The 128,366-nt window shown below is 38.2% G+C and overlaps 7 protein-coding genes and 1 long non-coding RNA gene across 11 annotated transcripts; 3 read left to right on the top strand and 5 right to left on the bottom strand.

The window, feature by feature from the left end:
• Positions 1-6,396: 6,396 nt before the first annotated feature.
• Positions 6,397-16,526, top strand: LOC143850041 (uncharacterized). The gene is made up of 6 exons (XM_077359367.1): positions 6,397-6,553; positions 7,768-7,942; positions 8,679-10,231; positions 13,514-13,589; positions 13,683-13,823; positions 13,900-16,526. Exons 2-6 carry the CDS (start codon positions 7,840-7,842, stop codon positions 15,753-15,755), a joined length of 3,729 nt encoding a protein of 1,242 aa, XP_077215482.1. The 5' UTR covers positions 6,397-6,553; positions 7,768-7,839; the 3' UTR covers positions 15,756-16,526.
• Positions 16,527-18,125: 1,599 nt separating this feature from the next.
• LOC143850843 (Nucleic acid-binding, OB-fold-like protein) lies at positions 18,126-25,700 on the bottom strand. The gene is made up of 5 exons (XM_077360112.1): positions 25,501-25,700; positions 24,580-24,707; positions 22,287-22,362; positions 21,926-22,052; positions 18,126-18,749 (listed from the first exon to the last, which is right to left on the bottom strand). Exons 2-5 carry the CDS (start codon positions 24,700-24,702, stop codon positions 18,566-18,568), a joined length of 510 nt encoding a protein of 169 aa, XP_077216227.1. The 5' UTR covers positions 24,703-24,707; positions 25,501-25,700; the 3' UTR covers positions 18,126-18,565.
• A 3,667-nt stretch (positions 25,701-29,367) lies between these two features.
• Positions 29,368-63,965, top strand: LOC143850739 (RING-finger, DEAD-like helicase, PHD and SNF2 domain-containing protein). The gene is made up of 21 exons (XM_077359977.1): positions 29,368-29,524; positions 30,641-31,475; positions 32,106-32,306; positions 32,829-32,890; positions 33,136-33,640; positions 35,012-35,212; positions 37,839-38,094; positions 39,159-39,375; positions 39,502-39,662; positions 40,208-40,795; positions 46,008-46,174; positions 47,253-47,469; positions 47,565-47,771; positions 50,588-50,704; positions 54,846-55,091; positions 58,220-58,427; positions 59,365-59,576; positions 60,495-60,646; positions 61,688-61,940; positions 62,437-62,745; positions 63,709-63,965. Exons 2-20 carry the CDS (start codon positions 30,643-30,645, stop codon positions 62,686-62,688), a joined length of 5,055 nt encoding a protein of 1,684 aa, XP_077216092.1. The 5' UTR covers positions 29,368-29,524; positions 30,641-30,642; the 3' UTR covers positions 62,689-62,745; positions 63,709-63,965.
• Positions 63,966-67,014: 3,049 nt separating this feature from the next.
• On the top strand, positions 67,015-69,482 carry LOC143851609 (myelin transcription factor). Its single transcript, XM_077361091.1, has 3 exons — positions 67,015-67,551; positions 68,425-68,499; positions 69,303-69,482. The coding sequence occupies exons 1-3, from the start codon at positions 67,138-67,140 to the stop codon at positions 69,381-69,383; spliced, it is 570 nt and encodes a 189-aa protein (XP_077217206.1). The 5' UTR covers positions 67,015-67,137; the 3' UTR covers positions 69,384-69,482.
• A 1,559-nt stretch (positions 69,483-71,041) lies between these two features.
• On the bottom strand, positions 71,042-72,091 carry LOC143849621 (uncharacterized). The gene is made up of 2 exons (XR_013235733.1): positions 71,643-72,091; positions 71,042-71,335 (listed from the first exon to the last, which is right to left on the bottom strand). It is a non-coding gene; the product is annotated as an uncharacterized LOC143849621 (long non-coding RNA).
• Positions 72,092-72,880: 789 nt separating this feature from the next.
• Positions 72,881-76,878, bottom strand: TFIIS (transcript elongation factor IIS). The gene is made up of 2 exons (XM_077360564.1): positions 76,584-76,878; positions 72,881-74,020 (listed from the first exon to the last, which is right to left on the bottom strand). Exons 1-2 carry the CDS (start codon positions 76,746-76,748, stop codon positions 73,034-73,036), a joined length of 1,152 nt encoding a protein of 383 aa, XP_077216679.1. The 5' UTR covers positions 76,749-76,878; the 3' UTR covers positions 72,881-73,033.
• A 1,341-nt stretch (positions 76,879-78,219) lies between these two features.
• On the bottom strand, positions 78,220-100,072 carry CTEXP (kinase family with ARM repeat domain-containing protein). Of its 4 annotated transcripts, none has more exons than XM_077358724.1 (22): positions 99,806-100,072; positions 96,852-96,950; positions 95,950-96,101; positions 95,241-95,313; positions 94,347-94,469; positions 92,985-93,093; positions 92,007-92,086; positions 91,601-91,679; positions 87,061-87,200; positions 86,803-86,913; positions 86,365-86,481; positions 86,130-86,219; positions 84,968-85,021; positions 84,690-84,764; positions 84,293-84,368; positions 83,962-84,061; positions 83,088-83,157; positions 82,657-82,730; positions 81,668-81,777; positions 80,558-80,791; positions 79,170-79,223; positions 78,220-78,817 (listed from the first exon to the last, which is right to left on the bottom strand). In XM_077358724.1, the coding sequence occupies exons 1-22, from the start codon at positions 99,929-99,931 to the stop codon at positions 78,456-78,458; spliced, it is 2,508 nt and encodes an 835-aa protein (XP_077214839.1). In that variant the 5' UTR covers positions 99,932-100,072; the 3' UTR covers positions 78,220-78,455. The 4 variants fall into 4 exon arrangements, with proteins under 4 accessions (XP_077214839.1, XP_077214838.1, XP_077214841.1 ...); XM_077358723.1 differs by having other exon boundaries at positions 80,558-80,806; positions 99,806-100,065; XM_077358726.1 differs by having other exon boundaries at positions 80,558-80,806; positions 96,852-96,913; positions 99,806-99,928.
• Positions 100,073-106,748: 6,676 nt separating this feature from the next.
• Positions 106,749-111,774, bottom strand: LOC143849413 (trans-cinnamate 4-monooxygenase). Its single transcript, XM_077358417.1, has 4 exons — positions 111,407-111,774; positions 110,710-111,154; positions 109,971-110,104; positions 106,749-107,467 (listed from the first exon to the last, which is right to left on the bottom strand). Exons 1-4 carry the CDS (start codon positions 111,744-111,746, stop codon positions 106,869-106,871), a joined length of 1,518 nt encoding a protein of 505 aa, XP_077214532.1. The 5' UTR covers positions 111,747-111,774; the 3' UTR covers positions 106,749-106,868.
• Positions 111,775-128,366: the final 16,592 nt, after the last annotated feature.

The raw sequence follows: 128,366 nt of genomic DNA, 5'->3' as shown, positions 1-128,366 counted from the left end.
ATTGCATTTCTCGAGCTTTATTGTGGGCCCGTCAAGTTCCTTCATTTTTTTTTGAATGGTGGCCCAGTCCATAGGATGATCCAAACAAAGGACAGGTAAAAAGAGAAACGAGTCGTAGATAAACCAGAAGGGGTTGTCTCAGGTAAAAAGTATCACTTCCCCTTTAAAAAATAATTGCTAAATGCTGCTATCTAAACAAAGGACAGAAATGTCATTTTGTTGTGGTTTATGATTTTGTTTTCTCTGTTACCATTTTCGTCCTTCTTTGGACTGGCCTTGATTTACAGCTCTAACCATGTGAAGACAGTTATGCAATCACTGGCAGAAGCGCGTTCGAGAGTGACACGTGGCACTGATGGAAGATATTCTAGCTACCGCTGTAAGACACTATTTTAATTTAATTAAGGGCAGTCATAAATTCACCCCGTTGAAAGGATAATACACCCACGCCCGTTGAAAGAAGAACAACCCCCTGTAACAAAAATAGGGTGGGGCTGGTCTTCTTCTTTCAAGGGGGTGGATTTATCACTACGCTTAATTGAGTAGAACTCTGCTAATGATACCAGCACGCCCATTTTACAATCCTTGCTCGCAACTTATATGCTGATCTGGTGGGCTACGAGCAAGCAGTAGAGTCCTCAGGACCGTCGATTTGATGGGCCATCACAAGAGTAGTGTCTTCAGGACCGTTGATTTGATAAGGCATCACACGGCAACCCATTATGTCTAGGTTTGATGCATTAGCACAATTGAGACACGAAAAACTAATGTTTTTTTAATCATGTTTGATCAACGGCCTAGAAACATTCAATCAAGGTGGGATTAAGGGCCAATATCTTTATATGATGCATGCATTTTTATAAAAATATAGAGGCAACATTCTGACGGCACATACAGAAACATCAACTGATCAAAGGGTTAGGATCATCCTATGGAGATGATTTTTGAGGCACAGCCTATTTAAGTTAGGGACCAACAAATGAATGGTTGGATATCTTTGAAAAAGGCAGGTCCGGTGTGTACTTTTTTTAAAAAAATCAAGAGGAAACCATATAAAATCTCATGCCATACTCATTCCTATAAGACAGGTATTAGTCCCACTTGTCTTGTGTAAGTGATCTAATCCGTTAATCCAAAGGATAAAGATAAGTATACGAATGATTCTAGGCCCTTTGATCTAGAACTCTCGTTTAAGATTCACCCAGGACAAGTTAAACCGTTGATTTTGATATTATATCTCACACATGTTATGTTCCTTTGGGATGGGACTTGGCTTAGACGTACCATATGTAACTGAATGAACTGTTGTTATTGACCGTTGGGAGAAAGCGGTGGGAGTGGGAAGAGTCATGGTGAATAGCCATGGTGAAAGGCTCTGATGGCTGAAGAGCCACATATGGTGCTCTATAAGAATAGGCATTGTTCCTGATGGGGTGTAAAAACAGCAGCCTGTAGCAAGCTGACACCTGTCCTGAAGTAGGTGAACTCAAGCCTATCACAGGCGGATACCTATCCTGGAGTAGGTGAACTCAAGCCTATCACAGGCCGACACCTGTCCTGGAGTAGGTGAACTCAAGCCTATCACAGGCCGATACCTGTCCTGGAGTAGGTGAACTCAAACCTATCACAGGTCTGCACCTGTCCTGGCATAGGTCATCTCACGTCATCGAATTTCCCTCTATAAAAGGGGGTTCAAAGCTCAAACCAAGGGGTAATGAAAAACTTCCTCTCCTCCAAAAAAACTCTTAAACTAGCTCTGCACTCCTGCTCATATACTGACTTGAGTGTCGAAGGGCCTGTCCGGAGTAACACCCGGGTTGGTCTTCTGACCTCGTTTGCTTCTGTGCAGAACACAGCCACTTCATTTCAATCCCGCCGAACTCGACTCCTTCACTTCGGTTCCTCTGGTCATCCAGCTCAGCCCTTACGTCACTGCCGTACCTGTTACCAATTTTCGGCCTAACAGTTCCCTTCATGGATTCATTCGATTGATTGAATATACCTCCATATCTGCCACTGTCGCACATAAGATTTCTTAATTGGAAGAGATTCATTGCTCTCCCTCTCCATTTCTTGTTATATATTTTTCATCTCTGTAAACCAACACCATATGCGTTGCTCTCAAAGATGTTCTACATGATCAACGGTCTTGATTTCATCTACATGGCTCCCTATGCTATGCTTATTTCTCTAAATCTTCATTGCGGCACCTTTTTTAAAATAAAGCGGAGTTGCTTTGCATGATTCTGATTCCCCTGTAAAGAAGAAAAAGGAGTGTGAAGCATTGAAGAACATTTCATATGTTGGGGTTCCACGCAAAAGAAAAAAGAATAAAAGATCCCGCATGGAGAAGTAATTAGATGTGGATGGGGTTATCAGCCTATGCTATTCTTGTTTCTCTAAATCTTCATTGGGGGACCTTTTTAAAAATAAAGCGGAGTTGCTTCGCATGATTATGTTTCCCTGCAAGGAAGAAAAAGGAGCGTGAAGCATTGAAGAACATTCCATATGTTGGTGTTCCACGCAAAAGAAAAAAGAATAAAAGACCCGCATGGAGAAGTAATTACATGTGGATGGGGTTATCATGACTCGGGTAGGGGTGGCAACGGGGCGGGTCGGGGCCGGATGTTGGGGTCCCCTTACCCTTCCCCTTTGCGGGGAATTTCCCCCCTCCCCTTCCCCTTCCCCTCTGCGGGGATGGTGGGGAATCCCCTTCCCCTCCCCGCGGGGAATATCTAATCCCCTTCCCCTTCCCCTCCCCGCATCCTTCGGGGACAAAATCCCCGCCCCGCCCCCTCTTTGGAACCCAACCAAACCAGCAAACAGAGCTTCTTTCTTCTACGTCCATTACAGATAATATTGTGATGAATGCTATGATTCTATTCATGTGATCAACAAACAGATGGACAAAATCAGAAATGCATGGATGAGACAACAAACATAAATAACAACAGGACCTCATCTTTCAGCAATTTTCTGCATAAATTATGGAATGATAAATAGGAAATGAGCACCAGGATTACCTTCATTAACAGGCAGCCAATGTGCAAAAAGTAACTATTTCAGTAGTCACAATGAACTTTAAAAGTCCATAAGTGGGCGCTCACACACGCAAAATAATGTTCATTAGTTCATTCTGTATAGCATGTTAACCCCCAGATGAGCATGAGAAATGAGAATGGAGAAGATAACAAAATCAACAAATGACTTATTTCTTTAATTGCAATTCAGTCTAGTGCTGACATTAAACAAATTTCTAGTAGCTAAATTTTTCTTGTTGAAAATTAAAACCTGCAATCCAACCCTAAAATTCTGTTGGCACTACGATTTTTTGATAATTGCATACACTCAGCGTCTCAGGCTCTCAGCTTGTCTTTATTATTTCAACATCTGTGAAAAGGTTATTATAGTTCCCAAAATGCTCTCAGAAGCTAATTAAAAGGAAAAGACAAGCTAAGTTTATGTTTGGGGAAATCTTGTAGCCGATCCACAGAGTTTCTAGTCGTTTTCCTTAAAAAAAACACTTAAAAATTTACAAAAAAATGGCATTGATTAGCGGGGCGGGGCGGGGACAACTCCATCCCCTTCCCCTTCCCCTTCCCCTTTCAAATCGAGGAATCCCCTCCCCAAACGGGGCGGGGCGGATCCCCTCTTTTCCGGGTGAAATTGCCAGCCCTAGACTCGGGCACCCTCCCCTTAAATGGCTATCTTTTAAGGGCGAGTTCTACCTGGGTCCCAACAAGCGGTATTAGAGCCGTGGCGTGGTAACCTCGGTGTGCCTCCGAGGATGAAAAAGTCTCTTGCGGAAGATCTCGGTAACCTCGGTGTGCTCTCCTGGATGGAAAATTCCCTCGGAGAAGAGAAAAAAAAAGGAGTTTCTTCTTGAGGTTTTCTCTTGATCAGTTTTTTCTGGATTTTATCTTGCGTACGATCTTGTACCCTTGGTTGTGAGCATAATGGAAAAAGGGTTGCAGGTTTGCAAATTTGCAGGTTATTTTCGTTATAATCCTTGTAAATTGTTTTCTCATACTGGAAGATTGTGTTATCGACTGTGGATGTAGGCATCTTGGCCGAACCACGTAAAATCTTAGTGTTCATCTTGTGGTTTCTATTAATTTCTATTTTTTTCATTTATTTGTGCATTATAGGATCAGATTTTGCTCTGGAGATTTTCTCATTGAGTGATATTAAAGCTGGGTTGGAACGATAGTTAAGGCCAGGTTGAGTGATCATGGGTGTTGTGATTGGATTGTGATTACAATGTGATCGTCAGAGGGTAGAAACTTTCCCTGAGAGATTCTCATCTGAAGTGGAGCCCTACAATGAGAAGTGCAGTGCTATATGAAATGGTGGTAAATTTGAGTTCAACCTAATTCAACATTGATTGTTTGACGGAAGTGGTGGTTTCACCTTATGGAAGATGAGGGTGAATGATGCCCATGTTCAACAAGGGTTTGCTAAGGTGTTGAAGGGAAATGAAGTGAAGCCAAAAAAAAAGATGACAGTGAGGCGGATTATATCGTCTGGTTGGGGAAACAATGACTAGTATTCCTGAGATCTCAATGGATGATTGAAAATAGCGTGCAGATGGCAAGTACTTGCATAAGGTCTTTTTTCTACTGTTGATCAAGAGACGGGTTTCTAGGTTGCAAATAATATTGAGGAGGCGACTTATAAACACTACAACGATCTTTTTTTAAGAAAACCTACTGCTACCATAATTTATAAAACAAAAACCAAATCTTTGCATCCTAGTGGGATTGGAAACCCACAACTAGTGTCCTACATGTTGGGCTACGGTTGACGGAATGCTACATTGGGTTGTGCTAAAGTTAGGCCCAACCCAGCCGAGTTGCAAGCATAATAGATTCTAACAATCAAAATTTTGAAATCCTAGCAAGAGGATTCGTATGCCTTATGAAGACCATTGATCTTGTGGAGTGGTTAGGATCAAGGTTTTAAATTTGGATTTCGGAATGCGTTTCGGTCTTCAGCGAAACTGAAATTTCAGCCGGAATTTCGGACGAAATCTAGCGAAATCTTTCAACGGCTATATTATCTCGTAAATAATTATCAAGATTCCATATTTTTGGGTGAAATCCCGTAAATTTCGACCGAAATTTTGAATTTGGATTTCGGTCTCGACCAAAACCCGAAATTTCGGTCGAAATTTAAGGCCTTGGTTAGGATAATCCAATCATACTATATGAGTAAGACGAGCCGACACAAACACACATGGTGAAAATTTTATGGTGCTGCCGTGTTACGTACATGCTAATGTGCTAACGTGGTCATTTCTCTAGTCTTTGTATCTATGCGAAGTTGCGCACAACTAGAGTTAGGTTAATCACATGCCCACCAAACCTATGATAAAAATAAGGAAAGTGATATGTTCGCCCAGTTTGTTTACTTAGGACAGCCCCTTCTAGTGTATTTATGACTCCTGAGGGGGCTGTCCAATGTAAAAAAAGGAGTAAATATCATTTCCCAAAAATAAATAGAGTTGGGCGCACAAGTAGAAGCCGAGTACTGGCCTTCTTTACTTCATTTTTTCACGTTCTTAGAAAGGGAAATGATATATTCTCTCTTTTTTCTTCCCTGAGCCACCCTCTTCTATGATTAAAAAGGAGTCATAATTCATAAAGATGCTGAAGCGTGATGGTCCTGGTAAGAAATGGGGGTGAATATTTCACTTACACTTAAAAAAATGAGGGTTTTCCCGCCTGCAGATTCAGATGTTGCCCAGCCAGAGTCGCGACGAGAAAAGGGCGGGCCCACCTGGTTTTTCTCCTGGGCGGGAAAATAACACTTAATTAACGGCCTTTATCAGGTGCAAAAACTACGAAAACGCCATTCGTTTAAGAAAACTAGAAAATGTTAGTGAATGTCGAAACTAACCTCCTATGCTTAGCAAATTACTAGAATATCCTTTTTTCATCTCGGCCGAGGCCCCAACTCAATTCCACTAATGGTGGGTCCCAACTTTTTACTAGTCTAGATACAATGCACGTGTGCCAAATAAATGAATAGCGTAGATCCCTTGAACAATGGCCCCACCTAAGTAAATTCCTATATCCGTTTCGGGATCAATGGTGAAGATCAATTCAAAGGTCCTATGTGGGAACATTATGTGAATTGGAGATCGTTGATCTTTGTTGAACATCATGTGGTATATATGGTATTTGTTCTGTCCGTTGATCTTGTCGATCAAAATGTGGTCGCTTGTTGAACCAAAAGATCCAATCACACAGACGTGGCTCAAGTGAGCTCAGGCTAAAATTAAGGGATGTTTTGGTAAACTCACAATCCTCTCAACCCTCTCAAAGCGGAAAGAAGCCCCCTTATTCAAGCCAATGAAAGGGCATTTTCGTCAAAGTAACAAAATCCTGACAAACTTTTAACGCTTTAAGATTTCATAAAGAACGAGGGATTTCTCTGTTTTTGAGCCAATTTCCTCCTTATTAAATGCTATTGACTCCTTTGGGGATCGGATTAGGTTTTCTCATTTCATCTGATTCGATGTTCTTTGGGGATCGGAGCTTCTTCGAAAAAGGTTAGATTTCTTATCTTCTGAAAAGCTTGTCTTTTTTTTCTTTTTTTTTTTGTTTGTGGAGTACTGGAGTTTCATTTCTTGTGTTTTCCAAGTGTTTCATGGATCAGAAGGTTTGTGTAGGTCACTTTCATGAATTCTTGATTTTTGAAGTGTTTTGTGATGACTTTTGGATTTAGTTTTGAAGTGTCGAGATCTTTTTCTTGTTTTTACGGCATGAGATTCGATCTAGAAGGTGGAGAATGTCGAAGTCGAACTACCGATTTTAGCATTTTTTTTTCTTATTTTTTCATGGATTTTTTTGGTGTCTTTCTGAATCAGTAATTTTCTTTACTTTCCATTTACTATTATATTTTACTGCAAAAGTAGATGAAATTCTAAAAAGCAAGCTGGAAAATCTTGAAATCCTCCTGCTTAGGGTATTTAGGAATTGAGTTCATTTTTGGTGGAAGAGATAAGGGATTCCATAAGGCCTGTGTCTTCTGGGCTTAGGCTTGCTGGGGTAGCTACATTTGATCCTTAGTATAAACGTTAATTGTCTGGGCAGAGATAGATTAATTAGTCTTATACCTTGACCCCTTTAAGCCTATCTAACTGAAGTTTAATTTCCTGCAATATAATGTATCTCATTGGAATGATTTTGTTAAAAGATGTATGTGGATGCTTATTATGTAGTCTCACTTCTTAACTGCTTGTTAGTAACATTGCTACTCAGCTCCTGCACTAGACTTGTTTTCACATCCCTTATTAGGCGATGGAGTAATGTAGTTTTCAATAGCTTTACCCCTCTGCCTCGGGACACTTCTTATTGTTCACTAATGCGAACAAGCCCTGGGTTTGACAGGTTTGATTGGGGCTGCCCTGGACAGGACTATTTTGCCCATTTCTGTTTCTAGGATAATAAGCTATCAATTGATCCCTACTGACATGAGCTAGAAAATGATCTTTACATATATGGGCTTGAATTGACTGAGTCAGTGTAATGTTTCCTAATTCTTTATAAATTGGTGTTGGGACTTGGAGTCTGGTCATATCGGACTGTCTCCGTTAAGTATTGAGTTGATAATTGTGGTTTTCCATTGTGCTTTATCACTGTTAATGCCTTAACCGATGAATTTAAGTTCTAGTTCTATTCATATTTTTCTTTTACTAAATTTCCTTATATTTCATAAGCAAGCTTTAATTGTGAATGCTGACTTTCCTCATACAATTGTCAGAACCCTGAACTTCTGGTTTGAGGAGTACTTCCACTTCAAATTTTAGTTTTCTGGTAATTTCCGGCCAAACCAATGCATAAGATGAAAAGAAGGCAATCAAAGAAATCTCATTTCTGGTGGTGGGAAACTCATATCAGTCCCCAAAACTCTAAATGGCTCTCAGAAAATCTTGCAGGTGAGAAAGACAATATACAAGCTTTTCTTTTTCCCATGTCTCTCCTTATTTCTCGTTATCTTCCAAAATTGCTGGCCAACTTAGTATTTGGGCAAGTTGACTCTTCTTGTTCATGGTTTAAGTACCATCTAAATTCGTGTTTTCTAAAAGAGCAGAATGACCTAGTGAGGTGCGACCTGATTGTAATACAATGGCGTGCCCATTTTGCGTGTAGGTTAGACCACCTTTACTTGATTTAGAGTTCTGGACAATCGCCTTGGATCTCAAAGGCCCAAAAATCATTGTGATCAGACAGTAGAAGCTATCTGGTCAAGAAAAGTACATAGGTAAGACTGTACATATAATGGTTAAAAATGCATTTGATCAGATAGTCTTGCTTGATCAACATCATTTTTGCACTAAATGGTTCCAAATTGAGTGCTGATTTCACAAGGTTGGTAGTCCAGATGGATCAAAGGTGGGCCTCACTGTTACATTAAAACTCGTGTCCTTAAATCTCAAAAAGACAGTGACTAATTTGATCATTCATCTTGTAAAGCATAGGCTAAGTTCATTGATCTAAAAGGGGTTGAACTCGAATCAAGCTTGTTTAAAGTATAGTCTGACTAATTTAACATTAGTTTTAGAGTAATTATATTTTCACCATCTAATCTTTACAAGGCAGTGATAAAAACCGGGTGATGCTTGATCGAAATTATCAAAACTGTGAAAATTACTACAATGCCTTGTACTGCAGAGATGGACAAGAGTGTCAAACAGATGCGGAAGCTGGTAGAAGAGGCCGGAGACTCATTTGAAAAGAAATCTGAGATGTATTATCAGAAGCGACCAGAACTCATTTCTCTTGTCGAGGATTTCTACCGAGTATACCAGTCGCTTGCTGAACGTTATGACCATGTAACTGGAGAGTTGCGCAAGAGCATCCGTTCAGAACTCCAATCTCAGGACTCTAATGGTGGTGCCTCTGACCTTGGATCGGAGCCACCATCGCCCTCTCCCGAACACAAGCCACCTCAACACGAGCCAAGACTCCGCACAGAAGCCTTTGAGTTCCTCCTTGGCTCCGGTGGCAGCTCTGACCTTTCATGGAAGGGTAGCGATTGGTCATCCTCATCATTGTTGGAATCTGGGTCGGAATCTGATGAAGTTTCATCTAAGTATTGCCTGTCGATCCCAATGGGAAATAGGAATGTGGACGCACTACGTGGAAGGATAATTGAGCTGGAGAATGAGCTGCTGGATGTGAAAGTGAAGCTCCGAGAATCATCCAAGGAAGGGCAGAAATTCGTGGAAAATGGGAGCCATGAAGAGCTTCATGCGAAAATCTCAGCGCTGGAGGAAAAACTGATTGTCGCAAATGAAAACCTAAACATTTCAGCCGAGGAAATTGCAAGGTTGAAGTGCGAACTTGATCAGAAAGAATGTTTGGAGATGATGCAGGACAAAGAGAAAGACTCACAGGAGGCTGAGCTTGAGTTGGAGAAAAAACAAGTGGCAGAGCTGTGCGAACAGATTGCAGTGTTGGAGATTGATGTTTCTGACCGCGAAAATTCCATCAGGGAGCTAAAGGAAGAGATATCAGACATGGTTGAGAGATTTTCACAGGAAAAATCAGGCCTTGAGGTGGAATTTTTGGGTTCTTTGAAGTCACTTCAAGATGAACTTGTACTAGAGAAAAAACGGGCTTTACAGCTGGAAGAACTAAATGTGGGTTTAGAAACTGATGTTTTGGATCGAACTCGCACAATCAAGGAATTGAAAGTAGTGATTTCTGAAGCAGCGGACAGATTTTCGAGAGAGAAATTAGATCTCGAGATGGAACTTTCAGTCCTCTTGGAATCAAATGCAGTGATAGAATCAAAGTTTAATGAGAGAGTGACAATTTTAGAGGACGAGATCAAACAACTTCAGGCCGGAGAATCAGAGATTGAGAGAATAAAGATTGACAGAGCTGAAAGGGAGACCCATTTTGAGCAATTAAATCAGAGTCTTGACAAGCTTACACTGAAGTATGAATTGCTAATGGCAGAGAGAGATGAACTCTTTGCAGATGTGAGTTCAAAGGACGACCGGATTCGGAAGATGGACGAGCACTTACAAAGGCTACAGAGTGAGCATTTGGAGCTGATTGAAGGGTCTGAAACTGTGTGGAAACTGAAGGGGGAGATTCAAGAAAGAGTAAAAGAACTGGAGGAGGAGAAGAGGGAGGTGATAAGGCAGCTGTGTTTCTCCATTGAGCATTACCGTGATGTGTACTACCAGCTCAGGCAGGCTGTTCGAGGCCGACGGTAATGGCATCGTGAAGTCTAAAATTTCTTACTGTTAATTTTGTTAGCCAAATATGTTTTTTTTTTCTTGTGTTTAAAATGTATGTAAAATCAGCTTATCTAGTTCTTTGATTTACATTTCAACTGTTCGGCTGGCTTTTTTGGTTAGGAAAATGAGATCCTAGAATTTATAAAATGAATAGGCAAGAAGTCACCTATTCACAAGAAGTTCGATCCCAGTAGGGGTGCAACCAGGGGCGGAGCCAGGAATTTACACTTGGGGGGCTGGTCTAATTTACACTGGGCTGCATTGGTCATTGGGGGGCCATGGCCCCTTGGTGCAACTTTACTGGGGTGCAACTCGGCCTGGGTTGGATCAGGTTGAGACCAACCCTAACTGAACCCAAGATAGCATTCCCTCAACCCAACCCAAGCCTTGTGGGTTGAGGGTGGTCAACCCTAACCCAACCAGCCATCTAACCTTAAATCTGTCAACCTTAACCCAATCCATCTAACCTGAAATCGGTTTGTGTTGAGTAGGGTTGGGTTCAGGTTCACCTAAGGCTAAACAGAAAAATACAATAACCAAAAGAAAATCAAGATAAAATTAGAGGATGGAGTTAGGGTTTGGGATGGGTTGCCAAGGCCTCAACTTTAACCCAAAATTAAATCGAGTTGGCTTTTCCCAACCCAACCCTAGCTAAAATCGGGTTGAACCTGTCTGGTTGAGCCCCACCCAAGTTGCACTCCAAGATCCCAGCTTACCTACCACCAAAAGAAAAAAACAAAGTGTCTTTTGAAAGTAGAGGGAAATGATATCAGCATAATTCTGTTTTGATAATTGCATAGACCTATCTTGCCCTTTAGGCCCTGTTCGTTTGAGATTGTGGCAACCGATTGTGGGCCCCAAACCAATTATAGGACTGGAAATTGTTTAATTTTGAGTCCTATAATTGGTTCGGGCCTACAATCGGTTGCCACAATCTCAAACGAGTATTTAAAGAGCTCTCAACGTTTGTTACATTACCCAAAAAGCTCTTCCAAACTAATTAAAAAGGAAAAACCAGGTTTGTTTGTACCATTATTAAAGCATGGTTGTGCTGATATCATTTCCCTAAATAAAATAGGGCGATGATTATGTTAAAAAGTGTTAAAGTCTGCCCATAATTCACGGTAAAAGGGGGCCGCATTATCGTCCAATGGGGAAAATCATCTCCCATAAAACACCCTTCGACGCCTGAAAAAGTGTCTTTTGATTCTAGGGGTGCAACTCGGGTCGGGTTGAGGTCAACTCAAACCCAAACCCGACCCGAGCAACCATTTGCTCAACCTGAACCCAACCTGAGTTCCAACCCGACGAGGTTCAACCCGACCCCAGAGATTTTAAGCTTAAAAAATAAAAAAATATATTAAAAATGACGGGTTCACTCGGGTCAGGCTGCCCAAGCCTTCAACCCGAACTCGAACCCAATCCGACTTTTTCCCAGATTGATCTCGTCGGGTTCGTGTTGAGCCCGCCCGAGTTGCACCCCAGTTTTGAATGGTATATCACTCTCTTTTTTCAAATCATAAAATGGTGACCCGACTTTTCATGTCAACGCCCTTCATATTGAGTCACTCTTATTCATTTATTAATTATAAACCAATTTCGAGAGAGAACCACTCTCCTTATAGATATTTTCCATTGTAATTATTGATCCAAACCGTTCATCTGTTGCTATGTACCTGTAAATCATCTCCATATGAAGATCCTAAGCCTCTTATCCGTAGAGGTTTCTATAATGTGGTCCATAGGAGGATTATCTATAGGGATTTGTTAAGGACATTCGCAGAAAGGCATTTTGCGGCTGGCTGTTGCATTTAATGGTGACCACGTCACTCTAACGTAAATCTTCCGTCATCAACCAGTTTAATTCAACGGTGACGTGTGGACATACGTTCGGCATTTCTTCATCGGATTTTGCGGCAGACTCGCGTAATTGCGCTGAAAATGTTTCCGTCTCCAAGTCGTACTTTGTGGGTCCACCATAAAACTACTAATTGCCTGGACGAAAGGATGCCACGTGTCTATTCATCCATTCGTCTTGGACCAGCTGGAACTTGGATTGTCTTCTACGAGCCCGAGTTTCTGAGGGCGATTAGATCCAATTCCTCCGCAATTTATCTAATGTTTCTAGAAGGAAGTGAGAGAATTACATGGATGATCTAAGCAATCAACGGTCTAGAATGCAAGACACGCCTCTGTGATGTTCGAGATCGGCTACTCAGCGATCTCTTTATTTTATATTTTTTTCCACGTTGACTTAGAAAAGGACGGTCCTAGGATTGAGTCAACACGAAACGTCAACGTTTTCTTTTTCTTTCTCTGTTTCAACAACGTTTTCTTTTCCTCTCTCTGTTTAAATATCTGCTGGTCTTTTTTTAGAGCTATTGAATCCGTGTTTGAACGAAGGAAAAGAGAATTCTGTTTGTTAGTTTGATCTTAAAGGTAGCTTTCTCGGTTCAGATTTTTTTTTTCTCTGTTGATTTTAAGCAATTTCTTGAGAATTGTGTTTGTTATTTGATCTGGAACGTAGTAGATGAATTTAGCTTCTTTCAAGGAGGAGAAATTTTATTTTTTTTATTTTGAACTACTTCTTGAGAATTTAGGGAGTCTGATTGTAATTTAATCTGATATGAAGGCTTTTTTTTATTTTAGATTTCATTTGTGAAGGAGAAATTGTGTGTATTTTTTCTTTACACCTGTTGATCATGAGCTAGTTCATGATAATTTAGGGTTTATAAATTACTTTAATTTAATCCTTTTTAATTTTTTATTCTAGGATTTTTCTGCACATATTTTGTTTTCTTTTTCTTTTTTAAATTCTTGAGATTCTTTTATCTTCGTGTAAGTGATGCATTGTTCTTGAAATTTCCTTTTTCTTCCATGTTTTTCTCGGGATTTTGTCTTAGAAATTCAACTGTTTTTGGTTTTCTCCCTTTTGCTAGTAGAAAGGTCCATAAGTCCATTGATGCTTTTATTGTTCAATAGAACTATGCTTTTAATTGGGGAGTGATATTTCCTCCCCCCTCACAGAAATCGTTTACTTTTATGCTTTTGGAGTTAACGGTTGCTTCTCCACCCCTTCATAAAAGTTAACGAAAGCTGTTAAAGGGAGGGAAATATCCATCAGAGAAAAGGGGGGGGGGGGGGTATCACTGCCCTTTTAATTTTATGTTGCTTGGATTTTTCCTGTATGTTTTTGTCCAGGGCATGAAAAGTTACCAGGTCTTTCTTTTTCAACTAAATCGTTTTCCTTTATAGTTGAACTCTTACAAAGTTGTTAATGTGGTAAGCCATGTTCTTCTGGGGGTTTTCTGCATTTTGCATCCCATTTCAGGTTTTCTTGATTTTTTTCTGAACTTTTTTTTTTATATATATATTTCTTGGTATATCCTTTCAGTTTAAGTTGAAAGTTGTAACAAAATCTTAGGGAGGATTACTTCTTGGAGGAACATGGACAGCAAACCCAATAAAGTCCGCTTAGTCCGATGTCCGAAATGCCGACAGCTTCTTACTGAATTTGCCGATATTCCTGTGTACAAGTGTGGTGGATGCAGCGCAGTTCTCCGAGGTAATTTTCTAACCAACAATAGATTTTCTTTTTGTCATTTTGAGTTAGTTTTTTACTGTCTTGTTTTGCACTTCAGCAAAAAAATGTGATGCTGGTGGGGAAAGAAATGCTTCAGAAACACTTGAGAAGAATCCTGTTCAGATAAATGAAACATGGCATAACTCCAAAGATAATGAATCTATCACCTCAAAGAAGGAACCAATTTGTGGCTCTACAAATGAAATTGTTTTGGAAGAGCGAGATAAATCCAGGGATTGTGATAAGAATTCTTTAGACAGTAAAACAAATTCAAATGCAGTTTCTTCTTCGAGCGAGCTTAATCGTATCGGGGAGAAAGTATCGTTAGAAATTGGAGAAAGTAGAGAAGAATCAGATGAGAATGAAGGGAAAGGCTCTAACTTCAGAGAACCAGGACCCTTTGGTCTACCATTTACGGCTCAGAGGCAATCAGACCAGAGCTTTCAATCTAAAACAGATGACTCATCTTTGGATGAACAGGTGGAGAAATCCAAGGATCATGGTCAGCGTGGCTCCAACCAAGTAAGTTTGAGTGATAGAAGGGAAGAAACTACAAAATCGGTCGACGACAGTGTCATTTCAGAGGAGGATATGGCCAACACGATGCTTGGCAGAAAACTTGGAGTTCTGTCAAAATCTCCTACAAATGCTTATTATGGAAATGTAACTTATGATGATGGTCGTGATGATCATGTCCCTAATCGACATCTGCTTCGATCAAAAAGGACTCGGATTAAATCTCAAAGGGTTACAGATTCTACCAATACTAAAGGAAGGCCGCAAAGGAAAACAGTTTTTCCGAATAATGAGATGGGTACCAACTCAGAAGCTCAATGTCAAGGAAGGAAGTTTCCATCCATGCCATTGATTGAGAATTATGGTTTGATCAAAGGTGAACCCTCAGAACCTACCAGATATGGTTTTAAAGCACATGAACAAGGAAGTTTGCCGGACACCGAGGAATTCTATTCAGCACGAACCTTGTTGGATTCAGAAATGGGTAGATCTTCAAGCTTTGTATCAAGGGATTCAAACTACAGGCAAGAAGAGCTTTTACACAACCTGAATTCATATGCATCAGGTAAGCTTGAATACCTCGAACACGAACGGATGGAACTCTTGAGGGAGGTGGAGGAATTGAGAGATAAACTTACTGGAGGAAAAGAAAAGGAAAGGGTTCTTACCTGTAATACTCAACAGGAAAGTCAGAGACCTTATTGCTATAATCGCAATCCTGGACCTGAACCATCATATGTCCAAACAAGAAAAACAAAGGAAAGATTTCCTATCAGAGGTACCCAAATTGAAACCCAATGGCCTTTATGCTATAATCATGACTTTGGGCAGGAAGAATTGCAATGTTGTAACACAAACTATCCTTTGAACACAAACAGGAAGGTTTCCTGTTTCCATTGCTATCCTGAAAACTGGAACTACTCTGCATTGTTACAACCTAACATTTGCTACAACAAAGGGCCATGCAGGGCTTGTCCTGGTATGTGCCACCATTCGTGTACTTCTATTCCACAGCGGCATATGGACTCCACTTTTCCTCCAAATTTTCATAGTTCCCAAATACATGACCGGAGACATATCGAGCGTGAGATGGAGAAGTTTTATTACAAAGAGAAAAGTCAGCCTATAAAGCGCCATTGTTGGCCTTTAGCAGGTGGTGCCCCATTCGTACTATGCTACCGTTGCTGGAAAGTGTTGCAGCTACCTGCAGATTTTCTTCTGTTAAGAAGGTTGCACCATAAGCTGCGGTGTGGTTCCTGTTCTGAGGTACTTGGATTTTCACGTAATGACAGAAATTCACATGGCTTGTTATACTCCTACAGTCCTACCCAAATACCACATCCACCAAGTGTGGCTGATGATAGTACTGACTCTGGGAATTTAGTATTTGCAAAATAAGCTATTCAACAGAGGGTGAGAGGCTACACTCTTAGCCCTTCCATTTCGTGTCCATCAACATGATGCAACTGGTAAAAAAATGCTCCAAGTATTCCTCCAGGAAGAGCGCCCGAATCTCTCTTCACACCCTCAACACCTCTCATAGACTTGTGGGGTATTCTACACTCAATGAAATGATAAACATGTCCAATGGTAGATCAAAAGCTCCGAAAGTAGAGATCTCCGAATTTTGGAAAATTCTTATAGCATTTCCCAAGAGAATCGATAGATGAAGGAATTGACAGGAAATGGAACGACTCCCACACTGTAAAGATTTGAAAACCAGCACTTCTCTAGATTGTAAACAAATACATGAAGAAGATGAGTTACCAAATGGATCCAGGAATATGAGTGTCATCTATGGCACTAAAGAGAATTGAATCATGAGTTAGAGAGTGAAACCACAAGTTTAAGTGAATGGGTGAGTTATACCAGATCAGTTGGCTAAGAAAGCAGAGGAACAAGCAGGTCCCATCCAAGGTGGTAACTATTGTTAAAGTTCACTGTGCATTCTCTCCATCTCCATGTATTGGTATGAGTTATATTTGCTATTCCATGCAACTTATTTTCCATTGGATTTCATATAAAGAGTTAGCTGCTTGTTCTGAAATTGAGAAACTGGGCTTCCTTGGCTTGTGTGTAGATGTTAGGGCACCGTCTGTGCCTTCCTTTTAGTTTGTGTAAATGATATCTAATTGTCTGGGATGATGATTTGATCTTCATCCATCAATATATATTTTCCAAAGCAATAGTCTAAGATGGATTTTTGGCATCTACAATAATGTCTGGGAATTGTGCAAAGGGCCTTCTATGTATGCTTTTCTTACATGATATGCCACAAGTATTTGATTAGTTTTTTGTGTCAATGCCTTCTCACTCTTGCCCTTCCACCCCTTTGATGTTTTTTTTGGCTACTATTGAATGGGCTGAACCTTTACTGGACTATTATAAGTTTATTTGCTTCTCCCGAGCTCCCATGTAGAGAGGTACAAAGGTTTTGCTTAGATTGTCTCTGATCACTATTTCACGAGTCAGAAAAAACACAACTACATTCCTATTTCATTCAAGAAAAGTTCATTTAGGGACCACCAGTTTCTAACCATCATGTGCTTATTTGCTCATACGATCGATGAGATCTAGGATAGAGTGGAGGGCTTAACATGTCAGGAGATCGGCCAACAGTGAAGTGGATAGGTTAGCTCTTTTCCTTGATGTTGTAACCTTATAGTAGAGGTTTTTCTCTTTCTTTTCCTGTGAGTATCTGTTTGTCTATGTTGCTATCATGTATAAGGGGTGTTACCTTTCCCTTATCTGTGATGGTTGTTGCTTGTTAGTATTTCCTTGTAATTTTAAATTCTTTTGTTATTCCTTGTTCTTGTAGCTAATCCAATAAAGTGAAGATAGAATTTCACCATACAACCTTAACAGGACGGGGTTGAACCAAGTTGTAAAATTGGACTATAAATCATAATTTTATTCAGGTTGTTTGAAAATTAATATAATTTAAATTCTACTTAAAAAATATTAAGGGTTATAAGAAATCTACCATATCCTGATACTGCAAATCAATGTTCACTCAACCTATACTATAAAGGGATTTGCTAGGGACCATCACAGAAGGCATTTCGCCAACCGACTGTTGCATGAGAGAGCAGCCACCTCATAAATAAGACAACAACTGTTGAAAAGTGAGCCTATGTGGCTGCTCTCTCATGCAACAGTCGGCCCGCGACATGCCTTCGGTCCATAGCAAATTCCATACTATAAAGCAACACGATTGAAGTCATTAAATTACTTATAATCACATCTTTTTCTTTTGAGCCAAACATTTAATGAGGACCCAACAAATTTCAACATTCTCCACAATAAAGGGCTGAGCAAAGTGTTTACAGGATTGTGGATTTATTAAGAATCACAGGCGATTAGTCCTTTAATCAAAGGCAGACTAAAGGCTCTCAATTATCTTCTAGATTAACCAAGTTGTTTGATTTCTTTATTCTTTATGACCATATACTTGATAGGCATTAGGGATATATAACTTCCTAAATATTACACAGATGGATTCTGATATTATTTTAAATGATTTTTGTAATTTTCACTCCCCACTTCTTGGGTTTTTGCTGATCATCATTTAATTGTCATCGGGATTTTAAATTTACTCATACATTGAGGAAAACATCTCAAAACATGTGTAAAACTCTCAAGGTATGTGAAAATTCAACATCCCAATAGCAATTAAATGATGCTTAACGGGTGCCCGGATATCAAAATTTTGTCTAATTCTACTTACCAAACATATTTCTCCTGGTTCTTTTTATTTTAAAATCAGTAAAAACAGAAAAACAAATAGCATTGATTGCATAATGCTTGAGGAAAACATAATTTTAGGCAATTGTTCTTTCCTTCTTTCAATCAGGCAAATGTGTACATAATCTAATTTTCTTTCCTTCTTCTCAAAAGATCACACCAATCAGCCGATCCTAACCATCTGATTAGACAACTTTGGTGAACTCAAAATTCAGAGAAGTGGAAAATAGTCCTCTAGATTAGTACTCGAGATTGATGTAGTTTTGGAGCCATGGCAAATCCAGCCCATCTGAAGATAGATCCGTCTCCTCATAATCTGATTATGTGAACATTACATCAAATTGAATTCCAGGAGAACACTCTCTCTGCCTCCAGGGTCTTTCAGTATTGAAGGACTGAGATTCCGCATTGGAGAAGCCATTGTTTCGCTCCTTTAAAGATTGTATGTAAAACGACTGAAAAACTTACGAATCAGAATCGGATTCTGAACCAGAATGGAACTCAGGAGGCCTAATTCTGTTAGTATTTGCTTCGAGCGGCGGAAGCCCATCATCGTCGCTTGAATTTCCTTCCTCTTCCAATTGCAGCTTTGGTCTTTGTGAGCAGCTGTTTGAATCATCAGCAATGATTGTTTTGAAGATTTCTGGCCTGCATTGAACAATCAAGAACAACCATATGGAAAAAAAAAAAAAGTAGTTAATAAAGAGTCAGATAGAGCTGATTCTTTCTGATTATACAAGCCTTTTAACTTAAAATTAATTGAAAGTAGAGAGGATATCTGACTATACAAGCCTTTAACATAAAATCAATTGAATTGAATTCAGAGGTGTAGAAGTGAATTTGAAGTTTTGAAACAAAAGCTGCCTTGAAAGTAGAGAGGATATATTATCTGATTATACAAGCCTTTAACTTAAAATCAATTGAGCTTAGAAGAAGGTTCAAACTCCAAAAATTGATTCAGGGCTCGATAAAAACCCTTCAACTTAAATTCAAATGAATCTGGAGGAAGGCTCGCACTTCAGAGCTCAATAAGAGCCGTTTTAACTTAAATTCAAATGAATCTAGAGGAAGATTCAAACTCCAAATATTGATTCAGAGCTCAATAATAGCCCTTTTAACTTAAAATCAAATGAATCTAGAGAAAGTTCAAACACTAAAAATTGATTCAGAGCTTAATAAGAGCCAAGTCCAATTTGAATAGGAAACTGATAGTAGTAAGATCTGAATCTTTTAAAGCTAGAAAAGGGGTGAAGGATGACATAGTCAGCTACTCAGCTATTTCTGCTCTCTGTTCACCGAGGGCACCTGCCGTCCGTGGTGCCATCTGTGGATCTATGAAGACTATCCCCTGCCCTCAGGAAGCAAAAAAATATGCTTGATACTCCTTTTTTCAAGTAGCATGTGGGTAAAGCTGAATTTAACATGAATAAGGATAAATCCAGTTGCTCAGATGGATTCTCCCTCACCTTTTTCCAAGAATTTCCGGAGATTGACAAGGGTGATATCATGAAGGCAGAGGAGCTCTTATCCAACAGCCAGACGGGCAAGGCATTCGATACATCCTTCTTAGCCCTCATACCAAAGAGTTAGAAATACGTTGAATATCAAGAAACTTGGGCCAATAAATCTTGTAGGGAGCATCTACAAATAATTTCCAAAGCTGTTTCTTAAAAGAATGTTCACTTCTAACGAGGCAATTAACTATACTAAATCTTCAGGAACTAGTGGAATGGTCCTCAAGATTTTTTATTTTTTTTGAATGGTAGAATGGTCCTCAAGATTGATCTTGAAAAAGTCCACACCAGCCTCAATTGGTCCCTCCCTCTCATTGGACTAGAAAAATGGGTTTTGGTTTAAAAAGAAAAAACGGATCCATCGGCCTATATCCTAAGCCCATGTATCTGTTCTCATAAATGGAGGGCATTGCGGGCAATTTTTATCCCTGTAGAGTCCTTACACAGACAGTGTAATCCCTTTTCTGCTTGCCAGTTTAGCAGTTGAATCAATTGGGTACATTCTCATAAAGGCTATTGAGCAAGGAGGCCTCCTTCAAGGCATCAAGGTGGCCCTCTTCCATTACCACCTCCGATGTGTGAATGATATCAGTATAATTTAGCGTTCAATCAATAAGTAGACATGAAGAAAGAAGAGATGTGGGAATCACGAGAGAAGAGATTAACTCATCTCTCTCCTATAATAAAATATATATAATATATATTTACAATATAAAGGATGTGACTAAAATGGGATTTGCTAGCGTCCATCACAGAAGGCATTTCATGGATGGCCTGTTGCATGTGAGAGCAGCCACATAGGCTCACTTTTCAGCAGATTTTGTCTTCATTCACGAGGTGGCTGCTCTCACATGCAACAAGCCATCCACGAAATGCCTTCTGCGATGGACGTTAGCAAATCCCGACTAAAATATGCCTATGCGGTAGAATGCATTCCAACACTCACCCTCAAGCTTAAGCATGTCATAAAATCCCACCTTGGAACAAATAAAAACACGAAATAGTTAACAAATCAACTAGTTGATCTTCAAACTTCACCAAGAGAGAAATACATCTCCACTCATTACTTGCACTCATACAAAATGACAATCCACTTCAATATGCTTGGTACGTTCATGAAACACTAGATTGGAAGTAATGTGCACAGGTCTGATTGTCATATAACAACTGCATAAGTAGCTTTCACTAGAAATCCCACCTCTTGTAACAAATGCTTCAACCAAATCAACTCAAATGAAGTGTGAGACAATAGCTCAATACTCAGCTACAGTACTAGACCGTGGAACAACACTTTGCTTCTTACTTTTTTAGGTCACCAAATTACCACCTAAAAAAGTTCAATAACCAATAGTGGACCTTTGATCAAAAGAAGATCCAGTCCAATCGGCATTTGTTGACCGAGTAGTAGGTGTGCCCATTAGGTCTATACAACATACTATGTTCAAGGGCTCCCTTGAGAAACCATAAAACCCGTATCGCAGTTTCCAAATGAGGAGCTCTAGGAGACTCCATAAACTTACTCACCTTGCACACTGCAAAATAAATATTTGGTCTGGTAATGGTCAAGTAGTTCCACTTGCCAGCTAATCATCAATATCCACTCGGATCTTCAAGTAAGTCCTAGATCGTCAATGAGCTTAGTGATCGGATCCATTGGAGTCTCAACTGGCCTTGACCCCAATAGTCATGCCGCCTCTAGCAAACTCAAAACATATTTCCATTGAGATAAATTTATTCCATTGTCAAATCAGGCAACTTCAATACTAAGAAAATATCGAAGCTTTCCCAAGGCTTTGGGGTTGGAGTCTCAACTAGCCTTGACCCCAATAGTCAGGCCGCCGCTAGGAAGCTCAACACATATTTCCATTGAGATAAATTTATTCCAGTGTCAAATGAGGCAACTTTAATACAAAGAAATTATCGAAGCTTTCTCAAGGCTTTGGGGTAAAACATGTGTTGAAGGAATGACTTCAAATATCCAATACTTTAAGCATCACTGCCCGTGATGATCATGTCTTCCACATATACCCCACTAAAATAATCCTTCCAAACTTTGAGACAAAAAAAGAAGAAGAAGAAAGTGGTAAATCTTCAAGACAATGTTGTTGAGTATATTGATTGGAGGGGATCTCAAGCATTTATCACTCCCATCAAAAGGGAAATTACATCCCTTTATGCTTCTAAAAAATTCATCAAGACATCAGGAAGACTGAAATACTCGCATTCCTAAAGTGAGCCTCAAGACGAGATTGATTGTAGAAAAGAAAGAAAGGTAATATAGTGATCCTGGTTGTAAAAAAGAGAACACACCATTCAGGAGATTTCTGAAGTACACGAACTTGTGCATGAAAGAGCACCTGTGAAACCATGCATGCCACCTTGCTACCCGATTCAAGGGCCTTCTCCCTCCCGCTTTCATCTACCACTACAAAGCTTCCTGCATAAAGTTAATGAAACAAACATTAGCATGTACAATTCATTGAGGGTACTAGCATAAATTGCATTTAAATATAATAAATGTTGATAGCACACTAATGAGTAGACTTTGTAATCATTCAGGTAAAACCATGTCAACATTCAGTAATAAGAAATCCTTGTGTGAAGAGTTAAACATGTTTTAAAGATCAGGCATTAAAATGATAAAATTAGGGCATATTCAGAGGGCACGCACCATGTTTGATCCAAAGGCTCTTTTGAAATTTGGCTGGAAATAGTGCCAGTGATTTACCGCCTCCAGCATCCATTACCTTAGAAGATATAGATGAAACAAAAAAAGAATATCATTAATGAAAAAGTAGTCAAATGTAAATAACAAGACCCATAAAAGACAGAATCTAGAAGAAGGTAAGAGGCCAAGATATCAACAAGTAGAGGCATTAAAAGTACATAGGTCAATAACATAAGTACCAATATCTTGATTCTTCTTATAAGGAAAAAAATATAGCCCACAGCGAGAAATGATCTAAGAATTCAGTCATGAAAGCTTAAATTGATCAAGTCAGGGTTGAGCTAAAGAGAAACTCGACCTGGTACTCAAAAAGCTCAAGAGATCAACTGCCCAAAAAACTGGAAAAGCCACACAGCAGCATAAAATTGTTAAAACTTAAAAAGACAATTTAGAGCTCCACCAAGTTTCGAGCCAACATGAAATTGACTAAAAAAAGTTCTTGTCTGGATCAAGTTTCGAGTTTTCAAAATTGTTCTCAAGCTATTACTCAGTAAAAAATGAGCTAATCACTTTACATAATTACTAACCTAAACAATATCATTATGTGTTCTTATCTGGATCAAGTTTCAAGTTTTCAAAATTTATCTCAAGCTATTACTCAGTAAAAAATGAACTAATTGCTTCACCTTGATTACAAACCTAAAAGATACCATTCTGTATCTATCAGCATCTGAGCAGATCACATGATGTAAATAAGATCCACCATTCTGCAAATAGATCATATTAGAATTCAAATATTTTATGGGGAGGATCATGCAAGTTGGAAACACATAATCGGAGCCAATTTGAGCGAACAGGCTTGATTAGATCCTCCCCAGCCTCGATAAAATGGATATCGATGTATTGGTGGTTACACTAAATACCGGAGAGTGTGTGACTTACGGTTTTTTTTTTTTTGTTTTTTTTTTTTAAAAAAAGTGACTTATTTCTTTTTTAGGTGTCTTAGCATATGTTAGTTTTCCAGGGTACCCACATCCAGTATTTTGTGTCAATGTCTGACACTGACACAAATGTTCAGGTCTAAATTACATAGGATATAGTCTCATAAAAATCGCCAGAAAAATGAAACCTGATTAGGCTGTTTACCACAAAATAGTTTAGCCTTCAGCCTTCCAACATCACAGTCCTTCTCCTAATTAATGGAGCAAATGAGTTTTCTCTCTTTCATCTTTGCATCATATTTAATCACTAAAGGCATGACCTCATGCAACTTAGGCTCCCATTATCCCCTCCTTCCATGACAGAAAGAGGCAGAGCCTCTATTTATTCTCACTGTTTCCTGACATATGAATCCATTCATTTAAGATAACCACAAATAAAATCACAAAAAACTATTGTGTTTCAGTAGAATCAGATAATCATGTGATCAGGTCAGACAGTTGGACTTTTGACTTTTGAGCAATGCTCAAAAAAAAAAAAAAAGGCTTCAATTGTCTTTGGCCTCCCAATATGTGGTCCCTAGTGTTCGCTAAATATAATTGACTAACGTGGTCATCCAGCATTTGAAATTGCAATCATGTGAATCTTGTCTTTGGTCTTGTTAAAATACCCAGTTCAAACTTGCAGTCATTTCTTTTCTACTATTACATTTTAGGTGTTAGCATTATGGCACATTGATTAAGAGAAAACAACTAAAAAAGGAGTCAAGCATCCGTTGCGAATTGGGCTAATTTCATGGGCCTGACCACAACTAATTGGATACAATTTACCATGTAATCAGGCCGGCCGGGATTAGGGCCCATTCATTTCCTTACCAAGTAATAATTGGGTCCAGCCAATTGAAATCCTTAATTGAAAATAGTGTTAAAAGTATAAAAGATTAAATAACGCCTTCTCAAACAGCTTAAGCTTTTGGAGTAACTGGTAGTTTCACAAATAGATGTCCTGAAAATTGAAATATAGTACGATCACAATGTATATAGGAATGCCATTGCTCGAATAAATATGCTGTTATACAATTACTAAGCTTGAGCCAATCCATCATTTGGTAAAACCAATTAATGATTTGGAACTTAACTAATCGAATTGGGCTATAAAACCAATTAATGATTTGGAAACTAATGCCCGCAAGACAAATAAAAAACAATGTGAAAAAATCCAAAACATATAAATTGAAAAAGAACCCATCACGACAATTCTATTTTTTTTTAAATTACATCACCAATAGAGTATCTGGAAATTAAGGAAAAGTATGAGGGCTGGTGCAAAAAAAAAAACAAAGAAAGAAAAAACCCACCTCAATGAGATTGGAGCCTCGAAGTGAAAGGACTTGCATGATGCTTTGGCCTTCTTGGAGAGTGAGCCCATCTTCGTTTGCTGCTCTCTTTAGATTCTTCCGACCTCCTTTATTGCCGTTCATGTCTGCAATACAAAACCCACTAAACAGGGAAACCCTAGAACTGAAGACGAAGACACAAACAAAGGTTTTTGTAGCGGTACGTAATTTGATGGGTTTTTTTGCAAAAGAAGTCTTCTACTTTGCTTTATTTGCAAAAACAGTCTCCTAGTTTGGCAATTTGCAAAGAGAGTCATCACATTTGAGTTAATTTTGCAAATCAAGTCATGCCATCAATTTGTGACCACAACACTAGGGCTGCAAACGAGCCGAGCCGAGCTTTGGGTGTTCGTGCTCTGCTCTCTTAGTTTGAGCATCGGCTTGTGTTCGGTTCGTGTTTGTGACGAGCTTTATACTATGGGCTCGTGTTCGGCTCGCCAAAATTCAACAAAGCTAGAGCCCGGCTCGGCTCATGTAGTAAACGAACAAAAACCCAAATCAACATTATTCTCCCGATTCTAAACAATTTATTCAAGAAAAAAAACATGCCCATATCAATTTTTGTTGAAATCATGCCCAAATCAGCAAGCTACGTTTGTGCCATGGTAGAAATTATCATGAAAACCCTCTCCCTTTCAATCAGATTCCCAAAAAAAGCATACCCAAATCATTTATTCATGAAAATCAGAAACCCTAAACATAGATATTTGAAAGAAATCAGAAACCCAAGATTTTTAAATCTCAAAAAAATAAACCCTAAACCCTAGATCGTTGAAACCCTTGAAAAGAAACCCTTAAATAGCTATAAAACAAGGATAAAAAACCCTCAAGCCTAGCTTTTTTTGGTAGATTTAGGGTTTCACCAAAAAAATAGGAAATACAGAGTCCTTTGAATCGTTGAATGGAAGCTGATTGAAGGGAGAGAGAGCACTGGCGAAAGAGCTTGAGGGTATATGGCTTCTTTTTTGAAACCCTCGGTTTTTTAGACGGAAGGAACAACCTTATGAAATAAAAAAGCTTCTGGTTCGTTTGCACGAGGAGCACTACGAAAACCCTTATATTTTGCTCCCTTGCGTCACAAGGAACATGAAGAAAACCCATATTTTTGCCTTGCGTTAACGTATCGTGGTCCACACCCAATCAGCCAATGAGAAAAGCGACTTTTTTAACTCGAGCGCATATAGTGTAGTGTAGGTGCGCTCAAGCTTGTATATATAATCCGAGCTTTAAAGCTCGAACCGAGCCTAAAATGTTCTCGAGCTTGTCCAAGTCGAACTATACAAAGTTCAAGTTCGGCTCGTTTATTCGACGAGCCTAATTTTTGGGTTCGGATTCAGCTCGTTTAGTAAACGAATGAGCTCGAGCCGAGCTTTTAATGAGCCGAATCCAAACATGTTTGTGATCTGGCTCGATTCATTTGCAGCCCTACAACAACACCGACCCGTATATTGTTTTAACTCGTAAAATTACCAAAATACCCTTGATGCTCATTAATAAGGAATTTATAGGGTGAGGGTCGTGCATGCAATTGCAGCCCAAAAATACGGTTAGGCCCACATTGTTTGGGTGATCTAAACCATTCATTTGTTGGGTCTTGGCATAGATAGGCTGTGACCCGAAAATCTTCTCCATAGGATCATTTATCCCTCCGATTTGTTGAGGTTTAAAATGGACGGCACGGTATAGAAACCTCCACAGATTGGAGGGTTAGGATCATCCTATCGTAAATATTTTTCATTTACGTCGGGACTAAACAAATGAATAGTTTAGATCACCCAAACAATGCACGGCCTTCCCATTCCAGTGGCTAGAAAATATTGCCGTTTTCTGCGTAAGAGGTGCAAATTTGGAGAAATTTTAAAATATAATTTTAGTCCTGATAGAAATTTTATAACAAATTTTAGTCTTAATAGGACCGTTGAAGCTTTCGAAAACAAGTATGTTCATAGAAATTTTGTGAGAGGGATTTTAGTCCATTAATGACTTATAAAATTTTAAAAACATTTATCTATTATAATCTAGGGGTGACAAGACATTGACAATCTCCCCTTTCACCAAATCCTAACATCCAATTTCTTCCAATCTAAAAACCACTGGTCATTGGATCACTGTATTTGGCTTACATCTAATTTTACTATTCCGTTTTGCCTACCTAGAGCTTGGTTTCATGTGTGTTCTTAAGTTCAAATAAGTTCAACCCTAGTTCCTAAAAACTATGCACATGGAGAGAGAAAGTTTACACGAAAAGCAATTCTAACCTTCCTACAATTTCTCTCACATAGTCAAGCTTTCAGCCTTCCTTAAGCTTTCTCTTTACACATCCAAAAGTTTCTAATCCATCTCTATCTCACGGCCAACTTCCTGAAACTTTTCTACTTAGGGTCCATCCCAACCACATTAAAACTATTGTAAAACAATTTCTTGAGTAAAACTTTTGCCTAGTAAACTGTTTTATCGTGAAGTTTTCATTTTATGTTGATCCATTGCACGCAGTAAACGAAATGTAAATCGAATACAGGGATCCAATGATTGCTAATAAAGGTATAAAGAATATTGGACAATTGGGATAATAGTCTACACAAGCCTCTTTTCGTTTGGGCTGAACTTAGGATTGAAGGGAGTGATCGAGTTCGGAGGATACTTATAAGAACATAAGATATTGTTGAGAAATATGCTAGGAAAAAAAAATCTAATCCGAACATACACAAACAAACGGAAACGTTAAAAGAAGAAGAAGAAGCAAACCACAAGATGAACACTGAGATTTTATGTGGTTCGATCAAAATGCCTATGTCCACTGTAAAGTTTTTCGTTTTTTAAAATGTACAGAATATTGGACAATTGGATTGGGATTATAGTCTATGCAAACCTGATCTCATTCGGGTTGAACTTAGGATTGGAGAGAGCAATCGAGTTCAGATAATACTTTCTTGAACTTTAAGCTGCATGTCGGTTGGGCTTAAGGGTCTAATTCATGACTGAGTTTGTGTGTTGAACTTATACAAACTTAAGATCATACATGGGTGCCAATCTCTGGGTTGAACTTATAAGAACATACAATCTTGTTGAGAAAACCTCCAAGCAAAATCCCATATGATCGTGCACAAACAAACAAGTAGAAATAAATGCAACCCACCATAAAAGTTACCAAAAGCATGTGACAACAAAACTCTCTCTCTCTCTCCACTCCCAAGAGGAGAAAGACACCTTTTTATCTCTTTCTATCCTCCACTCTCATAGTCATATTATCTCCTAAGAAAAGAAGAGGAGCTAAAAATTGCTTTTGAGAAATTGCCCAGGGGAAGTGCTAGCGTCCATCACAAAAGGCGTTTCGCGGCTGATCTGTCACATGTCAGACCAGCCACCTCTCGAATGAAGACAATTACTTTTGTCTCCATTCACAAGGCGGCTGGTCCGAGGTGCGACAAACCAGCAGCGAAAAGCCTTTTACAATGGACCTTACCAAATCTCATTGCCCAGGCAATCCCCATTAAATATGATCATACTAGATACTAAAGGTGTGGACTTGTAGCTTGTCTCATCCATTAATAGTCATTGCAAAAGGCCTTCTATGGCCCAAAAATCAAGCCAATCATTCAAGCCTAATGCCCAACGACAACCAAAAAGTACACATTACGGGTAGTTATAATTGCATGCATATGGCATGACTATCCTTATTGGCCATGCTCATCTTTATAAAATAATGGGTCCCACTCTCTCAAAACGTGAGGTATAAAACGGCGGCCCCACCCTATGCACGGGCTTGGGAGTTCAACTCAACTCAGCTCAACATAGCTTTTGTCCCAAACTAGTTGGGGTCGGCTAAGTCAATCCTTTAAGAAAAAAAATCATCAAGAAGGTAAAAGGAATCTACCCGACTCTAATCGTAGTTCTAATTGGGTTCTTCTACATGGATCATTTTCTTCCATTCGATCCTATCCAAGGTCATGTTCTCTGTTATGTAAAATATTGGGCATGCATGGGATTGAGTGGAGTTGGTGGGACCCATGGTTAGCAAAACTCAATTTTAAACGACGTTTTTAAAAAAAAACGTGTTTTATTGGTGTGCTGTTTAAAACTCCGTTTAAAACTTTTACAACGAATAAAACTCCGTTTTTTTATGCTAACGTTTTAAACACATTTAAAATACGTTTTATATGTTTTAAACACTTTTTTTTGTCAAACTTTCCAATTTTAGCCCTACCAAATTTTATAAATGACAAAATTCTAAACTTTTTATTACGTTTTTCTTTAACCAATACCGTATTAAACTTGAATTTTTGCCGTCCCCTTTTTTGCGAATCACATTTTGCTAACTATGGTGGGATCCATCCTATCAAAAAATTGTGTAAAATGGTAGCCCCTCACCTTAATACCCGGATTTGGGTGAAGATGGTAGCCCCATCGATCAGTGTATCAGATAGGTCCCACCATGGGTACAGGCTTGGATAGGAATGGTGGGCCCTACCATATCCAAGTACAAAAATTCAAAATGGTCGGGTTCGAATGCAAGGGTGTAAATGATGGGTCCCACCCTAACAAAACATGCGTGGTAAAATGATGGGCCCCACCCATGCCAAGCAGGAACTGTAAAATGATGCTAGTAACTTAGTAAGGATCAAAAGTAGGCCCATCAAATGAACGGTTGAGATCATTCAAAAGGCCAGATGACCAAACTACCCTCGTTTCTTTAACCACACTATAAAACCCTAAACCTCCAAACTCTCTCTGTATCTCTCTGTCAGAAAAACAAACAGATGTTCGACTTAAATTATAAAAACGCCAGCTGAAGATTCCCGCAAAATCCCTTCGGATTTTCAGGGCAGCATCAAATGACCTCTTTTTCTCCCACTCTATGATTTGGAACTAGATATTGGAAAATTCAACTGGATTTTTATTACTCGAGGTTTGTTCTTTCGATTCGGTAGTTTCTACTCTGTGTTTCGTAAGTAATTTCATTTACATTGATTGAATTTTCGATTTTTGCTCTCTCTATCTCTCTCTAAATCTTTTTGTTTCGCATTGCATTCATAAAATTTAAATTCTCGTATGTTTTCCCAATGTTAATGTTTCAGCATCTGATTCTGCTATTTGAATTTTAGTTGCATAGTATTTTCGTTGTTGAATGTTGATCGATTGTTTGATTCTTTATATCTTCTGTAAGGAATTCGTAAGTTTAATGTGAAGTTTAGTAACATTATGGTTAATGCTTATCTTTTGTTTGTTTCGCGCTGGATTGAGAAAACTCTACTGGAAATAAATATTTCTTAAGCTGCATGCATTCTGTCTGGAAGAATTTACTTAAATTATCCATGTTAGTAGTTTTTATTTTTTATTTATTATGCTCTGTGAATTAGTTTATTTATATAATTTTGCATGATTTTTGTTTTCAGCATTTTCTGATTTTATGCTTTAGCATTTGCTTTTGTATGAACCCTAGAAAATTTTGTGTTGAATTTCTCAATCATATAGATTAGCATCTGTTTTTTAGGATTTTGCGTTGGATTTTTGGAAATTCAGAACACTGTTTTACTAGTTAAATTTTATGTTAGCTAAGTTTTGTAATAGTTTTGTTTTTCGTTCTTTCCATATTTAATTAGGTCATTAGAATTTTCATTATCTTTTGTTCTCTGATTGCATCTCTGTCATTTTAACTTTTCAGTTTTCATTGTTGACTATGGAATTTAAAAATCTTGTGTGAAGGTTTACTTTTAGAGCACATTTGGCTACCGTGAATTTTTTTCATGGAATATTACCTTACCCAATGCTAAGAAAAGACTGAAGAGCAAGGAATATAAAAACTCCACCCAAAATACGATTGACCTTTTCCCACCCGTCCTACCCTCTCTCATCACTTGGAGAAACTAATTTATCATGATAAAAAATTCATGGTTTCCAAACATGGTCTTAAAGTTTGATTATAAAATCAGTCATTTACCTTTCGTGATCTCTGTGCTTGAGCATTTTTTTGATCTGCATAGTTTTGTTAATTATTTCTTATGATCCTTTTCCTTGGTTGTAGCAATGGGTAGAAGGAAGAAGACCCGTCCGATTCGATCTGGAGGGATAATTGGCAAACTTAAAGCTGCAGAATGTGGTAATACAGAAGGGAAGTTAGAGAATTCTGAAAGTTCAAAACCTATAGATGAAAACAATAAAGACAAGATTAAGGATTCTAGTAAACTATTTTTAGTGGACATTGATCAAAGTTATTGGGATTCCGATGAGCATTTCGACATTGCAGAAGTTGTTCTCACAGATATAAGTATTGCTGACAGATGTTCGGGTTACAAATTAATGGATGATTTTTTCCGAAAAGAAGTTTTTTCTCTGCAGTTTCGGTTGCACGCTGTAGAGGAAAGTTCTTTTAGGTTAGGGCATTGGCCTGTGATATCTGCAGACAATATCTTTATGGAGTTTCTCGTTTCAGAAACCTGTCAGTTGGAGAATGAAAAGACACCTACTGTAATTTTTTCGGGGATTTTTGATGGACCGGATGAAGGTGTTTCCGGGCTTTTTCACTTGGTTAGTCAGAAACTTTTGATGTTGAGGCCAGTTTCAGAAATTAGGGTTTTGGAGAATGGTCTGTCTTGCTGTGTGAGGGTAGAGATACTAAAAACTGCTTTTGGTGCTTGTGAATCGCTTGTGGATAACACTCGGCAGCCATGGAAAAAGAGTATGATGAATGTCATGGCCTGGCTGCGCCCAGAAGTTTCAACCCCGGAGGCTAAATATGGAATTAGTAAGTTGAAGATCGAGGAATCTGATAGGTGTCCTGAAAAAGATGCTACCTTTGGTTCAAGGAAGCATACTAGGTTTGATGTTGCTGGATTCTATGAAGCCATAAAGCCATCCAAGTAATTTTTTTTTCTTAATTTCAGTTGCTAAATTATTTTCAAAATTTACCCTTTATTTATTTTTGTTTAATTGGTTCGATTGATTTTGTGCAATGTTTAAAAGTTCCGCATTAACTCGTAAAACAGGTATGTTCAACTCAACTGAGTCCTTGGAAAACTTACCAGTTCTATAGAAGATCCGCAGTCTTACATTGACTTCGCACATCTTTTCTATAATCAGAGTTTGTACTTAGGGCACGTTTGGCTACCATGAATTTGTTTTCATGATAAATCAGGGGTCTCCAAGTGGTGATGAGGGTGAAGTGGCTAAAAATCAGGAAACAAAAAACAGGATGCTAGTGTGTCCAGTGATAGGAAGTGGCTAAAAATCAGGAAACAAAAAACAGGATGCTAGTGTGTCCAGTGATAGGAAGTGGCAAAATATCACCACTTGGAGACCCCTCATTTATCATGAAAACAAATTCATGGTAGCCAAACATGCCCTTAGTAATTTCAGAAAGCCAAACCATGTCAACTTGGTTGAGTTCAGAGTCAAATTCATGAGCTTTTCAACATTGCTATCCTGTTAAAGCAGGAAGCAAGTAATGGTTGTTTCTTGTTGTATCTGAGTATTATATTTCTTGCTTACAGAGATGAACCAATGCTGGAAGATAAATATCCTGACTTGCTTCCACAGCTTAGACCGTACCAGCGTCGTGCGGCTTATTGGATGGTTCAAAGAGAGAGAGGAACTCCTGAAGCTCTGGGCAGAACGGACCAGTTCTATAGTCCTCTCTGTGTAACTCTGGATTTCCTTGACATGCATTCACAAATGTTCTACAATCCATTCAGGCAAGACTCTCACATGGAAATCATCCTTTGATGTTTGATTGGGTGGTAACGCATTTTGATTAGAAACTTTTAATAGAAGGGTAAACTGTGGGATGTGAATCTTTAATCTTGAAAATTAGCATTATCATATTATAAAACATTGCCAAATGACAGGGTGCCCATTAAATGAATGAACAGAAGGAATGGTTTATTTCTCAAAGGAGTAGAAATATAATATCAACAGAACACTATGTGACACATGTAGCCTAAGTAACCCTACATATATACATGCATGTTGATAACTTTACATTCTCATTTCCTGGAGACAAGTTTCCTTCATTTCCTTTTAAAATTTATTTTTTCTTTCCATCATCCACATTGAACTTAATTTGATTTATTTTATTCCTTAGATTTACTTAGATTTTAGTATGAAGGACCTTTAGCACGTGTGGTATCATAGATGTTTATAGGCTTAGTTTTCTCCACAACCGTACATCATTTTACAACTTCAATTTTTTGATATTGATTATAATCCAATTTCAGTGGAAATATTTCAATGCATCCAGAACACACATCATCCTATGTATCCGGTGGGATTCTTGCTGGTAAGCAACTGCTGTAATATTCCCATTCTTTTAAAACAGAAACACTTAGGCCCTGTTCTTTTGAGATTATGCCAACTGATTGTGAGTTCAAAACCAATTATTGGACTCAAAATTAAACGTAAATTTGAGTCCAATAATTGGTTTTGGGCTCACAATCGGTTGGCATAATCTTAAACGAACAGGGACTTAGGCAGCTTAATGATTCTGCAGCTGCTTTATTGTTGATTATGATTTAACCATTGCAGATGAGATGGGTCTAGGCAAAACTGTCGAACTGCTTGCTTGCATCTTTGCCCATCGTAGCTTATCCTCTGAAGGCGCCATTCATTCTGATGATGAAACTAGCGACATTGGAAACCACAAAAGCAATATGAAAAGATTGAAAAGAGAGCGTGTTGAGTGTATCTGTGGGGCCGTGTCTGAAAGTGCTACATATAAAGGGTTGTGGGTACAGTGTGATGTTTGCGATGCGTGGCAACACGCAGATTGTGTTGGTTACTTGCCTGGAAGGAAACCTTCCCATTCCGATGGAGCTTCCAAGTTAAGAGGCTGTTCAAAGAATGCATCTGTTAAGTTACAAACACGCTCAAAAAACAAATTTGCAACAGACATGGTTGTGATGGATGGAAATTATATATGTTCCCTGTGCTCTGAACTGATCCATGTTACCGACTCTTTAATTGCCACCGGTGCAACTCTTATAGTCTGTCCAGCTACCATATTGCCGCAATGGCATTCTGAAATTGTTCGGTACATTCCGTGCTTTTCTCATACCATTACCACTACTACTCTGTATTTTATTCCATAATTTGCAATATCTTAGTTTGTATGATTTATTGGCCATTATTTCTTTTACATTGTTAAATTTATCGGCAATTGTCCCAAAAGGGCTGGTATTGCAACCCACTTGGTAAATTTGACACCCATCTCTTTTTGTAGAATTTTTTTTTCATTGGTTATTAGGACTCAAATTGATAAAATTCTAAATAAAGAGATGGGTGGTGATCAAGTTTCGAGGTCTCAGATTCTCAAGATGTATCATATAGGAGAATCAGAAAATATCATTTACATTGAATAGCTTATAGTCCTCAAAAGAATGTATTATCGTAGTTTTTGACATGTAACTATGTATGATGCATCTATATACTTACCTGTTAAATGATGCTTATGTTTAGATCTTTAAACAAGTTTCATAGCTTTAACCTTAAAATTTAATATCCAACGCAAGCCTTTGGATGCTCTAGTGAGAAGAAGTGACTCGTGCCAAGTTGATGGAGTAAAAAGAGGTAGGGGGCAGACTGAAAACAACTTGGGTAGAAACAATGAGGAAAGACTTGATGGCTAGGAACATTACAAAGAACATGGCCTTGGATAGGAGAGCAAGGAAGAAAATGATCCACGTAGACGAACCCAATTAGGGCCAGGATTAGACTTAGTCAATTTGAGCCGGGTAGATTCCTTTCACCTTCTTCATGAATTTTTTCTAAAGGATTCATTTAGCCGACCCCAACTAGTTCGGGACAAAGGCTTTGTTGACTTGAGTTGAGTTGAAGGTTCAATATACTATATTATCATTACTACTTACTAGTACACATTCTTTTAGGCTATCGATTTATTTATATGAGACATTGAGACTATGAGATTGGGACTGACTCATGTTGAGAATATTGTTGAATAAGAGAGAAATGGAAGAGAGAAAAGAGGAGCCTCACGTTTTGAGGAAAAAGGACCACTTCCTACTTGGCTACAATCTTTCAAACAATGTCTTATTCCTGTTTGATTTGGCTTTGTTAATGAACTTCCTTTTGGACATTTTACTTCCTTTGTCATTTCAAGGTATTTCTGGGTTCTTTAAATGCAACAACCATTTATAATTCAAAGATTTGGGCTATATGTCATTGTTAAAATTGCTCGTGCTCTGCCTAGGCTGAATGCTTAAATTTCTTTCCCATGGTACACATCATTATTATGGATATGGAATTTTTGCTGCACTATCAGAGCAGAACTGTTTAGATACCTCTTTTATAAAATAATTTAATACAGCTGATACAGGATTTTGATTTCTGTTATTATTGATGCATCAAGTTTGGATTGTAGCTGACTAGTTGATTATCATTCTAGTCATACAAAGCCAGGTTCTCTGAAAACATGTGTTTATGAAGGTGTGAAAAACTTTATGCCTTCAACTACTTCGAGAATGGATATAAGCAAACTTGCCAGTGCTGACATTGTCTTAACATCATATGAGGTGCTGAAAGATGACTTGTCACATGATTCTGATAGGCATGATGGGGATCGTCGCTTCATGAGATTTCAGAAAAGGTTCATTCAGAACTTTTTTTTCTGTCACGATATGGTTTCTTGTTTTTGTCCAAAATGGGTAAATACTTCTTTTCTTGTTCAAAATGGATAATTCAATTTTGTGCTGAATATTACCAACATAGCTTTTTTCTTGTTGTGGAACTTGAAAGCTCATTTCATCAGACGGATTCTTTAGATTTTGACCCATGATTGAACAATATATTTTGTTTAATGTTTTTTTTTTAATATTATTTTTGTGTTGCTGCCAGTGTTGCATGGATTCGGATTCGTGTGTCGGGATCCGACACGGATTCGAGGTGTCGGATTCGGCAAACCCCCAAAAGTAGGATTCAGATTCTGTCCATTTCAAAATTAAAAAAAAAAAAAAAAAAAAAAAAAAAAAAATAAAAAAAAAAAAAAATAAAAAAAAAAATATATATATATATATATATATATATATATAGAGAGAGAGAGAGAGAGAGAGAGAGAGAGAGAGAGAGAGAGAGGAAAAGGATTGTACGCTCGAGTGTACCAAACTTTAGGTACGCTCGAGTGCCAAATCACATGGGTCCCACATTTTTTGTGGTCATCTAAACCATTCATTTGCAAGGCCCCATCATAGATAGGGTGCGTACCAAAAATCAGCTCCATAGGATCATCCTAACCCATCCATTTGTGGAGGTCAAAATGGACACACAGTGTTTGTCCACAAATCTGCCCATTTTGCCCTCCAGTTTTGGAGGGGTTAGGATGATTCAATGGAGCTGATTTTTGGTACACACCCTATCTATGATGGGGCCTTGCAAATGAATGGTTTAGATGACCACAAAAAATGTGGGACCCATGTGATTTGGCACTCGAGTGTACCTAAGGTACACTCGAGCGTACAATCCTTTTCCTCATATATATATATATATATATATATATATATATATATATATATATTCATGAAAATTTTGAGGGTAGAGGGTTGAGGTGAGTTTTGTATTAAGAGAGTTGAAGGAGGAAGGGGGTCGATGGTCGAGGGTTGAGGCGCTAGGGTTTTTATTAAAGGTGTACGGGTTGTGCTTTCATATAAAAAAAGTTAAGAAAATATATTTAAAGTCAAAATATACAGGATTCACATTTCAAAAGTGACAATGATGAATCGGATTCGCCCAAAGAAAACAGGATTCGTGCGGGACACAGCTACGACAAGAATCCGGGTGTGTCCCCATGTGAATCCGTATTCTATTCGGATGCGGAGACGCGTCGACACGGATTCGGCATAGGGGGCAAAGAATCCATGCAACATAGGTTGCTGCTCATTAACTGTTGCTCTAAAAATCCATGGGGTCCAATTCTGGGATACATTTAATTCCTCTTCGAGTACTAGGTAAGCTGACTTGTTTATGTCAGTTGGGTGTGCCATGGTTTCTGATTGTCACTGTCATTTTATTCTGGTTTATTTCCATGATGATCAACATATATATTAAATGGGAAGCATGCTTCGTGTGGATGTTGTTGTTGATGGATAAGGGTTTATTGGCAAACATTTCAAAAAAATAAACCAAATTATTTATGTATATAATTCAAAGACTATTTTAACGTTTAAGTTCAAGATACTGAATAACCTGAGTTTAAAACTCTGGTTATGTTGATCACATTTTTCTAATCTTTTTACCTAATCAATCTTGCAAAAAGATGTGAAATGGGAAACAAACACAATCGTGGATCTTACATCATTCTCTGACATTTTGGACTTGACCAAGGATATGTACTCTATACTTATCTCCAATACATAAAATGAAGCAGATATGGTGATGCCAGCAAAATAACTTTTGGTTGTCTTCCCCGTCTTCCATGTGGATAAATTTCTGTCTTCTAGACCCTTCAAAACTGCAAACCCAAGTTCCACAAGGTCAAGTTCTTGTCATTGTCTGCTAAAAATATCGAGCAACTCTCTACCACAAACTTCAACAAAAACCCGCGCTTTTTTTCCCTGCTTAAAAATGTTCCAGGCTTATTTTATATGCTGCTATTTTCATTAAATGCTATATTCTTCTTATTTATGTTTGTCTTTTGCTTTGTTTTGCTGATTATTTTCTTTTTGTTTCTTACTCTAACGTGGTTTACACTTGTTCTTCCTCAATAAGCTTTCTGGTGAATCAGGCTTTTATGTACTTTAGTTAGTGCATACATCATACTCTACATTAGTGGTTTATGAATAAGACGATTCACATCATTTCTTAGCCTTTCGCATCATGTCATACTTCGTTTTCTTAGGGTGAACATTCAATTAGGCCAGTGGTCCCTTGTTCCCATACGTAGCAGCTGTTATTGCACTATGATATCTGCTCTGCTCTCACCTTAAGGGGGGTGATTTTTTCTGCTGATACTGCATGAGTTTATATATATATATATATATATATATATATGTGTGTTATTAAAACTATGTAGTTCTTATAGAAAACTCTGGCATATGTTTGAGAATTCAGCCTTTCACTAGTCTCTATATTTGTCCATTCCATGCATATCATTATCATGTACCTTCCTTTGGTTTCACATTTAGTTTTTGGTTTGTTGCGGACTGAATTTTTTAGCTGTGAATATTCTAAAATAATTCTTATGTAGAACGGATGACATAAAGACTGGCCGATTCTTGTAGGTATCCAGTTGTTCCAACTCCTCTTACGAGAATATTCTGGTGGCGGATTTGTTTGGATGAGGCTCAAATGGTGGAGAGTAACACAGCCGCAGCCACAGAAATGGCACTGCGATTACGTTGTCAACATCATTGGTGCATTACAGGAACTCCTATACAGCGTAGGCTTGATGACTTGTATGGACTTCTACGGTTCCTTGGTGCCAGTCCATTCGATGTCCATAGGTGGTGGGTGGAAGTTATCAGAGTTCCATATGAGGTATGTAGAGTTTTATTTTGCTTACCTTTAAAGTTAAATATGCTTGAGAGGTGACTTCAAGAGTTTATGAATTCTAGCAAAGGAAAGCTATTATTGTACAAATTAATTGTCATTTTGCTATTTATTCATTTATTTCTATTTTATTTTATAAATAAAATCTTTTATCAATGAGAGAAAACATAAAAGTGCAAGGACGGTGACGTTAGGGGAGCACGTAGAAAATAATGTGAAATGAGAAACCTCAAAATCTCATGAAACTGTGATATGAGAAGCCACTTGCCAAATGTGAGGTCCAAGACCTGCAAAAGGGAGAAATGTCTTACTCGCTAAACCATTTATGTTTAGTCACTCATAGGCAGGTGATGTAGGGGAAGCTCGTCAATACGAGAAAACAATGTGAAATGGGAAATCTCAAAATCTCATGAAACCATAAGACTAGAAGCCACTTGCCAAATGTGAGCTCCAAGGCCTGTGAAAGGGAGAAATGTCTTGCTAAACAATTTATGTTAAGTCACTCATTCATAATTGTACAACATCCACTGCCACCTTTTATATAACAAAACATAGTTATAAGAAATGAATGAAGATGGAGAATGAGAGATGAAAGTGGTCAAATTTCCATATTGAACTTGTCGGGCAGAACCTACTTAAACAAGATAAAAAGTTATAGCAGATGAAAAGACAAAAATGCCCTTTGTGATAATCAGTACAAATAACATTATTTTTCACAGTCCTCTCAAACTAATATTTTTGTTTCCTTGAAACAAAGATTGTTTGCCACTCAAAAACTAATATCGGCCTTCTTTAACACATTTTTTTATAAGTATCAGGAACTTGATCATAAGTACGAATGTATACAGGTCCTAACTCTTCATCTTCAACCTTTATTGAATAAAGTGATAATCATTCCTATTATGTCCATGCGTCAAAAAGTAGATTATGAGATAACTTGATTTCACTTTAGTTGTTACAATGAGAAATGTATAATTTCAGCTTTATTTTGAACTTGTCAACTCTCCTATTATTCTCCGCATACATCTCCTAACTTATGCATATCCTTACAGAGGAAAGAAGTGGGTGCTATGGATTTTGCACATAACTTTTTTAAGCAGATCATGTGGCGTTCATCCAAAGCACATGTATCAGATGAGTTGCAGTTGCCTCCCCAGGAGGAGTGGATATCTTGGCTTACTTTCTCGCAAATTGAGGCACATTTTTACCAGAGACAACACGAAACGTGCATGACGTCTGCACTTGGAGTTGTTGAGCGTATCAAAGATGGTAATAATTATAAAATAGAAGTGATGCCTGGTATTTTTTACTTTTCATGCTACATTTTTAAGTGGTTACTTAAGGCCAATAATTACTTTAGTTCAATAAGTTGTTTTCCTGATTACACCTTTCCAGGTTCTAATGCTTCATGTGATACTTCTCTTTCACATAACGAGGCTGCAAAGCTCTTACACCCACTCTTAAAGCTTCGTCAAGCCTGCTGTCATCCTCAAGTTGGGAGTTCTGGGTTGCGCTCCTTGCATCATTCTCCTATGACTATGGAGGAGATATTAGAAGTGAGCTTCATATCAAAACTTTTTCGGTCCTCTTTGTGTATATTTGCAAGGTTGTAAGGGTGTGTTTGGTTGCACAAAATTTTGGCAGCCATAAGAATTTGGCTTGGATTTGGAATGCCATTCCCCGTTTGGTTGCCAAAATAGCATTGGACTTCCTTGGATGTCTCCAATGTAATAATTGTTTGTCTGCTGACATGGATTCCTTGTCCTCTCTCCTTATGACTTTTAAACCAAATTCTTCAATTTTGGTTGAATTTTCTAGGGAATGATGTTCTCTCTTTCTCTCTCTCTTCACCTCCTCTCTCTCTCCTCTCCCTATATTGGTAATGACTCCCCTACTTTTTCTCCTACTCTCTGAGTATATGTTACGCAACCAACACTACTTACTATTCTCCGAGGTAATTCCAGACAAATCAAAATGCTTGTCTCCTCCCTTTTGACTGCTTTTGACTTCTTATTCCACTACTCTCTGAGCCACCCCCACGCAACCAAACATACCCTAAGTTTCTTTCAGATCTCTTTAAGTTGAGAGATCTTTTGTGTAGGTTCTTGTAAGCAAAGCAAAGACTGAAGGAGAGGAAGCACTCAGGAGAACGATTGGTGCACTAAATGGGCTAGCAGGGATAGCTGTAATTGAGCAGGATCTCCCAAGGGCAGTGTCACTGTACAGAGAGGCAATGTCCTTAGCTGAGAAGTACTCCGTTGATTTTCGTTTGGACCCTTTGTTGAATATTCACATTCATCATAATTTGGCTGAGTTACTTTCAATCACTTCAAAATGTTCACAACAATTTGCAACAATGGGAGGAGAGTTCTCTGAAAACTCTACAGAAAACAACACTAAAATGTATGGTCAGAGCGATCCTGATCAGCATGTGGTAAAGAGGCAAAAAATAAGCAATGGAAGTAGCTCAGGTTTAACTTCTGATGACATGCCATTGGAACATTGTGAAAGATCACCCTGTTCTACAGCGGAGCTATCATCATTTGGTGTAAAAGGGGACAACGGAGCTATCACTTTTAGCGAGGGTTGTTTGAGAAAGGCATGTGAACATATTAAACAAAAGTACTTGTCCGTGTTCGTTTCCAAGCACTCCTTGGCTCAACAAGAATTTGAACATTCATATATGCAGGTATGTTACAGTTTATTTTATATAGTTCACTATCCTTTTTTTTTTTTGAATGGTAGGTCACTATCCTATTTTTTTCTGAGTTCTCTTTTTTTCTGTAAATGTTGTTATTTGCATTTTTGTTTGAGGGGATTTAACGTCCTACTGTTGCAATCTGAACTAGCGCAATGTCTCCTGCAAGCATCAAATTTTAACCATATCCCTTGTGGATCTTGATGTTAATTGCAATTCATAAAATATCTTGCATCCTATTGTTTAAAGTAAAATAATAAAAAAATATGTTTGTCTGACAGCTAAAAGGGTTATCCAGGATCTATTTTCTTATACAGGTTTCTATTTTTCTTAGTTTTATGTATTGAAGCATGTCTTATGCATAAGTTATTGACACACAGTGCTTAAATTCTTTGACGGTACCCTATGGTGTCTTTGTTTCAAATATAAGAGTGTAATAGGTCCGTCAAGTAGCCCAAACCTACACATCTTCTAATTTGGTGTCTGTGAGATTGCTTAACAATGAGAACGCATTTTCAAATGTCTCAAAATTCAAGACTCCAGATAACAATTGTATTTTGTGCTATTAAACAAAATTACAACAGTATTTTCAAAACACTAGACTGATTTGCCACTGCTGGATTCAAAACTGGTATAGCCTTCCAATTGTAAAATGCCAATACCTAATTTAGTTTCTTGAAGACAAATTGCATGAATAAAAGAAAAAAACACACAATATCAAACCCCTAATCTTGTTGTTAACTAACTGTTTTTTCTGAATTAGCAATCAAAAGACGATGGACAAGGTTGTTTACTGGCATGGAATAATCCTCAGTCTAAAGTAGAAACCTGCTCTCTAGAAGCTTCTTCCTTCAATCTCTATGTATAACATGCAACAAGAAAGTGCACAAGGAAAAACCCTAACCTTTCATTTTTTATTCTGTTCAAAACTGCTCCAAAGTGTGCTTTACGATTATATTTATAAGCCTTCACATGTAACCCTAATCATAATGAACAACATGCATGAATAATATGCGTGAACAATGCGCGTGAACAATGTAGAGTAGTAAAGTAAATAGTGATGTGGACCCACTTTTAAGTTAATCTTTAAATTACTTATTACTCTAGCACAATGGACACCACCTAACTTAACTTGAAGAAAGTAAAAGATATGGGCCCTATCATAAGATGACTAACTTAAATTACAATTTAAAAAAAATAAAAGAAGTGGGGCCTAGCAACTTGATTTAACAACTTAAACAAAAAAACTCGATGAATTGAAAATTTGAAAGGATGGACCCCAATTTCGTGGGAATTAGATTCCCCTTCTCTTGCACACGACTTATATATTTCCAGTCCCTTGCTCTCATGCCTTGGGTCTTCTCGTAGGTCTTCAGCTCCTTGTCCTCTTCTTCCATAGTTCTTGATAATCCCTGGATGCTCCAGTTATTGTTCATGTCGTTCTTCAATTTCTTCAATGCTTAAGGGAGGACGAACTACATCACTATACGCTCTGGGAAAGGGTGTCTTGTCGTCTATTTTTTAAGAAAACACTAAAATAGAAATTATGTTAGAGAGAGAGAGAGAGGAGTATATGAGAGATAGTAAGATGGATTTTAGGATCTTATTAGGGGGCAAGAGGGTTCGTCTATCCACCCACTCCACTACAACTCAGGAAATTAATTTTAATAATCCCCTCTCCTTACATCCCTCTCTCCCTCTCTCCCTCTCTCTTCTGAATATATATATAGTACATACGCTAGCCGACCCCAACTAGTTGGGACAAAGGCTTTGTTGAGTTGAGTTGAGTATATAGTACATACGTTCATTGGGATAATTCTCAGTTGACGTTTGGAAATCAGCAAATAGTAGGATCAATTGTGAGGATTTATGTTTGTTGTATTTGAGACTTGGGTTGTTGGTCATGTGGTTAATAGCACCTGCATCTATTAACTATTATGAATACGGAGTGGGCCTGTGTTTCAGCTAGAGAATATGCAAGGGCAGAGCATCAATAGTCCTTGAAGGTAGGCATCTTCTCACTATAGATATGTTTTAATGTGGATTGCTAGATTTTATTTAAAAGCTGGAGACTTTCAAGCCATATAGAGACTCTCAAGCTTATACGGCCTCTTCAACATTTCGACAAAAATTTCTGCTCCTCCCAATTCTTTTTTTTTTTTTTTTTTTCTGGGATGAATAAAGTTTAAATTTTAGTAAAGAAGAAAATAGGATACATAACAGCTACATGGGTTACGATTCAAAAAATAAAAAACAGCTACATGGGGAAATGACGAAAGACAAACATTTGGCACAAGTGCCAAAACCTAAGTTATCAATTGTGTTCCGTTTCGGCCGAAACGGCTAAAACGTTTCGTTCCAGTATGAAAAAAGGAATAGAAAGTAGAAACACCTCCTGTTCTGTTTCGGCTAGAATATCGTTTCGTTCCGTTTCGTCCCTGTTTCGGCCGAAACACACATTTTTTTTGCAAACAAATTACAGTTTCAGCCGTTAACACTTTTTTTGGTTTAACCCTTATTTTTCGCCTTTGACCGTTTTATAGCCGTTTGAAGGGTATTTTCCATCCTTTTTACTCCCCAAACATGAATACCCTATATAAACCCATCTAAACCCTATTAATTTTCTTTCTTTTATTGATGTATGTGATTTGCTAGCCTTCATCGCAGAAGGCATTTCGCGGATGGGCTGTTGCATGTGAGAGCAGCCACCTCATGAATGAAGACAAAATCTGCTGAAAAGTGAGCCCGTGTGGCTGCTCTCACATGCAACAGCCCATCCGCTGAATGCCTTCTGCGATGGATGCTAGCAAATCCCTTGATGTATTGCAATAAATTCAATGCTTAAGTAATATAATGTTGTTTTTCGTCGAGGAAGGCATTTCGCGGATGGGCTGTTGCATGTGAGAGCAGCCACCTCATGAATGAAGACAAAATCTGCTGAAAAGTGAGCCTGTGTGGCTGCTATCACATGCAACAGCCCATCCGCGAAATGCCTTCATCGACGAAAAACAACATTATATTACTTAAGCATTGAATTTATTGCAATACATCAAGGGATTTGCTATCATCCATTGCAGAAGGCATTCCGCGGATGGGCTGTTGCATGTGAGAGCAGCCACACAGGCTCACTTTTCAGCAGATTTTCTCTTCATTCATGAGGTGGCTGCTCTCACATGCAAAAGCCTATCTGCGAAATGCCTTCTGCGATGAAGGCTAGCAAATCACATACATCAATAAAGGAAAGAAAATTAATAGTTTCGTATATTTTTCTTGCAATTTTCCTTTTTGCTTATATATTTTTAAAAATTTTAACTATTAAAAAAATTTCTCTGGTTGTAGCGTCTTTTCCAAAATGAAATGCCAAAACGGCCGAAACACCAAAACCTTCCATTCTGCTTACCAAAACAAAACGGCAAATGAAATGGAATCGATAACTAAGGCCAAATCCCAGAACTTTAGCCATACGATAGTTTGTTTGCTAATATATCAGCCCTAAATTTAATACCATACTATAATGCCAAAACTTTGGCTCCTATAACATGACCTACTCGGCAAGGCCCATGTAGCCAAGGACGATAAGGCCAAATCCCAGAACCTTGCAAGCCATACAATAGTTTGTTTGTTAATATATCAGCCCTAAATTTAATACCATGCTATAATGCCAAAACTTTGGCTCCTATAACATGGACCTACGCAGCAAGGCCATGCAGCCAAGGACGATGTTACCTGAACATATATACTATTCTATAAAGTGAAGGCCCTCCTACTTTCTTGTGGGGCAATAAAAAATAAAAAACCATTTTTTAAATGTATTCATGTACACCGACCATAGTCCCTTCACTCCCAAACAACACCTCTCCAATCTCTCTCTCTCTCTCTCTCAAAAAAAAAAAAAAAAAAAGAAAAAAAAGAAAAAAAAGAAAAAGAAAAATTAACCCTTTCCCACTTGCTGTCTTCACTATTTGCATAAGAAGCAAAGTACTGAATAAAAATTCCTAAAAAAATCTCTCAAAAAATCCAATGACCCATTCCGACTCCTAATAACCCTCATCCCTTTTCTCAATATCTCACTCATACCTTTCTCTCTAATGCCCCATTATCTCTATCAGACCGTCAACAATTTCCCACTCCCCCCCTCTCCTACATCTCTTGCTTTTTTCTTCTCCCTCTATCAGAATTTCAGACCAGTCAAACACTTGCAGAAGGTCACAAGGCCGGGTGAGAAAAGTACCATAAGTATTTTTTATATGTTCATCTTAGTAAGCGGAAAGGACATGATTTTTCTTTATGTATTTTGCATTTGTTTAAAGATTGTCTCAAATGAGAACAAAAAATAGTATTCTATTTATGTGTTGTTTATGTGTTTTTTTAAGATTACCAATCAAAAAAAATGTTTTCTTCAAGATTATTGAAAAGATAGAAAACTCTGAATTAAAAAACCCTATAATTTAACCAATAACAAAATTAATAAGTCAGAGTTAAAGAACGAAAAAATTCATTGTGAATCTTTTTATGCTTTCCTTAAATATTATTATCATTCAAATGCTATCATTTTCAAACATTTGAACCTTTACGATTTTTTCTTTTCATTACGTGCATTGCTCGTTCCTTTTTACTAGTTCGGTAATAGCGCCAAAAGACCCAGCCCAGTGGTCCTCTTTGCCATCTCAGGTACCATCCTCTTCATAATGTGCAAGTACTTCAATTTTTTTGTATAAACATTGAAAGTTCTAAGAAAAAAGGCCTGTTCCTGGATCAATCAAAAACAATATATTAAAATATGCCGAGGATTCTATAAAATTACCTCATAATATACATGAAGTAATAGAAGAAATCTCCCTTCTAAAAACTGGTCAGCAGTTCAGGTCGCTAGATTGATGAATATGGGGTTGATTTACAGTTAGCACACCTCATAATAATAAAAATTGACTGCAAAGTGGGGCCACTAGGTTTTAGAGAACAAACTTGTTCATCCGTATGAATAGAACGGGGGATAAGCATTTTACTTTTCTAAGTGGCAAAATATTCATGGTCTCTCCTGCAGAGCAACCCTCTAAAAATTCAATTCTGTATTGTCTTGGATGATTCTCACCTTCTAATGACTTATTTTTTAAATTTTCTGTGCATGACTCCTCCCAAAAATAAGTTTTGCTTTTCGATACTTTCCAATTGATGTTTGCAATGCTTTTTTTTATCTGCGAAGGTTTGTGATGCATTAACCAAATGCAAAGGTCAGCATGTGCCATGGTGGTTGCAATCCCTTGATCAGATTGAGCAGAACAATGACTCGTCAAATGATTTAATAAGAAAGATTGATGAGGCTGTCTCTCAAGCTGTACACAATTCTAAATCATCGAGAGTTTCTTCAAGGTTAGCTATCCTTCTCTTTATTGCTTGTGTTCTTGAACTCTAGAAAATGATTGCTCATTCTACTCTGATTTATCCCGAGCCTAAATGCACAAACCACCATATACTGTACTCTTAACACTTGATAGTCCAGGTGTTATCATATACCTTAATAGTAAGGATACGGGTACTCAAATGGACCATACATCCATTGGCTTTTATGAATCCCCTGGATTCACAAGCTATATATTATAAAACTGGAATCTGGAATACGTGATTAAGCACTAAAGGAGATGGCGTTGAGTCTTATTATAGGATACGGGTACTCAAATGGACTCTAAAATAGCCAATGAATTTGTTTGGCACCTCAGCTAATTTTAATGTTTTCCAGCAGCTGATACGGAGATGCAAAATCAAATATCTTTCCAAACACTAGCATAGAGACATTTTCGTCGCATGGACTCATCTAAACCATATGGAGAAATTGAATTGTCTAGCTCCATAACCTTGATGTTGGTGTCTACAAGCAAAATAAAACCTTGACCTATGCAAACTTTTAAGGTCACTGACCGGATTGAATTGCACTCCGAAGTTCATATGGAAATAAGAGCCACCACCACTAATTATGTGATCAAAAGTTTGAATTGCTGTGTTCTCTCCAAGGCTCCAAGCAATGCCAACAGCGGAGTCAATCTGCTGTTCATTGATAGACGAAGCTCTCTCTTTTTCATCTTGTGCCAGATGCAACAAAATATGAGTCCTTTTTCCTTCTCACAAACCTAATGAGTAAAATTCAAGTAGAGTGTTGTATGAAGCAAGGTTGTAGCTCCTGATAAAAATTCATGTACGAGCAGTATAATCTAAGGTTGTGAACTAGCAAATGAAATTTGAATATGAATACCCCTCTTTGTAATAGGAATGACTGAGTACAGCCTCCTGTAAGTTTTACTTGAATGTTAAACTTGATCATTTAGAGATTCTAAAAGAAGGAAACAGAATTCAAATAAATTGGATTTGCTGCCATTTCTAATATAATTTGTTTAAAGTTTAAACATGCACTGTTCTACAATCTAAATATTATGCTATGTGCTTCTTAATTCAGGTTTCAAACTATTAGTGGTCTAAAGTATCTTATCCAGACTGGGTTGGATTCATTGGAAACTTCTAGACAAGAATTACTTGCAAGGCTTTTGGAAATTGACCAAACAATGGAGAAACCCAGGGATGAAGATATAGAACGTGTGAGACACTGTCCAAACTGCCAAGCTGGTTCTGATGGTCCTATATGTGTTCACTGCGAACTACATGAGTTATTTCAGGTCAACTACTTAATGCTTTTCTAACATTTGGGCTTTTACCTTAAAATGCATTTGGGTTTTTATTTTGTCCTTGCCTCTAACCTTTTTTTTTCCAGGTTTATGAGGCAAGGCTCTTTCGCCTTACGAAAGGACATAATGGAGGGATGATTTCCTCAGCTGAGGAAGCAGTAGACTTGCAGAAGAAAATTTTTGCAAGGAAACGTTTCTTTGGGGCATTAGACCATGCCAAGAAAAATTCGAATGCATCAGATTTTGAGAATGAAGAGAATAAAAGGCAGCGGGATGCCAAGTCAATTGTTGTGGTAAGTTCTATTTTCTGTGCTTTGGTATGGGCAATTGATCTAACCATCTATATCCTGTTGCCATTTTCAGATCTTTTTTCTTGTATAAGTTTTTAAGGCATATCCTGGAAGTACTGTTGTTATCCTTCCCTTGTTCATTTTGCATATGAAGGGCTTACCTTATTAATGGTGTGCCTGAAATTTTTTTCACATTTTAGAAAGTACTTTGTATAAATATAGAAGCAGATCCAAGGAGTCCTCTATGCAGCTTACGAATGCATTTATGCAACACAGTTTTGTATTCTGCTTGATAGCTTTTTGATTCTCCATTAAAAATTTATTTTTGCCAACTTGCTATTTGAACACGTTCTACTCTTAAGGCTATGTGGTTGTGAACCTCAGAGGTGGTGAGGTAGAAGCTTCTTGTTAGACAAAATCAGAAATAATGGGAGAAACCGCCATTTTGTATTCCGCTTGACACCAATTTGATCCACCATTAAAAATTCATTTTTTCTAACTTTTTATTTGAACATGTTCTACTCTTAAGGCTATGCAGTTGTGAACCTTAGAGGTGGTGAGGTAGAAGCTTCTTGTTAGATAAAATCAGAATTAAATGGGAGAGACCTACTGCATGGAAGACAGTCATTTTATCAAGTTGATCATGTTTACGCATTGTTGCCTTGCCTATGTCCTTGTACGCAATGTATTTTGAGTTCAACTTATGAGATAGATGTTAACAAGGTCAAAAAAACAGTTGCACCCAAACTGTTGTCTTAAAAAAAGGGGCGGCCCTCGCCATTCCAAAAAAAAAAAAAAACGGCCCAGTGCACGAGGCTCCTGCCATTGCAAGGTCTGGGGAGGGCTAGATGTACGCAGCCTTACCCCTGCTTTGCAGAGAGGCTGTTTCCGTGACTCGAACCCGTGACCACCATGTCACAATGGAGCAACCTTACTGTTGCGCCAACCCAAACTGTTGGCTTATGGTTTAAAAATCTCACATCAAAGTAAAAAAACCCCAGTAGTATCAAATAGATTTTAAATAAACTAAATGACATTACCAATAGGTTATTTGACTCCTAATCGTTGTATTTGAACTTCATGTTTTGGAGATTGGATTGCACTGTTGGCATATCCTAGCTTCTATTACCACTATTAAATTTTCACTCAATTTAGTCAATGGTACATTGGTAGTGACATGCAAGCTGAATTTTTCAAATGCTTAGACCTGACAATCCCCATATCCGAGGACCTATTGGTCACATTCGATGATTTTTCTTCTGCCATTAATTACCAGTGTTTCAAAACGCAGATGCGGCGCGGAACGTGGCCGAAGAAAATCCTAGTCGACTCAGCATGACACGGTCGAGTACTCGGTTGACGCGGCTGAGTACTTAGTTGATGCAGTCATAATTCGGGAGGGTCAAAGGAGTTTTTATTGACTTTGTAGGGTAAAACACGGAACGCTGCCAAGGTAAAAGGGAGTAGACTTGGGGGAGTCCAAGATGGCGCGGAGCGGGAGGCGGGGAGGGGGGGGGGGTGTTAAAACTATGCAAACAACACACCGCACACCGTGTAAATGGCACACTATGCTTCACAAACGGAAGTGAATATATTTACAACTCGGAGAACATAAGAGTTGCAGAAGCCAATACTTCCAAGGGTGGTGGCAATATTGGGGAGGGAGAATCAGCACTTCCTCAATATCCCTCCAAATTGTATGAAATCACTTTATTTTACAATCCTATTAGTAGGAATTGATTCATTGATCTATGCATGGGAGATCTTGATCTAAAGATCTTCACCAAGAACTGATTTTTTTGAATAAGAAATTGGGTTTTACAACCAACCCCTTAAATCTTGTCCAAAAACTCAACAAACTATGTTAATAATCATCTGAATAGGGATCTTGTGGATGATCAAGTTCTTGAAGAAGATTTAAAAAATCTGGGAGAGAGTACCATTGGATCAATGGTGACGATGAATTCTTGGGTCCACATGGAGAAATGTATATGGAATCAGGACCATTGAATTTGTAGAAAATCAAGAGGCATGCCAGTTACTCTGTCTCATGCTGAACATCCGACCCGCGAGTTAAATAACTACAAAAATTAACTGATCAAGGTGTTTTCGATGGCTTTTTCAGGACTTGTGGTCGTTGGTCCAATCAACAGATCCAATCATATAGACGTGGCACAAGTGGGGCATAGAGAATGTCTGTTAAGAACTAGCCTAACAGCCGTTTTCCACACACACACAAACAAATTTACACATGTATATGTTCTGGTTTCTACAGAATATTGAGTTAAGGGTATATATGATGTGAAATATAAATCTTGGAAGGTCGTATGGCACAACAAAAAGACACATGATAAGTTGCCAAAAGTATCATCCAAGAGAACACAATTAATTCATAGGCAATCTTCCCCCTTCTTTGCTTTAGTCGTTGATTATGAAGCATTCCTTTAACATTCAACTGTTGGGGCTTTTTCATGTTGGAATACTTGTGTGTCATCTCGACACCAAACCATCCAGTTTTCCTCCAATGTATTCCACAAGATTTGATCATTCAGAAAACCTCCAAGGTGTTACTTATTGGGAATTTATTCTTTTCTTTCATTGATTTATGCTGTATTTAAGTGCATTTATGCAATAAGAATTCAATGCATGGCTTTTTGATTTGTGTATTACTGCACGAGTCCTGTTTGAATCCCTCTGATTACACACTGACTCTTTATCCATTGATGAAAATAGTGAATAATTGAAACTTGAGAATACCCTTCTTTGTATTGCTTGATTACTTCTCCTATTGCGGTCTTATGTTAATTAATTGATGACAGGTTTCAAGATCTCCTTCTGAATTGGAAGTTATCCTTGGCATTATAAAAAATTATTCCAAAGCACTGTTGGAAAGAGAGGCTATGTCATATGCTAGAAAGCACTTACTTCTTATTGAGGTATAGGTTTCTAAACGGCCATCTTTTATTGAGCTCATATTATTGATTGTATGAACTTTGCATTTAATCTACATTGGTGAGGGACCTGTCACATATGTCAGTCCACATTTGTATATCAGAATGATAGCTTCACTTCTCTGACATTCCAGGTTTGTGTAGTGCAATACGCCTTTTCTACAATCAAGGCAACATTTTAATCATTGTGGAAGAAATCATCTAGTATTATGGTGGTTAAGGGCTATACAGAAGTGGATAAAATCACATTATTCAGATTGTGAATGGATTGTAGTGGATATCCACAAATGTTTACTTGTCAGGCAATACTATTTTCAGTCTTAGGGTAATGTGGCTTCCATTTTCATGTGAATGGAAACTATGAGAAATATTTGTTGCATTTGATTTATCTTGTCCTACTTCAGACTATGTTCCTATTCCATCGTGACTCTTCAGGACTCTGAATGCAACTGCTCTCATGGCATATCTGAATTTATGTCTTAAAATGATGGGTTTTAGGAGGAACTGGAAAAGTGGTGGATGAGGGGGGTGGGGGGTGAAAGGAATAGGATGCTAACTATCCATTGGAAAGCTCAAGTATTAGAAATGAAGAATTGAAGAGGGGTCACTTGTGATTCTTTGTGTCAATTACTTTCAAGAAAGAATCAATTTTGGTTGAAATCCAGAAGATTGACAGTGAGGAAGAAGAGCAAAGGTACCAAAATTAGAAATTTAGGAAAGAGCTCCTCTTTCAAAAAGGAATTTGACGTATGGTTAGATGGGAGTAGATATCTTGGAAGCAAAAATTAGAGCCATTTGCTAAATAAACTTGACAAGAATATTGTCTGTGTTCAAAGAATGGCTACTGCTACATAAGGAAAATTTTAGTCAAATATGTGTGTACAGTCGTGTTATTAACAAATTTACCACAAAATATAGATTCCCAATCTCGTGTTTGGAAGGTAAGTTGAATGCCTTGCGCTGAGACAAGGTGGAGATCAGTTTAGCAGTGGGTGCCACCGAATACACATTAGAGTTGGAGACGTATAGAAAACTTGCTAGAGAAGGAGCAATCATACAGACAATCCAATAGATCTTCACAGACAATACTAGAGGGAGATGGAGTGACAATAGATTCCATCAAAACATTGACCACCTCGTCTTTGACCTCTCAAGCTTGCAAAACTATGATGCATGGATTCTTTGCTCCCCTATGCCGAATCCGAGTCGACACGTCTCCACATGCAAATCGGACATGGATTCATGTTGGACACACCCGGATTCTTGTCGTAGCCGTGTCCTGCACGAATCCTGTTTTCCAGGCGAATCCGATTCATCGTTGTCTCTTTTCTGCACGAATCCTGTTTTTTTCGGGAGAATCCGATTCACCGTCGTCTCTTGTAAAATGCGAATCCTGTATATTTTCCCTAGAAATGTGTTTTCTTAACTTTTTTTAATATGAAAACACAGACCGTACTCTTTTAATTAAAAACCCTAGTGCCTCAACCCTCGAACATCGACCCCTTTCTCCTCTGACTCTCTTAATACAAAACTCGCAGCAACCGTCTACCCTCATATTTTTCATGACCACACACACACACACACATATACATATTTAAATTTTTAATTTGTAAATTTTATTTTATTTAAAAATTTCCGAATCCGAATCCTACTTTTGGGAGCTTGCCAAATCCAAGACCTCAAATCCGTGTCGGATCCCAACACACGAATCCGAATCCATGCAACATAGTTGCAAAATAACCCATTGGCCTTCTGTTTTATAGAACTGAAAAATACAAGGGGGAGATGCAAGCCATGACATATTTACTCCATTCCTTCCCCAAACCCATTCTTTCCCATCTAATACTACACAAACCTAAGATTTTTTTTCATGTCAATTTTGCAAGTAATATCGCCTTTTCATCCTTTTTCCAGGACTGTAAACATTCATTTGCAATAAGAATCCCATTTAATATTGGTGCCCTTCCATAAAAGCCCCAACCCATTCTTTCCCATTTAATACGACACAAACCTAAGATTTTTTTCATTTCAATTTTGCAAGTAATATCGCCTTTTCATCCCTTTTCCAGGACTGTAAACATTCATTTGCAATAAGAATCCCATTTAATATTGGTGCCTTTCCATAAAAGCCCCAACCCATTCTTTCCCATTTAATACTACACAAACCTAAGATTTTTTTCATGTCAATTTTGCAAGTAAGATCGCCTTTTCATCCCTTTTCCAGGACTGTAAACATTCATTTGCAATAAGAATCCCATTAATATTGGCACCCTTCCATAAAAGCCCCTTAAAACTACAAGATAGCATCGTCAAAAATCAAAACCTTTCTCAACCTCGGATAATGTTTTGACGAGGATTTTCTATTCGTAACCCACCAAACTCAAAAATGGCTACCCACCAAACTCCTTGGCCAAAAATCCTTGATTTCCATTGGACTTTTCTTTGGGATAAGAGCCAAGATAGAGTTTCCTTTCTTGTTAATGCCTTCAAGAAGAATCCCCTCATGACCCTCATAAGATAAGAGCCAAAGTTGAGTTTCCTTTCTTGTCTTCAAGAAGAATCCTCTCATAACCCTTATAATTTCACTTATCCCATGATCCCATTTATCTTGATTCGTGGGCATCGTAAACCCAAATGACCCCAGAGGCTAATCCTTACGCCGAAAGAATTTCCATTTTAACTTCATCCTCATTAAACTCTCCCGCCAATTATTTGACAAGGGATGGCGTAAATAGACAATATTTATGTGTGGGGACCTCTGCCCTCTTTGTAATAATGTTTTCAACTGTTTTGATGTACTCCTTTAATTTTTCAAATCATTTTTTATTTACTACTGGCATTCAATAAAAAAGTCATTCCTATTAGGATTTTTGAAACCTATCTCAAAGTACATGACCCATCATTTTTCCCTGGCTTCCAATGCCCTTTTATAGTGGTTTTATGATTGAATGGAAATATATGTTTCCCATGCGTGTTTGTTTACTTCTATAGGTACCTTGGTGAATGTGATTAATGCTTCATTTTATGATTTTTTCATATGATAATTGTTTTACAGATAACTTAAACTGATGAGTCCTCACCCTTTCTTTTTTTGATGAGCGTCACCAATCTCATTTATAACTGTGATGGTGACATGATCATGCTAATTAAACACACCCTGAAAACTGGCGGAGTCCTTTTTATTGCCCCTTTTCTTATTTTTACGAGTGAGACCTGGCGTACAATCTTATTTACATATTTAGATCCTCATGTTAAAAGCATGCAACTGTTTGTCTCTTTGAAGCATTTATCGTTTCGTTTTATGTATTGGGGTAGTGAGCTTTATGAATAGCTTTATGAATCAACTAATATTTTTTCCTTAGCCATGTTATTTTTTAGAGAAGGGATCATGTTATGGCCATGACCATACTATGATACCCAGATACTTGTGTTGGCCATATTTATTGTATCGGACATGATATGACACCGACATTAGTACCCGATACTGTATGGTATTCAAATATCATGCACTTTTGGGTATTGTTGCGAGTGTTGCTATTGCATATTGTTGAATATCGGACACGATATTCAATTGTCGTTAGTTTTTCTGTTGCATATTTGTAATTTATACTTTGAGCATGCGAGTTTTCTAGATGTCATTGATGTACTAATAATTGCTTTTCCAAGTTAAATCTAAGTCGAGTTTTTGAAAGTTTTACTTGCATGGTATGCGATACCTGTATCTCTGCCTGCGTCCTAGATATTGGAAAGTGCCCAGTCTTATCTCCACGCTTCATAGTCGTGTCTGTATCTGTGCCCGTATATGTGTATCACAACTTCACTATGACCATTTAATTTTATCCAGCTCATATCTTATCCGTATTTACTTGTTGATTGATCCTTCAAATCCTTATGGCTGAGAATAGGAAAGTTAGTTGAATGATATCATGAAAAGTCAAAATTATTTATCATCCTCTTTTTGGTCTTTTTAGCTTCACTAATTGGACAGTGTTTTTTCTTCTGTATTTAATGCATTTATACATGCAGTGAAATCTTTATTGAAACTTCTTATTATTTCCTTTTCTTGGTTGCATACATTAACTGCTCTTTCCATTGGAGTTTCATTTTGTGCTCATTTTTGCTAAAGGCGATGCGCAAGGAGTATGCCCAAGCAAGATTCTTGTCACTTGCTCAGTCTCAAATTTTGTGTGCTCATGATGATATTAAGATGGCAACCTCACGATTGCGTCTAAGGGAGACTGAAAATGACACTTCTGCCATTGACGTTATAAGTTCAGAAGAAATAATTACTGCTAGTTTGCAGAATACTAATGAGAAATTCCTGGCATTGTCCGCATTATCACGCATCAAGGGGCAACTTCGTTATTTAAGGGTACAGATATCAATACCTTTGTTCGATATACTATCTGATTTTATTGGTGACCTTACTTCATGCAACTCTAGATCTTTCACTTGTACACTTTTCACTTGTACACAGCCTGTATGAAGGGGAATTTGATTATCAATGTCTTGCTGTAGATACTATCTGATCTACTCTGTGAAATTACTTCGTGTGACTCTAGGGCCATGTTTGGAAACTATGAAAAATTATTCCAGAGAATATTATAGGGCCAGCTGTGAGAGATGGGCAGGAGAGGAAAAACTTGAGATGGTGGGAGTGAGGGGCACTATATTTTAGGGATTTGTGGTGCTATCTCCACTCCTGCTAACTTTAGTCTCTATCTCTGTCACACAATTCGGCCCATCAATATTCCATGGAATAATTTTTCATAGTTTCCAAACTTGGCCTAGATGTTTCCTTTTCTTTTTTTTTGAATGGCAGATGTTTCTTTGGTATACTACTTGGATGGATGTAATATGGTATTTAGAATTTGGGAATTTGGAGGTCATATATTTTATATTCCCGGTGGCATCATTTTATATAAAATATCAAAAAATATTAATTATTAGATCTTAGAAGGGTATTTTGGTCATACATGTAACTCTAGGCTTCATATGTGTGTGTGTGTGCGTACCCTTCTAACATCTTATATATATATATATATATATATATATATATATATATATATATATATATATATATATATATATATGAGGAATGATAGATGCAAGGGAGCCCTTGCATAAAGACTAAAAAAGGCCCCTGGATTGGTTCCATGTGAGTGTAACCGGTTAAAATCAGTTGAAAATGTAAATTTGGTTACACTCAATGACGTGGAACCAATCACGGGCCCTTGCATCTATCATTGCTCATATATATATATATATATATATATATATATATATATATATATATATATATATATATATAGAGAGAGAGAGAGAGAGAGAGAGAGAGAGAGAGAGAGAGAGAGAGAGAGGAAATGGTTTTGAGCAGCTGCTCAGATAAGCTTATTTGAGCAGAGCACACAAACATAGGGGGCCACATTATTTGGATGATCCAAAGCATTCATTTGATAGGCCCTCATATAGATAGGGTGTGCCCAAAAAATCAGCTCCATGGGATCATCCTAATCCTTCCTTAGGTGACTCTCACTTTCTCCCAACTTATTCTTGTTCTTGTTCTTCTTCTCTATTCATTGAGTTCATGTTACTTCGAACATGGTATCAAAGCTCCATGTTTTGATCCTGGAGCGTTGAAGCAGCAGCAGCAAGGAATTAGGGAACACTCACACACACTCACTTCGGCTTTCCTCCCTCTTCCAGTCCCCAATGCACCACCCTCTACTCGTCACTGCCCACCCTAACCCTGGTCGTTGCACCCCCTCACCCACCCACCCCAACCCTAGCCCTAGAGCCACCCCCCTTCGGCTGTCCTCCTTACTTCTCGCCGCCCCTCACCCTAGCCCTCCCGTCGCTGCCACGCCTTCCTTTCCAACCTTCAGCCGCTGCCGGCCCTCCACCTACGCTCTCCACTTGCTGCCGCCACCTCCCTTCCCTTCCTTTAGGGGCCATTTGTATACGCAGATTTTAGAATCTTGGATTTCCTCAAAATGGTACATGGGAGACGAGAGAAGAAGGAGACCAGCCATCGTTTTCTGATTTCTCGCCCTTCTTTCCATCAGCAAGAGAGCAGGAGATCATCCCATGTTTCCAGGTTTTAGAAATCTCAGGATGGGGGAGAGATTTCTAAAACCTGGATTTCTTACTTAAAATCCAAGATTCTAAAGAGAGCGTATCCAAACGACCCCTTAGTGTCTCACTCTTCCCTTCCCTCTTCTCCAGTTTTTCCCCACCACTGCTCCTCTTCCATACTAACAGCCTCCTTTTGGGTTCTTTCACCATTACTAATCCTCCTCCCAAGACTTTGAAAATCCAAACCCCTTAGGTTCTAATTTTTGTAGGATGTTACTGATGTCCCTTGTCATCCTTCATTTCGTTTTTTCATGTTATAAGCTGTTAACAATTTATTTTCACCTTCCATTATATGTTTTTTAATCTCTAATTATTTTAGTAAATGAAACTTTGTCATTGGTAGTAGGAAAGTATTTTGAAGACAAAAATTCTGGTCTAGTGACACCTTCCCCTGCAAATCTCTGTGATCCTATGTTCACCTCAGATACTAATGAGGACACAGTATATCCATACCAAGGACAAATTGAAAATCTATTTAACATGATAGGATATTCTCCATGGACTCAAACTTCTCTTTGAAGCCCAAACAACGGCATTTATTAAGTCCTCTTTAATGCCATATGAAAATAATGTTGTTTATAATTTTTAAAGTCATGTAATTTTTGTTTGTAATTTCATCAATGCTGTTAAATAATGGATGGCAAGATACTTGAACCAACGCATTTTGATTAGACTCATATTTTTTAATTAATGTTTATTGTTCACGCCCATCCATGTAATGATCATGGAAAGTCCAAAATAGAAAAAATGAAGGATCACACAATTCAAGTAATACTTCATGGGTACTGGTTTATGATGAGAAACATTTTTACATGATGCAACATGAGTGGATTCTTTAAATTTATTTTTATAATTTTTCAATATATGTGTTTCCTCCTTTTTCTTTTTTGGGTTTTCTGATTTTTCTTTTTTCTTTTTTTGCTAGATTTTTAATCCCTGCTTAAGCTTCTTCTACTATGCCATACTTCTGGATTTCAAACATGATATTCCATTTGCTTTCTGCTTGTTGAAATTTCTGTGAAAGCTGCTAAAACTTTATTTCCAAGATAATTTTGAATTTACTGTCCTCATTTGTCACTTTGGTGTCGTTTGCCTTTTGAAACTATCTTTCTAGCTACCTTTTACCATCTTGAAGCTCTTAATATTATGAATGTTTCTAAGTTATCTTTTATTATTGTATTCTCTTTTATTCCATGATTAATGTCTAACTGGTTTTTGGTTATTTGCTTTTCCCATGAGGACGAAAATTCATCCTGATTGTTAGTTCTTTCTATATCTGATTTCATTGTTTTTTTCTGATTTTTCTTGAAAAATATGAATTCTTGTTATCCCCTTGGTACTTACTGGAAAGGAAACTTTTTCCAGGGGTTGGTGCTGTCTAAACAGGAAACTCAACTTGATGACCCCAATACTTCGTCCATGCCTCAAGGTACAACCAGCTTAGAAGCTTCTTCTCTTCATACGACAGTTGAATGCTCAAGTAAGTCTGATGACGAGTTCTGCCCAGTTTGTCATGAAAAACTCAGCATCCAGAAGGTGGTATTCCAGTGTGGACATTTTACTTGCTGTAAATGTAAGTTTGGACTCCGGAAACCCTAATTTTACCATATAGTTAGAAAACTACAAATATGCATGCATCTGTACATATATGTGTGCAAATACAGTTATATACTTGTTCTGGATATCTAAAAAATGTTATATGTTGGTTGGATAACACTTGGCACGAAAAATTGCGCACTTAGGGGGCACAATTGAAAATTTATTAAAAAAGAAAATGAAGCACGTGAGGAGGGGTCGGGGGTTTGGGGTTCAATAAACACACACACACACACACACACACACACACACACACACACACACACACACACACACACACACACACACACACACACACGTAGTCGTCGGCCTTCCCACCAGAATGCCTCTGTAGTCGCAGTCTTGTAGTCGGCATAAACGCAGCCTATTAGTTAGTTTACATGACCAAGTCAACAAAGCCTAACCAGCAAGCAAACTTCACTCACATAGTCGTCGGCCTTCCTACCGGAATGCCTCTGTAGTCGTAGTCTTGTAGTCGGCATAAACGCCGCCTATTAGTTAGTTTACATGACCAAGTCAACCAAGCCTAACCAGCAAGCGAACTTCACTCAAGACTCAGAAGGGCGTGCACACACACACACACAGACAGTTTTATGCATATCCATTAGTCTAGACTCTGGATGTGTTTTTTCTTTCGTTTTATTTTGTGTATATTTCTGGAACTTATATAAGGTAATATTAATAATAATTGATGTATCGATGATTCTGGTTTGCCTTGCCGGGGTTGATGTTAATACCTGGTGACAATGTCTCTGCTTTGTTACAGGCACTGACACTTTAAAATGTGTCTATGTTAAATTTTCATATAGGTTTACACTATTATTCAGGCGAGATAAGCTTGGAGGCATTGTGAAGTTCTTATATGTACTCACCATCCTGATTTGGCCTTTGAGTAATTAAGTAATTGGTTGCAGGTCTGATTGCAATGACAGAGCAGGAACTTGTTCATCACTGTAAAGGGGAATGGGTTATGTGTCCAACATGCCGACAACGTACAGAGTATGGGAACATTGCATATGTAGATGATAGACAACCCAAAGTCTGTGATTATGTGATGCCAAATACATTCAAAGGTCATGACATTTCTGAAATTTCTATTCCTGTGCAAGGTTCATATGGAACAAAGGTTTGTATTTCCTCTCATATTGTACTTGTTTTCCTTAAAATTTTGTTTTAATTTATACATCTTGAGAACTTCTTATCATTATAATAATATAATCATGAGAACTTCTTAGCACTGCTCTCCTTATTTTACACCTTCCTATTTGGCTGTTAGAGGCTGTTGTAATTCTGGAAAATCTATCAACAGCCAATCATAAATGTCTAAAGTAAAGATAGGGGTGCCACTATCAAAACAAGGGAGTGTGCAAATCATCTCCTTTAACTTGTTCTCAATTGGTATCTTCTAATTTTATCTGTTATAGTTGATTGCATTAACTAGACTTTACTCCTTATTTTTCTTCCAACAGAACCCCTCAGAAATTAAATAGGCCTTTACGAGAGGAGTTTGTGATTTTTATTCCATGTTTCATATATATCTAAATATAAGAAGTTGAATATTAAGCTGCAAGCCTACATATAGAGTAACTGCATATAAATTCTGAAACCCTCTGCATACATATTATTATTAAACCTATCAACCGAGTTCTTGGCCGCATTTTGACCCGCACCCATGTTTTAAAACAGTGACACACACACAGACACACACACACACACACACACACATATGAGGAAAGTGTTTGTTTATGTGATATATAGTATTTTTTTTTATGTGATCACGACGGTAACCTTGCTCTGAAATTAGTTAAAGTGATCTGATTCATTTTGCTGTAAATCATATTCCATTTCCATATTTTGTCAATTTCGTACTTGCGCAAGTTAAAGTTGAATTGAGTTTCCATTATTGCAGAATAAGGACATGAAGCTTTCATACAACTTTGGCAATAATTGTGATCATATGGAATTAGTATACCTGCCATTTATTTTTTCCTTTCAAGTTATGAAAAAGATCTCATCTTGTGTCATGAATGTTTTTGTCATAAAGATTGAAGCAGTCACAAGGAGAATCATGTGGATCAAAAGTACAGATCAAGAGGCAAAAGTTATTGTATTTTCTAGCTGGAATGATGTTCTTGACGTGCTGGAACATGCTTTGGATGCTAATAATATCACCTACATTCGAATGAAAGGAGGAAGGTACATTATTTGCTGAAAAGTTAATTTTCATATTTTGGTTTTGCTTTCATGGGGTGTGAGGGCTTGAAATGCTGAGTCTTTCATGGAAAATTAGTTATTTATATCCTGTGACATAGTTGAAAGTTTTTATCTTATCTCAGACCTTCCACGATTTGTCAACTAAAGGTTTTGAAAAATCAGTTCTCGAGACTCAATCCACTTGGTTTTGACTTTTGAAATGCTGAGTCTTTCTTGCACACTTACTTCCTCAAGAGGGAAAATCCATTGCAAATTGGCGAAGTAGAATCTCTAACACAACAAACAGATTCTGCTTGCTGTGTGGCACGTAGCAAGTGAAGTCTGGGTCTTGAACATTGATCTCTGTGCTGTTTGAAATATTTTCAGAGTTTATCTTTCACTTTTCAATCTAGCGATGCTGTGACACTGCCATTTTCTAATGCTAATGATACAACAATCTTTGCCTTTATGATAGCTTATGTTGTTCCAATAAAAGGTGAAGTTTCCCAATTCTTTGGATTTTCGACCGAGTTCTTTTTCTTACTCCACTTTTGTAAGCAAGGTAAAGTCTAGTCAAATCGAGTATCGTTGTAGGGAAACTTGGCTCAAGCCTTGACAAGTAGACTTGGACAAATTTCTTAAATTGTGACCCGAGTTTGACAACTCATGGCTTTTGCGCGTGAAACATACCGACTGCGCTAACAAATGAGAGATTTAGTCAGTATCCAATGACAATGTTACCATTCAAAAAAAAAAAAAAAAATCAGTGTCCAATGGCCAAAAAGAGTTGAAGATTTACTGCCCTGATCCATTAGATGTTTATAAATTTTGGGACACCTTATAGCTCAGTCAGATTATGGCCTTATGGGTTATCTTCCTATAAATAAATGATTTATCTTACCTTGTAATTGAATCATTTTTGCCATATCAATAGAATAATATCCTTGTGAACCATTACAAAAATAAATAAAAATAAATAAAAATAAAAATCCTTCTGTCAGTTCTAAAATCATTGTACTGACAGGATATAAAATGAAACTGCAGGAAATCACAGATTGCAATTGCACAGTTCAAAGGACAGAAAAGTAGTGTGGAAGTAACTGGAAAGAGCCCCAAGCCAAAATCTGTTCAGGTTCTGTTACTTTTAATCCAACATGGAGCCAATGGACTCAATCTTTTAGAAGCAGAGCATGTAGTTCTTGTTGAGCCACTACTAAACCCGGCAACTGAAGCGCAAGCGATCAACCGGGTGCACCGAATTGGACAAGGAAAGATTACATTCGTCCATCGATTCATGGTATGCAAAGGACTTTTCTCTCTGAAAAAGCAATCACTTTCATACATTATCTTCAGAATCTATGGTTGATTTTGTTACTACTCCAGTTTCCTTTTTTAAGGTCTTGTGATGCTTTATTTGGCCAAGGTCTTGGTCACATGAATCTCTTGGGTTTGTTTCATTGTTCAAAAGCTTAGGGTCAACTCGGAAATAGACCACCTGGTTTCCAAGTCAACTGGGCTTAGTGTGTGTGTGTGTGTGTCGAAAAAGTCAACGGACCAGATAAGTTATCTGGTCGGTCAACCAGATTTGTCAACTTAATGTGTTTATATGAAATCGGAATTTGTACTTAATTCTCTCAGTCCAGTAAAACCTAGTTAATTCAGCTAAACTAAGTGATTCATCTGAGTTCTGTCCTGTTAATACCGGTCGTAGATGAAAAACCTATGTTTTGTCAGTGTTTCGTTACATAGATACATACAGGCTTTCATTCCCTTTTCTCCTTTATTGTCCACAGGTGAAGGATACTGTTGAAGAGAGCATCTACAAATTGAACAGAAGCAAGACTATGAATCCGATCATCGGTGGAAACACAAAGAATCAAGAGGAGTCGGTTTTAACACTCAAAGATGTGGAGTGTCTTTTTTCTCCAAAAAAACCCGCCGATCCTCCAGAAAACGCGGACCAGACGACTGAAAGTTTAAGGCATTTGCCTCCCGCTGTTGCCGCTGCTCTGGCTGCTGAAAGGAGGTTGAAGCAGTCTTCATGATTTTTTCATGAATTTGAAGGGGTGCATTTCTCTCACAAAGCCGGCTTCTCTAAAAATGTATGTAAAACAATTTTCCTTGTTCCTCGTTCATTTTTATCGTATCCATGCATGTGTATATAATTTTGTTGAATGTGTATTTACATTATGGGCATGTTTGGCAACCATTAAAAATTAGTTCCATGCAATATTGGTGGGTCCGATTGTGATAGATCAGTTGGGAATAAGGGTGGGGGAGAGACTTTAGAAGGAACGAGTGGAGAGAGCATGAGAAATCCATAAAAACAGTGAAAAAAATTACCTTACGTGACATTGGTTTTTTCCCCTGTTTTTCAAGGGTCTCTCTCTCTCTCTCTCTCTCTCTCTCTCTCTCTCTCACACACACACACACACACACACACAACTGGCCCCATAAATATTCCATTGAATGTTTTTTTCATGATTTCCAAAACATACCCTGTATGTATGGGTATGCCTGTCCATCCTTGTGTTGCATATGCATTTCTTTTACTAATGCAGTTACAAATACACACATATTATGGTATGTATATGTATCTGACTATATATTATGTATATGCATGCATTGATTCGTTGTGTTTATTTCCATGTATGCATGGAAATAAGCACTAGGAAGTTTCCTAGCACGTGAAACATTCCTAAATTTTAAAAATTAACAGAACTATCCAATCTTTTGGGCTGAAAAATATATGCCCCAAAACCAAAAATCTGGGTGAATGGATGGATGATCCTAGCCGTCCAATAAGTGGGCCTTAAATTGGACTGCTAAAGAAAATTAAGCATCAATGTTATTCCATGATTTTCCTACTCTATCCCATCCATGTGATGACCCAGCAGGTCAATGGTCCAGATCACTCGCTGACAATACATGCTGCACTATATCTTGCCATTATTCTAAATGACAATGGCATATCAGTCTTTTCACATGTTCATTTTTCTCTTTTCCCTTTATCTGCTATTCCTTTTCAGCTGCCAACCTAATTACATATCATCTTATGACTGCAGGGGCTTCTTGGCTTTCTAATTCTGAAAAATAAAGGAGGCTATTTTCTTATTAATTCTCTCTGCTTATGCACCCATTTTTATTCGTGTAAGTATGAAAATGCTGACTTATTTATTTGCCAGCAACTAATAATTAAACTTTTTTGTTAATTGGGGAGTGATATTATCAGATGCTTCACTTGGGCCCACCTACAGGATACAGATCCTCCATCCAATTTATATACATGATGAGAAAATCGCTCAATTTGAATATTGCTACTCGTTTGATCTTCAAATTCGAAGCTCAATTGCTATGCATGTTTTTCTTCTTCTTACCCATCCATTTTCAGGGCTTCGATCAAATAGTTTAGATGATCTGACGGTTGTGGTTTTGTAATCACGGCATTCCAGCATAGCACCTACCAGATAAAGGGTCATGATCAAGCTAACGTTATGTGGGTAGGGCCAATTCAAAGTTTCTCATAGAATTGGTCTCCATAATTATTACTGAGTTTGGGAATCATTTTTGAGAAGCCTTAAGCCCGCATACCGGGTTTCACTGAGTTGTTATTTTGCCGTTGATTTCCTTGGGGATCAAACTACATTATTTCAGTTTGAACTTTTTATTGTTGGGTCTAGGATTGTCTGGCCTAATGATTGAATTGATGGGTGGTAAACCAGGTGCAGCCCTTTGTTTTGAAATTCGACTTAATGTACAAATCATTCATCTCAATGTTGGGTCTAGGATTAGGTTTAGAACAAGGGCACTTCTTTCTCTTCAGGGATTCAGCTTTGGTAATCCGTCAATTCATAGCGTTAGGATTTTAAGTGGAAAACTTTTCGGGCCATGCCCCACTCACAATCTAAACAGGAAAGCATGCCTAATAGCCACAATTTTGGGTCCCACATGAATACTTTTTAAATTTGGTGGGCCTGGAGATGGAGATGGCATTGCCTTAAAATTAGCCTGAGTCGGGTTTAGAAATCATGGTCTTGAGTTGGGTTGATTTTCAAGGCCCGACCCAAAATCTCAAGTCGGATTGGGTTTAAAGAAAAATTATTGTATTTGTAGAGTAAAATGTGGTCGGTCTTTTTCTCTACAAATTATGTAGTGTGTGATAGCTTGCAAGACTTGATGCCAATGTAGAATTTGAGAACTCGTTCAGATTCCTTTTAGTTGATCAAAATTCCTGTGGTTTTAATTCCTCTGGGCCACGTTTGGATACCTCATGTTTTTGTATTTAGATTTGGATTTGAGTTTTGGATACAAAATACATCAATCATCTTCATGGTCATGTTGAGAGAGAGAGAGACGTCTTGCTGCTGCTGCAGCAAAGTCAAGGAGCAGCGAGGGTGAAGATACTTGCCACAAATATGGATTTCCAAATAATATCTTGCAGAATAGATTTGAAAATCATATCTTTTTTCAGCCTTGTAGCTGAGTTGGAAATTTAAGGATTTGATCTAGATCCAAATCTCAACTACCAAATGTGAGAAATCCAAATCTAAATCTTGTGGGTATCCAAATGTGGCCCTATTAGCTTCGTTTGGTTGCACAAAAGCTCGGCAGCCGCCGGAATTTGGTTTGGATTTGGCATGCCATTCCACGTTTGGTTGCCAAAATGCATTGGACTCCCATTGATTCCCGTGGATTTCTCTCATGTAATAATTGCTTGTCTCTTTCTTGTCCCTTTATTCCAAAAGCAAAGAATTATAGTTGATTTTTCTGAGGAATGATGCTCTCTCTCTCTCTCTCTCTCCATATGTTGGTAATGACACCCCCTACTTTTTCTCGTACTCTTCCATTATTTGCCATGCAACCAAACACAATTTTTCGAGGTAATTCTAGGCAAATCAAAATTCTTATCTCTTCCCTTCGACTTCCTATTCCACTACTCTCCGAGCCAGTTCAAGCAACCAAATGTAGCAATTGGATTTCAAAAGTTAAAGTTGCAGCAATTTGGCGTGGGAGCAAGAGTGATTTGGTTTTATTTCCAAAGGAAGCTATTAATTGTAAGGCCCTGTTCATTTCAGATTGTGGCAACAGTTTGTGAGCCCCAAACCTATTGTTGGACTCAAAATTGAATGTAATTTTGAGTCCAATAATCGCTTACAATTGGTTGGCACAATCTCAAACAGACAACGAACAGGGCCTGAGAGTATTAGGCCCTTTTCTTTTGAGAGTGTAGCTACCATGGTTTTAAATTTCGGCCGAAATTCGAAAGAAATTTCAGATTTTGGTCGACTAAAACCGAAATTTGGCAAAATTTCAGAAATTTCGATTTAACATATTAGAAAAAAAAAAAAAACCTGTTGAAAATTTGAAATTTATTAAATACTATTTTTTAAATATACCGAATTTCAGTCCGAAATTTTGGATTTCGGTGGGGTCCAAAATCAGTACAGAAACCGAAATTTAAAACCTTGGTAGCTACCGATTGTCACCCCTAATCCGATCATTGGAACCAAAATTAAATGGGGTGGCAATCGGTTGTCATAATCCCAAACGAATTGAGCATTACTGTCCTTAAGCTGATTCTTCAATGAGCACTGCTAGCAAAACGGGATCCCCTCTTGTGAAAAAAAAGGGGGCATCTTTTAGTGGAGTCACGTCCACTCATAGACATTAAAATGGGCCTCAAATCTCTATAAAAGCAATAAATTCCATTTAAACAGGCTCAAATCAGCGGTTGGATCACTCCCGTTTTTATTTCCCACGCGAGATCTCGTTTTCAAAGTGTTTTCCTTCTTCAATAATCCGACCCCGAGAAACTAATTGGAGTAGGGTTTGGGTTTATGAATCTCAGGTTTTCCCACAAAAAAAATTGACTCAATCCAACCCAAACTAGCCATCGGATGATCCTAGCCATTAGATTTGAGCACTTGAATATGCAGCAGGTTCATTCCAGCTTACCTAGAATTTTTTTTTTTTTTTTTAAGAACAGCCCACGTCATACTGTAATGGCACGTGTTTACTTCTCATTCGGCAACATCATACTGGATCTGGACCGTCCATCTGGAGAATCCGTCAGCCAAGATTACCTTATCGGGAAAATTATGTAATCTCCTCATCATTATCAGACGACTTTTGCCAGGTTCTAGCAGAGGTTAAAATAGTAATTTCGTATCAACAAAATCTAGGGTTGCTTAATAGTAGCCGTTTCCGCCGGTTCTCTTTCAAATTCAAATCCCCACCTGATCTTGGGAGATGATTTTTTCACCCCCCCTGTTGGATTATGCGCCCCCCCCTTTTAACGTGATTGTGGGCAGACTTTAACGCTTTTTGACGTCAAATACGTTAACAGGAGGGCGCATAATCTCCCCTTATCTTTTTCTATTTTTGAAAGATTTTATATCAAACGGCTTACGGCTATAATAAGCATCTGAACTGACCCAAAAAAAAAAAGAGCATCTGATCTCTCTGTTTCTCTATTCGAATTCTATCCAAAGAAAATGAAATCAATCGAATCTCGCCTCGCCGGAGATCAATTCTCACATCCGAAAAAGACTCACCGGAAACCCTTACAACCGAAGAATTTCACGGTGAATCAAGCCGGAATCCGGCAAAAACCAAAACCGATCAAGATCTTGCCGATCGGAGATTCGGACAAGGAGAACCGTCCGATCTCCGAGATTAATCCGATCGGATCTTTAGATGCCTCTCTTGCGGAGGAGCTGGACGCGATTAGACAGAAGCTAGAGAGGCTTCGATTGGACAAGGAAAAAACAGAGAGGGTTTTGAAAGAGAGAGATTTGTTCTTTGAAATGGAGATGAAAGAGATGGAGAAAAGAGAAATGATGGTAAAGAAGATCGAGATCGAGATCGAAAAGCTTCGGAGATTGAAGGAATTTCAATCTTCTAGCATGGTAAGATTCAGAGATTTTTTTTGAAAATGATCTTAATTTTTGGAAAAGAAAAAAAGTTTTTCTTGTTTTTTTCATTATTCAGAAAAATGGAGGTTTGATATTGACATTACTATGTTTTAATAATTGCACCAACTCAACTTGTCTTTTCTGTTTTAATTTGCTCATCGGAGCTTTTTGGGAAATTTTAATGACCTTTGACAGCTCTTTAAATAATAAAAGACAAGACGTGGTATTCTAAATATCAATAGCAAGGGCATTGTAGTCATTTTACCCGTTGATTTTCTTTCTCCACCTCCCTCCAAATTATTTCAAGTTGGTATAATATTTTCCGTTAAATGCGATTTCCACGTGGTTTCTTCTTTTGTCAATTTTCTTGAAAAGCAAAAGCTCACCACGTGATGTTAGTATGCATTTTGACCCTAACCGTTCGATCAATGGCATGAAAATGAACGGCTCAGAAGAAAAGAGCAATAATCCATTTTCCAGCTCTACGATCGAATCATCTACAGAAGGGAAATGTTATCGGCACAACCATGTTTTGATATTTGCACAAATCCAGCTGTCTTTTCTTCTTTAATTGGCTTGTGAGAACTTTTTGGGAAGTGTAATAATATTTTGACAGCCCTTTAAATACTAAAAGACAAGATGCTTTGTGAAAATATCAAAATATGGTAGTGCTGATATCATTCCCTAAAAACGAAAAGCTGCCCCTAAACTGAGAGTGAAATTACCTATTTGCCCATAAGATTTTCCTGGTCTAAGATACTCAAGAGGGGGCAAATTAGTATTTTAGGCAGTGGGGGAAATGCTAGTAGAAGAACCAATGTCTCACACAGGTGCTCTCTTTTCTTTTTTCTTTTTGTGTTTGACCAGAGACTCCCTCCTCTTCAATCCCTGAGACTGAGAGCACAGGAACGAGAGAAAAAGATGAAGGAAACTCAATTGCAGGCAAGTCCAATTTCAGACCATCTTTGCCTTTACATTTTAGCATTATTTATGAAAAAAATGGAGGGATGGCACAAGCAAGGAAATGATATTTCCACCACCTCTTTGTTTTCATTTTGGATTTTGAGAATTGATTTTGGAGAATTTATTGGGCTCAAACTTAAACCCAATTTTGAATCCAATAACCAGTTTTGGAATCGATCAATTCTCAAATGAACATAGGAAGAGACAAAGAAAAAGAGGGTGGAAAAGAAAACAATTAAGCACAGAGTATCACTTTTACCATCAATAGTAAAAGGCAATTTTTGGGTCCATGAAGAGGGCAATTTATCATTAGGATTTAATCCTAACAGATTTTAGCTAATTTAAACAAATTTTTTTTTCCTAGTATTACTATATTAAAAGAAAATGACTAAGCATAAAAGTCACTTTTACCATCAATGGTAAAAGGCAAATATTTTGGGTCCTACAAGTGGGCAGGGGGGAATGTATTTGAAATCAAGACAGTTGATCTTGTAGTTGTAGATCACATTGTATTCGTCCCATCCCACGCATAAATCAACAGTTTAGACTGAACCCTAAAATGACTTTTGATGGATCAAGGGCCCAAGATCATCCGATCAAGGGGATCTATGGTTACCATTCAGATCAACGGATCCAATCACATAAAACGAAGTCGGGCCCAATAAGTTTTCTTTAGGAAGGAGAGCATAGCTTTGTTTTTAACATTTTCCATATTAAAAAGATATCAATTTCTTATATAATGAACTGAGTTTACTATTTCTTCAAACAATTTTCTTATGCAGGAAGTAATAAGTGCAGTAGAAGAGAAAGTGGTCGATATAAGTATAGAAGCATCGTCAAGCAACAGCCCAACAGATCAATGATCCTTTAGCACCTTGTCAGCATATCATGATCTATCAAAGAATTCAAATGCTCTCATTCGAATGTAAATGACAAGAAAATATGACTCCTTTTTTTCCATTCACATTCAATTCCATTCCTTATTGATTTGATAAGAAACATATATATTGCTCTGTTTGGTTGCTTGTTTTGGGGGGATTGTAGGAGTTTCAAATGCATAAGATCTCCCAGAGATCTCCCCAGAGCATGTTTGGTTGTCATTTACACCTTTAACCACTAGACAACTTTTAGACATCATTATTGGTTTTTATCCTAGGTGGCGCCTACGTGGCGGAGATGTTCCCCCAATAATCTTCTCCCCTTTTTTTACCAAAATGGAGAAATTTGTTGAGGGAATTAGGAGAAATTCTTGTCTTATTCTTCTTCTCTCTTTCTCTGTCTTACTTTTCTCTCTTCCACCTATATTTTGATAATGACACCCTACATCTTCGGCTAATTTTCTCGCTCAGCCAAACACTACTCGCAAATCTCCCTCCTAATATTCTCCCCGTCTTTCATTCTCTTACATTCTTGTCTAATTCTCTTTGACTTATTTTTCTCCTATTCTCCCAGCCATCTACAAGCAAAGCAACCAAACAGAGCAATATATGTGGTCGAGCAAGTTAAGTCATTTTTGCTTTAGTGAGCTAGACTGATCTAGTATGTCCCCCCCCCCCCCCCCCCCCCCCCCCCACCAATTGTAAGCATTTTGGTTCATTACAGAGACAACTACTGTCAACAATCCAATCAATGGTAAAAAAATCTGAGCGGAAAATTAAATCTGCTAATAGGATACCTAAGATCATTCGATTTATGAATACTTTGGGTACCTGAAGGAAAATTAGGACTTTTTGTTAGATTCCAAAAGTGAGAAAAGTCATAACTTGATTGGATTGAGATCGTCAAGAGTAATGAAATGGTCTTGTAAGGCCACATAAAATACCATAAAATCTCAACACTTTTAGGTCCAGTTTGTTTTAAGGAGGGAATGCTAGATTCACAGGGCGCCCCCATTGGTCAGATTCCAGACCAATGGGGGTGCCCTTTGCTCCCTTGTTTTCAAGGGCGACGGTGGTCTAGCATTTCTCTTGTTTAATATGCTGACAAATGATTGTGACTCCTAGAAAGGATGAAAACGAAGTGGGGGCAATGGCCATTCACATTGATCGAAAGGGTACCCTAGAAGTGTGATCTCCTAGGCCGAAAAAGAAAAAGAAAACTTACCATTCAAAACAAAACAAAAAATCTGATAGCCCTTGGCTACCTTTGATCCTTAAAATTGCACTTAACCCCTCGCTTCACCATCAATTTAGATCAGCAAATCGTATGAGCAAATTGCCCTATCTTAAAAAAAAAAAAAGGTTAACAAACGATGAAACGGAGATATTCAGGGCAGAGCTGAATGAGTCACCTGGGTCAACTCAGTGTTACATTGGTCTCAGTAGTCCTATCTGATTCTTGCCCCACGAAAACACTAAGAACTATATGTTTGTAGTTCCTTAGGAAGCACTTGGAGCTTTTATCATCATATAATCAAATTAAATTACTTATAAGCAGACAACAAATTCAGATAATCTAACAATGTTTGCTTTTTAAACCCAAGACTCCATCTTAGACTTTCACCCAAACCAGAGCATTAGTATGAAAAACCCTCATTTTCCTTGATCTTAATGAATTTCATCCACAGGAAGAAAGCCCACTTGAAAGAAAATTAGAAACAAAAAATTGAAAAAAAAAATAGAAGGAAAAGAGAACGAATCCTAAGTGGAGAGATGCCATCAACTTTGAAGGGTTTTAAAAAAAAAAAAAAATGAATAGAGTGAATTGTTTTCTTAAATACATATATTCACAATTTTGGTCAAGATCTTGCTTGAAATACACCATCCTGTGCTTTTTCCAGTATGCAGGAGGCCTGTGAGGTTCCAAATCTTCACACCTGAAAATAAGAAATTTAAGGGGAGGCCATGCATGTTGCATTAAGATGCAAAACAACACATTTGATACATGACAGAAAAAGCTAGTACATTAAGAGTGCCATATTTTGGTCCCAAAAGGGAATTGAGATATTCAACCCCTTTTCTTCCCCGGTTGTAGTGTAAAAAAAGTAGGCATAAATACACTGGAGGGGGTGGCCTGGGGAAGAAAAGGGGGCGAATATATCACTTTGATAAAAGAAATCACTGCAACAGATGCCTGTATATGTGGAGGAAATTCCATGAATATTTAAAGGACAATGTTAGTACCTCAACAAGAACACTCAGAAAACTCAAGCAAGCCATCTCCCCAAAATCAGAAGAGAAGCAAATTATGGCTTTCTCAACAATACCACTCAGAAACCTCAAGTAAGCCATCTCCCCAAAATTATGGCTTCTTAAGGAAGAGCTGCAAAATGGTAAAAGTTATCCAACATCCAAAAATCTACTAAACTAAATTTTCAGTATTGCAAGAATCCTGAAGTGGAGCTCAAGTCCTTGATAAAGTGTATTGTAATGCTTCCAATGAAAAACATGTATGAAGAATTGATATGCTATTTTCGACAGTAAGGTAATCTAAGGTGCAACTGGGGCCTTGTTGGGTTGAGCTTTTGCTAAAAAATGAATTGGATTCAACCTGAAACCAACATAATTTCCAGGTGAAGGGCTCAACCAGAGTTGACTAAGCACTACGGGTAAGATTGAGAAAAGGCATTCATTTGAATAAATTGAAACCCTTCTTATTGGATGATCATGATACTTCCCAAAGATCGAAATTCTTGATCAATGGAGGGACCCCATAAGCGGGACCACCACCCAATAGCATGTTGCCGCCAAAAGCAGAACCCCATATTTCTTCCAGAGAATCTCCTAATTGTTCCAGAGCAACTAGAAAGAGATTCTTTAACCAGAAAGAATTCAGTTCAGATGTAGGATACCTGGTCTCATGGTATATCTCAGTATAGAGGATGATACCAGGGATCTGTATTTGTTTATAAACTCTCCCGGCGGATGGGTAATACCAGGAATAGCTATTTATGATACTATGCGCTGTTTCCCTCTCGACGATGAAGCTTATCCCCCATCGTCAACAGTGTATACCCAGATGATGTTGGCTATTATACAAAGTAAGAAATCCAATTATGGCCCCTAGCAAATCCCTTAAAAGATACTAGTAAGGATACTTGTATCTTATCCTTAAGACTCTCAAACGAAAATATCTAAATTCTAATAGTTTATAGAATTCACAGACACATCCAATCTTTCTTATATCTGATGCCCATACCTGAACCCAGGTAACATAGATATCAAGAACTTGGACACGGTTAGATATTAACACCAGCATTCACATTTAATAGAAAAAACATTTTCCTATACGGATGACAACTAAAACACTATAAGTAGTTGCATAATAGTAGCTAATTTATCTATTATCTATTTAGTTGGGAAGTGACAGTTTCTAATTGCAATCAAGTCGAATACAGATACATCTAAGAACAAATTAAACATTAAAAAGACAAAGTATAATACTGAGATATTTTTTAGGTTGATGAAAGTTCAAATGCATGAATGTTGAATCATAAAGAGCATAAAAGAAGGATGAGTTTTGTAACTCATTCAAGTCATTCTGTTACATAGGGATAGCGGAACGACGACAAGTATCAACAGAACTTCCAATGATTATTGCAGTTTACACACGTTACAAAAGTTGTCATCGGTTCATCTGCACTCCGAGTTTGCAATTGATAGTAGGTAGTCTTCCGCTGTCCACACCGACCACACTTGAACTGATCGGTTGTAGCTTTCGGAGCCGCCTCACGCTCACAATCAAATAAAGCTTTCTCTTTGATCTGCTTATTCTCACGTTTCCTTTGATCACTAGCCATCTCTCCAGGGGTCATATCAATTAGTTTCTCTGGTTTGACATGCCCAAGAAGAACTCTTCTCCGCAAATCCGGGTTGTTTGCATCCTTAAGGTTGAACATTATGGATCTATATTTAACCTTCTGCGCACCATTAGAACGACCTAATTTTTCATACATTACCGACTCCACTGATACAGCCACACGTATTGGGTCACATGCATTTACTTCATCCAAAATATCTTCATTGGCCTCACCAGAAACTTTGGACAAAGCCTCTGCGAGAAGTTCTCGGAGCTTGTCACGTATTGCATCATTACATTTGAGCATTGAGGTCAGCTTTGGAGGCCCAATAGGGGCTGATGGGGGTTCCTTTTCAACCTTTACTGTCTCGGCCCCTCCATTCTTCTCCATTTTGACAGTCTCACCCTTATCGACCTTCTCAACCTTCACAGATTCTGACCTTGAAATTTTCTGGGCCTTTACTGATTCACCCTTTTCGACCTTCTCAACCCTGAAGGTTTCTAACCTTGAAACCTTCTCAACTTTCATGGACTCGGAACGTTGAAATTTCTCAACCCTGACATTGTCCTCCTTTATGACCTGAGCCCTCTCAGATTTGATTTCAACTTTCGTAGAAAGTTTAACGTCAGAGTTGCTAGTTTTCTTGTTATTCTTGGCTGTTTCCTCAAGGACTACATTCTTCCAGTTCTCAAACAAGTCAGAAGCCACTGCCTGGATCTTCTCCCTTGGATGTTTTGCAAGAGGACGAAGACGTTTCCCGACCTGAAAGTCGAAAATACCTTATCAAAGGCAAGTTAAGGAGAAAAAGATATAGATAAGAAAAAAATATGAGTTTAATCTATTATAAAATGAGCATCAACCGGCCATATTTAATCGTAGGAGATTGCAAAATTTAATGGCTTAATGCCTTGAAGGTCGCAATAATATAATAAAAGATTACAACATTTGCTAAGAAAAAAACCAAAAAATGAAACTGGGAGGCCAAACCATGTAACTGTGTAAGATATTATTGAAGTAAAATGGTTACATGCAGTCTTTAGAATAGCTGGAGTAATTTGGCTTTCTACAACCTCTTTACACCCATCTCCAGAACAGATCTCCAACCAACTTCAATAACAATATTCGTCGCCTCTCGTCAACACAAATAAACTGCACAACCATTGCATGTTACCTTATCTAATATGGTTATAATTAAGTCCTTTGTCACCCATTACTGATTGCAGCCCTATTGCTCAGACAATCAGAATTCTGCAAGCCAAGGCATGGACATCTTCCCACTCAATATCCAAATATCCACCACCCAAGGCCGTAGAGCAGTGAGATCATCTTGGAAAAGGATTTCTTATATCCATTTGAAAGCGCGCGCGCACACGCACAAGGAAAGAGATTGCTCCATTTGTGAACATATTTAAAAAAACCATTGTATCACCCGTTATATCCTTCCAGTATCACCTGTTATATCCCTCCAGTTATATAAACACAAGAAAATTTAAAACTAATTAAAATATACTGTAGAATCAGTGAATCCTACCGGAATTGGAACAAAATTTCAATTAAAATTTCATTCCAACCAGCATAGAATCAGAATACCACGTATTGGGGCAGGAAACAGATTCCAACATTTTTATTGGAATAAAACTTCTACAAAATTCAGAATTGGAAAAGGTGGAGATAGAGGGGGACTCTTTGAATGTAATTAGGTGGCTCAAAGGAACACATCCAGTTCCTTGGAGATTTGCAGCTCTCTTTGATGAAATCCATGATAGGGTGGGTGGTAAAACCTTGTCCGTCCATCATGTCAAGCGTTCTGCTAATGGTGAGGCGGATAGGCCAGCTAGAAATGGGGTACCCAGAGAGAGTATTGAGCTATTCGATTTTCTTCCTCCTTATTTTGGGCTCAGGCTTTGCTTTTTTATTCTCTTGTACTTCTGTTTCAGACCTCCTCGGTCTGTTCTGTTTTAATAAAAATTCGTACGAATCAGTGAATCCTAGTTTTTGTGATTTGAATGACCGTCAAATCCCAAGATGTGTACTCTTTACCCACACAATATAGAGTTATAGACTACTTTTTTTAATGGGGATTTAAAATAACCCTTTATCAGAATAAATACAAATAAAAAAACCAATGTATCTGATTATGGGAGAACATTTGGAATCTAGAGTTCCCCTACTTAGAAAATAGAAAAAAAAAGATCAAATTTACCATTCAAAAAAAAAAAAAAGATCAAATTTACCAATGAAAACATCAGAAAATTTATTTCCAATGTATTAACTGCCATAGATCAATTCTCACAAAAGCCAAAGGGTGAATAAGGAAATAGTAAAAACTACAAATAAAAACAGGAAAAACCTTTGGCATCTTCATGCATATCAAGCTGCATCCGGCTCATTTCCAAAACAGTCATAATGATAATCTCTAGTGTTGCCTAGACATTTCTACCTTTTGGCTTATTAATGTGATGACAAATGGGGACACATTGGAACTGCTCAAGTAACAGGATAGATACTCAAGGATATGTACAGGTGAAAAACAGAAACTTCAACCCAGACAGTACAACTACAAACTGCAAGTTGGGTGTACATCTAAAAGCACATTCAAACCTAAGAGAAAAAAATCAAATATACACCCTCGAATAAATAGATTGTTTTTTTTTTCTGTTGTTGTTGAAGAAAAGAAAATAAATACATACTGTTCTTCCCATCCTCACAATCCAAACATAATCTAAAATATCCAAACTACAAATTCTAATGAACGCTCTAGAAAAAAGAAAAAAAGAAAAAAACACTCTAGAAATCAAAATCTAATGCACCCTTCTCTTGAGAAGAATAAAGCTATTTGTCTTCATTTCTTTTATGCAAAAAAACCCACAGAAACATTCCATTGGCTTGTAACAAAAATCGCTTATTCCGCCTCTACAAAGAATGAGATGTGCATACTATGATTGTGTTTTATTGGGGTAGTCATAATAATAATTATTACGTGTTTATATCTTGTGTTTTAGGGTAGTGATTATTGATGATGTGTGTTGTAAGTGGGCAAATGGACTGATGATGCATAACTACCTTTGTTCTTGTATTTAAATAGTTGTATTATTACAATGGAAATGTAGAGAATTTACAACCAAAACAAAAAACTTATGTTTTGGGAGAGTCATGGTTCCTCTCAAATTGAACCATTAGAAGGTCCTGTTGCCTCGAAATCAACCTCTGTCTTTTTCTTTGTTTACTTGTGTTAGGAGCAATTTTTACTCCAATGAAAATATAAAAAAGAAATTACAAACCCTAAAACCAAAAACGAAATATCTCAAAACCCTAAATCGGGTACCTGTGTAGAAACAAGCAGCTTCATCGTGACCGGAAAATCTCCTAACCGTTTCAAAGCGTCAATGCATCGATCCTCCTCCGATCCACCGTCTGACGTGGCGGCCACATCAGCCGATTTCTTGGCCGCTTCAAACACCTCCAGAAGCTCTTTCTCCATCGATTCCATACCTCCAACCTCCCAAAATCGATTAAAAATTTAAAGAAAAATAATGAAAAATCGAAACCCTAGAAATCGGAAACCCTAGCTTCGTTTTCACCATATGAGAGAGAGAGAGAGAGAGAGAGAGAGAACGGGAAGAAAGAAGTTACGGAGCAGGGACTGGGCTTTATATAGTAGATCGTACGGCTGACATATCTCCGTCGTTGGATTATTGGCGTTTGCGATGATCTAGAGCGGAAGTTTTGATTTTGCCCTCTGTGGAAGTGGAGCCAGTCGTAAGGAGAGATCCCATCGCACGTGCGGATCGAGTCTGCTCAAATCTCTACCGTACATGTGGCACATTTCTTTTAAATTTGTAGATTGCAACCAATCTTCCACCAACGCCTCTGTTTATTTTGAACCCTTTTTTCTTTTTGTTTTGGATTTTGAGAACCGATTGTGAGTATTTATCGGACTCAGATTTAAGTTTACTTTAGAAATCTCATAATCAGTTTTGGTCTCACAATCTGTTCTCAAAATCCAAAAGGTTTACTAATAGGGTCGGGATGGCGTAGTACTTAGTGATATTTTAGTACTTGGGCTACAGGTTATTTCAGGCAAGTAGATCATTTATCGAGAATGAACTTTGAGCTCTGTTTGGTTGCAAAAAGCTAGGAAGACGGCCAGTTGTCAATTTTTAGCTCAAATTCCATTGGACTACTAGACATGGAAGAAACATCATTATTAGCTTTTTGCTTAGGAGGCGCCTATATGGCGGGATTGTCCCCTCTCCTACTTTTCCCGTGCAAAACTTTGTTTTTGGTGGATTGTATGGAGGGGAGAAGAGTAGAATATGCCTTGTCAAGTGTAATCATTACTTTTTTCTCTCTTTCTCTCTCTCTTCTACTATTTATTTTGTTAATGACACCCCTCCATTCTCCACATGCTTTGACATCCAACCAAACACACTACCAAAATTCCCCTAATCTTCTCTAGACAAGTCTACACATATCCCACCCTTGTCACCTCCTCGTCGACTACTACTTCCGCTAAAATCTTAGCTAACAAAACAGAGCCCAGATGATTCGGAGTTCTTACAAAGTAGAAGCATGCATAGACAGTACATGACACCAAATAGCTCTACCAAAGAACTGATTGACCCTCCCTATTGACACGTACCTTCCATAGCTAAACCTATGGGTCACAACTCATATCTCCGCAAGTGGTAATTAGTTAATGAGTCACAACTCATCATATCTCCACAAGTGGTAAAACATGAGTGGCCATCCCAAGCATGCATGCTGATTGATAAATACATATCCTAATGCTAACGTCTTCTGTCTTTCAAACTTGGATTAACAACTTCCCCCCTTGAGGGTGTTTTCTCTTGAGTTGTATCTGTTTATTTCTTTTCTGTATTATTAGACCATCTCGATCTTTTTTAATGAATTCTACCATTCAAAAAAAAAAAAAAAAAACAACAACAACAGAACCCCAATGCAAAACCTCGCATGATTTTTTTTTTCCTTCAATTGAAGATATTCCATTATAAGAGACAAGAAATACACACCTCTCCAAAAAACAAAACAAAAAAACAATCTGCAAATTAAAAAGTTGAAAAAAACAGTAAAATAGATTGGAAAGATTATAACAAAACCAATGTTAAGAAAGAATATAAAAATAGGAATAGAGGGGAAAAAAATTAACCACCATTCTTGATTCTCTCAGAGGAATTTACAATCCAGAAGAGGAAGTGCGATTTATTCTCTGAGCGCCCAACTTGGCAGGGACACCTTTCGCTCCTCGGCCTCTTCCGGAGGACAGAGGCTTAGCTTTAGTTGTTGGCGGGGGAGCGGCAATGGCTGCCCATGGATCATCGTTGTCCTCCATCGCGCTAGATTTTACATTCAGAGGTTTTGACAGTGTTTTTGGTGCGGGTGCAGCAATAGAGCCCCAAGGATCATCGCCATCCTCGTCAGTCTTCACATTAAGAGGGTTGGATGCTGTTCTTGGTGGAGGTGCAGCAATGGAACCCCAAAGATCATCATTTTCTTCTTTGGCTGGCTTTACTGTATTTTTGGGTCTTGAATTCACAACTGAAAATTCAAACAATAATGCATTAATTGTAGTCCATGTTGCACAGGTACAGGCAGAGTGTTGGAACATGACATGGGTATCGAGCGTTGGATTCGGTAAACCTCAAAAAGAAAGATTAGTAGATTCGCCAAAATATTTTAATCAATTCTCAAATTTTAATTATAAAAATAAGATATTAAAAATTTTCGTAAGTAGATAAAACGTTTTATTTTCATTAAAAAAAACTTACTATTAGGATGGATAAAACTCAAAACAAGCAGTAATTGTGAAGTCATAGTAGTATTCAGGGAAAAAAGAAGTAATTGTGAAGTCGTAGTAGTATTCAAGAAAAAAAAAACAAGGAAAAGAGACCTAGAAGTGTCGCCGTGAATCCTGAAGTACTGGAATCCGAGACGTGTCCGACATCTGTACTTGGCCAATTCAGAAGAACCCGTGTAACATAGATAGCAGTAAGATCGCTTTCTAATTGGTAAACTTTAATGTAGAAATATATTGCGGGGAACACTCACTTAAGTAGCTCAAATATGGTAAACCTTGCACAAATTTATGAGATAATGATGCGGCTGACCCCTATCATGCATGTGTTATAGGCTAAAAATCACTGATCTTATCTGAAAAGTGCATCTATTGGATGGCTATGATCGTCCAGGGGAGACTTTTGGGGGACATGGGTACTTCGCCCGTTCAGGAGAACACGAATAACATAGATCACAATAAGATCTCTTTCTAATTGGTAAACTTTAATGGGGAAATATACTGTGGGTATACTCCCTGAAGTAGCTCAAATCTGGTAAACATTGCACAAATTTATGAGATCTGGATGCGGCTGACCCCCTATCATGCATGTGTAATAGGCTAAAAAGCCACTTATCTTATCTGAAAAGTGCATCTATTGGATGGCTATGATAATCCAGGGGAGACTTTTGGCGGCATGACCCATACATAGTGAGGACCAACCATTGAACAGTCCGGCTAATTGAACAATGTGCCCTGCCTGTATGACTGCTGACACCAGTAAAAGCATCCTAAGCATCATATAGTTACTTCTTATATTTGCTTAACTCACTTTGTAGTTAAAATAGCATGCATTTAAATATACTGGAAACAATCATCAAGGTCCACATCTACACCAATATGCATATGGAAGTGTGTTCATATACAGACATTTTTAAAACCGATACATGCCTATGTATGTACATCTATAGCTACATAGGCAGGTGCCTTAACCACACCTACAATGGGTAGTATGTTAATTCTCATTTTCTGGACCACACAGTTTAAGACAGTACTCTTAGCTTCCAAGAAAAATGTTTCTTCTGTTATCTCCAACACACGGAGGAAGGCATACATAAAAAACTCAAGATTGGCCAATCCAATGCAGTAGCAAGATCATCTTATAGAATGTACAAAAACTTGGCAGTGCAAAACCCACCAATTTTGTGAAAGAATCATCAAAGTGATTGTAGGAGTTTGTCTCATTCTCAAGATCTACGAATCTGAGTTAGCTAGGGTAAGTCATCCCGACCAGGATGCACCATGTGTTTGGTTAGGAATACTTAGTCTAGCCAACTCTTGAGAAGAAAAAGATTATAACACAGAGATGATTTTTTCCCTCTTTTCTTCAAGGGCATGCAGAGCTAAAGATGCCAAAACCTTATAAATGCTTCTTCGATGAGATGCACAACCTATCCATTGCAGAATTTAATGGGTGGAAACTATAAAGGGTGATATTCACTTACGATGCTGTTTTGGTTGGATTACTGGCCGTTTCTGAGCGGCTTGTATGTTAGCAAGGGCTGGAGGGGGCTTTTGCTCCTCAACTGGCTCGAACTCGTCCCAGCGATCTTTATCAGCGTCGTTCTCTTCATCGATTCCATTTTCAATTTCTCCCCAACCGTCTGTTGATGTTGGAGATGGAGGCATGGGTTGATCAGCAGATTCGGTATTGGAACTCGCATGCACTGGCGCAATATCTGGAGGATCCATCACTGAAAGAATTGTCATAAGAAACAAAAGAAGAGGTTAATCCGTTAAAAAATACAAAAAAAAGGAAAAAGAAAAGGTTCCGACTATCCAATGTCAACATCTGTGCCCAATACATCAATGTTTACAAAAGAACAGATGCCTTACACAATGAGAATCAATACATTACTTGATGGTTATTATCTTGTATGACAAAAAATTTTATCTCTTCAGTTTGAAGATTTAGTTGAATCAAGTAGTTCTATGTTAGACCAACAAATTTCTCTTTCTATGTTATTCAATAGTAATTGTACTAATTATGTCCATTTGTACAAAATTATAACTTCAAGTGTGATTTCAACACTCCAAGCCAAAGCAAGAAATTGGGAAGTCCTCATAACATCAATATAGCTCCTTGCAGGATTCCATACATATGGTGTCTAGACTGTGTATTGTACAAAAGGATTGAATCATCACATGGTTTTATTTGAATGGTGAAATAATATTAATGAGAAAAAAGAGAAAAAAGACCTAAGACATAGCTAGTCAAGGCGCGTAGGAAGAAAAAGAAAAAGAATAAGCAAAAAACAAGCCCATCCTTCAAGGGGAAATATTATCAAACATATCAAGGGCGCATCTAGAAATAACACCATGGGCTAACCATCCGCATCAGCAACGGCGAAACAGAAACCATGTTGAACCAGGGGAAAGATTATCAAACATATCAAGGGTGCATCTAGAAATGACACCATGTAACCATCCGCATCAGCAATGGCAAAACAGAAACCATGTTGGACCATTATATGGTTAATTTAAAAGAAGACATATTATGGCAAAAGTTGTTTTTTTTTAAAAGATATGATACAACAGAGATGGATAACACATACCCGAGCTGGCATTTGAGGTTGCAGAAGGAATTGGCATGTTAGCATTTGCAGAAGCAGGTGGAGCTTGTTCCGGAACTTTTCCCTTGAGTGTCAACGAGCTCATAGCCCATCTGCAAGTATTTTATCGCAATAGTCAGTCTCCTCACCATTATTTTTCCTGATCAAGTTAAATGGATTACAAGTTCATGATAAACTAGAAAAGTGGTTTCAGAAGGGCCTGGTTCTATGTCATCACCACATTCAATATACTAGTTCAAAGATAACCACACATATCATGGACCTGTTCTGCTGGAAGGCCCAGGGCCTCAAGGCGACCCACAACCTGGTTCCAGCAGCCATATATCCAACAGTCCCTACCATCTCACCTTATCATCACGCGTTTGATTCCCCTCCTCTTTCCAAATCTCTTTGGGCCCTAGTTTGATAGTTCATGTTATTTCAGTTTATGGACAGATTATTAGACTTTGCCGACTATGATTTATAGATTTGATTTTTTCTAGCTTGATCATATTGTTTACAAAACTACGGCTGAATTGTCTCTAGTTGTATGAAAACAGAATTTGCCTTTTGATTGTTCTTGGCTGCTTGTTCTGTTAATGGAATGGTGGAGCTGTTTTATTGAATTTAAAACTCATTTATGCTCCAAAAGTTCTCTGCAAAGGACTCTGGAACCCTAGGTTTGAACGACATATTCATGGGTAAGGGAATAGTTTAGCTGACAGGTTAGCAAATTTTGGGGAATCTGTAATCCTTCAGTGGTGTGGGATGAAATGCCTCCTCTGTAGCTTTTTTTTTTTTTGGTGCTAGGGTTGTGTCTTTGCTTCCCTTCTTTGGTAGGAGCTCTTGCCCTCTTTTTATTCTAATACATAATTCGACAAAAATAAAATGTATATTAGATAAATGCACAACAGATGCAATTACCCTAAGAAAAATGGTTCACTGCTTTATCATCAGTTCATGACCCCCCATAGAAGATAGAAGTGACTCACCCAAGCAAACTTGCATTCCCAGGTATTGATGGCAGTCCACCACTTACAGCTCCGCTAGTATCTCCTGTAGTTATCTGCATGGAATCACAAAAAATTTTGATAACACCTCAATAAAAAAAACCTAAAAGGACCAACCAACTGGACCAAAATGGAAAAGTTTGCAGTTAAATGTAATGTTGTAGTGCATAATAATAACCCCTATAATACAACCTCTATAAAGACATACAACTATACAAGAAATTCATATAATACGTCTAATAATTTCCTACTCATGTTTGAAATGAAATACTTAGAATATTTTGTCACAACATAACAAGTTGTTAGTCTATGTTTCAGAAGATCCATATGCATAACCAAATGTGAAGAGATATGATGTATATGTTGGAATAGAAAAATGGCAAGGTAAAGAAAACAAGAAATTAATCACATACCTTTTCATGATGTTGTTTTGCTATCTGCAAAAATTGATCAATAGCCTGAAATGCTTTTGTTCTGACATCACTGAAACATAGAAAAAGATAATATATTACTTTGTCTCAAGTAATTTAATCAAATGATATACTTGAGTGCATTCTACATTAATGAGAATCTAGACAACAGAGAAGAGATACGACCAAAGCAAAGGAAAGAGTTTGAGATCGATCTTTTCCATATAAGGTTCGGACCAAGGCCTTAAAGTGGTGTCTGCAAACATGATTTCTTGTCTGGAGAGGCGACAAGGGCCATGATTGTATTAAGCTTTCAGCTAGAAAAAACTGCATTCTATAAATATAGTGATCAGTTACTTTTTGAGATGTTAATCTATTATAGTTATGTTTTCCGGATTATGTTTTCGATTTTATCACTCTGATTGGATTTTCATCAAATTATTTATGAGTCCCTCCCTCGCTCCCTCCCTCTGGTTGTTTGTGAAGAACTATTTGTTGTTTGTGTGATTGCTCAATTCTCTAACAAGTGATTGTTCAATTCTCTAACAAGTTTACTTTTGGTGAATTCCAAATATTTCTTGACAAGTAGTGTTTGGCATAATTTTAATCTGTCATGAGGAACTATTTTCACAAAGAAAGAAAGTTTCCCCATACCTTCTATTTTTTTAGTATTGGTTTTGTAGCAACAAGAACCTTTTCCTATTCTTTGAGAGGTTAATACATTTGATGTTTCCATTAATTATAGTAACAAATACAGATTTTTTGGAATGGATAGAAACAAATATATTAAATAAGAAAAAGAAGCCCATGTCACAAACATGTGTAGAGGATATCTAAAGATGAACCAATAAAAAGAACATATAGAAACAAATTTTACCTGTCGGAATCAATAGCAAGTATAACAATATTGGGTAGAATGCGAGTTGCAATCTCGGTTGCGTCATAGTATGAACTGGTGGCACATAGAGCCATGACTCCTGCCATGATACAAAGTACATGGATTAAATCTCCTTTGGTAAAACCATAATTATTGTAGTTATTGAACCTTACGAGTAGTAATCCGAAATAATATAATATACAATCAACCAAATAACCTCCAGAAATAACACATTCCATAGCCTAGAAAATTACAGAACAACACAGTAACAAACACTGGTTAATAATGGATGCGGTGCAAAAGCATAAAACTTGATGTGAAATCCATATACCTGCTGCACGAGCTGGAGAGAAGCCATCACGCAATGCACGAACAGTAAATGCATTAATCAACACTCTCCTCCTTGTCTGAAATGAATTTTCAAATATATCAATAATTTATTTTTTTTGAATGGTTAAATGTATCAGTAAATTTGTACATCAACATACAGTTTTTCCTGATAACATGTTACGGTCAGGCCGAAAATGTAACGTGCAAGACTACATTGACTAATTAAAAAAAAAAAAACTCAAAAAAGGGACACATAAGCATACAAAGTGAATATGTATAAACAGTTTCCACTTTTCAGGATGACCTTGTCAAAAGATTCAATGGTTTAAATCATAAAGTTTTTGGACAATTCTAGGAACCTATAAATTGAACAAGCACAGTAGCTTCATGAGACTTACCCCTTCATTAAGATAGCCGGCTATGTTCCCAAGAAGGATGGTAGTATTTGTTCTAATTGCGGGTTCTTCATCCACCTACATGAGTAACAGAGTAAGAAAACAATAAGTCCATAAAAAAGTGAAAGAACTTTAATTGAATATAATGTCAGAATACGTAAAGAATATTTGTGAATAGGATCTTTCCACATGTGAAATAAAAAAAAACTGAAAAAAATGTCAGAAGACACACAAAAATTTGGTACAAGTTCAATTGTATTAACAAATGAGTCTTTTGGTACCTGCAACTTTGAAAGATACTTCAGCAAAGTTCCCGAAATAGTACGCTGAGACAACTGCAATTCCAAATCCAAACAAAAATCAATCATTTAGGAAAGATTTTAGGAATATGCCAAAGAGTATAAACATGAAAGGATGAACGAAGAGAATTAAATACCTACAAACCATAGACGTTATGAAGAAAAAAGTTATATTTTGCAAGAAGAGTCCCAATTTGTGATGAAATACCACTAAAAACGATATATGGTAGGCAGCATCATTGGACTCCACAGCAAAGTAACCGTATCTTATGGATTGGATGTCAAATCGGTATGGCACCAATACCACCTTGTAACTCTATGTGGTGTTGACATAAAATTAAGGTCCTTGGAGGAATGATGCATCATTGTACCCTTTTATTGACTTTACTGTTTCAAACATGTGCGACAATGCATGTCACTAGGTGTTCAATGTGATGAAGCCATTACGGATGGCTTTCTTGCTTATGCGATGGTTTCCAAGTATGTATTTTGTGATTATTCTAGCATTTCCCGAAGTTTCCTCTTAAAATTTTATCATTTGCATATGTTTACTTCGTTTCCGTGATTTTACAAGATTTCCACCGAAATTTCCAGCTGAAACCGAAACCGAAACTTAAAACCTTGATTGGCAATAAATCTTTCAAAAATAGCCACAAATCCTTCAGTATCATCCATTTCATAGCCAAAACTTAATGCATGGTAAATCAAAATATGAGCAGGAAAAAGGAAATTTCAACAGATTGGACATGCCATACTGAATTGCAAAAGATCTAGTAACTTTAAGCAACATTCTTGAAGGACCCATTATTGCACCCTCCATCAATAGGCACGAAAAACATTAATGTTGATATGATACATTATCAATACACAACATATCAATGCTGACAATTTTCCAAGAAGGTTTTGCATTATCAGCCTCTCCCAATAGAACCAGAATGAAAAACAAACAAGCATCAATATATATGACCCATATTTATCACAACTTCACAAGTAGTAACCCCATTTTTTTCTAGACCTAATTACCACAAAAACTATGGATAGATACTTTACTTGTATAAATATCACATAAAATCAGAACCAAAGTTTCGTAGAACCAAAAAAGTTAACACTGATGAAAAAGGTATAACTTGATGAGGTTACGTACCTTAGGTGCCAAAACAAGCATGGACTTAAGTGTCAATTCTCGAAGAAAAGCAGATGTATCAGAGAAACCAGTGGCAACATGAGGGAAAACCTAATCACAAACATCATCCAGACAATTTAGGAATTCCAAGCTGATAGTAAAACTAAACTAAATTCAATCAGAGGATCAACATCTAAAAATAGAGTAATAATCGGAGTTTGCCAAGTGTCATAAAAAAACTTTTCTGTTCACATACTTGCTCATCAACAACATTGGCTGATAATGATTCTCCATATTGTTCTATGTGCTGCAGCAGACCAACTCGAATAGCTCGGTCATTGGAGGCAAAAAGCTTCACAATAGTTGGAAGTATCTACATGGATGAAAAAAGAATAATTATGGTCTAACATTGGATACATATCACCATAGTTTTAAATTTCGACCGAAATCCGAAAGTTCGGTCCGAAATTTCAGATTTCAGTTGGGACAGAAATTTCAAATTTTTGGATTTGGACATAGATTTTGGACGAAATCAGGTCATTTCAGCCGACCGAAATGACCGAAGTTAAAAAAAAATAAAAAATCGGTTTCAGACCGAAACCGAAATTTGAATCCATGCATATCACGGACTTGAGAAAGGATTAAAATGATCTAAAAGAAAAATGCACTACCAGAACAGCTGAAAGAGTACGACCTTGACACTGAATTCATCTGTTGAAAGCCAAGCGCCCATTTTCAATAAAGTAGTCAAGGCAGGAGCAGCGGCTGAACCAAATTCCAAGGCAGATGCTAACTGAGGAAGTAACTGTGATAACAAGATAGAATTATGTTTGATATTGCTCGTTGTGAAAATATACCAGAAATAAATGGTGACATAACCATGTTGATCAGGAAAAGAAAAAAAATGGCATAAAAACACGTCTTCTTTTTATTTAACATCTAAGAGTCACACCTTCTTAAGAACAATCTGGCGAGGGAGCTGTTCAGCCAAGTTAGGAAGCTTACGGAAAAAGGTATCCTTCTCAACACTGTCCTTCAAATTTAAAACCTCCATGAATTGTATAGTCTCCACTAACTTATTCTGAAAATATTCTGCCAAGTAAAGACCTCATTCAGTCAAAACTAACCAATAAAAATGAAACTTTGCAGGTTGCAATGGAACAATAACATAAGGTTAGATCCCATAACTATGATCAAAGAAATATAAGAATCAGAAGGACTCAGGAATGTCACACAGTTTATTGGTGCTGATTGTTGTCTTTCATATTAGAAATGTTAGATGACAAATACATGGCCAAATAAGATGACATGCACTTCCTATGCATTCTCCAAATATCAATCAGCCAGAAGGCCCAGAACATAAAGTGATATACCCACAATTGAATCTAAATAGGCAAACGCATCACCGAGATAAAACTTCTTGTTGCATTTCTCCATTTCCAAATATCTTTAAAATACAAGAAACCGATGACACACTCTAAAATTTAAACCTAGTCGAATAGGACCGGAAGGTTCTACAAAATTTGACTGGGTTAAAGCCATTTCAGAAATGTATAACGATGTACCAAGATGATACAGCAAAAAATTATAAGGAAAAATTATAAAATAAAGTAGATTTGTTGCAAGAAAGTTATAATCAATTAGATGGGCAGATTTTCAGTATCAGGACCTTCAGAAAAGAGCACATGGTCCGAATATGAATTGATATGCAAGTTTTCACGGTTCTGCTATGATAATTGTAACCATATCCGGTGGGTATGGGCAGTATCGAGCAAATATAGAACTGGTATGGCACTAACTGTCAAAAATTGTAACCATATCCGGTGGGTATGGGCTGTACAGAGCAACTATAGAACTGGTATGGAACAATATCAGTATCGAAAATCTCTTATTTTAACCATTTTGATTCTTTTTTTTTTTTTTTTGAAATGACCATTTCAATTCTTTTAACTTATCTTCCTCTAAAACTTAGGGTTTTTCTTAAAGGTTGGTTCAGGTCGGGTTGATGCCAACCCAACCCGACCCGAGGAACCCTTTTTCCAACCCGAACCCGACCCGAAGAACCCTTTTTTCCAACCCGACCCAAGTTTTTAAGCTTACAAAAAACAATTCATAAAAAATGTTGGGTTTCATTCGGGTTGGGTTGCCCAAACCCTTAACCCGAACCGAACTCAACCCAGGTCGGGAAAAATGTACCCGAGCACGACCCGAACTCAACCCAACCCGTCCTTTTTTCAGGTTGAACCCGACCCGAGTTGCACCCCTAGTTTTTCTTCTAAGATTTACTCGATCAAGCCTCAAAGCACATATGGAAGTGTGGATTAATAGATCAAAGGTGGATCAAGAAATTCACCCCCCCAAGCTGCTCATAAGAACAGAAACAAAACAAAAAATGAAACAAGTCAAAGATGGATCCCAATCAGGAAACCTCACAAACAACAAGAGTATCACGAGGAAAGAGAATCCGCCGTGGAAACTCTCCAAATCTGGAAAAAGATCTCCATGTCCTATGTGCAATCCAATATCTCCTCACTAGAATCCATTCCACGATCAAATGCACGAGAAAGCTCGATGCATGTGAATTCATTCCACAATAGAAAGCTAACACTTTTGAGGTAAATGATCTAAAATTTGCCCACTTTTGTCAATGATTAGTTCTAAATTATCAGGAGAAATGCATAATCCATTGAATATGCATGCTTCCAATGTGATTTGCTGAAATTTGCTGAAATTATCTTACTTCTGCTCCTTTACTAATTTCTTAACATCCATTTTTCATTTTCTCAATAATATATATATATATATATATATATATATATAGAGAGAGAGAGAGAGAGAGAAAAGTTGGTGCGCTTGAGGCGTTATAACGCCTCCCATTGGTTTAAATGTTTGGGTCCCACATAGCAGAACCAATGGGAGGCATTATAATGCCTCAAGCGCACAATCTTATAGCTCATATATATATATATATATATATATATATATATATATATATATATATATATATATATATATATATATATATATATATATATATATATATATATATCATCCTTGTCTAACCCCTTATTTATTGTTGAAACCACTTCTAGTTCTAATGTAGATAGAAAACTGGCAGAGTGGCAGAGAAGACATGTTTGCCAGACTTGCTAGCACACAAGAAATTCTATAAATTATATTTAAATTATCAAAAGAAAATATTGGCTAACATTCTAAAAATCATTAAAAATAAAAGTAAAGAAGAATTTATGGTGTAAATAACATGCATTGGCCTATTTATGCATCATGTGGTAAACAAGCCAAAAAAAATGAATGTGTTTCGGCTGATATGGTACATATATGCTTACTACTTGTTAATACACTGACTGAAATTGATATTTTAAACCTTAGTTAAAACTTAGAAGCGTCTTTCTTTCCATCAATTGTAGTTGCATGAAGTAGAAGCCAAGCCAAAGAAGCTAAATGATTTGGTTGAAATGATGTGTAGAGAGAAAAATACAGCCGATAGGTTCTTAGAAAGGACAAAAGGAATTAACTAGATTTTTTTATGAGGTGGCTTTGGAAACTAAGTGCTCTGAGCAAATTCTTAGGAGGAACTCCTCATGCTAAATAGTTGTATCCAGAGGGGTTCTTTGGTACTGAAGGAAAAGAAAATTCATGAGAAGGTTTACATTCAAGAAAGAGTTGATAAAGAAATAGAAGAGTTCAAAAAAAAAAAATCAAATTTGGATGAAATAATGGTTCAATGGCCCATTTAATCAAATCATGGTGTTTAATAACATGGCAAGACCTCTATTGGTAGCATGCTCACCCTGAACTAGAACTCAATCTCATCACCTCTATCTCCATGACAAGACTATATAAGAAGGAATTTGATATTGGGGATTATGCTTAAAAAAATGTTGTCTAGCCACTACATATGGAAACAATTCAATATTGGAGATTAATATCCAGATATTTGATGATGAAGTTTGTGTTTAGATGGGTCGTTCTAATTTTTATTCGAGGGTGTGATGCAAGTCAAGCTGAAGTTCATGAGCAAGTATGATTTGAGAGAAGATGGTTGATTGAGATCCAAAAGTAGGCCCTTGTGAGAGCAAAAGCCATGCTAACGTCAATAGTGGGCCATTCAAAAAAAAAAGTCAATAGTGGGCCATACAGGGCTTCGCACATGACAAAAACCAGCAAATTGGGACATTATGATATTATGTTTCTTTTAGTGATTTTATTTAATTTTTTTACAAGTAGGTTATAGTGGCCCGATGAAACGAAAAAAGTGAATGCATTTTTTTTCAGAACTTCGAATCTTTCTTCTTTGGAAAGCTTTCTGGTTGAGAAAGTAGTAAATTTGGTTGGGATGCATAATACGTAATGGCGAAGGAGTCCTTAATTGAATTAGAAAGTAGGAGCTCTAATTTAACAGTATCGGTTATAGAATCTCATGTTCTAGGTTTTCTTGGATAACAACATATAATACACTTCTACCCTTATTTTCGGTTAGGACTATATCAGGGTCTTAAGGTGTTTTGTACCTATGTATATGAAGTTTTCCTATCGGGTTTTGGGTTTTACCACCTTAGATCATGTTTTGGTCAAATTTACTGTTGTTTAATTGTTTATCTCTATCTAGTTCAACTTTGCACCATTCAACTGGTGTGTTTGTAACCATTTCAAAAAAAGAAAGAAAAAAAACACTGATGTGTCCATATGATTGTTCAATTTGCTAGCAAGATTTCTACTTTTTGTGTATTCCTTGTAGTTTTCTCGGATCAGTGTCCAACCAAACTTTCAGTTTAAAATGTTGCCTTTTTTATATTTTTATTATATCATTATAAAGACAAGTGAACTTTACTTAATGTGATTAGATGGCTCAAAGGTTCCCACCCATGCCCTTGGAGATTTGCCACTTACTTTGAAGAGATACTATACCGGGTCGGCGAAGCAAGCATATCCTTCACTCATGTCAGGAGATCGGCTAATGGAGAGGCCGATAGACTAGTTAGGCAGGGAATCTTGAAGGAGGGCGTGGAATTGTTCGACTTCCTCCCTCCTTAAGTTTTTTATTTTGTCGCTTGTGTGGGCTCTTTGATTTCCGTATTCTCATTTTTCTTTGCCTGTCTTTATTTGTGTTCTATGTTAGCTGGACCGCCTCGGTCTAGTCTCTTGAATGAAATTATTCGCCATTTCAAAAAAAAATAAAGTGAACTTTACTATTAACAACAATTAAGAACTGAAAATTGAAAATTTCAGGTAATAGTCCCACGAAATTGACTGATCACTAGATCTTTCTTTCTTTCTTTCTTTTATTTTGAATGGTAATATTTTGAATGGTAAATGATCACTAGATCTTGTTAGGTGAAAATAGTAAGAATATCAATACAGAATAATAGACATAGGACACTGGCAAACTATATAAAATGGATCCCGTGATTACAATTATTCTATTAAAAAATAGCATTAATAAAATCAAAATAGGAACAAGATGAACTCACCACTGTTATCAAGCTTTGAAGGATTCAGTCTGCGAGAGGAATGTGAATTCAAGAGTCTCTGATAATCTGGAAGCAGAGACTGTGAGACAAGAAAAATATATAAATGCAAATGGAATTGAATTTATATGCTATGTACATATATCACATTTAGCACAGTTATAAATTCTCGTTGTAAAAATTTCAAATAAAACATTCCATAAGGAACCAGAAACTTTTGGCTTTTCAATTGTCATCACGGACAATTTATAGAGATAATAATAGATTTTATTTTTTTTGAATGGCAAGAAAAAAAACATATATTGCAAGAGGAAAGAATGACCAAAAGAATATCATTCTTTTGACTATGAGAAAAATCATGGGAATAGAAACCTAGTATGAACTAATAACCCCAGCTATAAGTACTGACCTTCGGAATGTGAACAGCATTACGTAGCTCTTCCATTTTTGCCAACTTCCTTCCAGAATAAAGCTCATAAATCAGACAACCTAACAAACACCATAAGTTTGAAGTCAACAGTGCATTAAACTCGACAAGTTAAACTTATAAGACACACACAATCCATGTATGAAATATAACCACTCACCACCAACGTTCCTACAGAATGTTTTCATACACTAAAATGTTTGCAACACTGATATGGACTCAATGCGTGAACTGAATAGATATTCTTGTTGGACAAAGTACGGGAAATATCAGAGATCCAATCAACTTGGAAAAGAAAAAGATAACAGTTTTTCAATGGGTACTCAAATTAGGCTAAAGCACATGTGGCGCAACACAACCACTGACATCCTAGGTGCAGAATAATAGAACAAAGTTTCCACTATGTTGTTTAAAAAATAAAATATACGCCCAAAAAATGTAGAGGATCTTTTATGAAGATACACTTGTATCAAAGTTGTCCCAAACAGCCCTTCTCCTAAAATTGCCAAATGTACCAAAGCAGGGATATATTTGTCACTTTACTGAAATATTGGTTACTTATATCATTAGATATGTCCTTGAAAAGATGGCAGAAAAGGAAAGGCTGTCTTGTCAGGGGCATCCCTGACACAGACGTGTCTTCCTAGCAGCACTCATTAATGATTGTAAGAAGGAAAAAAATAAGTTTGTCAGTATTCGAACTCCACGCACCACCACTGAAACAGAAGCACCTCTAGTGACTAGACAGCCCTCCACCACCACTCCTGAAACCCCACCCCCCCCCCCCCCCCCCCCCCCCCCCCCAAGCATATTAGGCATCCTATCAAAAAGATATCAATTGCTATTGAGCGACAAGCAACATTTGAGAATCATCTAAGTAGAGTTAGAATGCGAATCAATAAAAAGACCATATACATAAAGGTGTGGTAGTGTACCCACACAAATCCATTGAAGACTCACCCAAGCCCCAAGAGTCAATCGCCCATGGTGGAGATTTTCTGATTGTTGTCCAGTCAGATTTTTGCAACTCTGTCGGTTTGTATTGTAATCCAATTAGCCATTCAAATTGCTGCATCAAATATTCTTCTGTGAGAAACATTGAATGTTAAACCTGATTAACTTGAGCAACTCTAGACAACCCAGAAGACAGTCAGATCACATTATAGGCCACAAAGTACCAGAAGGTAACATGAGGTATGGAAATAACAAACTGAAGTCAATTTCATATACTAATCAAGGGTAAAGGGTCATATTTTTTAAAGTAGAATTTTAAAACCTAAAATCCATGCAAAACAAAGAAAACAAAAGGTCGATCAAGTCAAATATCTATGCATGTTCCATTAAACCTAAAGAACCAACACTGTCTACATAAAAAGTTGATAGGAAATTATTATGGTTCATTGATGATTACTCAATTACAAAAGAAAAAAAGGCTACTCAAACAAACTTAAAACATCTTCTATTTGTACAACACTTAAGCAATTGGGAAATGGATATATAAATCCTCATTCTTTCTTTCTTTTTTTAACAGGTATAAATCCTCATTCTATAGAAGTAAATCCTGTTTTTTAATTTGTGTTCTAAATGGTTAAAATGAAAAATCATGTGAGGGAAATTCTGGAGAAGACATGTTGCAATTTAGTATATTATAGTCTCTTACATCACTGCTACAAAATTCTGGATGCTAATAAAAAAAATGATCTATAGCTAAAAGCCAGATGGTTTCCAGTTTTCCCATAATAAAGTTTCTTACATGAACCCATCACTTAAGATAATTATCAACATGCTATTCGTTCATTTCTCCCCATATTTATTACCAACCACCACTGCAAATGACTATGGCAATCAATTTGCCAGGTTGACAAGAATAACAACTCAGAACCATCCATGCCATTTTACTATGTATATACACATATAGGCTACTGATATTGGCACTACCATGTTTTAATAATTGCTCAAACTCGGCTTGTCTTTACTTTTTTAATTGGCTTGCGAGAGCTTTTTGGGAACTCTAATAACCATTGACAGCTTTTTAAATAATAAAAGACAAGATGACTTAGTGCAATTATCAAAACATGGTTGTGCTGATATCATTTCCATATGTGTGTGTGTGTGAATAGAAAACACAACTCATCGCGCTGTGTGCCACCAAGGGCTCAATTTTAAGCCGACCACACCCCCATGCCATTTCACTATAAGCAATCATTGGTTGATCAGTTAACCACATCCTAAAATGCGAAGCTGCAAGGTGCTAGTATTGAAGCAAACAGAAGTTAGAAAGAAAATGCAAGTAACAAAATCACACTCCAACACAAGAATTACCAGCATTGGACCAGTAGAAGCTTCATTGTGCCCATCAAACTCTGATAATACATCAAAAGCATGGAGCTTCCAGTCCAAAGTTTGTGTGACGACAACACTAGCCATGCAGACATTACCATGAACCTGCAATAATCATATGTAACTGAATCAAATCTTCTAATCTTCCCCAAACTAGATACGCCCTTAAAGAATATAATGGCTAGAGTTGAAGGAAAATTGAACAAATGCAACAGAGTGAGAAGATCCAGAATTTTCCAACACAGCTTTCTGGGAAACTGGGACTGTAACACCACATTATATACTTGATCAACTAAATTGGAGCTCCTGAGTTCTTAGAAGTGTTGTAAGAAAATACTTAAGCATTCATACATTCAGAATGCTTCAACATTATCTACTTTATTTTTTTCAGGAATGGTAGGTTATGAATATGATAACAAAAACACTGATCCCTCCCAAAAGATATGGCTCAGACCAGCCGAAAAGTAGTTCTAGCATGCCATAAATAACAGCATCCAGATCAAAGCAGACAGCAGTACATTCAAGTTGTTCCTTTAATTATAATTTGATCGATTTCCTGTCTAGTATCCCAGAGCAACCATTCTATAAATGTATTAGTTTGCAGTATCTGCATGACTTCCTACCCTTTCCAATTATATAAAACATTAGAAACAATCTCAACTGTTACAACATGTTTAGGGATATGCTAATATTAAAGCTAAGCAGCCAATAAAATGCATGAACCATTTTCTGCGAAATGTATGCATAAAACATCATAGGCACTTTGCTCCAATCCCAAGTCATCAGACCCAATGAATTTTAAGTACAAGCAAAGCAATGATGTCTAAGATGATTGATCAAACTGAATGTAAATGTAAATAGATGCCCTAGACTCACAAGTTTGCAGTCATTGTTTAGAAAGCTCACAGCTTTTGCTATCTGGTGCAATCCCCATGAGTAGTACTCATCCCTGCCATCAGAAATACGGTTAACCACAAAAGTAGAATACTCATAATCTGTTCTGGAAGCTCACCAGTATAACAGACAGAAAGCTGGCTTTCAATATCAAAAGAAACTAATTATACATCTCAACACAATTGCCACCTCGGGGTAATGGATTATACTACAAATCTTACATGATAAGAGTTAGGTTTTTAACCAAGAGCTTTTAGCTGGTACGTCAAAGAATTAGGCCTTTTTTTAGTTTTTAGAGCAAATTTCAGGATTCTCTAACAAAAAGTGTGCTTCTATAAAGTAATACTATCTGTAGCTAATTTTACCAAGTGTTCTTCACCTTTAATTGATGTTATTTCACAAAACCCTTCCCTTCTTTTTAATAAACCATTTTACAAAGATCCACTACAAAGAATAGTGTGAAACCTCATCACAAAAAGGAACCAAAAACACTCAAAGAGTAAACTGTAATCAATCTTGCAAAAGAAGATGATACAAAGTTGCCGAATGTTACATGCAGGAAATTTCTTGAAATCATTTATCATCATGTCTATGGCAAGTTCTGCAGCCCACTTGAGAAAAATGCTAGCAAGCTTTTCTAAACGAAAATTAAGCAAAAGAGTTATAATTTAATATAAGAGAGATTAAATACCTCTGGGTACCTTCTAAGCCTAATTCCTTTATCTTTTCTGACAGTGGCATAACAGGCTCAGTTACAATGTAAACAGTAACCTTGGTAGTAGAGCCATCAAAAACTTCAGTTTCAGAACTATGAAGAAATGACAAGATATTTGGATGCCTGACCTGCAAAATGCAAACTGTGAACCTTGGGTGCTAATGAAGTTCCAAAAATCAAGTATAAATGTTTCATTAATGGGCCAACATCAAATAAGTTATTTGAAAGGTTTTAGGTCAAAACCTAGCAAAAAAATCTATTTGCCAAATTTAGAAGGATAATGGAATACTACGTTGTCGAGAAAACCATGCTGTGAGGTGACTTAAATCTCTTTATCAATCATGGAAGATGTCATCCAAAGCACCTCTGAAGGACAATTTGATATCGTCTAACAATTTCAATATTTCATATTCACTGCATTGATTATTACTCTGAAGGACAATTTCATATCATCTAAGAGTAATCAGTGTTCCACATACGGAATGTATAAATTTCAATTTCAGTCCATCCGGTTCATTTCTTCATGAAAGTTTTCTAAAGGATTCATTAGCCAACCCCAACGAGTTTGGGACAAAGGCTTAGTTGAGTTGAGTCCATCCGGTTTACATTTCAGTACAGAACTGAGTTTACCAATGTCACATCAACGGGGCACTCAAGGTTCTTACGAAGCCAGCATTACATAAAATGAAAACAAATCACAGAACCAAACTTCCGATACCGCCGGAAGAATCAAAACCCTTGTCATACAGACAAATGTAAAAATCCACAGCAATATAAATACCTTAACGATCTTATTTATATGTCAAAAAGTGTCATTACATACGGAGTCCATTTTTTAAAAGACAAAGCTTCTTATATGGTAAAAGACAGCATCTTACTGTGCGCAGGCGCTTCACACCGTTGCGAGCAGCAGCCATGTGTCCATCTTGGACATTACTCCCTGAAAGAGAAAATATGGATACCAAAGACCCATCATCCTGGTAAAACAAACCAACAAATCATTGTAAAAAAAGATCAAGATACAGAGAAGAAAAACACAACAAAGTAAATTAAATAGGCATCATCTTATTCTATAATGTCATTGCATACACAAAAGTCATTTGCTTTAAGATTTTTAATTATTGAAGATTATTAAAAAAACAGCATAAATGAGCAGACTGAAAGACCTGAAATGATCCATGAAACTTTGCATGTTACGGCATTAGCACTCACTGAAGATTACAGGTGCACGAGTACAATGCCACTTTTGAAACCATGCACATATCCATTAAAAAAAATAGGCCACTGATATTGGCACTAACATGTTTTAATAAGTATACTAACTAATCTATCCCATCGGTTTGGATTTTTTCCAAACCATAACCGAACCGATTGGCAGTTGAACCGAACCAAACCGAACCGGTTTTGACCGGTTCGGTTTGGTTCGGTTCACGGTTTATCTGTATTTTACCTATAAGTAATGGGCAGTCATAAATAGAAAAAGACATAATGGATTAATATTGGACGAACCGTTTGATTTTGGGGAAAATGGACTACTTTGGACCGTTTGATTTTGGGGATAATGGACGAACCGTTTGAAGTTTGAGTTGAACGGCAAAAAATACTAAAAAGAGATATCTGAACCGGTTCGGTTCGGTTTTCATATCAATTGCCGGTTCGGTTTTCATATCAATTGCCGGTTCGGTTCGGTTCGGTTTTGCGGATTAATATTTTCTGAACCGTGAACCGAACCGATTGGATCGGTTTTGTGAAAATCGACCGAACCGGTGGATAGAAAAACCGAACCGAACCGAACCGAATGGCCCAGTTCGGTTCGGTTTATCGGTTTGAGCGGTTTGGTTGTGCAGCCCTATGCATTATACAAATGATGAGTTTCTAATTAAACATGGAATGGGGATTTATTTATTTTTAAGTCATTTTACTTTGCATTTCGTTTTATTTCATTAATATAGATAATGATATTTGGTAGGCAGCATCATTGTACTGTACAACAAAGTAATCGTATCGTGTGCATGGGATGTCAGATCTGCATGGGACCAATACCACCTCATAATTCTATGCCGTACTAACATAAGTGGGGGTTCCTTGAGGGGTGACTAGTCATTGTAATTTCTTATACTTCATTACATTGTACTTCTTTATTAACTTTATTTAATGTTCCTGACACGTGCAATTAGGGGAGTCAACGGGTCCACCTGTGTCACGGTCACGATCCATTCAAATTCCTTATCGGTTGGATCGGATTCGGATTGTTCTTCGGATCCTACTTTCCACGTCACGATCACGATCCATTTTAAATCGGACCGTCCATCGGAGTGTCCTATTATGTCCTACTAAGCTTAGCACACAATTAATTTTTTTTTAAAAGAATTAGCATGTCAGTCCACCACAATGAAAAGCAGTGATCGACTTCAAAGAAGTGACTAAAAACAGGGAAAAATATGTATCCACTATCCAGTATTCTAAGAAGATAATAGAAACCAAAAACTTAGCAGGAGTTTTCCGTGCATACTGCTCGGATGCTGGGAAGGCAAGGGTGCTGCGATGGCGAGGGTGAGAGCAATGACTAGCGATAGCGAGGGTGAGAGCAATGACTATGGACAGAACATTAATTAATGTCAATGGAGTAGATGGGTTATGGTTATCGATAGGAACATGAGATGTTCGTTTCACAAATGGGGAAGGGATACTTACACAGGAAAAAAAGAGGAGATTTATTTCGAAAAGGAGATTTCGTTCAATAAAGATGGAAACAGGTAACTACTAAAAGAATATGACTATTTTGACGAGAATACCCCCACTTAACATTGATGTTGTAATGATTTTGAGGGTATTTCTGTAAGATGATTTCGGACGATAGGAAGATGAGATGTTCGTTCTACAAATGGGGAGGGGATACTTAGACGGGAAGGAAGAAGAGATTTATTTCGAAAAGGAGATTTCGTTCAATAAAGATGGAAACCAGTAACTACTAAAAGAATACTATTTTGACGAGAATACCCCCACTTAACATTGATGTTGTAATGATTTTCAGGGTATTTCTGTAAGATGATTTCAGAGCATGACTGTCCCTAAGGACTTTCGCAGCATGCCTGGATCCGATCCAAAAAATTTCAGATCATATGATTGGGAATCCGAAATATGCCCATGGACCCTCTTGGTATACTTATATCCCGTTCATTAAAGTTCAGATTCGGATAGTCCATCGGACCGTCTGGATCCATTGACACCCTTACGTGCAATAAAGCATGTCACTAGGTGTTTGATGTGATTAAGCCATTATAGATGGCTTTACTGTTTATGTGGTAGTTTTTAATTATGTATTTGTGCTTATTCTAGCATTTCCCAAAATTTCATCTTAAAATTTCATCATTTGCAGATGTTTCCAAATGTTTCGTGATTTTACAAGATTTCCACCTAATTCTCAACCGAAACCGAAATGTTTCATCAATCCTGGGGCTTTTGGTGTATTGGTTAGTACCTAACACTCAACTTTTAAAAAAAAAATTAATGGTACTCAGAGACAACTATTACAATGCAAAATTCCAAGAAATTCACCTGCACATAACACACAGACGCAAACTCAATCAAATACTAACCTTCAGAAAACCTAAAAGTTCCAAAACGTACATAGACAATTTCAAAACATAAAAAAAAACACAAAATCTAAGCAATCAAGATCTGTGATTCGAGATTACGGAAGCACTTTAAGCAAAAAATAGAATATAATTAGACACGGTTTCGATCGATCTGAGATCTTTTGAAAATATTCGAAGGATCAAAGGGGGAAAAAAGCAGAATATGATGGAGAGAGGGGAAAAGGAATTGGAACCTTGGAGGTGCCACGGGAGTGAGTCCAAGAGCCCCAAGCAGAAGAGTAGGGTTCTCCAATATTATACGGGAGATCTTTGAGGCCCGTTCCAGATCCGGCCACAACCCCCTTCAGGAATTTCAGCATCTCTGTGAGAGAGAGAGAGAGAGAGAGAGAGAGAGAGAGGTGTTGTAGGTTATACAGAGATAGATAAAATATAGGGGTTTATTTACGTTGTCGGTAATCGGTATAGTCTTTCTCTTGGCGATGATGAATTCGCACCCACTATAAGATAATTCGTAGCCCTGTAAGGTGAATTATGTGGCAAACTTTTACGCTTTTTGACGTTTGAAGTGGTGCAAATTATCCTACGGGGGGTGCGAATTTATCATCGCCCTAGTCTTTTTTTTTTAATTGTAGTCCTTAGAAAATATAAATGAACGCAATGCTTTAAGAAATTTAGCAAGAGACTGATGATTTTGCAGAAGGACATTTTAGATATTTTTTTTTTTGAAATAGGTAAGCTAGGGTTAGGCGGACCCCGACCAGATATATTAAAAAGATCAATAAAGATACTACAAGAAAACAGAAAAGCAAGCCCCTCGCACATCAGAAGAAGGGCAAACAAACTATCAAAAGGGAGCCAAAGGCCACCCAACAAAACGGCAAAGACAAAAACCTAACCGCTTCAGCAAAATGAAAACAACAGCCACAACACTGCCAGAATTCGAACAGCTACCACAAAAACAAACAGCACCAGAGCTAACAGCAGAACCAAAAACACCAGCACCAAAAGCAGACCCCAATTCTCAGCCTCCCGGAATGAGCCCACGAAATGGGGACCTTATTCCAGTAGAGGGGATCGGGGAGATAGATGTCGGCTTAAGGAGGGAAGCAGCTGACTTTCCCTTTTTATTCTTCTTGCTCTGAACTAAATTCCAAGGACCTTCAGACGATGGGGACGATAAAGAGAGAGAAAGGTCCGGAGGCTTGGTCTGCTTTGTAGATGTCTCGGGGATATCAGAGCCAATGACTGAGAATTTATTTCTAGATAAGGCACTATTGGTATAAGGGGTTTCAGGATGATCCAAGCTGATCCTATTATGAGCAATTGGAAAATCAGAACTTAGCTGAACAGCTTTATCACTATCCTTAGTGATTGGCCTCCATTCCTTTCTGTATTGAACAGAGAGAAGGGGAGGAGGCATTTGGTTCTTAGGGCATCCTTCAGAAGAATGACTAAAATCAAGACAGGTTTTGCAAGGTTTGGGCTTCCATTCATATTCTACAACCTGAGTTTCATCTCCAGTAGGGGTTTGGATGTGGACAACATCAGGAAGGGGGCTTTCGGCAGTTATTTCGACACAAACTCTAGCAAATTGTAATCTTGAGGCCTCAGCAGTGTGAGAATCCATGTATAAAGGTTTGCCAATGATGCTAGATAGCTTTCCAATACCTGTAGGAGTCCAGAATTTCAGGTGCAATGCAGGGAATTTAATCCAAATTGGGATAGTTGAAAGTTTCAGCTTCTCCAAAGAACAGCCCGGAAGCCATTTCTGCAGGATGAGAGCACGACCCCCAAAGGTGGTGGGGTATTCCAGGACTTTAATGCAGTCCTCTTCCAGGTTGAACTTGAACAAGAAAAAGCTATTAGGGAGAGCAATTAGATCAAAGTCCCCTTTCAGCTGCCAGATTCTCAATAAGTGGTTTTTAATAGCAGTGAAGTAGGGCCTCCGACCAAGAAAATAACCTAGAAGACAGTTTTCCCATTTAGACTTTGCTTCAATAAAATCACCCTCCTTGAAAGCTGCCTTTATTATGCCATCTTCAGTAGTTACCGGGTTGAAAAAAGGGACAGAAGTATCAACTGCTTTGGTTCGACTCTTTCCAAACACTTCCTTCCATTTGCCCTCTGAAATTGAGGAGATGGAAGGAGCTGGTCTGGAAGAAAGGAAACAGGGAGCAGAATCCATGGATCCATTAGCTCGAGCAGGGAAAGATCCAGAAGGATTATGGGAGCTGCTGGGAGGACAGTTGGCCAGCATCTGACAGGAGCCAATAGGACTAGCAATGATAGAGGGGGATGGGAGACGAAAGGTACAAGGGGTAGGACCAGCTGGGAGAGGCCAGCAGTCGCTACACTTGAGATCAGGGGGAGAAGCTTTTTTCTCAAGAAGAGGACTAGAAAGGAGCGGTTCAGAAGGAGACCCCAATACCGAGGCATTTATCCTCATAGTCTTAGCAAATCCCATCTGAATCTCTACACCTTTTCCATCAGAATGGTTTTCATGTCCAGCAGTTTCACTCAGAGAGCAGGGGTTGCCAAGAGAGAACTCAGCTTCACAAGGTTGGACTTCCGAAGAGAAGGACGGATCCGATTCAGATAAGAGTAATGCTTCCTTCTGAGATTGCAACTTTGAGCTGAGAAGGGAGTATATATCTTCTTCACCCTCAATATGGATTTGAGGTTGGGCCTTTGATTTTCTTCTCCCATTCTTTCTCTTTTTTGATGATGAAGAAGCTTTCGAAATAGGAGAGCTGAGCTCCTTTTCTATAAGCTTGAGATATCGCATCTTCTCTGGAACTGATAACCGAATGCTATTAAATCCTTCATCATCACGGAGAGCGCGGAGGTCCAGCAAAGTCTTATTCGGATTAGGAATCAGGTCGATCTTGTGCTTGACCAGATCAGAGAAAGAAAGAGGTTCGATCTCGGAATCGCTTGCAGCAGAATTTTTTATAGCATTGATGCCAGGAGACCAGAAGTTTAGACGCCCAAATGAGTGGGGAGGAATATCCTCATCAGAGCCATCATGAGAAGAGTCAAGGCCCTCCATTTGACCTTAAGAAAAACAGAGGCGCAAATCTCTCTCACACTCCAAAATGGACGATCTCCCTCCACCCGATGAGATCGAAATCCTGAGTCGACTCAGCGAATCCACCGATCTAGGTCGGTGCAGATGCGATTCAAAAACCCTCCGATCTGATCTCTCTCTCTCTCTCTCTGCAACGAAGAAAGAAGCCGGAAAAAAGTGGCCGGATCTGTACCACCGTCAGACGAGGCGAGCTACAGCCGATCTATACAATTTCCTTACTTTTCCGGCGATCGGAGACGGATCCACCGTTGACTCGACTGTCCGTTCCGATCTAACATCCGATCGTTCCTCGGGAAGCACACGTGCCTTCCCCCGCCCTCCTCCCTCTTCTCGCCCACCTCCTTCCCTTACCTGCTCACCTGGCAGATAGCCGATTCGTGTCTGCCTCCAGCCTCCTGATGGCTTCCCGGATTCCCTCGGTCTCCCCGGACAGATCCGGCCTCCTAGCGACCTCCCCGGCCAAATCCGGCCTCTCGACAGTTAGATCTGGCCTCCCGACGGCCCCTCGACTCTTCCGGCCAGATCCGGTCTCGCAACGGCCAGATCTGTCCTCTCAACGGCCAGATCCGTCCTCTCGGCGGCCTCCCGTCGGGCAGTTTCTTACTAATCGCCGGAGAAGGGGAGAACCGGAGAAGGAGGAGGTGGAGTAGATCCCGCCGGAGAAGGAGGACGGCCTGAGAAGGAGGAGGAGGAGGAGATCCCGCCTTGATTGCTGTAGTCTTCTTTTCTCTGCTCTTCTATCCCCTCTTTCATTCCAAACTCTCCAAACCCATCTCATAAACTTGTGAGAGATAGTTAGGAGAGGAGATCCCGCCTTGATTGCTGCAGTCTTCCGGCCAGATCCGGTCTCTCAACGGCCAGATCTGTCCTCTCAACGGCCAGATCCGTCCTCTCGGCGGCCTCCCGTCGGGCGAAGGGGAGAACCGGAGAAGGAGGAGGTTGCCTTCACTCCGAAGTAGGTAGAGATTTTTTAGGCAAGGGTGATTTCTTCTGTTCCTCTCCCACTCTCTCTCTTGACATTTTAGATATTTTAAAAGTTACTTACGATTGTCCGATGGAGCTTCCGTAATCATAATCAGATTTCCCTCCCGGGCAAAGAAGGAAATGTTTGTTTTGGATTTTGAGAACCGATTGAGAGTCCGAAACTGATTATTTGACCTAATTTTGGGTTTAATTTTGAGTCTAACAATCAGTTTTGCACACGCAGTTGGTTCTCAAAGTCCTAAGAATCTGTTCGTTTTGGATTATTGCTACCGATTGTGGGCCCCAAACCGATTATTGCGCTCCAAATTTAACGTAATTTGGAGCCCACTAATCAGTTTGGGGGCCGACAATCGATTTTCACAATCTAAAACAAAGAGGGCATAAAGTTCTGTTTGTTTTAGATTATGGCAAATGATTGTCAGTCCAAAGATGATGACAACCAATTGTGAGTCCAAAATCATTTATCTGAGTTTAATTTTGAGTCAGACAAATGATTTTGGACTCACAATCGGTTGTCATAACATGGCCTAAACAAATTAGGCCCAAATGATGTGGGCAAATTTCTTTTAATAATGGCAGTCCTGTCTTCATTTTTATACTTTTATATTGAGTCGTGCAACTGTAATGGATAGGGGTAGACCTAGCAAAAAGTGACCTGGACCCGCGGATTCACCCGGCCCGCCTGTAATTTACGGGTCTAGGTTACTAAATTAGTGACCCATTGAAATTTGACCAGGACTATCTAGGTCACTAAATTACGGGCCAGGCAAACCCGTGGATGCCTACGGGTGCCCGTAAAAACCCAAATGATCGAAATTTTATATAGTGTAAGCTAGGGTTGCAACAGGGTCGGGTTGGGTCGGGTTTTTCAAAACCCTAGCCCAACACTGGATCCCATTTTCTCGGCCCTGACCCTGAGTCAGGGCCGAAAAACCTCAACCCATGGCCCACCCTACAGGGCTCAGTGCTGGCCCTGGCCCACCCTGATTGGGTAGGGCCGGCCCTAATTGACCCTAGTGCAAATACCTGTTAAGAGTGCCAAAAATAAAGCAATCACTTATCATATAGAACAAAATGATCAATAAACAGAGAAAGGGAACAAAATAAGACAATATGAATTTAACAACATGACGGGCAATAGAGACGATTAATAATAATAATCTAAAGAAACATTAATCCAAGATAATAGAAAACATTAGCAAAAGAAACATGCATAGGTGGTTTAATTCTATAATAGAAAACCTAGGGTCAGGCCAGGTCAGGGTACCCGAGGCATTAACCCAGAACCCGGCCCTACCTGAGTCAGGGTCTAAAAAAATGAACCCCGACCCACCGTCAGGGTTGGACAGGGCGGGTCAGGGCCAAACTTGCACCCCTAATGTAAGCCCTTATAGTCCCGTATTTTTCAGAAAGTACTGTATGGACCACATCATAGGATGATCTAAACTGTCCACGTGATGGAATGGAACACAACGTAAATAAGTTGTGCCTCAAAAATCATTTCCATAGGATGATCCTAGCCCTCCAATCTATAGAGGTTTCCATAAATAATAATATGGAAATGATTTTTTGGGGCACAACCTATTTACGTTGGCCCATCACATGGAAATGATTTTTGGGTCCAACCTATTTACGTTACCCCATCACATGGACGGTTTGGATCATCCTATAGCGTGGGAATAAAAAAAAAATTGCGTGGCTCAGGGGTCCACCCGACCCTATGAGTGGGGTCTGGGTTCATAAAATAGACCCGTAAGATTCCGGGTCATTTGTGACCCGTCCCGTACCACCTGGACCCGTACGGGTTGGGTGAAACCCGTCCCGAATCACAAACGAACCACCCGTTTTCCAGGTCCTGGTAGGGGGAGGGATTTTGTACATGGTCTATATAGAGCGTTTTAAATATTAATGAACTCCATGCTTTAGATTAGGAGCAACTCGGGTCGGGTTGAGGCCAACCCCAACCCGACCCGACCCAACCTAAGTTCCAACCTGACAAGGATCAACCCGACCCGGCCCGACCCGAGGAACCCTTTTTGCCAAACCCAAACCCGACCCAACCCGACCCAAGATTTTAAGCTTAAAAGATAAAAATAAAAACTATTAAAAATGTAAAGTTCACTCGGGTCGCATTGCCGAAGCCCTCAACCTGAACCCGAACTCAACCCAAACCCAAACCCGAATCTGACCTGGACTCAACCCAACCCGACCTTTTTTCGGGTTGAACCCGTTGTATTCGGGTTGAGCCCGCCTGAGTTGCACCCCTACTTTAGAGATTAATGTCAAACCAACTCACAAATAAATGGGTTTAGCTCAAGAAACCGCTAAGAACTTGCAAAAACCAAATAACAAATCAAGGTAAAATTCAAGACATTCAAATTACACCAAAATTTTTCACTAATTTTATATATTAATAAACAAAATTAGGCCCTTACAAGCTGGAGGATGGCTGAATTGAAAAAAGCGTTGCCAATATATTTTGAAGAGATAAAACTTTTCTTTCCAAAGCAATTAATGCTTCTTCAATCGGATATTTGGGGAAGAAGTTATGCAATTTCCAACGGTATGTTCATGTGAATAGAACTTAACCCCAGCAGATTGGAACACACCCAATTTTAATCATGCCACTTTCGCACTAAATCTGTTTGGTTGCACCCAAAATTGAGAATCAAAAGGACAAATTTTCCTTTTCTTATTATTCTTTGGTTGCCACTTACTATTCACATGACATATTTACATGACAGTCCTTGTTGGCTATGAATTTTCCGATTTGACTTTCATATCAAATCAAGCAAAAAAGGTCATTAAAGAAATGGAAATTTAATCTCCTTTCTTTCAACTTTTATATTACATACTTCCAAACGGAGCCAGGAATTTGGAGCACGCCCAGGTTTGAACCCCTTGACTGCAATCATAAGTCACAGCTCACATGGTGGGGAAGAGGATGGAGGTCCTCTAACCACTAAAGACTATGAAAACAATGTTAGAGTTTCATTTCAACTTTAATTTTGCTGTGAAGTCTTGCCCAATGGACCCAAGAGTTTCATTTCAATAGACTTCATTTTAGAGAGAGAGATTTTTTAGTACAAATTTGCAATTTACCCTCACATCCAATGTCACAAACTGCATTCCATCCACACCATATGTCCTGCATATTACAAATTAAAGAACAAAAAAAAGGAAAAATAAACAAAAAAAAAAGAAAAAGAAATAGGAGGGAAGTCTCAAAATACTCTAGGTTTAACAACAATAGTAGAATGCTTGAGGATGTGCAAGCTGAATTGCCCGCCTTTCTCGCTCATGTCAACCTTCTTCTGCCCCGGCGGCGGCAAGAGCTCGAAATTTTGTACAAGACGACCAATAGTGATGCCCAAGATTGGCAATGCAAGTATAATTCCAGGGCAACTCCTTCGGCCGACCCCGAACGGAAGGTAACGGAAGTCGTTACCGTTGGCCTCGACCTTCGCCTCCTCCTCTAAGAACCTCTCAGGACGGAATTCATCGGGATTCTTCCACTGTTCCGGGTTATTTGCGAGCCACCAAGCATTTACGAGGATTTTACTCTCGGCCGGGATGTCATACCCAACGAGTTTGGCGTCGTGGAGGTTCATGTGGGGGACTAAGAGGGGGATGGCCATACGCAGACGTAAAGTCTCTTTAACGACGGCTTGGAGGTAGGGGAGGTTGTAGGTGTCAGGCTCGGTGACCTGAACGCCGGGGCCGAGCAACGTGTCGAGCTCTTTCCGGAGCTTTTGTTGGATCTCCGGGTGGTTCACTAGCTCGGCGATGCCCCACTCAATCGACCACAATGTTGTCTCAATTGCTGCATGGCCATGGTAAAAATAACGTCAGTCTCAAGATAGTAAAATAATGAAGGATAAAATACAAAAGTACAATTGGGCATTCTTGTCATTTCACATATATTTTTTGTCACCATAGTATGGTTATCACTAGGAAAGGAGAAAGGGGTTGGGCCTGTAGCTCAATGGTTGAGGCTTTGTTCCTCAACCTTGAGGTGGCAGGTTCATCGATCCCGGCTCAGAGCCTACCTACCTACCCAAAAAAAAAAAAAAAAAAAGTAAAGGAGAATATACAAAAGTGCAGTGGGGGCATTCTTGTCATTTCACATATTAAGGATATTTTGGTCAATGGCACGAGATTAGGCAACCCAGCTTTAATAATACTAAATTTGTTATAAATTTATAATAAATGACATCATGTGGCAATATTAGGAGGACTGTCTTGGACAACGTTGACACGAGCGTGTCTTCATTTCCCTGATCAAAGAGAGCTTCCCATTGGAGCTCTCCCTATCACAAGCAAATCACAAGATGAGTTTTTTTTTATCGAACCGTTGCCCATCCAAATTAATTCGTATGCTCATAATTCATGGCCAACAAGCCATTAATGATAAGATGAGTTTCTTTATTGAAAAATCCAAGTGTTTCATTTTTTTTTTCCTCTGGGGAAGATGAGTGAGACCGCATTTACTATAACATGGCCAACAAGCCCACTTGTCTCGAACCATATTTAATTTAGGTGCTTGTGGTGGGACCCCTTTGGAAAAAAAGATAACCATCTTCGATCTCGAGGTGACCTAATTTGAACTTAAACTATATCAAATGTCAATGGATTATTTAATTATCGGCCGACATTGCCATCCTCAAAACTAGTGTATCCACCTACGAATTCTTTTTGTTTTTTTTTTTTTCTGTTAGCGATGGGTTTAGGTTAGGAGGGTTGAATCCAAAGACGTAGACCATCGGATGGACCCAAAGGATAAGAACATTAGTGGACAGTATTTGGCTATTGGATTCATAACATAAGGTCCAAAATTATTTAAGACCCCAGTCCAGATGTAGCCAAAATACTGGGAGGAGCTTCCTACGTCTAATATACGAAAATACCCTTCATATTTTGGTGGTTCCTTTATGCTAGGAATATTTTCTTAACAACAAAAAACTTAGGGGTGTCAATTGATGGATCGTCTGAATTCGAACGTTAATGAACGGAATCTAAACATATGAATAGGATCCATGAGCATATTTCGGATCATCAAATCTGGGATCCAAAAATTTTTAGATTGCGTACGGGCACGCCACGGATGCCCATTGGATAGTCACGATTCGAAATGGTTTACTACCCTCCAAATTTTGTTAATGCTAACCGTTCTATGAAGGGTATTTTGGTCAAAACCTCTCTTATTACTTAATGAATCGGATGTGAATGCGATTTCCTATTTCGGATCATCAAATCTGGGATCCAAAAATTTTTAGATTGCGTACGGGCACGCCACGGATGCCCGTTGGATAGTCACGATCCGAAATGGTTTACTACCCTCCAAATTTTGTTAATGCTAACCGTTCTATGAAGGGTATTTTGGTCAAAACCTCTCTTATTACTTAATGAATCGGATGTGAATGCGATTTCCTTCATTTCAGTCGTTTCATTTCATACTTGCACGAAGGAAAAGAGAGAGACGTTTTGTTCTTTATGCATCATATTCTTTGATAATAATTATACATTGTATTTGTGTATGTAATTTTGATTAATTTTATTGTTTACAAGCATTATTATACACCTAGATTAAACATAGATAAATTTTTAATTTAATTGAAGAAAATGGATAGAGACACATTAATAGGGGAGTGTCATTCTATCTCCTCTTAAAAAAAATTAATTGTTTACTTAGCTTAGTGGGACATAATAGGACACTCCGATGGACAGTCCGAATTAAAATGGAATGTGATCATGACGTGGAAAGTAAGATCCGAAGAAAAATCCGACTCTGACCCGACCGATAAGGAATTTGAATGGATCGTGACTGTGACATGGGTGATCCGACCCGAAGTGGATCAATTGACACCCTTAAAAACTGAGATTTTATAAGGCGGGTCACAATAAAGTTGAGTATTTTTCAAAAGATACAATAAGGCCCACTTCATAGGATGATCCAAACCGTTCATTTGTTGAGTGACAATCTAAATAAGTTGTACCACGAAGATAATTTCCATACGATAATCCTAACCCTCCAATCCCTCGAGACCCTACTTGAACCAACCTAAATAAGAGGAACAGGTAAGGTGGAATTGTCTAAAATTTATAGGTGGAAATACCAGCTCCTTCTATTTATTTTTCTATTTTAGAAGCAGCACACTCTGACACTCTTTCCCTTATTCACTAAACGATGGCTAATTTCGAAATATGACAAATAAGTTCTTTATTTTAAGTGGGTGAGACTTCATTTTCGAACTTCATAACGATAATTAAGAGGATCCTAGCCGTCCAGATGTGGGCCATATTTAAAATCGGACTAGAGAGTTTACCTGCAACGTTGATGTTTTCGACAATGTAAAGGACGTTGTCTTCGTTAATTTCGCCTTTTTGTTGGGCATCGAGGATGTGATCGATGGCGCATTTTAGCTCCGAGCTCTTTGATCCTCTCGTGCTTGAGAGCTTCCTGTAGAAAATCCACGTCATTTAGCTCTCAGAAACTTAGAAAATAATAAAATCAAGCTCGTTTCTTGCTTTTAAAAAATGGAGAAAATGAGATTAGATTTCCCCAATTCCCAATAAAAAAACCAAAAATAGGAAATAAAAGAATCAAAATTTCTAACAAGAGTGACACCAAGGAAACTACAGAGCCCAAAAGAGTTGGAAGAAAAAGCATAGAAATATACATCAATAAGAACCCAAAAGTAGAAAATAAGGCAGAAAATTGACAATTCATAAGAGGAAAACAGTTTAATAAATTTAGAAAAAATCTTCCTCCCCACAATCTTATTCCTCTCATTTTAATACTTCCCCACCAGATCAATGATTAAAAGTAGGCTACTAATATTGGCACTACCATGTTTTAATAATTGCACAAACTCTTCTTGTCTTTTCAGCTGTGAAAGGTTATTAAAGTTCACAAAAAGCTCAATAAACCAATTAAAATAGAATAGACAAGCTGAGTTTGTGCAATTATCAAAACATGGTAGTAGTGCCAATATTAGTAGCCACAAAAAGAAGAAAAACAGAGAGAGAGAACAGAGAAGCTATAAAGAGCAAAAGAAAACTCACTTCCTTTCCTCTAAGAAATAATCCTTGAAAAGCTGCAACCTTCTCTCTTTCACCTCTTTACAAATCTTCAAATAACCTCTCAAGAAAGGCCTCAAAATAGGAATAAAATCCCCATAATTATACTCAAAACTCTGTGCCAACCTACTCCTCTCCCCATTCAAAGCCTTCAACTTCACAAACAAAGGATCATCCTCACTTTCAAACCTCCTATCAAACATAATCCTATACATATTGTTATACATCATAAGTTGCAATCTCCTCCTCAACACAATCCCTTTCGTGGCTGAGTCTGGGTTCTTCCTCACATCCTCCACAACTCGGGCGATCTCATCCTCCCACCCCACCCGGTACTGCTGTACAACCTTGTTGGTAAAAAAAGGAACAGTCATGATTCTTCTCATCTTTCGCCAGTGCTCCCCGTACACCGTGAAAACCATGTCTTGACCTGTTACAATTTTTTAACTCAAAACGTTAAATTTTTACGTACTTCAAGCGAATCATATTCTACTAAGTTAATTAACAAATGGGTAGAAATCCCTCTACAAACTTCAAGCGAATCATATTCTACTAATTTTTGGTATACTACATGTATCGACTTATTAGAACTCCTTCTGAACCCAAATTTTGGAGGAAAGATTCAAAATAAACAATCTCGCTAAAAACCATATTAAGAAGTCATGTCATGAATTATACTGACCTTTTCCTGTGAAGATATCGAAGACCACGTTGCGAGTTCGGGACCCGAATTCGACACCTTGGGTGTGGAGGACCTCTTTGGCAAGGTCAGGGGATGATACAACCACGAGGTTGCGTTGTCCCATTCGAAGGAGGAAGATTTCGCCGAATCGTCGGGCATAGTCGGAGAGATTCCGGTGGTTGAGGTCATCACCGACTTGGAGCCAGTTACCGAAGACAGGGAAGGAGAAGGGACCAGGAGGGAGTTTAAAGCGTTTTCCTCGGAGTTTTGAGACTGTGATGGCGATAACAATGGCGGAGAATATGGCTAAGAGGACTTTTTCTAGGAGGAGGAGATCCATGGTTGAGGGGGGTTGGAATTTAGTGGGTGAGTTTGAGGCGGTTTTATAAGGTGTTGGGTAGGACGGAAAACGTTAGGTTTGACGGTGGATGTTTGGGAGGTGAGAAAGGGTGAGAAGGTAAGAAGGGAAGGTTGGAGAGAGATGGGCGGGGTTAGGTGAGTGAACTGTGATGGGCTTTGAGATTGGGTGGTGGGCCTTGGTGGGCTTATGATGTTGAGTTTGGATGGGGTTGAATTTGGAATAAGGGTTATGAGAGGAATGCTAAACTCAAGGGCGTCCTTGCAAAAATGGGATGAAAGGGCACACCCATTGGTTCATGTCACTAAAGTCCATTTATAATCTTTAAAAGTCAGAGAACATTAATTGCACTTGGCAATGTTCAACCAATGTGGGCGCCTCCGACTTTAGCATTCCTCTGTTTATAAATAGTTTTTTTTTTTAAACTATCTTAGTTAATGGAGTCGAAATAATATCTCATTTGAAATTTAGATTGATGCGGACCCCAACTAGTTTGGGACAAAGGCTTAGTTGAGTTAATTTAAGAAAAAGTGGTAGAGTGAAGGGCGCCCTTGCAAAAAAAAAAAACAGCTACAAGGGCGCTCATATTGGTCCTTGTAAACAAAAGGCATTTATTCCTCAAATATTATATTTGTCGATGCCATTTCACTATTTCTCTGCGCCCTCATAAATGCATTTTCTTGAGATGGACCAATGGGGCGCTCTTGTAACTAATTTTTGCAAGGGCGCTCTTCACTCTATCATTCCTCTAATTTAAAATAATCTTATTTGTAAATAAATACCCAGTTTAGTGTTATTCAAAGAGGGTGCCTTCTTTGGGCATTGATTGGATTGTAGGAATTTTATGAAAAAGTTTGAAAAGGGAAAATATTTCTAAAATTTTCTACTTTTCTTTACGTAAAAAAAAAAAAAAAAAAAAGATAAATTGAACCAGCCCTATTCAATTGTTTATTAGAGGAACCTTCAGTCTATGATGGCATCCCTCTAAATTAACTTTAATTATATTATCACCCTATAAATTATGTCAAGAAAAAAATTCTAAATCTAAATAGGGTCTCATAGAAAACAATCTTGCCCATCAAGTCCGCCCTTATTATCCGTGGTCCCATTCTCATTGGATGATTTTGCACCTTTGCTCAAACATATGATAAAGAAGTCCTTTAAAATATTTTTAAGCTCTTGAATTTTGCAAGCCTCAATCTTCTAGTATTTATTGTGGGTGGGATCTACATTCATCATCAAAGCTAGATCTACTAGGTTGCTTGAGATCCCCATCTATACCATCATTTATAACTTTTTGAGCTATCTATTTTACAACACATATATCTCTAGATTAAATCTTCCTATGAAGATGATCCTTAGGGGGAGAATTTATATGATGGGTGGCCGTGAAAACACGTGAAGTCTAAAAAAAGTAGGTGCGGCTCACTTTTTTCGATGATCCAAACCGTTCATCTGTTTGGGCACAACGTAAATAGGTTGTGCCCCAAAAATCAGTTCCATAGGATGATCCTAACCCTCCGATATGTAGAAGATTCCACAAATGATTTTTGGAAGTCCCCATATTCATATCAGTTCAGATCGGAGGGTTAGGATCATCCTATGGAACTGAATTTTGGGGCACAACCTATTTACGTTGTGCCCAAACAGATGAACGGTTTGGATCATCGAAAAAAGTGAGCCGTACCTACTTTTTTTAGACTTCACGTGTTTTCAGGGCCACCCGTCGTATAAATTCTCCCTTAGGGCATCACAACCTTACTTGTACTTTTAAAGAGGCCTTAAATGTCCAATTCGCAAATAATATTAAGTTATAGAAGGCATTCTTATTGGGCTTATAGTGTTACAATCAGGCCCAGTCACTCAGTTAGGACCAAAATTGGCCTTAGCATGGGCTGGGCCTTTTAACGGATGGGCTACCGAAACGTCAACTCTCGGACAGTGTATGGGTGGGCGGTTGGGCGCGTGTGAATTACATTATTTATTTGTTTATTATTTCGTTTGTATTTTAGTAGCAGAGAACGAGCGAGATTCAAACTTTGTGTGCCGTGTGCGTTTCTTTTTTGTATTTTATCTTATCTGTGCTTTGCTAGCGTCACGTGCGTGTTCGGCAACGCAACTGACATGGAGCATGGGCCTCATTACTTCTGTCATCTAGCGTGATGGTGGTATCATGTCAGATCCTTGTTTAAGAATATTTTATTTAAAACCTTACAATTAGCAATTCTCCTTTATCTCTCATTTAGATTTTATAATTATTACATACTTAGAAGTTAGGGATTTGCTAGCGTCCACCCATAACATCGCACATGTTTGTTGCATGTCAGACCAGCCACACAGGCTCACTTTACAGCTTTTGTCTTCATTCATGAAGCGACTCATATGACCTGCAACAGACCCTCTGCAATGGACGCTAGCAAATCCCTAGAAATTATTAAATACTTTATTATTAGGGAATTGCTAGCCAATTTTGCAGCTGGCTTTTGCATATGAGAACAACTACACAGGTTGACATTTTGGCAGATTTTGTCTTATTAATTGAATTCATCTGAGGTGGCTATTCTCATATGCAAAAGCCAGCCGTGAAATGACTTCCCACGAAATTGGCTAACAAATCCCTAATTATTAAGTATATTTTATCCTATCTACCTTTTTATGATGGTAAAGCTTGGGTGGACATTGAGCTTGTTAAAACTACAAAAATGCAAAACTCCATTTATCTATTAAATTAAATACCTTATAAATGTAGATTTTATACTTGCCAAATATGGCATTGCTAGGGACCATTGGAGAAGGCATTTCGCAGGTTGGCTATAGCAAGAGAGAGCAGCCACCTCAGATTAATTAAATGAATAAGACAAAATATGTTGAAGAGTGAGGTGGCTGCTTTCTCACACACCAACCGGCCTGCGAAATGCCTTCTGTGATGGTCCCTAGCAAATCCCTACAAAATATTGTACACGTGTAGAGGGTTTTGGTAGGCAATTTTGCGGCTCACTTTTGCAGGAGAAGCCTATGTGGCTCGTGCAAAAGTTTCCGAAAATGGCATGACGTGAAATTGCCTAGCAAATGTCATATGTAAATTTCTCGCAAACTATTAATTACTTTTTTTACCGTGAATCATTTTATGTTGTAAAACTCCATTTAGCTATTAAACATCTATATTATATATAATAGGAAACATGGGCGGCCCTCGAGGTTATTTAAAACCTTATTTGTAAATGTAAATTTCTTTAAGGGCAGTGATGAATCGACTCCCTATGTGTCTTTCTCTCTCCTCTGCGTTAGAGAGAAAAAGAAGAGAGAGATAGACACATGGGGAGTCGATTTAAGATATATGGGAGTCGATTTATCACTCCACTTTCTTTAAATCTTTAAATATCTTATACATGTATTTTTTTCTAGGGAGTTCTATAGTTGTTTACCTTATATACATGTAAACATCTACATAGCTATTCAATACCTTGTATATAAATCTCTTTATAGCTTTTAAATAATTTCACTATTTTTAAAGCTCCACCTATACTCTTACCTAAAAAAATAGGCTAATTAATTATATCTACACGATCATCTTTTGATAGTGGGGCATAGTCACCTTATTTTACATGTTTTAACCAGCTGTCAATGGATATTACAAATTCCCAAAATGCTCTTAGCAACTTATTAAAAAGTGTAAAACAAGGTGAGTTTTCCCCATAACCAAGATATGGTCGCGCATATATTAGAAGCGCACATTTTGGAGTAAGATACCTCTATTACCCATTGAGTAGGGCTGCAACTCGGGTCGGGCGGGTCGGGTTTTGGAGAACCCAACCCTACCCGAGAAATATCTCAGGTCGGGTCGGGTCGCGTTTTTTTTCGGAAAACCCATGATTCCCAAACCTGGCCCTACCCATGATAAATCTCGGGTCGGTTCGGGTCGGGTCGGGCTTTTTCACGTTGACGCAATTTTTTGAGGAAAATTCTTATTAGGCAAGGCAACTCAACTCATAGAAGCAAAAATTACACTCACATTACACTTGAATCAAACAATGATGTCATTACATTCATATTACACTTGAATCAAACAATGCTGTAATCAAACAATGTTGTAATTACAATCAAACAATGCTGAATCAAACACTTGAATCAACTCAACTCATAGAAGCAGAAATTACACTGACATACAATAACAGTGGCTGCGAGGGTTTTCACTTTTAACTTTTAACTAACAATAGAAAAAAATGTACATACTATAACTTATGTAACTCGGGTCGGGTCGGGTCGGGCCCCTTCAAACCCGGCTCGACCCGAGATTCATGCGGGCTTTTGAATGCTCAACCCGGCTCGACCCAAAACCCATGAAACTTGAACCCAACCCAGGCTATTTTCGGGTCGGGTCGATGCGGGTCGGGTAAAACCCGGCTTGAGTTGCAGCCCTACCATTGAGCATTTCTCGTAACTATTAACAAATATTCAATTGACATGTACATGAATTTTATTTTTAGTGTCTTCATCTAATGGATTTAAGGAGAATAAGTTGGAAAACAAAATGCTCCGAGGTCAGAAAGGGTTAAATTTTCATAGAAAATAGGGAAAATATTCAATTCTATAAATTGAGTTTAGGCTCTCATTTTTTATGAAATTTTTTTCCACATTTGGTTCTATTTCTTTCAATGTAAAATAAATTTACGCCCATTTTCAAGTAAATTTGTTTTATGCCTATCTGACCTCAAAAGAAATGGAGTCAAGGTAAAAAAAAAAAAAGAGTGTTGCTATGGAGACTGACAATGTAATCTAACAAATCCCAGGAGGGGTACTTTTGTCATTTTCATGGAGCATAAAGTAAAAATTCATGGGAAAGATTGCTAATGTGTCGTCAGGCTATTTGTTCGGTTCCACTCTCGGTCCCAACTCGTTAACCAATTACCATATTATTATTCAAAAAATAAAAAAAAATCGCTATCATGCTTATAAGAAACGATTTGCTAGGGACTATGCATTTAGTAGTCATGTTGTTGCATGAGAGTGCAGGGATGGAGGCACATATAGCGTGGATTTTTTTGTAACCAGGCGCGCCCCCCCCCCCCCCCCCCCCCCCCAAAACAAACCACCACCACACACGCACGCGCACACACACACCCCTAAGTGTAAATTCACACACACCCCCCTAAGTGTAGATTCCTGGCTCCGCGTGAGGGTGTCGCCATATCAGATGAATTAAATGACTATGACAAAATCTGTTGAAAGTGAGCCTATGTGGCTGCTCTCTCATGCAATAGCCGGCATGTGAAATGCCTTCTACAATGGTCCCTAGAAAATTTCAACCCTACTAAACTTTGAAACTCTTTTTTCACATTGAATACATTTTGGGTAGGGTTGTAAATGAGCCGAGCCGAGCCGAGCTCGTTAAGCTCAAATGCTCAGCTCGGCTCGGGCTTGGGCTCGAACCAGGCTCGGCTCGGTCAGGCTCCAGCCTTACCGAGCTCAGGTTATAGCCTTACCGAGCTCAGGTTATATTGAGTTCACACTCCTCATCTTTCCTGGACAGCCCTATCTAGTGTAATTTGACTACTTTTTTTACACTATGGGGGGGTGGTCCAAGTAACAAATGGAGTTCCAAAAATGAAGTGACATATTTTGCCTCCCCCTTTCACTCCCTGGATAACCCTTTTAGTGTATATATTAATATATAATCTATATATTTAAATATATTAAATTCTTAACAAGCCGAGCCGAGCCGAACCTGGCCTAAATCGGGCTCGGCTCGTTAAGGATTCGAGCGAGCTTCCGAGCCCGAGCCAAAATTGACACCCTTAATTTTGGGTATTTCGCATGTGGTCTGTCACGAGTTAGAGCAGACACACAGGCTTACTTTTCAGCATATTCTGTCTTCATCCACGAGCTGGCTGCCCTGACATGTTTTCATGGGTGCAAACGTGCCCTAAGATTAGTTAATGGGTGCAAAATTTCACACCGAAATCGTCTACGATGAGGCCCACCACTAGTAGAGAGCATAGGGAACCGAGATTTTCCCCTTGGACAGACCCATTACTCTGTAAGCTTATCTTGCGGTCAACGCTATCTAAAGATCCGATTAGACTTTTCCGGACGGCCGTTAAGCGGTACAAACGGCGTCAACTTTGATCGTTTTTGAATGGGCTTCCGCACGCTACCCACCCACTCCCCCATATTTATCTACACAAATTTGCGGATTAGACTTGTTTTCTTTACCTAACCTACTTGTTTGTCGACATGTCCAAATTTCCATCCACCTACCAAAAAGCTTGAGGGAAAAAGCCCAATTATTTCTACTTCTCACGTCATATTTGTGGGAGAAGGCCATTAGCTGACGACTGGTGTTTGGATTGCAAGAATTTTCGTCAAGAGATAATTTCAACCAACCCTATTCAATTTTTATTTAGAGAGACCTCTAAATTAACCATGGGTTTTGCTAACGAAGGGCAATCGTTAAGGAGCATTTAAAGCACCTATTTTCATGCACCCCCACGCATATATATCCTCAAACACCCCCACGCATATATCCTCAAACACATTTATTACTGGAGCAACGATTGTAATCGAGATTTTATTTCCATAATTACAATTTCAACAAAAGAGGCTTGGTTTTGGTTTTTACAAAAATACCCCCACTATGACAAAATAACAAGAATACACTTATCTCACCCTTATCTCATAAAAGATAACGAAAATATCCCTACTTAAATCTCATGAAAAATGACAAAAATACTTATATCTCATAGAAAGTGTTAAATACACCTGTCTCTTCGAGAAAAAAAAAAAGAAAAAAGAAACTCATATATTATGGAAAATAAAAAGACCCTATCTCATATAAAATGATCAAAGTACCACTCACTCATAAAAAATGACCAATACACTTATATCTCATAGAAAATAATAAAAAGACCTATATAATGCAAGACAATTTACATGGTGGACGGCTCAGTTGCAACCCGAAAAAATACTGGTGGCCGCATTTTTTTGGTGATCCAGCCATTCATTTTGTTGGGCCCGGATTTTATTCTCTAATTCAGATCTAATTTTATTCTCTAATAAAATCTTCTCCATAGAATGATCTTAACCCTTTGATTTGAGAAGGTTTAAAATGGACACCGCAATATAAAAAAACTACATGGATCGGGGTTAGGATTGAAAATATTTTCTGGGCACACCCCTAACAAATGAAAAAAATACGTGTGCCGACATTGTTTGGGTGGGTGATCCAACCATTCATTTATTGGGCCCTAATGTAGATAGTGTGGGCCCGTAAAATCTTCTCCATAGAATGATCTTAACCCTTTGATTTGAGGAACTTTAAAATGGACACCACAATAAAAAAAATGCATAGATTGGAAGGTTAGGATCATCGATCCTATGAACAAAATACACTATCTCATAAAAATGACAAAATACACTATCTCATGAAAATGACAAAAATAAACTTATCTCATATAAAATAATAAAATATTTCAATCTCATGCAAAATGGGTTAAGGTACTCTGGCTATTATCTTTTATGACATAGGGGTATTCTTGTTATTTTCTCGTAATTGAAATGAAATTGTGAGAAACGGTTCTCTAATAATAAATGTGTTTTGAGGATAAAAGTGTGGCTACATGAAAATAGGTGCTTTAAATGCTCCTTAACGAGTGCCCTTAGTGGGGCCCGCCTAGGTATGAGACTGGGTGGGACCCAGCCATGTATGGGACAGGTTTAAAGGGCCTTGCCTAATGCGTTCCATCAGCTATGGAGCTTTTGGCGTATTGGTAAGGCACCTAACAACTCTCAATGGAACTAAAACATAGACGTTGGCGGAACTTTTGGCGTATTTGTAAGGCACCTAACAACTCTCAATGGAACTAAAACATAGATGGCAAGAAGTGGCCTTCTATACAACTAAATCAATGACCTCCTTGTAACTAAGAATTTTCCAATATTTTTAGAGGAATGATAGATGCGAGGGCCCTCTTTTTGTAAGGGCCAGAGAAGGGCTCTTAATAGATTCACGTCATTTTAAAAGTCGGTTGAGAAACAGAATTCAGTTGCACTTAATGATGTGGAAGGGCCCTTGAAGCTATCATTCCTCTTATTTTTAGGGAGATGATATTTTCACCCCTTGCATTACGTGCACACCCCACTTATAACCTGATTTATGCGAAAAGCGGGTAACTTTATGTCGAATCACGTTATCAGGGGGGTGTGCAAGTATTGCAGGGGGTGAAAATATCATCACCCTATTTTTATTATTGTTTCTTTTTCCTTTTTCTTACCTAAATTTTAAGGTTTTTCACATTGATTATATCATTATTTTTGTTTCTTGTTCTTCTTCCTTCCCCTGTTCCTTTTCTTTTACTTCTTCTTACACAAAATTTTGGAAATGGCCTACCTACTCCTCCAACTAAAATAGCTTATAGGAATTCAAGTCGTTGTGACGTCACCGTCACACGTCAAGTCTTGCGGTGAATTTGTCATCGTTACATAACTAGCCTTATTTGGGAAAAGGGAAATAATACAATGAGAACTCTAAGAGAACCCTTTTCCGGGCCTCTGTGATCCAGACCGTTCATCTGGGCACCTTATGGATGAGTTTTCATGACTAGAACATGAAACTTGTATAATCTAGCTATCTAACAATGGATTGAAAATTGGACCATTATGAAAAAATGCCTTCGAATATACTATTCGGATCCTGGTTACATCATCAGGGTTCAACGAATCTGATAGTACGAATCTGATACAATTATAATAGGGCTGGATATTAACTTATATCTGATTAATCCTTTTCGGATCTATATTCCACGATCCAAATTACAATCTGAATCGGATCCATGTGCAAAGGTGGGATCAATTGGTAAATTACAAAAATGCCTTTATATGTATACATGATTTAGAGTATTATTGGAGGATCCAAACACAAAGGTGAGTGTCCGGATCCCATTATAAATTGGTTAATTATAAAAATGGCCTTATATGCATACATGATTTAGAAAAAAGGAAAATGATATGGTAACCCAGAGTAAGACCCATGGGAGAAACCAACAATGAGAATGTGCCCTGTGTCCAAAAAATAACCTTTTTGTTGATTTTCCTTAACCAAAGTACAGGCTGTGGGTCGGTTGTGATGTGGTGGCAAGAACCCATCTGTCCAGTCTCCTTATTGTAAAACCAGTTTCCCTTTATGATAATAAACTAATAATTTTTTCGGATCATGGATGGAGAGTCCGAGAACTCCAAATGGAAGAATCAATCAGCTTAGGTAGAGTGAAGAATCTTTCGATAAGGATATGAGGGGATAATAAGGATTCATATATGACATCGATAGACATGCAATTTTGCAAAAAACAATGTCACCCCTTTGAAATAAAAGGAGTCCATCATATAGAAAATAGTATGTCAATATCAACTCCCTTATTTTATATACCTTTTGTTTTGAAGGTATTAACCTTCCCATTCTTGATATAAAATATGCCACCCTGCCTATTTTTCTCAGACAATATGAATGGCACGATTGAAAAATGCTTAAATTTTAAGAGTGGCAATACAATTTCCCTTCTTTTTAAGAGTATCATTCCCCTTGGCGTCTATAAAACATCCAAAGAAGGGCGGATTTGCCACTCTTAAAATTTAAGCAGTTATAATATAGGTTAGGTTAAGGAACCTAGGACCCAAATATATATGAATATGCAAAGTGAGAAATTATATGGTGCCCGACCGTGAAGTAGCGTCAAAGGGGTACTTCAGAAGTACCACCCTTGATATTTGATCCAACAGATCAAATATCAAGGGCGGTAGCTTTTTGACGCTACTTGACAGTCGGGCATCATATAAAAACTCTATACAAAGTTAGGCATATGTCTCCGAGAGAAAAGGTATGTTCTCAGGTTACGGGGTTGGAACGAGTTCGAATTCTACTCGACCAATGGTCAGAGCTTTTCGAATTCTTCTTGATATGAATGCCTTAATTTTCTAATGGTAAGTGGGATATGATATATTTGACCCCTATTTCTTCTGTGGGCCAGAAAGAGGCAGGCCCCAGGGAAGAAAAGGTTTTGAACGCGCTAAATCCACCTCAGGTGTCCATGATTAGGTATCCTTTAAGCTTATCGTATTAGGGCTTCTTATAAAATCATTCCCCTTAAAATAAAGCGGGTGCATCTACCAACTTCAACCAACTACCTTATTTTTATCAGAGTGCGTTTTGTTTTTAGCACAATGATACTGCCACTGTTCAGATTATACATGCGACCATGTCCATGCTCGTTTGTCTCACACCAGATAATTGACATTGGCTAGAAAGAAGAAGATTCCATTGAGGCATTTTGCCAACATGCAAAGAACACCTAAAAAAGAGAGCCATGAGGCCGGGTATTTAAATATAAAGAGTGATCTGAATCACATGGCGTGATCTTCATTTCAATGTCTTAAGAAGGCATCCAATCATCAATCAACATTTTTCACCTAGGACTGACTTGGATTATATTCTGCTGAAAATTTTTCGAATAGAAATTTTCTTAAAGAAGTATTCAAAAAAGAAATTAATTGAAAAAGAGCGAACCTGGTTGTTTTGTATTTTGAGAACCGATTGGGAGTTCGAAATGTAATTTTGAGCCTAATAATAAGTTTTGGACACACAATGGGTTCTCAAAAATCCAAAACAAACAGGGCCTCAATATGAGAGAGAGAGAGAGAGAGAGAGAGAGAGAGAGAGAGTGTAGGTGAAGAAGCACGCACGTTTATGTCCAATGGAGAGAGTAGGTGAAGATGGAGGCTTCTCTTTGAAAACATATGATAAGAAAAGGTCCAAAAGCGACTCTTCTAACTAAAGAAATTTTCAACATCTCACCTACTAAAAGTTGTCAACCTCCACGTCTCACCTACTGAAAGTTGTCAACCACCACGCCACAGAGTCCTTGGCTCTCAATGTCAATCCCAATCGTACGTTATCATTTTAAAGCTTGCGATGATCAAGACCAACAACGAAATGTAAGCAAATGCCAGACCTTTTTGCCAATAGAGATCACCATCCCGACAACGCTGGGTTCTCTCCACTCATCAAAGAAAAAAAAACAGAAATCAGAGAACCGCAATCTCCCTCTCCAACTGTCACACCCCAACCCCATTGTGTAAATATATATTAGTCCGGTTCTGAGTCTTTTACCTTACCGGTTTTGCTTTTTAGTAGCACTAACCGTGCGAGTTCACATACATAGCCCATGAACTTTTAATTTCTTTCCAACATGGGATCTTACACCAACCTTCCGAAAAGCCCCCAAACACCCCTTAGAGGAGAAACCCGTACGGTCAGAATCCTTGAGGTTCCGTTGGAATGCTTAAGCATTCTTTAGGGAAGTAAAGACGATGGAGGGGGGTAGGATTTTAGATGTCATGTAAACCTTGGGAAAGCTATGAGCTTTATTCTGTTTGGATGCAAGTTAACGAGAGAGAGAGAGAGAGAGAGAGAGAGAGAGAGAGAGAGAGAGAGAGAGAGAGAGAGAGAGATATTTCATATGTAAATGGTAGTGATGCCACGCCATGAGACATATAATTACTACTCATATTTCTTGTTTGGTATTCTCTAAGGATTTGGGTGTTACTTTGGCAAACAAACACCACAAGTAATCCAAAAAGTGCATTTTTTTCTTAGGAAATGCTTGAGGATCCCTTGCATGTAGAGGTGCAACTCCGGCCACGTTGGGGCCAACCCAAATCCGGCCCGAGAAACCATTTACTCAACCTGAACCAGAACAAGACCGAGTCCCAACCCGAGGAACCCTTTTTTCCAACCTGAACCCGACCCGACTCGAGTTGAACTCAACCCAACCCGAACTTTTAAGCTTACCAAAAACCAAATATAATTAAAAAAAATAAAAATGTTGGGTTTCACTTGGATCGGGTTGCCCAAACCCTCAACCCAAACCTGACCCAAACTTAGGAAAACCCGACCCTAACCCAAACCCGACCTGACTTTTTTTCGGGTTGAACCCGACCCGAGTTGTACTCCTACTTGCATGTGGCATACAAACACAGCCTGAGAAATGAATTGGTGTTCAATCCGAGTTGCACCCCTACTTGCATCAAACACAGCCTGAGATATGAATTGGGTTCTCATCCTTCTTCTCAGAGAAAGAGAGAGCATTTACAAAAACCCAAGCTAATATCAGCCCAAAAGTGCACAACATTCAGCTCTGAATTTGTGGATCTAACTCTCCAAAATGACAACCCAGTAAGAGGGCCTGTAAGACCGTATGTTTTACCCAATAGAAGACAGTATCATAACCTATACAAAATAAAACAGGATATCAACATAATGTGAATCAATCAGAACCAAAAAAAAAAAAAAAAACTAAACAAGAATGAATTCACAAAATCGCAAATCAAATAACATAAACAAACAAAATGATTAGATGCAACTTATTTATTCTTTTATTTTTATCAAAGTTGAACTAATCTTGTCTTAACGAATGTGGAGAACTTGTTGGAACATATTTATCATCATTTTGGTAGCAAAGTTTGTTGGGACTTTAGGAATTGGAACAGAGAATGAGAGCCCATATGAAAACAAGCGGCTGCGATTATTGGTTTCCTTTTTATTAATTATTTTGGAAATATCTTTAAAGACAAGAATCATTTTCGTTAAGGCTCCGTATCTGTTTATGTAAGTGGGCATAAACAAATTTATCGCCCATTTTTTCACATAAAAAATGTGCGTAAAATTTGTTTTAAGCCCATTTTATGTCGAAAGAAGCCAAGCCTATGGCCCTGTTTGGATTGCAAAAATTCTCAGGAAAAGTTTGGAAAGGAAAAATATTTCTAAAATTTCTTAATATTTTTTAGGAAAAATTGTTAGAAAAATGCAAAGTTTTGGTTAAATTGTCAAGTAAGGGTACGTTCTTTTTATTTGTGAAATAGGGGTTGTCAGTGCTTTTAGAAATCCCAAAGGACAAGAATACCCTCCCTTCTCTTTTTCCCTTCACCTTTTTAGCTCACTTCCCTATGCATTTTCACCTACCCTATCACCTTTTTAGCTCACTTCGCTAATGGTTCCGAGATATAAAATGTGGTTCCGTGGTAGAAAATGTGGTTCCCTAGTGGTTCCGGGGTATAAAATGTGGTTCACTAGTGGTTCCGGGGTATAAAATGTGGTTCCTAGTGGTTCCGGGGTACAAAATGTGGTTCCCTAGTGGTTCCGGGGTATAAAATGTGGTTCCCTAGTGGTTCTGAGGTATAAAATGTGATTCCCTAGTGGTTCTGGGGTGTAAATGGGGTTCCCTAGTGGTTCCGAGGTGTAAATGGTGGTTCCATAGTGGTTCTAGGGTATAAAATGTGGTTCCTAGTGGTTCTGAGGTATAAAATGTGGTTCCTTAGTGGTTCCCTAGTATAAAATGTGGTTCTCAAGTGGTTCTGGGGTAGAAATTGTGGTTCTCTAGTGGTTCCGAGGTATAAAATGTGGTTCCCTAGTGGTTTTGTAGTAGAAAATGTGGTTCCGTAGTGGTTCTGGGGTATAAAATGTGGTTTCGTAGTGGTTCTGGGGTATAAAATGTGGTTCCGTAGTGGTTCTAGGGTATAAAATGTGGTTCCCTAGTGGTTCCGAGGTATAAAATGTGGTTCCCTAGTGGTTCCCTAGTATAAAATGTGGTTCCCAAGTGGTTTCGGGGTAGAAATTATGGTTCCCTAGTGGTTCCGAGGTATAAAATGTGGTTCCCTAGTGGTTCTGTGGTAGAAAATGTGGTTCCGTAGTGGTTCCGGGGTATAAAATGTGGTTCCGTAGTGGTTCTGAGGTATAAAATGTGGTTTCGTAGTGGTTCCGGGGTATAAAATGTGGTTCCCTAGTGGTTCCGAGGTATAAAATGTGATTCCCTCGTGGTTCCGGGGTGTAAATGGTGCTCCTAGTGGTTCCGAGGTATAAATGGTGCTTCCATAGTGCTTCCAGGGTATAAAATGTGGTTCCCTAGTATAAAATGTGGTTCCCAAGTGGTTCCGGGGTAGAAATTGTGGTTCCCTAGTGGTTCCGAGGTATAAAATGTGGTTCCCTAGTGGTTCTGTGGGAGAAAATGTGGTTCCGTAGTGGTTTCGGGGTATAAAATGTGGTTCTGTAGTGGTTCCGGGGTAGAAAATCTTGTTCCCTAGTGGTTTCGAGGTATAAAATGTGGTTATGTAGTGGTTTCGGGGTAGAAAATCTGGTTCCCTAGTGGTTCTGAGGTATAAAATGTGGTTCTATAGTGGTTATGGGGAATAAAATCTGGTTTCGTAGTGGCTCTGGGGTATAAAATGTGGTTCCCTAGTAGTTCCGGGGTATAAAATGTGGTTCACTAGTGGTTGCTATGTATAAATTGTGGTTCCCTAGTGGTTCCGAGGTATAAAATGTGGTTCCCTAATGGTTCCGGGTATAAAATGTTGTTCCCTAGTGGTTCCTTATAGTTCCGAGGTATAAAATGTGGTTCCCTAGTGGTTCCGGGGTATAAAATGTGGTTCCCTAGTGATTCTAAGGTATAAAATGTGGCTCCGTAGTGGTTCCGGGGTATAAAATGTGGTTCCCTAGTGGTTCCGGGGTATAAAATGTGGTTCCCTAATGGTTCCGGAGTAGAAAATGTGGTTCCCTAGTGGTTTCGGGGCATAAAATGTGGTTCCCTAGTGGTTCCGAGGTATAAAATGTGGTTCCGTTGTGATTCCGAGGTATAAAATGTGTTTCCGTAGTGGTTCCGTAGTGGTTCCGGGGTAGAAAATGTGATTCCCTAGTGTTTTCGGCGTATAAAATGTGGTTCCGTAATGGTTCCGGGGTATAAAATGTGGTTCCCTAGTGGTTTCGGGGCATAAAATGTGGTTCCCTAGTGGTTCCGAGGTATAAAATGTGGTTCCGTAGTGATTCCGAGGTATAAAATGTGGTTCCGTAGTGGCTTCGGGGTAGAAAATGTGATTCCCTAGTGTTTTCGGCGTATAAAATGTGGTTCCGTAATGGTTCCGGGGTATAAAATGTGGTTCCCTAGTGGTTCCGGGGTATAAAATGTGGTTCCGTAGTGGTTCCGGAGTATAGAATGTGGTTCCGTAGTGGTTCCGAGGTATAAAATGTGGTTCCTTAGTTGTTCCGAGGTATAAAATGTGGTTCCCTAGTGGTTCCAGGGTAGAAAATGTGGTTCCCTAGTGGTCATGGAGTAGAAAATGTGGTTCCCTAGTGGTTTCGGAGTAGAAAATGTGGTTCCTTGGTGGTTCTGAGGTATAAAATGTGGTTCACTAGTGGTTCCGGGGTAGAAAATGTGGTTCCCTAGTAGTTCTGAGGCATAAAATGTGGTTCGGTAGTGGTTCGAGGGTATAAAATGTGGTTCCCTGGTGGTTCCGAGGTATAAAATCTGGTTCCATAGTAGTTCCGAGGTGTAAAATGTGGTTCTGTAATGGTTCTGAGGTATAAAATGTGGTTCCGAGGTATAAAATGTGGTTCCCTAGTTGTTTCGGCGTATAAAATGTTGTTCTCTAGTAGTTCCGGGGTAGAAAATGTGGTTCCCTAGTAGTTCCGGGGTAGAAAATGTGGTTCCCACGCCGGGCCCGTACCGGCCTGGTCGACCTGCGTGTCACCCGGATTTTTGCCGTATTTTTTAAGATATTTTTGGGAAATGATATCCGCACTACCGTATTTTGATGAGGACACTCCTCACTTTATTAAAAGTACGGTATGGCCCGCACCATAGGATGATCCAAACCGTTCATTAGATGGGCCACAACCTAAATAGGTTGTGCCCCAAAAAGCATTTCCATAGGTTTATCCTAACCCTCTCATCAGAATGTTAGAGGGTTGGTCCTAACCCTCTATAGATCAGAGGGTTAGGATCAACCTATGGAAATGATTTTTGGGACACAACCAATTTAGGCTGTGGCCCATCTAATTGACGCTTTGGATCATCCTATGGGGGGCCATACCGTACTTTTAATTAAATGAGGAGTGCCCTCATCAAAACACAGTAGTGTGGATAACATTTCCCTTTTTTTATGGGAATTTGCTAGCCACCTTTGCCGAGGCAACTTCTCGGATTGTGGCCCATCCTTTGATGCAAAGATTGGCAGAAGTAATATGGGTGCAAAGGTGGCTAGCAAAAGCATAATTGCAAAAAATAGTAACCATTACTTGCAAAAAATAGTAATCATTACGGATTTGTGGCTGAAATGCTAAGTTTTAAATGAAAAATTACGAAAAAATGGAAGCAAAGTATTAAAATTAAGAAAAAAATACAAAAAGGATGCGCTTACATATGACAATTACCGAACTATAAAGTTTGACTGTCTTCCGTCAGAAGTCCGAACAAACCTTCGGACTTCCGAATGTAACCAATATTTTGGTTATGTATACTGGCTTCCATTCAGAAGTCCGAAGTTTTGTTCGGACTTCCGACGAAAGCCAGTAGAATAGGGATAATTCCAAAGATTTTTATTTTCAAATTGAGTAAAAATTCGAAGGATAATAGGGATAAACATTGTGATCTTAGTGTCATGCAGGCAACTATAAATTGAAGCTTGATTTTGATGTTTTAGAATAAAAAAATGCAAAGAAAATGGATTATCAAACCCTGTTGTAAATGGCAACCTTCATGATTACCAAACCCTGTTCCAAGAGTC

This window comes from Tasmannia lanceolata, unplaced genomic scaffold, assembly GCF_043159265.1.
Source record: "Tasmannia lanceolata isolate RefF3 unplaced genomic scaffold, GAP_Taslan_0.1 ptg000018l, whole genome shotgun sequence".
NCBI lineage: Eukaryota > Viridiplantae > Streptophyta > Magnoliopsida > Canellales > Winteraceae > Tasmannia > Tasmannia lanceolata.
This window is presented reverse-complemented; position numbering and strand designations above follow the sequence as displayed.

Bases quoted from the DNA above. Each gene is read 5' to 3' on its own strand.
- LOC143850041 (XM_077359367.1), top strand. From the start codon at position 7,840: ATGCATAAGATGAAAAGAAGGCAATCAAAGAAATCTCATTTCTGGTGG. The intron at 7,943-8,678 runs GTGAGAAAGACA...CTTGTACTGCAG, and splicing joins GCTCTCAGAAAATCTTGCAG to AGATGGACAAGAGTGTCAAA. The intron at 13,824-13,899 runs GTAATTTTCTAA...TTTGCACTTCAG, and splicing joins ATGCAGCGCAGTTCTCCGAG to CAAAAAAATGTGATGCTGGT.
- LOC143850843 (XM_077360112.1), bottom strand. From the start codon at position 24,702: ATGAACGGCAATAAAGGAGGTCGGAAGAATCTAAAGAGAGCAGCAAAC. The intron at 22,363-24,579 runs GTGGGTTTTTTC...ATATCTTCTAAG, and splicing joins GAGGCTCCAATCTCATTGAG to GTAATGGATGCTGGAGGCGG. The intron at 18,750-21,925 runs GTGTGTTCTCTT...TGTTCAATGCAG, and splicing joins CTTCAGAAATCTCCTGAATG to GCCAGAAATCTTCAAAACAA.
- LOC143850739 (XM_077359977.1), top strand. From the start codon at position 30,643: ATGGGTAGAAGGAAGAAGACCCGTCCGATTCGATCTGGAGGGATAATT. The intron at 31,476-32,105 runs GTAATTTTTTTT...TCTTGCTTACAG, and splicing joins GAAGCCATAAAGCCATCCAA to AGATGAACCAATGCTGGAAG. The intron at 50,705-54,845 runs GTATAGGTTTCT...TTTTTGCTAAAG, and splicing joins AGCACTTACTTCTTATTGAG to GCGATGCGCAAGGAGTATGC.
- LOC143851609 (XM_077361091.1), top strand. From the start codon at position 67,138: ATGAAATCAATCGAATCTCGCCTCGCCGGAGATCAATTCTCACATCCG. The intron at 67,552-68,424 runs GTAAGATTCAGA...GTGTTTGACCAG, and splicing joins AATTTCAATCTTCTAGCATG to AGACTCCCTCCTCTTCAATC. The intron at 68,500-69,302 runs GCAAGTCCAATT...TTTCTTATGCAG, and splicing joins TGAAGGAAACTCAATTGCAG to GAAGTAATAAGTGCAGTAGA.
- TFIIS (XM_077360564.1), bottom strand. From the start codon at position 76,748: ATGGAATCGATGGAGAAAGAGCTTCTGGAGGTGTTTGAAGCGGCCAAG. The intron at 74,021-76,583 runs GTACCCGATTTA...TTCGACTTTCAG, and splicing joins AGCTGCTTGTTTCTACACAG to GTCGGGAAACGTCTTCGTCC.
- CTEXP (XM_077358723.1), bottom strand. From the start codon at position 99,931: ATGCTGAAATTCCTGAAGGGGGTTGTGGCCGGATCTGGAACGGGCCTC. The intron at 91,680-92,006 runs GTCAGTACTTAT...CTTGTCTCACAG, and splicing joins ATGCTGTTCACATTCCGAAG to TCTCTGCTTCCAGATTATCA. The intron at 78,818-79,169 runs GTCTCTTTTCCT...TTGAATTTTCAG, and splicing joins ATTCACGGCGACACTTCTAG to TTGTGAATTCAAGACCCAAA.
- LOC143849413 (XM_077358417.1), bottom strand. From the start codon at position 111,746: ATGGATCTCCTCCTCCTAGAAAAAGTCCTCTTAGCCATATTCTCCGCC. The intron at 111,155-111,406 runs GTCAGTATAATT...AAATTGTAACAG, and splicing joins CGATATCTTCACAGGAAAAG to GTCAAGACATGGTTTTCACG. The intron at 110,105-110,709 runs GTGAGTTTTCTT...GATTTTCTACAG, and splicing joins TATTTCTTAGAGGAAAGGAA to GAAGCTCTCAAGCACGAGAG.